At 44.9% G+C, this 144,179-nt stretch overlaps 2 protein-coding genes and 2 long non-coding RNA genes across 12 annotated transcripts in view; 2 read left to right on the plus strand and 2 right to left on the minus strand.

Moving 5' to 3' along the window:
• Positions 1-8,160: 8,160 nt before the first annotated feature.
• On the minus strand, positions 8,161-78,474 carry LCMT1 (leucine carboxyl methyltransferase 1). The gene is made up of 11 exons (XM_003930213.3): positions 78,173-78,474; positions 61,270-61,361; positions 57,892-58,013; positions 50,029-50,105; positions 38,786-38,847; positions 26,821-26,923; positions 21,563-21,683; positions 16,884-16,985; positions 15,271-15,362; positions 11,056-11,153; positions 8,161-8,392 (listed from the first exon to the last, which is right to left on the minus strand). Exons 1-11 carry the CDS (start codon positions 78,283-78,285, stop codon positions 8,370-8,372), a joined length of 1,005 nt encoding a protein of 334 aa, XP_003930262.1. The 5' UTR covers positions 78,286-78,474; the 3' UTR covers positions 8,161-8,369.
• A 140-nt stretch (positions 78,475-78,614) lies between these two features.
• LOC104651724 (uncharacterized) lies at positions 78,615-92,968 on the plus strand. Of its 3 annotated transcripts, none has more exons than XR_012512741.1 (3): positions 78,615-78,757; positions 84,863-91,446; positions 92,363-92,968. It is a non-coding gene; the product is annotated as an uncharacterized LOC104651724 (long non-coding RNA). The 3 variants fall into 3 exon arrangements; XR_012512743.1 differs by having other exon boundaries at positions 84,863-90,487; XR_012512742.1 differs by having other exon boundaries at positions 84,863-85,154; positions 90,395-92,968.
• A 6,739-nt stretch (positions 92,969-99,707) lies between these two features.
• On the minus strand, positions 99,708-111,596 carry LOC141580545 (uncharacterized). Its single transcript, XR_012512740.1, has 2 exons — positions 100,060-111,596; positions 99,708-99,888 (listed from the first exon to the last, which is right to left on the minus strand). It is a non-coding gene; the product is annotated as an uncharacterized LOC141580545 (long non-coding RNA).
• A 25,386-nt stretch (positions 111,597-136,982) lies between these two features.
• The window catches only part of ARHGAP17 (Rho GTPase activating protein 17), a 94,710-nt gene continuing 87,513 nt past the window's right edge, over positions 136,983-144,179 (plus strand). For 6 of the 7 annotated variants that reach the window (XR_745161.3, XR_012512744.1, XM_003930212.3 and 3 more), the window contains exon 1: positions 136,983-137,179. Coding sequence is in view for 5 of the 7 variants with exons in the window: in XM_003930212.3 (XP_003930261.1) it covers positions 137,127-137,179 (53 nt within the window). In the remaining 2 variants the exon portion in view is untranslated. The remainder of the gene's footprint in view (positions 137,180-144,179) is intronic. The other variant, XM_003930211.3, reaches the window with a different exon arrangement.

Below are 144,179 nucleotides of genomic sequence, written 5' to 3' on the forward strand. Positions count from 1 at the left end.
GTGCACATTCATGGCTAATATAACTCCTGGCATTTTTTTTTAAACCTCATGTTCCAACTCCCCTAAGGATTTAATTGGGTTTTTTCTTTGCTGTAGTTTTACTTGCCATCTCGATTCCTCTTGTAGAACAAGGAGGGATATAAAGAAATAAACCAAATACAAATATATCTCCTGCCCATAATGGATGCTTTATTCACGATCAGATATCCACTCCTCCCACCCAAAAATGGAAGGAGTAAAAGCCTCTAAGAGGGGATCCCTTGAGTCAGGACTTTGAGGACACAGAAAGCTGTGATTATGCCACTGCACTTCAGCTTTGGTGAACAAATGGGACCCTATCTCTTGAGAAAACAAAACAAAACAAAAAATAATAAGGTTAAAAAATATCATTTGTGCTTCAAACTTCATAAATTTTCTGATGTTATACATATCTATTCTCGGCTGGGCATAGTGGCTCACGCCTGTAATCCCAGCACTTTGGCAGGCCAAGGCAGGCAGATCACTTGAGGTCAGGAGTTCGAGACCAGCCTGGTCAACATGATGAAGCCCCATCTCTACTAATGATACATAAATTAGCCAGGCATGGTCATGGGCACCTGTAATCCCAGCTACTTGGGAGGCTGAGGCAGGAGAAGCGCTTGAAACTGGGAGGAGGAGGTTGCCGTGAGCTAAGATTGTGCCATTGCACTCCAGCCTGAGCGACAGAGTGAGACTCTGTCTCAAAGCAATACAGAGCACAAAACAAACTGATTCACAGCACACTACAGCAAACACAACCAAAATGACTCCACATTGGGTGGAGATGGGAGAAACCCCATCTCTACCAAAAATACAAAAAATTAGCTGAGCAGTGGCTCTCACCTGTAATCCTACCACTTTGGGAGGCCAAGGTGGGTAGATCATTTGAGGTCAAGAGTTCAAGACCAGCCTGGCCAACATGGTGAAACCCCATCTCTACTAAAAATACAAAAATTAGCATGGTGGTGCATGCCTGTAATCCCAGTCACTCAGGAGGCTGAGGCACAAGAATCGCTTGAACCTGGGAGGTGGAGGTTGCAGTAAGCAAGATTGTGTCACTGCACTCCAGTCTGGGCAACAGATTGAGGCTCTATCTTAAAAAAAAAAAAAAAAAAAAAAAAAAAAGATTGATACTAGGCTAGGTGCAGTAACTCACACCTGTAATCCTAATACTTTGGGAGGCTGAAGTGGGCAGATTACTTGAGTTCAGGAGTTTGAGACCAGCCTGGGCAACATGGTGAAACCTCATCTGTACAAAAAAAAGATACAAGAAAAAGCTAGGTGTTGTGGCCACATGCCTGTGATCCCAGCTACTCAAGAGGCTGAGGTAGAAAGATCACTTGAGCTAAGGAGTTGGAGGCTACAGGGAGCCATGATCAAGCCACTCAACTCCAGCCTGAGCAACACAGTGAGACCTCATCTCAACAACAACAACAAAGATAGATACAAAAGTCCTCAACAAACATTCTAGCAAACTGCAACATATTAAAAGGATTACATGCCATGACCAAGTGGAATTATTACTGGAATGGCCCAATGTGCAAAAATCAACCAGTGTAATATACCACATTGACCAAAGGGGGAAAAAAAACACAATCATCTTAACTGATAGAAACAAAGAATTTGAGAAAATTTATATCTTTCATGATTAAAAAAGTACCCAACACAATTAGGAGGAAATTAACTCAATATAATAAAGACCATTTATTATAGGGAGGGAGGATCTTGCTATATTGTCCAGGCTGGAGGGCAGTGTTATGATCATTGCTCACTGTATAACCTCAAACTCCTGGACTCAAGCTATCATCCTGCCTCAGCCTCCAAGTAGCTAGGCATGCACCACCATGCCCAGCTAACTTTTTTATTTTTTGTAAAGAAAAGGTCATCCTTTGGTGCCCAGACTTGTCTCAAACTCCTGACCACAAGCAATCTTCCTACCTCAGCCTCCCAAAGTGCTGGGATTACAGGCAGGAGCCATCATACACAACCTGACCATATAGAAAAACCCCCAGCTAATATGATACTCAACAATAAAAGACTAAAAGCTTTTTCTCCAATAGCAGGAATAAGACAAGGATGCCCACTTTTTACTTCTATTCAATACACTTTTGAACGTAGACAGAGAAACTGTGCAAGGAAAACAAAGAGAAGGCATCCAAAATGGCACAGAAGTAACATTATCTCTGTCTAGATCTTATCTATAAGAAATTCCGGCTGGAGGCCGGGCGCGGTGGCTCAAGCCTGTAATCCCAGCACTTTGGGAGGCCAAGGCGGTGGATCATGAGGTCAAGAGATCGAGACCATCTGGTCATCATGGTGAAACCCCGTCTCTACTAAAAATACAAAACATTAGCTGGGCATGGTGGCACGTGCCTGTAATCCCAGCTACTCAGGAGGCTGAGGCAGGAGAATTGCCTGAACCCAGGAGGCGGAGGTTGTGGTGAGCCGAGATCGCGCCATTGCACTCCAGCCTGGGTAACAAGAGCGAAACTCCATCTCAAAAAAAAAAAAAAAAAAAAAAAAAAGGAAATTCAGGCTGGGCATGGTGGCTCACACCTGTAATCCCAGCACTTTGGGAGGCCAAGGCAAGCAGATCATTGGAGGTCAGGAGTTCCAGACTTGTCTGGCCAACATGGTGAAACTGTCTTTACTGAAAATACAAAAATTAGCTGGGCGTGGTGGCGGGTGCCTGTAATCCCAGCTACTCGGGATGCTGAGGCAGGAGAATTGCTTTATCCCAGGAAGTGGAGGTTGTAGTGAGCCAAGACTGCATCACTGTATTCCAGCCTGAGCAACAAGAGCGAGACTCCATCTCAAAAAAAAAAAAGAACACATATTGTTCTTTGGAAAGATTTCACATACAGGAATATCCAAGAGATATATTGCAGGTTTACTTCCAGACCATTTCAATAAAGTGAGTATCACAATAAAGTGAGTCACACGAATTTTTTGGTTTCCCAGTGCATATGAAAGTTATGTTTACACTATATCGTATTCTACTAAGTGTGCAGTGGCATTATGTTTTTAAAATGTGTATGCTTTAATTAAAAAATATGTTACGGCTTTAAAAATGCTAATGATCATCTGAGCCTTCAGCAAGTCATCATCTATTGGCTGGGGGAGAGTCTTGCTTTGATGCTGCTGGTTGCTGCCTGAGCGCAGTGGTGGTTACTGAGACTGGCGGGTGCTGTACAGACAATGAAGTTTGCCTCACTAGTTGACTTCCTTTCCCAAAAGATTTCTCTGTAGCAAGAGGTGCTGTTTTACAGCATTTTATTCACAGAACTTCTTTCAAAATTGGAGTCAATCCTTTTCAACTTTATTGCTGTTTATCAACTACATTTGTGTAACGTTCTAAATCCCTTGTCATTTCAACAATGTTCACAGCATCTTCACCAGTAGATCCTATCTCAAGAAACCACTTTCTTTGCTCATTCATACGTAGCAACTCCTCATCCGTCAAAGTTTGATCATGAAATTGCAGCAATTCAGTCCCATCTTTATGCTCTATTTCTAATTCTAGTTACCTATTTCCATCACATCTGCAATTCCTTCCTCCACGGAAGTCTTAAATGCCTCAAAGTCATCCATGAGGGCTGGAATCAACTTCATCCAAACGCGTTAAGATTGGTATTTTGACCTCCTCCCATGCAGTGCTAATGCTGCTGCTGTTGTTTTTTGAGAGGGAGTCTAGCTCTATGGCCCAGGCGGGAGTGCAATGGCACGATCTCGGCTCACTGCAACCTCCGCCTCCCGGGTTCAAGCAATTCTCCTGCCTCGGCCTCCCGAGTAGCTGGGATTACAGGAGCCCACTACTACACCTGGCCAATTTTTGCATTTTTAGTAGAGACAGGGTTTTGCCCCGTTGGCCAGGCTGGTCTCGAACTCCTGACCTGAAGTAATCTGTCTCCCAAAGTGTTGGGATTACAGGTGTGAGGTACTGTGCCTGGCTACTAATGTTCTTAATGACATCTAGAATGGTGAATCCCTTCCAGAAGGTTTTCAATTTACCAAGATCCATGAGAGGAATCACTATGATGGCTATAGCCTTACAAAATGTATTTCTAAATAGTAAGACTTGAAAGACAAAATTGCTCCTTGATCCATGGGGCTGCAGAATGAATGTTGTGTCAGTATGCATGAAAACAGCATTCATTGCCTTGTATATCTCTATCAGTTATTTGTGACCAGATGCATTGCTAATAAGCGGTAATATTTTTAAAGTAATTTCTTTCTCAGTAGTAGGTGTCAACAATGAGCTTAAAATATTCAGTAAACCACAATGCAAACAGATGTGCTGTCACCCAGGCTTTGCTGTTCCATTTCTCTAGCACAGAGTAGATTTGGTGCTTTTTTTTTTTTTTTTTTTTTTTGCAGAGTCTCACTCTTTCACACAGGCTGGAGTGCAATGGCACAATCTTGCGTCACTGCAACCTTCATCGAGTTTCAAGCCATACTCATGCCTCAGCCTCCCAAGTAACTGGGACTACAGGCACACGCTACCACACCTGGCTAATTTTTGCATTTTTTTTTTGGTAAAGACAGGGTTTCTCCATGTTAGTCCTGCTGGTTTCGAACTCCTGGCCTCAATCTGCCTCCCTTGACATGATGCATCACACCTGGCAGAGTTGGCATAATTCTTAAGGGCCCCAGGATTTTCAGAATGGTAAATAATCACTGACCTTAACTTAATGTCATCAGCTGCATTCAATACCAGACACTAAGACATCAGGCTCTCCTGTGAAGTTTTGAAGCCAGGCATTGAATTCGTCTCTCTAGCTATGGAAGTCCTCGATGGCATCCTCTTGCAAGAGAAAGCTGTTCTGCCTACATTGAAAATCTGCTGTTCAGTGTAGCCAGCTTCCATCACCAATGATCTTAGCTAGATCTTCTGGACAACTTGATTCAGCTTCTACATCAGCACTTTATGTTTCACCTTGTACTTCTATATTATGGAGATGGCTTCCTTTTTTTTTTTTTTTTTTTTTTTGTGAGACTTGAGTTTCACTCTTGTTGCCCAGGCTGGAGTGTAGTGGTACAATCTCCACTCACTGCAACCTCCACCTTCCGGGTTTAAGCGTTTCTTCTGCTTCAGCCTCCCGAGTAGCTGGGACTACAGGCATGCGCCACCACACCCAACTAATTTTTGGCCAGGATGGTCTTGATCTCTTCACCTCGTGATCTGCCTGCCTTGGCCTCCCAAAGTGATGGGATTACAGGCGAGTCACCGCATCAGGCCCAGCTTCTTTCTTTCAACCTCAGGAACCAACCTCTGCTAGCTTCTAACTTTTCTTCTGGAGCTTCCTCACCTCTCTCGCCTTTCACAGAACTGAAGAGTTAAGGCTTTGCTCTGGATTAGGCTTTGGCTTAAGGGAAGGTTGTGACTGGTTTGATCTTTTACACAGACCGCTCAAACTTTATCAGTAATAATATAGTAGTTTCACTTTCTTTTCATTCATGTGTTCACTGGAGTCGTACTTTTTCATTTCCTCCAAAAACCTTTCCTTTGCATTTACAACTTGACTGTTTGGCCTAAGAGGTCTAGCTTTCTGCCTATCTTAGCTTTTTTTTTTTTTTTTTTTTTGTTGAGACGGAGTCTCACTCTGTTACCCAGGCTGGAGTACAGTGGTGTGATCTTGGCTCACTGCAACCTCTGCCTCCCAGATTCAAGCAATTCTCCTGTCTCAGCCTCCCGAGTAGCTGGGACTACAGGCATGAGCCACCACACCCAGCTAATTTTTGTATTTTTAGTAGAGACAAGGTTTTGCCATGTTGGCCAGGCTGGTCTCGAACTCCTGACCTCAGGGGATCCACCCACCTTGGCCTCCCAAAGTGCTGGAATTACAGGCATGAGCCACCGCACCCGGCCCTATCTCAGCTTTTGATGTGCCTTCCTTACTAAGCTTAATCATTTCCAGCTTTGATTTAATGTGAAAGGCATGTGACTCTTCTTTTCACATGAGCACGTAGAGGCTGTTGTAGGGTTATTAATTGGCCTAATTTCAATATCAAATTTGGAATAGGACAGATGGGAGGATCACTTGAGCCCAGAAGTCCAAGACCAGTCCTGGCAACACAGGGAGACCCCGTCTCTACAAAGAAATTAAATATAGCCAGGGGTGGTGGTGTGTGCCTGTGGTTCAGTTACTCGGGAGGCTGAAGAAGATCGCTTGAGCCCAAGGAGGTTGAGGCTGCAGAGAGCTATGACTGCACAACCGCGCTCCAGCCTGGGAGACAGGGCAAGACCTTTTCTTAAGACCCTTTCTGACAACAACAAAATGTAAACTTTGTTTCTGCTAATGCTGTACATATACCAAAGTTCCCCCTTTCCCATGGTTTTCTTTTCCAAGATTTCAGTTACCGGAGGTCAGCTGAGGTCCAAAAATAAGTGAGTACAGTTATTTTCTTTTTTTCCAAGACAGAGTCTTGCTGTCATCCAGGTTGGAGTACAATGGCGCAATCTTGGCTCACTGCAATTTATGCCTCCTGGGTTTAAGCAATTCTCCTGCCTCAGCTTCCTGCGTAGCTGGGATGACAGATGCTCACCACCAAGCCCAGCTTTTTTTGTATTTTTAGTAGAGATGGGGTTTCACCATGTTGGCCAGGCTGGTCTCGAATTCCTGACCTCATGATCCACCCACCTTGGCCTCCCAAAGAGCTGGGATTACAGGAGTGAGCCACCAAGCCCAGCCAGTTATTTTCAAAGACCACGTTTACATAACTTTAATATGGTATATGGTTATAATTGTTCTTTTATAAATTGTTGCTATATTCATTTTATCACAGGCATTTATGTATTCGACACATCTCATCAACCAAATGCCACTAGACGTCCATGGCCCACACTCTAGGAGACACTGATTTAAAGATTCTGAATGGTGGAAGAGGGGCTGTTACCTCTCCAGCAGAGTGCTGGGGGCTTCTGCAGTGCCGCCCTGCACATGCAGGTTCAGGCTCACAGCGCCAGTCACATAACTAAAAAGTCCCTGTAGACCTGATGGCCTACCCATCACTCGGGGAGTTCAGCACACAGGTGTGGGACAGGGCTTATGTTTTTGAAATATGAGGTCATCACTCAGGGGCTCTTGGAACATATAAGTGCACTGGCTTCTAGTTGTGGCTATGTTTAAGCTACAAACCTGGTGGTTCAAGAACACCACAGATCAGTCGGCACGGTGGCTCACACCTGTAATCCCAGCACTTTGGGAGGCCGAGGTGGCGGATCACTGGAGATCAGGAGTTCATGACCAGCCTGGCCAACAAGGTGAAACCCCATCTCTACTAAAAATACAAAAATCAGCCAGGTGTGGTGGCGCGCACCTGTAATCCCAGCTACTCGGGAGGCTGAGGCAGAAGCATTGCTTGAATCTGGGAGGTGGAGGTTGCAGTGAGGCAAGATCACGCCACTGCACTCTAGCCTGGACAACAGTTTCTCACACACACACGAACCACCGCAGATCTATTCTCTTACAGCTCTGGAGGTGAGAAATCTGAAATCAATTTCCCTGGGCTAACACTGGCAGCCCGATGTTGGCAGGTGGTTCCAGCTGGAGGCCGAGGGGGCATCTGCTGCTCTTGTGCTAGGCAGCATCTCCCGGTTGCCTCTACTTCTTGTCTTCTGGGCCCCTCCTCCTCTGGCTCTGACACCTCATCTGTCCCTCTAATGAGGACCCCTGTGATCATCTCAGGTCCACCTGGATAACCCAGGACCACCTCTTCATCTCAAACCCCTAATCCTATTTGTAAAGCCCCTTTGCCACAGATGGTAACACACACTCACAGGTTCTGGGGATCAGGACACGGGCACTTTAGGGACCATCCTTCAGCCTGCCACCATGACCCAAGAGGAAGGAGGCAACTAAGCAGGCCACTGTGGCCAGGGCAGAGACAAGAGCCAGAGAAGAGTGCTAGCATCTGGTGGAGGCCAGGGGTAAGGGTGTGAGGCACAACGTCATGTGCCGCAAGGAACAGCACGTGACGGAGTAGATCCTAAAATGGACTCAAGGTCATGGGCCGAGTCTGACTCACAGGGAGTAAGCCAAGGTCAAGGCAGACTTGGGGTCCTTAGCTTTAGCTAACAGAGGTGAACCCTGGCCTGCCCAACCCACGGGGTATAGAATAAGCAGCGGCAGCCGGCAGAGGTGACTGGCAAGTGAGATTTATTTAGACAACGATATGCCAATAGAACGGGAAGAGGAACAGGAACAGGTGCGACCACTGTAGTAACCTAGGCTTCTCAGAGTGTGGGATGAGACCGCGGAGAAGGCCCACTCACCACTCAGGGAGCTCGCAGGTCTCCTTCAGGATGGCGAGTGGCTTCGGCTTCTGGCTCGGCATAAGCCTTCGACGGATTAATAAGTTATTTCCTTCAGCCCTGAGGGGAGAGACACACAAATCCTGTTAGGAGACTCTGGTGGTCAGGAGCAGAGGCTCCTAGAGGACCCCCAGTGACCGGCTCACGGGCACCAGCCACCCCACTGACCACTGCAGCACTGCCTCCCTGTTACATAAAATGAGATTTCACAAGGAAAAAAAGGTTGGGCAAGGTTTGTGTTTATGGGTGGTTTTAAAGGGATTAAACATTGTAACAGTTTATAGACTGTCTAGAGTTAATGCCAAAAGTCTACCCTTTATGTGCTGAACTTTGAGCAAAGGCAGACACAGATCGTCCACCAGCACAGATGAGCACTGTTGTCCCGAAGCAGCCAGGGGTCCGTGGGGACAAAAGAAATCCCTGACATTAAAATGCTCAATATATTGTTCCTTTGTTAGAACTGGAGTTCACTTAGAAGTATTACAAATAACCTACATTTCCAAAAATATGGAAAAATCACATCAATTCAGCCACACATAGTGACATAATACAATTTTATAAAGCCATTACAATTATGCTCATTAAGCATTTTTAGTTGCCAGGGAAAACACTGTTACATTAAGTTGAAAACACCTGAAATCAAAGTTACAGAAATATAAAAATTCAACTCTATTATAAAAACAAACCACACAATATTTAGAAATAGAGGGGAAGGGAAAAATCACAAGAGGTCGTCTCTGAGTGACAGGCATACAGGTGGATTTTCTTTTCTTTGTCATACTTTTTAGAAGCTTTCAAGTTTCCTACTAAGAAGTATTTTTTTATAATTAAGAGGAGGATAATATGAAAATATACCAATAAGTGACTTTTTTTTTTTTTTTAAAGACAGAGTCTTGCTCTGTTGTCCAGGCTGGAGTACAGTTGTGCAGTCTCAGCTCACTGCAACTTCCACCTTCCAGGTTCAAGAGATTCTCCTGCCTCAGTCTCTGAAGTAGCTGGGACTATAGGAATGTGCCACCATGCTCGGCTAAATTTGGTATTTTTAGTGAAGATGAGGTTTCACCATGTTGAACAGGCTGATTTCAAACTCCTGACATCAGGTGATCCACCTGCCTCAGCCTCCCAAAGTGCTGGAATTACAGGCATGAGCCACTGCACCCAGTCTACCAATAAATGACCTTAAATCCAAAACAAATGTGAAGGCCAGGCATGATGGCTCATGCCTGTAATCCCAGCACTTTTAAGAGCCCAGTCAGGCAGATCACTTAAGGTTAGGAGTTCAAGACCAGCCTGGCCAACATGGTGAAACCCCGTCTCTACTAAAAATACAAAAATTAGCCAGGAGTGATGGTGCATGCCTGTAGTCCCAGCTACTTGGGAGGCTGAGGCAGAAGAATCGCTTGAGCCTGAGGTGCAGAGGTTGCAGTGAGCTGAGATCACACCACAGCACTCCAGCAACAGAGCAAGACTCCATCTCAAAACAAACAAACAAAACAAATGTGAAAGGACTGTGTGGGCTGAGCTGCATAGCTAAGGCAAATTTGTGTGGAATGACAAGTCCAAATAGGCCATTGTCGGTCCCGTGCAACCTGGAATTTTCACATAGGGGATAGTCCTTGCCTCTGTCAAGTTGTTTTGGATCAGCTGCCTGCCTGTGATCACATGTCACACGGATGACATCTGTGGGAAGCTTGAAGGGCAGCTATTCCATTAAAGGCCTGAACTAGGATCTAAAGTGGCCTCCGTCAGGCTGGAGAGACACCCAAGGCCTAACCACCTGGAGAAGCAAGCCCAGCAGCGGGCAGCTGAAAAGTAGCTGGACCAGTACCAAGGTAACAAGAAACAGACGGATCCATGCTTGCTCCCCGTGGCCCTACTAGGCCATGGCCAGGGAAGTGCATCTTAACGAGAAGAGGGAAAATTCAGCCTCCAGCTGCATGGGTTTGTAAGTGAGACTTAACGATCTGTGCATTTAACATCTAGTGAACCCGACTGTAAAATGATGAAAAACACAAAACAGTGGTTACTTTTCTGGAGATTTTTACTTTAAACTCTCAAGGTCTTTTACCCTCCAGCTGCAGGAACTCCACAGTAGATCTCTTAAGGGTTGTTTGTTTTGGGCTACATGGCTTATTTAAACAGTTCTCCTGCTTTTCGTGCTATAAAAACACACAAGATATAACAGCAAATTGTCTGGATATGCTCATGGATACAGGTACACAATCCTCTAGCTCTTTCTGGGCCCAAAGTTCCAAACATATCTTTCAGTTTGGGAAGAAGAAAAGTTCTGGTCAGGCACAGCGGCTCATGCCTGTAATCCCAGCACTTTGGAAAGCTGAGGCAAGAGGATTGCTTGAAGCCAGGAGTTCAAGACCAGCCTTAGAGAGACCTCTACAGAAAATCAGCCAGGCTCCTGTAGTGTCAGCTACCCGAGAAGCAAGAAGATGACTTGAGCCCAGGAATTGGAGACTGCAGTGAGCTATGACCGCATCACTGCACTCCAGCCTGGGTAACAGGGCAAGATCTTGTCTCAAGACAAGAAAGAAAGGAGAGAGAGAGGGAGACAGACAGACAGACAGAAAGAAAAGAAAGAAAGGAGAGAGAGAGATAGAGAGAGAGAAGAGAAAAAGAGAAGAAAGAGAGAAAGGAAAAGAAAAGGGAAAGAGAAAAGGAGAAAGAGTTCACTATTTCTAGCTCAAGGCAAGAAAAGCACAATCACGCACCGAGTTCATTTCCTCCTTTGGTTGCCCAGCAAAGGCAGTAATGCTGCATGAGCTGCTCCAGCAACTCCATTTCATCCAGGAATTCAAGTGATTCTATCCTGTGGAAAGAATTAACATGGAACAATGCAAGAAGATCATGGCCCATAGTTATGGATATGAAAAAACGTTCATGATAGATTAAGTGAAAAGAATCAGGCTCTAAAACAATAATTATGATGTGGCTCCATTATATTTTCACTGAAAAGAAGAAAAAATAACAAACAAAGTCAAAACACGAATGACAAATTAGAAACATATCTTTGCAATTCAAGTGAAAAGGGGCTGAGTTCCTTATTATATAAAGAGCTGTTAAAACTTCAGTAAGAAAAACTAGTGGAAACTGGAGAACACAGGCAGAGTAAACTGAAGCAGATTCATAGTGTCAAAAGAGGACACTATGCAAACATTTTTTAAATGGGGTAGGTCCGTATATATGAACATGGAATAACCTCCAAGACATAGCATGGAATTTAAAAAGCAAGTCATGTGCCTAGTACACCACTCTCTATGTAAAAAAAATGTAGAGACAAATTTGTATATGCACAGACTTTTGGAAAATACAGAAGAAACTAGAAATGGTAGTTGTCTTTTGAGAGAGAAGGTAGTCAACCAGTAGTGAGGAAGGTTGTTTTTACTCTATACTACTTTATGCTGGTTTTATAAAAAATTATATGCATGTATGACTTTTCCAAAAAGTCTTTTAAATGTAAACTTTTAAATATACATACACAGGTTGGGTACAGTGGCGCATGCCAGTAATCCCAGGATTTTGAGGAGGCCATGGCAGGTGGATTGCTTGAGGCCAGGAGTTTGAGACCAGCCTGGTCAACATGATGAAACCCCATCTCTACTAAAAATACAAAAATTAGCCTGACATGTCGATGCCCACCTGTAGTCACAGCTATTCAGGAGGTTGAGGCAGGAGAATTGCTTGAACTTGGGAGGCAGAGGTTGTAGTGAAGTGAGATTACACCACTGTATTCCAGCCTGGGTGACAGAGTGAGACTCAGTCTCAAAAAAATAAAAATAAACATATGCATACAGAGAGAAACATGCACAAATATATGGAAACAGCTTTTTTAAAAAGTTTCTGTTGGCCAGGAGCAGTGGCTCATGCCTGTAATGCCAGAGCTTTGGGAGGCCAAGGTGGGAGAATCGCTTGAGGCCCACAGTTTGAAACCAGCCTGGGCAACACAGCAAGACTCCATCTCTATCAAAAAAGAAAAAAAAAAAAAGTTTCTGTCAAAATATGTACACACTATGGAGGAAAAGTCAGGCATTTTCAAAACAGAATAAAACAAGAAACATGATCCATATTCCTACTATTCACAACAGCCATTGCTAACATGACTCTTGCCACATGTCCAGGCCTTGTGTTACATGTGCGCACGTATGCACAGGTGTGCGCACGTATGCACAGGTGTGCGCACATATGCACAGGTGTGAACACATGTGCATATGTTTATGCACGTTTCTGTATTTCTGAATTCATTCCCGTCTTGGTATGCAAGCCTCAGGACCACATCTGAAGAATTACTACACATAACGTAATGTGGTTGTTTCCCAAGTCTTTCTACCAGAAGACATCCAAGGCAGATCTGATACCATGTTCTAGAAAAATCCAGCACCATACTGAAGGTTCCAAGATGGTTATTAACAATTACAGTTATCAGGAGATACTACTAATCTAATTATGAAGCTTTGCACTGTAATGAGTGCTCCCAAGGGCAGGAATGTCTTTTGTCCTATTTTGATCATTGCTGTATCCCTTGTGCTTAGAAAGTACCCGGCACACAGCAGACACTCAGCATTTGTTCAATGAATAGGCTAGTCTTAGACTTCCTATTATACTCCACAGTTTCCCCCAAAAGCAGACACAAACTATGTGGCATTCACAAAGCTGGGAAGGCCGTTCAGCCTGGCATAGACAAAGGCCTTCCAATCTCCTTACCTGCCCCCACTGCTAGGGTTACACACTGCTGTCTACAGAAGGTCCTGGCAATATGAGACAAAGGATGGCCTGGAGACAAGAGACGTTCCTTGTGGTTGATCCTAGTCACGGGCCCCTAAGAGTTGCTAGAGCATCCCCATTTCAGGGGCCAGATCGGGGATGTTCAAATCAGTCATCCTGACATGTAGCAAATGAAAACCAGCCTGTGGAGAAGGATGCTTCCGGAAGAATCCAGGAAGCACTGATCTGATCACGTGGAAATACCACTTTCTCAAACCCTCCAGGCTTTCATTGCTAGTTATTATATACATATTTTGGAAAAACAGTGATACATCTAAATGTTAATAAAAAAAAAAAAGAGCTGAAGTGCGCAGTAGTGCTGTACACAGATGCACGTACCATGATGTTCTCTCTAGTGCTGTTTATAACAGGGAAATTAAAACAAGATGAATAAACAAGACACCACGACTGAATGCCCAGCTATAGACATTTTTAATTACTTAAAAATTATCAACATACTATATCCACATATCAATATAAATACTATGTACCTTTCTTTTTTTTTTTCTTTTTTTTTTTTTGAGACAGAGTTTTGCTCTTATTGCCCAGGCTGGCGTGCAATGGTGCAATTTCAGCTCACTGCAACCTCTGTCTCCCAGGTTTAAGTGACTCTTCTGCCTCAACCTCCCAAGTAGCTGGAATTACAGGTACCCCCCCACCACGCCCAGCTAATTTTTGTATTTTTAGTAGAAAAAGAGTTTCACCATGTTGGCCAGGGCTGGTCTTGAACTCCTAACCTCAGGTGACTCACCTGCCTTGGACTGCCAAAGTGCTGGGATTACAGGCATGAGCCACCACACCCAGCCCTATGTACCCTTAAATGGGATATAGCAACCCTTAATATTTTGATATGTAAAAGTACATACAATCTATTGCAGGCATCCCAAACTTTTTACACAGGGGGCCAGTTCACTGTCCCTCAGACCGTTGGAGGGCCGCCGCATACTGTGCTCCTCTCACTGACCACCAATGAAAGAGGTGCCCCTTCCTGAAGCGCGGCGGGGGACCGGATAAATGGCCTCAGGGGGCCGCATGCGGACCACGGGCCGTAGTTTGGGGACGCCTGATCTATTGTTTTCAAAAAGGATGGTGGTTTACAGACCAGTATGTGTAGTATGAATCCATAGATTCAAAAAATAGAAATCTATGTATCAATAAATATCTATCTATGAAAAGAATATTTCCCAATATGATAAGAATTGCTACCTCCCAAGTGTGACTACAGAGCGGGCAACTACTTTTATACTTCATGCACTTTACAATGCTTGAGGAACTTTGTAGAACAAGAAGCACAGATTTCCTTTATAATGGGGAGAAAAGTCCATTTAAAAATCTGCCAGCCCCTTATGCGTCCTTGAGCAATGTCATTTTCCTCCATCTCCAAAGCAGGGATTATGTCAAATTTCCACTGCCAAGCTTGCTCTGGGAGTTTTCCAGGTGTAATTGCTTGTTGTGACTAAAATAATCAGTTTGGGCATAAGCCCTATCTCAGCTAATAGTTAATGAGTGACTTTCAAGCTGCTATCAGTATTTAACTTGTTTCAAAATAGGTCTAGTTGGGTGTTTTTTTTTTTTTTTTTTTTTTTTTGAGTCTTGTTCTGTTGCCCATGCTGGAATGTAGTGGCGAAAACTCAGCTCACTGCAACCTCCACTTCCTGGATTCAAGCAATCCTCCTGCCTCAGCCTCCCTAGTAGCTGGGATTATAGGCATGCACCACCACACTCAGCTAGTTTTTATATTTTTATTTATTTGAGATGGAGTTTCGCCCTGTTGCCCTGGCTAGAGTGAAGAGGCGCGATCTCGGCTCACTGAACCTCCGTCCTCACAACCTGGGTTCAAGCGATTCCCCTTCTCATCTTCCCGAGTAGATGGGATTATAGGCATCCGCCACCATGCCCAGCTAAGTTTCGTATTTTTAGTAGAGATGGGGTTTCACCATGTTGGCCAGGCTGGTCTTGAACTCCTGACCTCAAGTGATCTGCCCACCTATGCCTCCCAAAGTGCTGGGATTACCGACATGAGCCACCATGCCTGGTCTTTTTTTTTTTTTTTTTTAAATAAAATCTTCACATATTGTTCTGTTTTTCTGCATTAAAGAATACAGGCAATCATGCCTTGAGTTCACAATGAATGACCATCAAGCTGATGCTCACCAACCCCATACCTGCTCACTTCAGCTCGAGGTAACCTGCTGTACAACTCCATCATGTCGACGGCCGATGCTGTTTCCCACCCATTCGACAGGAGCCGTTCTTTCTAAAATGTGCAATGAAGAGAAATGGAGAACTAGAAAACTACCAGGCACTGGCGTACAAATCCGAGACACTGTTTTAACGAGACAAGGTCTCACTCTGTTGCCCAAGCTGAAGTACGGTGGTGTGACCATAGCTCCCTGCAGCCTTGACGTCCTGGGCTCTAGCGACCCTCTCACTTCAGCCTCCCAAGGTGCTGGGATCAGAAGTGTGAGCCAGTGCGCCTGGCACCAAGATGCTCTTACACACACCAGACCTCCTCTGAGATGACTCCTTTCTCAAAAGTGCATCCTGGCCCCTAATATCTTCTTTTTACTTTCCAACTTTCCATGCTGAACAAGCATTGTCATAATGGAGGGAAGCTCACTAAAGTACTTCTAAAGAGAAATGAAGGGAGAACTTTTCTATGAAAGACAATTTTTTAAAGCATTCTAATGGTTATGTGACAAGGGACATGTAAAAATGAACCTATTTATTTATTCATTTATTGAGATGGAGGCTCACTCTGTTGCCCAGGCTGGAGCACAAAAGCGTGATTTTGGCTTACTGCAACCTCCATCTTTCAGGTTCAAGCAAATCTACTGCCTCAGTCTCCCGAGTAGCTGGGATTATAGAAGTGCACGCCTGGCTAATTTTTGTATTTTTAGTAGAGATGGGGTTTCACCACGTCAGCCAGGCTGGTCTCTTAACTCCTGAACTCAGGTGATCTGCCTGCCTCAGCATCCCAAAGTGCTGGGATTATAGGCATGAGTCACTGCCTGCACTCACCCCAAAAAAATGAACCTGTTTATATGGGGGGAGGGGTGGGAGGTGTTTCAAGCAAAAATAAATGACTCTTTTAAAGGGAGAGGGCACTACTATAGAGTCAAAGAGATTTAAGGGACATATCAATCCTCTACAAAGTGTGGACAATGTTTAAATCCTGATTCAAACACATTAGCTATAAAAAAAAAAAGGTTTTTGAAACAACTGGTGAAATTGAACACGGACTGGGCATTAAATGCTACAAAGGAGTTGTCAACTTGTGAGGTATGATCGGTGAAATGGTATTATCATCATTCTCGGAGAAGAAAGTCCTTATTGGTGGGTGATTCACATGAATATTTAGGGGTGAAATCATATGCTGTCTGGGATTTGCCTGAAAATATTCCACCATCAACAAAAAAAATTGTGGGGGGAATACAGGAAATAATACTGTTAAAATAAGACATATTGAAGTTAGGTGATGGGAGGTGTGTGTTTATTTTCCCATTCCCTCTACCTTTATGTTTGATTGAAAATTTGCATAATACAAAGTCAAAATAATAGGGTGTAGGAAATGTAAATGTGTATTTTCTACACCAAGATGGCAAAGCAGGACTTGGTCTTCCCAGCCTCATGAACTAGCGGCCCACATGGAGGCTCAGAAGCCTATGTTGGCAGGCACTGAACAGGGCTTCTCCATGATCACATCTGCAAAGAAAGACGTTTATATATCTTGGTGGACTAAGGGTCTAAATGGAGGTCCCAGTCCCTGCTCTCTGACCTGTGACTCTAACGACTTGCAGGTCTCCACGCCCGCCAGGTCACACTGTCGTCGCCGCAGGTTTTCAATCATGATCTGCCCAAACCGATCACCCATGTTCACCTAGGAGGGAAAGAGAAGGTAAGATATACTCTTAAGGGTTTCTTAAATAGGCAAAACAAAACATCATCATCCTATTTTTAAGCAGCTGAGGCTGACGTTTCATGAGGCACACCCAGCAAGGTAAAGGACTGAGGGTCAGGCAACAGCATGATGCTGATGGGAGCATAATATTGGGTAGCCCTTGAAGGGCAACTGGGCAAGATACACCTGTTTTAAATGCTCAATCTGTGATCCACCAATTCCACCAAACGCAATCTACGCTACACGTGCATGCTAACATGCAAGAATGTTTATCACAGCATTAGGTATAATAAGAAGAATCTAGAAATAAATTCTGGCATGTTTGTATAATGAAATATATATAGTTGCCGGGCACAGTGGCTCACACCTGTAATCCCAGTACTTTGGGAGGCCGAGTTGGGCATATCATGAGGTTAGGAGATCGAGACCATCCTGGCTAACATGGTGAAACCCCGCCTCTACTAAAAAGACAAAAAAATTAGCCAGGCATGGTGACACACACCTGTAGTCCCAGCTACTCGGGAAGCTGAGGCAGGAGAACTGCTTGAATCTGAAAGGTGGAGGGTGCAGTGAGCCAAGATCACGCCACTGCACTCTAGCCTGGGCGACAGAGCAAACCTCTGTCTCAAAATAAATACACACACACACACACACACACACACACACACACAGCCATGAAAACAGAAAAGGAAGACAGATATAGACATGAAATGACCTCTAGGGTAAACTCTTAAAAAGCGAAGTATAGAGGAATATGGATAGTATGAGCCTATCTGTCTTCAAGGAAAAAAAGAATCTCTCCCTATGTACACAGAAAAATCCTGGGCTGGGCGCAGTAGCTCGTGCCTGTAATCCCAGCACTTTGGGAGGCCGAGGCAGGGGATCACCTGAGGTTAGGAGTTTGAGACCAGCCTGACCAACATGGGAAAACCCATCTCTACTGAAACTATATAATTAGCCAGGCATGGTGGCACCTGTCTGTAATCCCAGCTACTCGGGAGGCTAAGGCAGGAGAATCACTTGAACCTGGGAAGCAGAGGTTGCAGTGAGCCAAGATGGCACCATTGCACCCCAGCCTGGGCAATAAGAGTGAAACTCCGTCTCAAAAAAAAGAAAAATTCTGGAATGTGGCAGCCTTGCTTCCAGTTTAGAGGACCAAGGTCTGGGGTAGGAGAGAGATTTACTTTTCCTTGTCTACCCTGTTGTATTTTTAATTTTTGTACCCTGCATATGGTATTACTTTTTGAATTACAAAAACTAATCTAAAAAACCCAAAATTAATCTACATATGAAAAAGGCCAGGAAAATTATTAGTGTATACCATTGTAGCATATACACTATTACTTTTTCATATACAGAGTATTAAAAATTCACCAATTTAGGCCAAGGTGGTGGCCATCACTATAATCCCAGCACTTTGGGAGGCCAAGGTAGGCGGATCACTTAAGGTCAGGAGTTCAAGACTAGCCTGGCCAACATGGTGAAACCCCATCTCTACTAAAAATACAAAAATCAGCTGGGTATAGTGATTATACCTGTAATCCCAGCTACTCGGAAGGCTGAGGCAGGAGAATTGCTTGAACCCAGGAGGTGGAGGTTGCAGTGAGCCGAGATCGTGACACTACACTCCAGCCTGGGTGACAGAGTGAGATTCTGTCTCAAAAAAAAAATTTTTTTATCACTTTAACAATATGGAAAATAATTTTTGGAGTGCATACGACAGTACTGCCAGACAAGAACCAATACTATTTCGGTGGAGAGACAGGTATGTGGCACTAATGACCACATGGCGCATATTCATTCCAGATAGAAAGTGTTTGTCAGCAATATTCCATTATTTTATTGCCTGGGTTTGAATTTTCGCTTGACTTTTAGGAGCTTTGATGCTGTGTATAAACTACGTAACTCTGTGCCTCAGTCTCCCCTTACCTACAAAATTAGAATAGTAGTAGTATCTACATTGTGGCTTGTTGTGATAATTAAATAATAGGCTGGGCGAGGTGACTCACACCTATAATCCCAACACTGTGGAAGGCTGAGGTGGGTGGATCACTTGAGGTCAGGAGTTCAAGACCGGCCTGGCCAACATGGTGAAACCCTGTCTCTACTGAAAATACACAATTAGCTGGGCATGGTGGCACACGCCTGTAATCCCAGTTACTCAGGAGGCTGAGGCAGGAGAATCACTTGAACCTGAGAGGTGGAGGTTGCAGTGAGCCAAGATCATGCCACTGCCCTCCAGCCTGGGTGACAGAGTGAGATTCCATCTCAAAAAGTAAATACATAAATATAGAAGTTAATGTATGTCAAGCTCATAGAATAGTCCCTGCTATATAGTAAGCAAAATCTAAGAATTTGCTACCATTGCTTTAGGATTATTATTGAAATTATCATCCATGTAGTTTGGTTATTTTTTTTTTTTTTTTTTTTAAAGAGATGGAGTCTTGCTTGGTCACCCAGGCTGGAGTATAGTGGCACAATCTTGGCTCACTGCAACCTCCGCTTTCTGGGTTCTAGCAATTCTCCTGCCTCAGCCTCCTGAGTAGCTGGAATTACAGGGACATGCTGCCACACTCAGCTAATTTTTTGTATTTTTAGTAGAGGCATGGTTTCACTGTGTTGCCCAGGCTGGTCTCAAACTCCTGAGCTCAGGCAATCCACCTGCCTCGGCCTCCCAAAGTGCTAGGATTATAAGCATGAGCCACATGCCTGGTCTGTCATCTTAAAGTACTAATTCAAAAACAAGTTAAGCATGGTGGCTGATACCTGTAGTCTCAGTGCTTTGGGAGACTGGGGTGGGAGAACTGCTTGAGGCCAGGAGTCTGAGACCAGCCTGGACACCATAGTGAGACCCCATCTCTACCAAAAAAAAAAATTATCTGAGAGTGATGGTATGCACCTATAGTCCCAGATATTAGGGAGAGTGAGGTGGGAGGATCACTTGAGCCTGGGAGCTCAAGACTGCAGTAAGCTATGATGGCACCACTGCACTCCAGTCTCAGCAAAAGAACAAAACGTTGTCTCTAAAAAAAAAAAGAAAACAATGTAAGGCATGTGAGGAATTAACACATGGTTGTAAGGGTACTGACCATTTTGTGTCTGTTAGGAAATCACTGAATTAAGTTAAATGTTCATTATTCACCAGATGAGGGTGGCGGGTGGGGACTGAACCAGTTTAGGGACAGCTATGGACAACATTTTGAAAACTGGCACATTCCCAGGCTTACTCCAAAGTGACAAGATCTCTGGTCAGAATTCACTGAATCCACTGTCTCTCACATGATGTTGAATAAAGACTTGTTCAACAAAAGAATACACAACTAAGCAAAGTGAATGAAGCAGCACAAATTCAAAACATGGAAGCATGGATGGTAGAATTTGTTTTTCCCCAGATGTGGTTATTCTGAAAGCAAAGATGGGTCCCCAGGACTTATTCACATCAAAAGACAAGACCAGTGAGGCCTTTTGCTTCCATTACAGCCACCCATCAAGATGGAAGACAGAGTCTAAGGAGCGCTCCCAATCAAAGAGAGGGAAGGATGTAAAATCAACCAATCGAGAACCATCTGCACGGGAACCTGGGCAGGAAGGGACCTGGAGAGGAGGTTGAGAGACCAAGGGCTAGCCCTAGATCTGTCCATAATTACGTGAGACTGGGTAAGTCCCCTTACTGCTCTTATGTGTGATAAAATAAAAAAGGAGATTTAAAATAATAAAATTGACCAGCCAGGCAATATGACGAAACCCTGTCTGTACAAAAAAAATTTTAAATTAGCTTGGCATGGTGGTGTGCACCTGTGATCCTGGTTACTTGGGAGGGTGACGTGGGAGGATCACCTGAGCCGCAGGAGGTCGAGGCTGTAGTAAGCTATGATACTCACCACTGTACTCCAGCCCAGGTGATACAGTAAGACCCTATCTCAAACAAACAAATAAATAAAAAGTCATAAACAATAAAAATAGCACATATCAGTGCTTATTATGTGATAAGCCACTGACCAGCAATCTGGAGAGTGGGCATATTTCTTTTTCTTTTTTAAAAAATCCTACATTTCCAACTTTTTTGAAAAAGTTCTGGCAGCTCTAGGCTCACATGCCTACATGATAACAACAGGCTATAAATGGGCAGTGGCCACTCTTAATGAGATGGGACGTGGGTGCTCCAGTTCAGTTGCCAAACCCCACACTATTACCCCTGGCTGACCTCCACTGGCACCACCTGCCTGTCCCTGATGGCATCTGGGTTGCTACCCCGAAATGCTGGTAGCCAAAATCCCCTTCCTCACGTTCAATGACTCCATAGTACATGTAATGATAAAAATAAGATCTTGAAAAACTTTTGTAAAGGCTAAGATAGAAGTTGCAATAACTCTGGCTGAAAGTCTGCAAGAGGTCAAGAGGTCAGGAGTACTGATTGCTAGTGATGAATAAAGGAGCTATGTGAGAGGCTGGAGGCAGAAGGAAAAGGCTAAGGAAGGTTATCCTAAGAGTGCTGGGATGGGGAAGCCACCACTGGGGTCTTGTACAGAATCCAATTCTCCCGTGCTTCCTTTTACCTGTTCGTAGTTTATGAACATGGCCACCTCAAAACTGTTGGCTGCCCACTTTAGGAGGTTTGCAGACTGCTCTGGAGTCATGTAAACCAGCACACATTCAGCTATCAGGAGTGTTGGCAATCTTAAGAGAAGAAAAAAAGGCACATAAATTTGTTATCATCAAGTCAGGCCCCTCTAATTGTACACATGTTGCAGTACTGGTGGGGCAGTCCATGCTCCAGGGAGATAAGAAGGCCTGAGCAAGCACAGCCCCAGTCAGGGCAGGAATACATGTGGACCACCATCACAACCCAAGCTTTCTACTGTGAAAAGGTGAGCAGTAAGCAGTGAGCAGTGATTTGTGTGGCTATGAAAACATGTTCAGTGTGTGTGGTAGACTGTAAAAGTGGCTACAAGTTCTCCCCTGCTATGCACTTACATCCATGCCAATCTAACACTGTAGCTTCTCCCATTTGAGAGGTGTTTATTCTTCTACCCCTGGAATCTGGGTAGTCATGAAACTTTTGTTTTGGTCAACAGGACAGCAACAAAATCATGATGCAAGCAGAAGCTTGAAAGTCACATGCACATCAGTGCTTGCTCCCTTGCTGCATTTGGAAACCTGAAACCACTATGTGAAGGAATCCAAGCTAGCTTGCTATAGGAGGAGACGACCAGTGGAAGAGACGAAGGCATCCCAACTGACAGCCAGCCAGACCATAGCTGGCCTGCTCACTGTCCACATGATTAAACTACTTCAGGATATAAGCTAAACCTCACGCCAAGCAGAACCATTCAGCTAAGCCCAGTCTAAACTGCAGAAGAACATCCAGCTAAGCCCAGCCCAAACTGCAGAAGAACATCCAGCTAAGCCAGCCCAAACTACAGAATAACATCCAGCTAAGCCCAGCCCAAACTGCACAAGAACATCCAGCTACGCCCAGTCCAAACTGCAGAAAACATCCAGCTAAGCCAGTCCAAACTACAGAACATCCAGCTAAGCCCAGTCCAAACTGCAGAAGAACATCCAGCTAAGCCAGCTCAAACTACAGAAGAACATCCCGCTAAGCTCAGCCCAAACTACAGAAGAACATCCAGCTACGCCCAGTCCAAACTGCAGAAGAACATCCAGCTAAACCCAGCCCAAACGGCAGAAGAACAGCCAGCTGAGCCCAGCCCAAACTGCAGAAAAGCAGCCAGCCAAGCCCAGCCCAAACTGCAGAAAAGCATCCAGCTAAGCCCAGTCCAAACTACAGAAGAACATCCAGCTATGCTCAGCCCAAAACGCCAACTCATAGCATCCTGAGCAACTAAATATTCTGTGAGTTGTTTTAAACCACTGAATTTGAGGTTATCTGTTATACAACAAAAGCTGACTGATATGATGTAGAAATACTGACATTCATTTAATAGTGCCCAATTCTTCTTCCTTTAGAGACAGGGTATTGCTCTGTCACCCAGCTGGAGTGCAGTGACGCAATCACAGCTTACTGTAACCCTGACCTCCTGGCCTCAAGTGATCTTCCTGCCCCAGCCTCCCAAGTAGCTAGGACTACAGGCATGTTCCACTATGCTCAGCTAATTTTTAAAAACTTTTTACAGAAATGGAGTCTTACTACTTTGCCTAGGCTAATTCTCCTCATATAAACTTTTGCCATCAAGAATTGAACATAGGGCAAAGCATGATGGCTCATGTTTGTAATCCCAGCACTTTGGGAGGCCAAGGTGGATAGATCACTTAAGGTCAGGAGTTTGAGACCAGCCTGGCCAACGTGGAGAAATCCCATCTGTTCTAAGAACACAGAAATTAAATTATTCAGACGTGGTGGCAGGCACCTGTATTCCCAGCTCCTCAGGAGACTGAGACAGGAGAATTGCTTGAACCTGGGAGGTGGACATTGCAGTGTGCCGAGATCGTGCCACTGCACTCCAGCCTGGGTGACAGAGTGAGACTCCATCTCAAAAAAAAAAAAAAACAAAAATAAAAACACAGAAATTAGGTGGGCATGGTGGCATGCACCTGTAGTCCCAACTACTCGAAGGTTTCAGCCTCCTGAGAATTGCTTGAACCTGGGAGGCAGAGGTTGCAGTAAGCCGTGATCATGCCACCACATTCCAGCCTAGGTAACAGAGTGAGATCCTGTCTCAAAAAAAAAAAAAAAAACTGAACACAACTTGAATAATCTTCAAGAAATTACATTATTGGTATATACACTCTGATTCACCAGACCCAAAGCAATCAACACACTATGAAATAGGAGAACCAACAAACTCCTTAAAAAGTATCTAAGGCCAGGCACAGTGGCTCATGCCTGTAATCCCAGCACTTTGGGAGGCTAAGGCGGGAGGAGCACGAGGTCAGGAGATCAAGACCATCTTGGCCAACAGGGTGAAACCCCAGCTCTACTAAAAAATACAAAAATTAGCTGGGCGTGGTGGCGCGTGCCTGTAGTTCCAGCTACTTGGGAGGCTGAGGCAGGAGAATTGCTTGAACCCAGGAGGCGGCGGTTGCAGTGAGCCGAGATCATGTCACTGCACTCCAGCCTGGTGCCTGGCAACAGAGCAAGACTGTCTCAAAAAAAAAAACAAGAAATATCTAAAAGCTTAATTTTTTTAAAAGGAACTTTGGCAGTTCACAAGTTATGTGCAAGTGAACTCTATGCAACTCATGTGCACTCTCCTTTTTTGGCCTGCTTGAACTCCTCTTTCCTTTATCCCAAAATTCAAGGTGGGGGAACCAATATTCTTGACTCTCCTTGACCCAACTAGTCTGGAACAGGGTCAATGCTGACAGGACTGGTGAAGCTTGAAGAAATGCTTCTCCTTTGTCTACAACTCGACTGGTTTTTCCCAATTCACTTACTCCTCATTCTCAGACTCCTTTACTGAGGCCTCTTCTCCCTTCCTGCCCCCTAAATATTGATGTTCCTCATGGCTGGCTGTGATTTTTCCCAAAAGGCCAATGGGTGGTTTTCATCTGTTTTTACTGGCAGGAGATCTTAGAAAAAATAAATTGTGTGACATCAAGTGCTCAACAAGAAACTGGTTGAAAACAACGTGGTATATCCTAAGAATCTCGATTATTTGCTAAACGAGTGAAGACTAATAAACACATGAATGATTATATGTGTACAATACACATATATCTTCGATTCTTTTTTTTTTTTTTTTTTTTTTTGAGACAGAGTCTCACTCTGTTGCCAGCCTGGAGTGCAGTGGTGCGATCTTGGCTCACTGCAACCTCCTCCTCCTGGGTGGTATAAGCCACCGCACCCAGCCAATTCTTTTAAAAGTTCCAAAACTGGCTGGGTGCGGTGGCTCACACCTGTAATTCCAGCACTTTGGGAGGCCAAGGCAGGCAGATTGCTTGAGCTCAGGAGCTCATAACCAGCCTGGGCAATAAGGTGAAATCTTGTCTCTATAAAAATTAGCTGGGTGTGGTGGTGCACACCTGTGGTCCCCGCTACTCAGAAGGCTGAGGTGGAAGGATCACTTGGGCCTGTGATTCATGCTTCAGTGAGCACAGATCACATCACTGCACTCCAGCCTGGGTGACAGAGTAAGAACCCTGTCTCCAAAAAAAAAAAAAAAAAAAAAAAAAAGGTTCCAAAATTATATGCATAGCATAATCACATTTTAAACAAAAACATATATTTACAAATTTGGGGATAAAATTTTAAGGTGGTTCTCTCTAAGTACTGTGATTAAGAATTATTTCTATCTTCTCTTTGAGGAACCATCAAAATCATCAACAATTAAAATTACAGAAATGAATACCATTTCTCAGAGATTTGATAGTTATCAATATCCTCAACTGCTAACACTTAAAACTGGGTTCTATTATTCTATTCGCATTCACATTTTTCTTTTTTTTGAGATGGAGTCTCACTGTTGTCCAGGCTGGAGTGCAATGTCATGATCTCAGCTCAGTGCAATCTAGTCCTCCTGGGTTCAAGTGATTCTCCTGCCTTGGCCTCCCAAGTTACTGGGATTACAGCTGCCCACCACCATGCCCAGCTGATTTTTTGCATTTTTAGTAAAGACGGGGCTTCACCATGCTGGCCAGGCTGGTCTTGATCTGCTGACCTCAGGTGATCTTCCCACGATGGCCTCCCAAAGTGCTGGGATTACAGGCATGAGCCACCATGCCCATCCTATTACTTACATTTTTCAGAAGAGGGAACAGATGCAGAGAGGTGAAGCGAGTTATCCAAGGTCATGGTCTAGCAGATGTTCCTGTCAGAAATCAAACCTGTGCAGCTGAACTAAGTTCCCAGACTCATGAACTACAGTGAACATTTTCCTGATGCACACATGCAAGATCTTCTCAAGCGGCCACCCACAAAAGTGCGACTGCTATATCATATGGTACACACACTTTTAATGTTACTAGATTATTTCAGATTGCTTCTCACAATCACCTACCAAGATCACTTCCACCAGTGGTGTATCATTCCCTATCCCCCACATCCTTGCCAATACTTGATATTGTCCCCTATTACATTTTTGCCAACTTGGTGAGAGTAAAATAGAATTTCATCTGATTATCACTGATGCCCAATACCTGTTTCATAGGATATTCAGTTTCTTCTTTGAGCTGCCTGGTCATCTATCCTTTGCCCATTTTTCTTTTTTTCAAATAGTAGTTGTTCTTCATATATCCTGGATGCTAATCTTTTCTTTATATATTACAAATATGTATCTATCCATACAATTATCATCTCTCAAACTTTCATATGAAATTAGGCACTAGTATTTCAAGTAACACAGATGATTCTGATGTGGAAACATATTTAAAGAACAGTGCTGCTTAAAAATTTTCAGAAAACGACACCAGGTGTGGTGGCTCACGCCTGTAATCCCAGCACTTTGAGAGGTCAAGATGGGCAGATTACCTGAGGTCAGGAGTTTGAGACCAGCCTGACCAACATGAAGAAACCCCATCTCTATTAAAAATACAATTATTAGCTGGGAATGGTGGTGCACGCCTGTAATCCCAGCTACTCTGGAGCCTGAGGCAAGAGAATCGCTTGAACCTAGGAGGCAGAGTTTGTGGTGAGCCAAGATCGCACCATAGCACTCCAGCCTGGGCAACGAAAGTGAAACTTCGTCTCAAAAAAGAAAAAAAGACATTTCAGAAAACTTAATAGCAATGAAATAAAACTTACTGAATAAAAAATGGAACATGGGTATCATGCTGTACTTCAGGCTGGCCCTATCTCATAATTAGCATGAAATCACAAAAGCAAAAGAAGTTTTTTGTAAAAAAAAAATCTCACTGTGTATTCATGTTACATTTCTTTAGTTTCTCTTCCAGTTGAGACAGGTCTCGGAGATCTGCTCCAATAACGGCATATCTCTTTGAATCCAGTATGTGTCCATCTGCAAATGCAATCAGAGGCTATAATTTCAATGAAAATGTCTTTTCCAAAGTTACGGTAGCTTTACGGTTTTTCCCTACTATAAAAATACATGCATCGTTAAAAAAAAAAAAAAAAGGTTAAAAGGAAGGTAAAAATTAACCATAATCATATCTTCCAAAGGTAACTATTCATCTTTTGGTGTGTAACATTCCAGCGTTTTGTCCTACATGCTTAAGTTAGTGTACACAACAAAATACATTCTCCCCCTCATGTACATGGCACATGTGCACAGGCGTACACACACACACACAAACACACACACTCTCTCTCTCTCTCTCTCTCTGAATAGAGAAAAGAAAATGGGACCACCCAATATCTGGTTTGAAAACTGCTTTTCCTAAATAGCAACATCCTTAGAAGGGACATTCTTCTCTACAATGATTTCATAGCATTCCATTGAGTGTATAAAACATAACTTGCTTAGCCAATCCCTCACTATGAGACATGTGGTATTTCTAAGTTTTCCCCATCTAGGTACTGCAAGCATCCTTGCATATACATCATGAAGCATCTGTCCAGTTATTTCTTTAAAGTAGATAGTATGAGTGGAATTAAGAGATCAGAGGGTAAGCCTATTTAAATATGGGGACCCATTAGCAGGCTGCTCTCTAAATGTCACATCAATTTGTACTGTTTTGAAAAAGACAGTTTATGTACTAATGTATTTACAAATGACAGAATTTCCTTTGAAAGACTCCAGCAGAGTTAGGATGGAATGGTATCTGTGGTGATTCTCAGGCTTCAGCGGTCATCAAAATCACCTGGGTGGCTTGCTAAACCATAGACGGACAGGCTCTACCCCAAGTTTCTGATTCACTACAACTTTCACTAGTAGAATTTTACATTTCTAGGACATTCCCAGAGGGTACTGATGCTTAGTCTGATGACTTACACTCTTGGAACCATCGCTATAAATGGAGACAGTTAAGTGATAGGTACAGGGAGGTTTACCAACCTAGTCACAATGCATATGTGTATGCTTCAAACTTTTTTCAATTAAAAATTAAGGCTGGTCGTGGTGGCTCATGCCTGTAATCCCAGCACCCTGGGAGAAGGAGGTAGGCTGATCACCTGAGGTCGGGAGTTTGAAACCAGCCTGGCCAATACAGCAAAATCCCATCTCTACTAAAAAGACATTAAAAATTAGCTGGGCATGGTGGTGCACATGCCTGTAATTCCAGCTACTTGGGAGGTTGAGGCAGGAGAATCATTTGAACCCAGGAGTTGGAGGTTGCAGTGAGCCGAGATCATGCCACTACACTCCAGTCTAGGTGACAGAGTGAGGGTCCGTCTCAGAAAAATAACAATAAAAAAGTTAACACATTGTTTTAAAGAAAGAAAAATTGCTTGAGTTTATTATTTACTCAACTTACAGACATTGTTCGCTCAACTTCCTCAAGGGTACAAACCATGGCAGGAGCTGAAATATCAACAGCCACCTGTACTACTGCTAATAATTCAGGTTCTCTTGACTCTGAGAACTTCAGCAAAAAATGCTGAAAAGGCTAAACTATTACATGTAAGTAGGTTCTCACTTACTATCTTGATAACCCCACTTGGCTGATTCAAACACATTTGGCTAGACACCATAAGCTAAAGAAACACTTCCTTTGCCTGATGTCAGGAAAGCAACAATGGGCAAGCAGGGAACTCAAAGTCTGCCCCAGGGTGTCAGGAGTCAGAAAAGTAATATAAAGAATATGGCATGTGGCTGGGTACAGTGGCTCATGCCTGTAATCCCAGCAATTTAGGAGGCCTAAGCAGGAGGATGGCTTAAATGAGTTCAAGACCACCCTGGGCAATGTAGCAAGATTGTACAAAAAAATTAAAAAAATTAGTCGAGTGTAGTGACATATGCCTGTAGTCCCAGCTACTCCAGAGGCTGAGGTGTGATGGCTTGAGCCCAGGAGTTCAAGGATGTAGTGAGCTATGATCGTGCCACTGCACTCCAGCCTGGGCAACAGAACAAAGACCTTGTCTCTCCAAAATAAAAGAATATGAAGGCAGTTGTCTACCCTATTATGAAAACAATTCCAAAATGCCTGTGTAACTTCTTGCAAATTACAAATATATTAATAATAAGCATATTTGGAATGAGATTTTCCATTTCTGACCAAAAAACAACAAATAACACACACAATATTAACACACGAAGTCTAATACCATGTAGTTCAGGGGAGACCTATCTTACTCATATTAGGATCTAACATTAGCATGTAAAGCAAAAATCACACATCATCATGATTATTCTTGTAAGTTGTGTACAAGGTACATCCAAGCTGAAGGGAGTCAGTGACTTGAGGCTCATCTGCCTCTCTGCAGTGGCCCAGCCGTATGTGGTGGCATACTGGCATACCACATGGGAAGCACTGGACAAGATGACCTTGAGATTCCTTTAATAAAATGAAGTAATTTAATGACTTGAGTAACACACACCAGCATCACATGATTCAGTTGCTTTTCTTAAGTCAGGGGCTACTCAAGCTGTGAGAAAATAACAGGCCCGTTATCTGTCCTTGAAAGATCCCTTACCATTATTTCACAGTGAACTAAACATATTTGTGGAGGACAGAGGCTCAGAGCAAGTTTCGAAGGAGTTTTAGAATTATGGGAAAATAAGGCCATTTGTATAAAATCTAGCACTGGCAAGAGGCCATGGGAACAGAAAAACCCTTAACTGTCTGGAATGCTTCTGAGAGCTTGCGGGAAAGATAACTTGCTTGCCAAAATGAGATCCACAATCTCTTCTTTTCCTATATTCTATTTCATTATAGAAAAATGCAAGGCAGGCCGGGTGCGGTGGCTCAAGCCTGTAATCCCAGCACCTTGGGAGGTCGAGGTGGGTGGATCACGAGGTCAAGAGATGGAGATCATCCTGGTCAACATGGTGAAACCCCGTCTCTACTAAAAAATAGGCTGAGGTGGGAGGATCACGAGGTCGAGAGATGGAGACCATCCTGGTCAACATGGTGAAACCCCGTCTCTACTAAAAATATAAAAAATTAGCTGGGCATGGTGGCGCTTGCCTGTAATCCCAGCTACTCAGGAGGCTGAGGCAGGAGAATTGCTTGAACCCAGGAGGCGGAGGTTGCGGTGAGCCGAGATCACGCCATTGCACTCCAGCCTGGGTAAAAAGAGCGAAACTCAGTCTCAAAAAAAAAAAAAAAAAAAAAATACAAAAAATTAGCTGGGCATGGTGGCACGTGCCTGTAATTCCAGCTACTCAGGAGGCTGAGGCAGGAGAATTGCCTGAACTCAGGAGGCGGAGGTTGCGGTGAGCCAAGATCGCGCCATTGCACTCCAGTCTGGGTAACAAGAGCAAAACTCTGTCTCAAAAAAAAAAAAAAAAAGAAAACTGTAAGGCAACTGAAAACATTTTGTATATTTATAGAAGAACTTTCTAAAGAAGCAGACCGGTCCTGTGTTGTGGATCACCCCTGTAATCCTAGCACTTTGGGAGGGCGAGGTGGGCAGATCACCTGAGCTCAGGCATTTAAGACCGGCCTGGCCAGCAGGCAAAACTCCATCTCTGTTGAAAATAAATTAGCTGGGTATGATGGTGGGTGACTGTTATCCCAGCTACTTGGGAGGCTAAGGCAGAAGAATCGCTTGAACCTGGGAGGCAGAGGTTGCAGTGAGCCAAAATCACACCACTTTACTCCATCGTCCTGGGCAACAGAGAGACACTCTTTAAAAAAAAAAAAAAAAAAAAAAAAAAGACCATACTTACCCTAGTCTGGAAAGCCAATTAACATTGATTTAAAACCTCTGTACTGCTACCAGTAGTTCTTTCTGCAATCAATACTACTTTAGAGGATTGATTTCCGAGAGGCTTAAAAAGGAGGAAAAGCCCTGAAAATATAACACTATAATACGGTTTAAAAACCTAAGAACTAATTTCTATGCGGTCAGAATGAAAAGAGAGTTGTGACAATCCTAACTCCTCCGGCTTGGTCTTTATTAAATTAAAGCAGTGTTCTCCAACAGGACAACTTTGCCACTAAGGAACATCTGGCAATGTCTGGAGACATTTTTTGGTTGTCACAACCAGAAGGTGCCACTGGCATCTAATGGGCAGAGGCCAGGGACACGGGTAAACATTCTACAATGTACAGAACAGTCCCACACTATAGAATTATCAGACCCAAGTGTCAAGAGTGCCGAGGTTGTGAAACCCTGCATTAAAGTTACAAAAACCCAAAGACCATTCGTTGACATTCAATTGTTGAAAATCCTTAAATAGTCCTAATCATTCTCTGATAGGGGAAACTTAACATGCTGTGGCTTTTATCCAGAACATAGTATCCAAAACAAAAACTTGCTTTGGAGTGAATCTGCAGCAACATGAGCTTTGGTCTCAAACAGCCCTGATGTCAAATTTCATGTGAGTAAGCCAGGCGCCATGGCTCATGCCTGTAATCACAGCACTTTGGGAGGCTGAGGCGGGAAGACTGCTTGAGTCCAGGAGTTCAAGATCAGCCTGGGCAACATCGCGATACCACATCTCTACAAAAAAATACAAAAATTAGACAGGTGTGATGGCACACAGCTGTGGTCCCAGCTACTTGGGAAGCTGAGGTGGGAGGACTGATTGAGTCTGGGCTGCAGTGAGCTGTGATCACACCACTGCACTCTAACCTGGGCGAGAGAGTGAGACCCTAAAAAAAAAAAATTTCATGTGACTCTGGGAAAGTCATATAATCACTTGAGACTACTTTTTAATCATAAAATGTGAACAATGCCAGTCTTAGAAGACTGTGGTTGGGACTCAAGGCAATGGTAAAGTGATGGTAGTGCCATACCATGGGGTGGGATGAAAAATTCACCGGGGCAGAGAGAAATATTTTAAATTTTTCAGGGAACACAGAGATATTCAACATCCGTCAGGCTAAGCTACTAGCTCAAGACTGTCATAATTTCAACATCAGACTGCTCTGTATCCTTGCAAAGCTAAGTGTTCAGATGTTGTGGTTAAGAAGCAAGTAGCAGGCTGGCACATGGTGGCACACACCTGTAATCCCAACATCTTGGGAGGCTGAGACAGGCGAATTGCTCGAGGCCAGGAGTTTGAGACCAGCCTGGCCAACATGGCGAAACCCTACTTCTACTAAAAATACAAAATCAGCCAGGCGTGGTGGACCACACCTGTAATCCCAGCTACCTGGGAGGCTGAGGCACGAGAACTGCTTGAACCAGGAGCTGGAAAAAAAGCAAATATTGTGCCAATGTGACTGGAATGGGGTGGTGTCCAATCTGATCCCAAGATGAAGGTGTAAAGTGCCCTAAAGAGCATGCATCTCAGCCAGGCGCGATGGCTCACACCTGGAATCCCAGCACTTTGGGAGGCTGAGGCGGGCAGAAGGTCAAGAGATCAAGACCATCCTGGCCAACATGGTGAAACCCTGCCTCTACTAAAAATACAAAAATTAGCCTGGTGTGGTGGCACACGCCTGTAGTCCCAGCTACTCGGGAGGCTAAGGCAGAAGAATGGCTTGAACCCGCGAGACAGAGGTTGCAGTGAGCAAAGATTGGACCACTGTGCTCCAGCCTGGAGAAAGAGCAAAACTCCATCTCAAAAAAAAAAAAAAAAAGACCATGCGTCTCAGTAAGCAATTCTGGATACTTAAGAATGAAATAAAAATGGAGTTTTCCTTTCATTTTATCTGTACTTTTTTTTCAAATGACTACTAAGTTGTTAGGACATAAATATGTCAGCTATTTAAACCCAACTAATTAAAAAGAACTGCTGAGTGTGTTTTTTGGCCCAGGGGTACTATGAAAACATTACTGAGACAAATTACTGGGAAGCAAGAAAGGTAGGCACTCCCTGGCCTAGTCCAGTGCATGCTACACAGTAGAGGTCTTTTGTGAAGATGATCACAAGTGATTAAATCCAGGCAGGTGCTGGAATGAGCCCAGCTGAGAAGTTCCACCTGAATGAATCCAACTCAAACTGCCAAGCCACAGAATTGTGAACTAAACAGACAGCTGTTGTTTTAAACCACACGCTTTGCAGCAGCTTGTTACAGTGCAGAAGCTAATGGATACAGGCTTTAATTATCTGCCTCATTAAGCTCATACACTTTGTCGTCTTAATCAGTTTTTTTCTTTAAACGGGGTTGCATTGTGTCACCCAGGCTGCAGTGCAGCGACATGATCATGGCTCATTGCAGCCTCCACCTCCCAGACTGCCTCAGCTTCCTGTGTAGCTGGGACCACAGGCGTGCACCACCATGCCTGGCTAAATTTTTTAATTATTTGTACAGACAGGATCTCCCCAGGTTTCCCAGGCTGGTCTCGAACTCCTGGGCTCAAGGGATCCTCCTGCCTCTGCCTCCCAGAGTGCTGGGATTACAGGTGTGAGCCACCAAGTCGGTCTTAATCACTTTTGTGTGTTTGTGCGTGTGCATGTGTGTGTTTTGAGACAGAGCTTCACTCTCGTTACCCAGGCTGGAGCGCAATGGCATGATCTCAGCTCACCACAACCTCTGCCTCCTAGGTTCAAGTGATTCTCCTGCCTCAGCCTCCCGAGCAACTGGGATTACAGGCATGCACCACCACGTCCGGCTAATTTTCTTTTAGTAGAGACAGGTTCTCTATGTTGGTCAGGCTGGTCTTGAACTCCCAAGCTCTGGTGATCCACCTGCCTCAGCCTCCCAAAGTGCTGGGATTACAGGCGTGAGCCACCAGGCCCAGCCTGGTCTTAATCACTTTTAAGAAGGGATCAGGTCATGAGGTGAAAAGGCATGAGAAAACTGAAGACTTACACAATGTAATATAATAGTTACACACACACACACATGCTGGTGTATCATATGACCAACTATCTCTTCCATCACCACCAGGTGCATTTCAAGAGAGGTGCTGGATCTGTAATGAACCCCATCAATCCCATTCACAGTTACCTTCTGTGACAGACAAATTATCGTTGTTATTAAGCATTGCAAAGTGATCTTTTAGATTTTTCTAGGATCCCTCAGTTAAAGGAAAAAAAAAAAAGAGGTAAATGGAGACAGCCTCAGGTGGATTTCTGGACTTTACAGAGGATTTGTTTGTCGGACTACCCATCTGACACTTAGAGGGCACTGAGCCCAGTCCTGGGAATTACTGAAGAACAAGAAGACATGGCCCCTGCCCTCATGGGGCTTATAATCCAGTGGGAAAGAGAGAACAAGGTCAAGTGTGGCGAGTTCTACAGAGAAGTTCAGGGTGTCACGGGGCATGTGTAACGGGCTTCCCACTCCCTTCAGAATGGAGCCCCAAATTCTCAGCCTGCTTTACGAAACCCTCAGTCTTGAAGCATGCACCTCCTGCCACCAGAGCCCCTGCCACCAGAGCCCCAGCCACACTGGCCTTCCCAGCTCTTCCTTCAGTGTGCCCTGGCTGAGAGCACCTGCTCCCTAGGTTTCCTTTTCAGGGCCCAGCTGAAATCCTGTTCCCACTCTGAAATGCTTTCACTTGCTGTTCTTTTGTCTTTCTGCCTACCTCATTCTCCACAGTTGAAGTGGATTACAAAAACACAAACACCTTCATCCGTTCAAGCAGTCTCATGAGTATTCATTCAACAATCTCTGAGCACTCGGCACTGCTTTAGGTGCAGGGGTTACAGTGGTGAAAAAGAAGCAGTCCCTGTTCTCAGGAAGTTTACACGGTAGAAGAGGGAGAGAGAAAGTGAATCATTAAATAAATGAGTAATGAAGATTATATCAGGGAGTGGTTAGTACTACAAGGAAACTCAAAGAGAAAGAAGAGTGTGACATAAGGCAGCATGGGGTCGGCGGGGGGCGGGCGGGGGGGTGGTCTTTGGCCTAGTAGTCAGGGAGGGCCGCTCTGAGGAAGTGGGAGCTGAGCAGATGAGAAGAAGCCCACTGAGCAAAGAAGGGAGACAAAGTGAAAAGGACTGAGGGAAAGAACATGCTTGGCACAGAGAACAGCAAAAAACCTGCGTGGCTAGACCATAGTTACTGAGGTCAAAAGGAAAATCAGGAGGTTTGGTGGCTCACGCCTGTAATCCCAACACTGAGAGGTCGAGGCGGGAGGATCATTTGACCCCAGGAGTTTGAGACCAACCTGAGCAACATAGTGACACGCTGTCTCTACAAAAAAAAATTTTAAATCAGCTGGGTGTGGCGGCCCACAGCTGTAGTCCCAGATAATCCGGAGACTTTGGCAGAAGGATCACTTGAGCCCAGGAGTTCAAGGGTGCAGTGAGCTGTGGTCACACCACTGTCCTCCAGCCTGAGCAACAGAGAAACCCTGTCTCAAAAAAAAAAAAAAAGAAAAAAATCAGGAGGCACACAGAGGCCTAATGAACAATATGGGTTCTACCCAGTAGGGAGTTTTAAGCAAGGGAATAACAGAACCCAATTTCCTTTTTTACTCTTGAGAGAAAGGGTCTCACTCTAACACCCACGATGAAGAATTGTGCAATCACAGCTCTCTGCAGCCTCCAACTCTTGAGCTAAAGGCTTCCTCCCGCCTCAGCCTCCCAAGCTGCTAGGACTATAGGCGTGCAGCACCATGCCCAGCTAATTTTGTTTTATGTTTTGGTGACAGGGTCTCACTAGGTAGTCTCAGCAATGCTCCCGCCTCAGCCTCCTGAAGCACTGGATTACAGGCGTGAGACACCACACTCAGTCTTCCTTTTCAAAACACCCTCTGACTCTTCATGTGCCCATTTGTACACTTCTGATTTTTTACCCTAGGCAGATTTTAGCTTAAAAAAATATATCATCAATTCTAAGGTGCATCCTTTCACATTTTAACATTTCTGAAATCAGGATGCATCTAACAGTTGGTGATGTGTCAGCTTAAGTGTCGGTACTTTTTCTTTCTTACTGATGAATAAATAATGGCGATTCTTACTGTCACAGCCTTGTAGGTTTTACAAAACAAGGTTATTACTTAACAAATATTTTTTGTCAGTTTTATGATCACCTATCGGTTTGCCTAAATTTTCATTCACATTTTTATTTCATTTTTATTCAAATTCTCCTTTCTCAGCACGATGGTAAAATAAAAAACTATAAAGAACGAGACTAAAAAATTTACCCACATGTGTCTCGAACTCCTGACCTCAGGTGATCAACCCGCCTCGGCCTCCCAAAGTTAAAAGAATGAGAAAAAAGTTCATTAAAAAAAAGTTGACAACAGACCTTTAACAAAGAACACATCTGTGTGTTTGTGTTACGAAGGGTTCCTATAAACTGAAAAAGAAACTACAAACTAATGGAAGAAGGAAATGAAAAAATTTACAAAATGTCCCAAAGGCCAATAAAACAAAGGAAAGATGCTCCATCTCACTAGCATTCGAAGTTATATAGTTTTTTTAAAATAATAGGGCATCATTTTGGCCTACCAAACTGGTAAAAAAAAAAAAAAAATTTTTTTTTTTTTGAGACACAGTCTCATTCTGTCACCCCGTCTGGAGTGCAGCAGCATCATCTCGGCTCACTGCAACCTCCGCCCCCAAGGTTCAAGCCATTCTCCTGCCTCAGCCTCCCGAGTAGCTGGGATTAGCTGCCACCATACCCAGCTAATTTTTGCATTTTCAGTAAAGACAGGGCTTCACCAAGTTGGCCAGGCTGGTCTGGAACTCCTGACCTCAGGTGATCAACCCACCTCGGCCTCCCAAAGTGCTGGGATTACAGACACCTGGCCAGACTGGTAGAAAATTTTTAAAATCACAATACCCAGTGTTAGGGTGCTATGGTTTGAATGTGTCTCATCTAAAGTTCGTGTGTTAGAAACGTAATCCCCATGCAACAGTGTTGAAAGGTAGGACCCTTAAGAGGTGATTAAGTCCCAAGGAATTATTGCCATTATCTTGGGATTGGGAGTGGGAATGGGTTCCAAGTCTGCACCCCTTCACCTCTCTCTTGCAGTCATACTCTCTTGCCTTTCTACCTTCTTCCACGGGATGACACAGCAAGAAGGCCCTTGCCAGATGCGGACCTCTCAACCTCAAACTTCCCAGCTTCCAGAACTGTAATAAGTCTCTGTTCTTTATAAAGTACCCAGTCCCAGGTAATCTGTTACAGAAGCACAAAACAAGGTAGTAAGCCAGAAAACTAGTACTGAGAAGCTGAGAAGTGGGACTGTGGCTGTTAAGTACCTGAAAATGTGGAAGCAGACTTGGAACTGGGTAATGGGTAGAGGTTGGAAGAATTTAAAGGAACGGGCTAGAAAAAGCCTAGACTCCTTGCCACCCCACCCCAGACAACACTTTCCCTCTCTGCATGTCCCTATTTGTTGTAATAAAAGGACCTGGCTCATCTAGTCAGCTGATGCCCACAGTGTTACCTGTGCTGATCACTGGTGAAGGCCGTCCTCGCTGGATGTTCCCTGACCTGAATTACAAATAAACCCCTTTAACTTCTCTCAGACAAAAACTGTAAACAACACAAGATTGTGGTCGAGATTTATCCATCATTTGAAAGGCTCAGAACTGAGAAAAGCATTGTTAGACACAGTAATAATTAAAAGTTGAGGGGAAAAAACTGGGGGGAAAAATTGACTGCCAGGGCCAAGCAGGTAACAGAAACGAGTGAAGCGGGTTATGCGTAAGATGCCAGAGAGTGGTGGGGACAGAACTGGAGGATGGGCAACTCCTCTGACTGAGGCGGCCACTATTTAAATGCTCCCTTGTAGAAATCATGACCTAATGTTACAACGTCTTCTGATTTTTCCAAGGAAAGCTAGAAATTGAGATTTTTTTTTTAAAGAGATGGGGTTTCACCATGTTGGCCAGGCTGGTCTCGAACTCATGACCTCAGGTAATCCGCCCACCTCGGCCTCCCAAAGTGCTGGGATTACAGGCATGAGTTACCATGCCCAGCCAGAAATCGAGTTTTTTTTTAATGAGAAATTTATTTTTGAAATGTTGGCAACTAATTCAAGGTCTTTACAGAAAGACTAAAGATTAGAGACCCAGGGACATCTGAGAAGAGTCATATAGAAAGTCATTGAAAATTCCTTCGTGGTAACCCTGACACAAGTGTAAATGTATCGGCAGAGGTCTATTGTAGATCAAAAATAAAATTCTAAGACCCCTAGCGTCCTGAACCAAGAGGACCCCAGAGTGACCTTGAAAACTGAGTTCTTGGCCATGTGGGCATGGGAGGTCGGATGACTCCTTAAACCCCTTGCTCACTAAGTGCCTGCAGGCATTCTTCCCTAAGGGCTAAAGAGCAACCAGCCCTTTCAAAAGACTCTGCTGCTGCTCTCATCCAACCAGCTGCCTGACTGCTGCCCCTCCCTTTGGCAACTTCAAAACAATCAACCAGCATTCCTTCCTGATAAGAAACCACAGACCAGGGAGTGGTTCTGGCCAGATGCAGGTTTTTGTGTCCTCTGCCTCACCTTTTGATGTCAGAGGGCCAAAACCTCCAGCCTTGGATGATGCTACACTGTCATTTTTTTGTACATGGGACCTAAGATAGGGTGTGAAGCTCAACTGCACATCCACACCATTCTCCCTTCATAAATATTCATGACTCCTCCTATAGCTTATTAAATATGTATGTTCACCCACTCAGCTGAGCTTAAATTCCTCCTCCCTTTGCCCCTCCTTCAGAGTGTCTGTTGTTGGCTTCTGGCAGGAGGCTGTGCTTTCCAGCCTGTTAGAATGGACACCCTACAGGCTGCAACACTCTCTGAGAAAGCAAGCTATCCTTTCCAAATTTTTGAACCTTGTCATTCTTCAGTTGACAATACGTTGTGTAACACTACACACACACCCCCAACACAAACCCCATCTTTAAAAAGGAGGTGGGAAGCAAAAATGCTAATACAGTCCATTTTGCACGAGGTTGATACTTGCCCATCTGAAGTGTGTCCTCTGAATGCAGTTCTAGAATGGGGCTGGATAGCGGAGGCTTGCATCTATGGGAAGATGGGAAAGAGGAGAAAGATGAGTCTATTTGCTCCTCAATTTACTCATGAGCTCATTTACTACACAAATGCAGACACTCACTACCAAAATGGCAAATATATATTTGCTACTGTTCAAGGGCCCCTCTAAAAAGGGCTTCAGTTTAATTACTTTGGACCCTTAAGCCAACACAGTAAACCTTCAGTGGGCACAGGTCTCAGGTAACATCATTATACTATTTCTAAATCTAAGTACTTCATTACACTATTTCTAAGCCTAAAAACTTCAGGATCAGGACACAAATCACAAACCGATCATGAATATTTAGACTTAGAAGTAGCTAAAGATAGCCTAACGAGAATGTTTCAAATGTTCCAATGTTTTTTTGGGCCATCTCTAGTTGGCTGCCTATTCTCAATCAAACTTTTTAAGATACCTGTTATTTGTTACAGGGAGCCGGAAGAATTGACTCTTACACAACTTAAAGTTCAGTAATATTTATGTGGTAACTCCCCCAATCCAGAATATGCAAAAAATGATAAATCAGATATGCATCAATATCCCAACCACCACTGCCAAACACCAACACACTTTCCATCCCAGCAAACCATCTCCCGGGGGCCAGTTACTCTTACTCCACTCAGAGTTCTAACTAACCAGTACTTTGCAGTTCCCAGAGCATCAGAATTGCCATTTATCACTTTAAAAGTATATTTAATACAAAATATATTAGGAAGGGTGAAAATTTATTTTCATGGATCTAGAAAAAAAAAACAAAGCTTAAAAATTATTTCCAATTTGTAAGGATCACACTTTTCTAAAGGACAAGCTGAAACAATGTTTATTCACATTTTTTTCAATATAAGAATTAGGTTTTTATTTAAACAACTAATTTAAAAGGACTAATTTTAAAATGACTAATTTAAAAGAATTAGGGTTTTATTTAAATGACTAATTTAAAAGGGGGGACTGTAGTTACAACTATTCAGATGCCTTGACCTTGAGCTTGAAGTCACAGTTGAATCTCAGCTCCACCCTTTCTTAGATAGGTGACTTTGGGCAAATTAACTTCAAGTCTCAGTTTCCCTGTCTGCAAAAAGAGGGTAATGGCAGCACTTAATTCATGAGTATGCTGTAAGGACTGAATGAAACAATCCAAGTGAAGCACTTACAACATTACTAGGCTGCAAAAGCTCTCAGCACACATTAGCAAACTTGTCATTTGCAACTGTAAATTCCTTAATACTGGACTCAGAATGGCCGCCATAGTATCTCACATATAATGACTAACTTCAGTCTTCCATTCATTCACATACACAAAATAACTATTTATTGCACATCTATTCTGAGCCAGGTACTTTTTTTTTTTGAGACAGGATCTCGCTCTGTCACCCAGCCTGGACTGCAGTGGTATGATCATAGCTCACATAGCCTCAACCTCCTGGGCTCAAGTGATTCTCCTACCTCAGCCTCCCAAGTAGTTGAAACTATAGATGTACCCACTACGCCCAGCTAATTTTTGCATTTTTAGTAGAGACAAGGTTTCACCATGTTGCCCAGGCTGCTCTTGAACTCCTAGATTCAAGCAATCTACCAGCCTTGGCCTCCCGAAGTGTTGGGATTACAGGCATGAGCCACTGTGCCTGGCCAACGCCAGGTAACTTTCCATAGGCCCTCGGAATAAAGTAGTAAATAAGACACATCAAAATTCAGATTATGAAAACATGAGGTCACTTTTTACATGTTCCAGGAAACACATTAACGGATGGAGAGTCATGAGAAAGAACAGGAATGGGATCCGGCTCCTTCTTCATGTTTAACCAGGCCTTCTACTTACAGAATCCCAGGAACTGGCCTTAGGAAATCTAAACATGAAATCAAGGTTGTGGAGTGTCCCCCCTCAGGAACACTCAATAACTGATTTATAGCAGGGGTGTCCAATCTGTTGGCTTCCCTGGCCCACACTGGGAGAAGATTGTCTTGGGCCACACATAAAATACACTAACACTAACAATAGCTGATGAGCTTAAAAAAAAGAAGTTGCAAAAAAATCTCATGTTTTAAGAAATGTTATGAATTTGCGTTGGCCTGCATTCAAAACCCTGCTGGGCTGCATGAGGCCTACAGGCCTCGGGCTAAACAAGCTTGATTACAGCCTCATTGCATCTGACCGGCCCACCAGGTGGTCCATTAACCAAGATAACCATCAGCCACCAGATACACTGACCCGCATCCCCTGCCTCTCACATGCTTTGCCCTGCCCAGCCTACGTGCCCCTCTCCTGATGTCCGTTTCCAGGCTTTGCTAATAAAATGTCTCTCCCAGCTTTTCCAGGGAGCCAGCCATAGAGCCCTCGTGCCCCCGCCGTCTCCCTTGCGTGCTCAAGCACAAGCCCCCAAATAAAAGCTCTGTCTGGGAAATCTGCTTGGCGCCATTAACAGAGTCTCTAGTGAGCCAGGCAGGAGCACAAGGAGCATTTTCTTTCCCCAAAGGGGAGGCTTGTGGGCCAGCAGCCGGAGGGAGGCAACCCCTGTGTGTGGGATGAACAGCCAGCCCCTTTGATTCGGCACTGCAGCAGCAACTGGTGAGTTTTCTTCTGGCCTCTGTGAGACTCCTTGCCACCCCCAATCCCCAGACAACGCTTTCCCTTCCCTCGTGTCCCCTACTTGTCATTTTCCTTCTTCCTTTCTGCTTTCCTTCCTTCACTTTTAACTTCGTTGGCTCGACCTGAATAGACACCCATGCAGGAAAGACTGACACGGCTAGTAAGAACTACTGGGCGCCCTGGCTTTGGCCTCTGCCATCTTCAAGTGTGTCAGTGCTTTCCCTCCCTTTGCCACACCCGGTGGGAAGGGAAGCCTGTGAGCTTTTCTGTGTCTGTTCAGTCTTCCAGCCTACGGACTCTGGGTGCTGCCTTTGTGTGGGGAGAATTGACAGCACATGGGGCTCATGCCCTGATGTGTTTATTCTTTCTGTGTGTTTAACATCTTATTGACTGTCATTTGGTTACTATCTAGTGCAGGACACTGGTCAGCAGAACCTGGACCTGGTGTAAGGTTCAAGAAAAAAAAAGGAACCATCCAAGCTGACATTCGGTTTTGGGGAGAAGTTCCCTTCGCTGGCCACACCGGCCCTTTTGTGTGACGTGTATTGTGCTGTGCGGGGCTAGGAGCACTTCAATTCTCTTTTCCTCACCTGACGCCTGTGCTTGCACCCTGCCCCGGCCCTTTAATAAGATCAGCGGACATAGGAGGTACAGTCATGGGCAATGCCCCAGGCATCTTCCAAAACTCACGTCTGGGAGGTATCATTTCTAAATGGAAGGAATTCAAATCAGACGGTTTAAAGAAAAAGAAACACCAGCCTGGGAAACACAGGAAGACCCCACCTCTACAAAAAACAGGAAAAATGAGCCGGAAGTGGGGGTGCCTGCCTGTGGTCCCAGCTACTCGGAAGGCTAAGGTGAGAGGACAGCTTAAGCCCAGGATGTTGAGGCTGCAGTGAGTTGTGGCTGCACCAGAGCACTCCAGCCTGGGAAACAGAGTGACACCCTGTCTCAAAAAAAATTTTTTTTAATTAAAAAAAAAAAAGAAACCAATTTTCCTCTATAATACAATCTGCCCTAGTACACATCAGAGCAAGAAAAACAGCCATGGGTGGAAGTAGATCTACTAGTTTCAACACTACCTTACAGCCGGACCTATTCTGTGAATGGACAGAGAAATGGGAAGAGATACTTAGGTACTAGCTTTTATGAAATTATACTAGGACCCAAAGCTGCTGGATTCTTGTCAGATGTGTGTGGGCTCCTATTTCCAGGTTCCTCCTGAAGGAACCTGAGGAAGTGGACTTCCAGGCTCAGACCCCTTGCACTCTTTCCCTACCCTAAGCAGGCCTTGCAGGGAGGCTGTTCCCAACAGTGCTCTGATCAGACTCCCCACTGGCACCCTCTTTTGCTTCCCCACTTGCCCAGAGCTGTTTTCCCCTCAGAAAAACGAATGGAAATGAGGGAGTGACAAAGGTGCATGTTACTTTTTTGGTGGTGGATCTAGGACTATGTAAAGAAAACTTTGGTAGATTTTCAGAGGATCCTGATAAGTTTAGAGACGAATTTGTTAAACTAAATTTTGCCTTTTCATTGACATGGCAGGATGTTATGTTCACTTTGCACTATTGATGAAAAGGAATGCATATTTGAAAAGGCTAAGGAATATGCCAATAGCCAGGTGGTCACTAAACCCCAATATGCAGTTCCAGGCATAGTCTCCATGCAAGTGAGACTATGAAGAAAACCTAAATAAAGCTAGAAGGAGCCACTCTTGTTACCTGCGTGACTGAAGGAAGAAGGAAATGTATAGTAAAACCTGTACACTGTGACAGGGTCAAGAAAATCACCCAGAGAAAGGAGGGGATTCCAGCAGGCTTCCTCAATCGAGTCCCTAAGGCCCTTGGGAAATGCACCCATGAAAACCCAGAGGCAGCAGAGGGGAGGCATCATGTGCCGTGTATTTGATCCTTCAGTCACCTCTGGACATCAGAAGGAAATTAAGGAAAATTTGGAGGCCAGACCCCAGACCCTGCTGTTGACCTTGGCAGAGGAGGCTTTTAAGGTTTTCAGCAACAGGGCTAGACAGAGAAGGCAGATGAAAAGAGGAGACTGGCCAAGACAGCACAGCTTCTGGCGGCCCTAATTCATCCACCACCTCAGGGTGACCCTAGGAGGCCCACGAGACCAACCCATCAAAGACAGCTGACTTTGGATGGAGCCAGTGTGCGTCTTGCAAGATGGAGGGTCACTGGAAGAGGGCTACCCTGACCATGCTAAAACAGGAAAGCCGGCAGGCAACCCTGGCCAGCCTCCCCTCCTCGCCAGGCTTTCAGATGAGATTGATACACACCGACTGACAGCACCCTGCCTCTGACTGCAGCATACTCCATCGTTATCACACCACAGAGCTTTGGGTCACCCTTGACGTGGCAGGTAGGAAAACTGAGTTCCCCGTGGACACCAGAGCCCCCTGCTCTGTCCCGACCCTGCCTATTCACCCCTCTCCAATTGCAACTGCAGGATAACCGGAATAGACACGTGTCCTAAGGTAAGAAAACTAACTTTCCCTCTTGCTCGTAAGGCTATGTCTAGGATTATTTCTCACTCATTTCAGTATGCCCTGGAATGTCCTACTCCATTGTTGAGTAGAGACTTAGTAAGCAAAATGGGAGCCACCATCTCCCTGGAAGAAGGCAGAGTGCAGGTAGAGGCAGAGCCAGAACAGGGAATCCACCTGCTAGCACTCTTAGATGGACAGGAACTGGAGACGGCAAACATTCCCAAAGAAAGCAAGGATCAAGGCACCCCCTCCCTATGGGACACTTCAGTACTAGGACAGGCTAATCAAGTTCCCCCAATGAAGACAGACCTGAAGCCTGGGATGGGCTACCCATGGAGGAAACCATACCTCCTAAAACCTGTGGCACTGAATGGGATTCAGCCATTACTCCATAAATTCCTATAGCAAGGGTTAATTAAACCCTGCCAGTCCCCAGGCAACACTCCAATCCTCCCTGTTAAAAAGCCTAATGGAGAATATGGTTTTGTGCAGGACTCGAAGATGGGTAACAAGGCAGTCATTCCCATCCAGCCAGCAATGCTCCCAAACTTGCTCAGATACACCATGCTCAGATATGTGGAGATGCTCAGTTTTCACTCTACTAGACTTCAAGGATGTTCTCTTTTGTGTAGCCGTCCCATCCCAAATCCCTGTATCTTTTTGCTTTGAATGGAGAAATCCCAGATACCCAGGGAAGCCACATATAACACATGAACTGTGCTTCCCCAGAGCTTCTGGGAAGGTCCCCACCTTTTTGGGAATGCAGGGAGCTAAGCCTACAGCACAAGACTTTATTAAAATACGTGGATGACCTGTTGTCAGCCAGACATGGCAGGATTCAGATTTTCATATCATTAAAACCTTGAGTTTCCTGGCTGAGCAGTGATACAAGGTCACTCCATCCAAGGCCCAGATTTCTTTACAAAAGGTTTGATATGTGGGGTTCATTCTGACCCCAGGAGCCTGAACACTAGCTGTGGGCTGGAAAAAGCAATCACTTCATTGCTAGTCCTACAAACAAAAAGGCAGCTCCAGGGTTTCTAGGGAATGGTGGGCTTCTATCATATTTGAATTCCAAATTATGGCCTTACAGCTAAACCCCTATGTGAGACCCTAAAAGAGGAAGAAAGAAAGCCTTTGTACTAGGAGAAGAAATATCAACAATCTTTTGAAGCCCTAAAAACTGAGCTGGATCAAGCCATCACCCTTGGATTCCCCAACTGAGAAAAGCCATTTACCCTGTATGCTTGTGAGAGACTGGAAATACCCTTGGGAGTCTTTAACTTTAGGACCTGTTCAGAAGCCAATGGCTCATTTTTCAAAACAGGTAAATCCAGTTACACAGAAGTGGCCTGGCTGCTGGAGGGCAGTGGCAGCGACTGCCCTGCTGTTTAGTGAAGCATCCAAGCTGACACAGGGACAATATACAGAAGCTACTAGGTTCAGACCAGGTTAGAAGCCAAGGGTCACCACTGGCTCACTGCACGGAGGCTGATCAACTGTCAAGCTCTCTTATTAGACACCCTGGGTATTACTTACAGGTTATGTCAGACTTTGAACATGGCAACCTCACTCCTAACCACAGATGATGAGGGCTCACAGCATCAAGGCACAGGGCCCAAAGAACACACTCCAGCAGGCCTGGCTTGTGAGATAAGCCTCGTGAGAATGCAAAGGCAGAATGTTATCCTGATGGCAGTAGCTTTGGGGAGGAAAACCCAAAAGGCAGGACATGCGGTAATAAGCCCAAAGGACATTACAGAAGCTAAAGCTCTTCCTTCCCCAAACAGCACAAAAAGTTGCACTCGTGGCCTTAACAGAGCTTCACAACTGGGAGAAGGGGAGGGAGTAAATACATACACCAACTCAAAGTATAGGTTCCTCCTGCGGCGTGCCCATGCAGCCATATGGAAGGAAAAGGGAATGTTAACAGCTAAAAATTCCCCAGGCAAACATAAGGATCCAATCCTACTTCTCCTGGAAGCAGCACAACTTCCCTGCCAGGTGGCAGGCATTCACTGCAAAGGTCACTGGGGGACTGGTCCCTCATTAGAAAAGAAAATAGGGCCTATAGGGCTGCAAAACAGGCAGCCTAGTTACAGGAGCCCAGCAATGTGTTGGCCTTAATGACAGACCCTTTTTTTTTTTTTTTTTTTTTTTTTTTGAGACGGAGTTTCGCTCTTGTTACCCAGTCTGGAGTGCAATGGCGCGATCTCGGCTCACCACAGCCTCCGCCTCCTGGGCTCAGGCAATTCTCCTGCCTCAGCCTCCTAAGTAGCTGGGATTACAGGCACACGCCACCATGCCCAGCTAATTTTTTTTGTATTTTTAGTAGAGACGGGGTTTCACCATGTTGACCAGGATGGTCTCGATCTCTCAACCTCGTGATCCACCCGCCTCGGCCTCCCAAAGTGCTGGGATTACAGGCTTGAGCCACCGCGCCCGGCTGACAGACCCTATTAACCTTCCTAAACACTTACAATACTCACAGCAAGAGCAAGAGGAAGCTAAGAGGCAGGGACACCAGAAAATCAGTGCTGGATGGTTCATAGATGGTGACAAGATTTTTATTCTGGGAACTGACCAGTAGAAACTTATTAAGCATCTCCATGATGCCACATTAAGGGAGAGATGTTTTATGGAATATTGTCCATAAAATATTCATCAGAAAGGAACTGAGAAAAACTGTAAAACAAGTAATCTTTGCCTGTGAATTGTATGCCGGGAATAATCCCCAAACCTATCCAATTCCCCCTCTTGACTTAAACCAGTTCAACACAGGGGAGCTTAACCGGGAGAAGACTGGCAGGCAGTTTTAACCCAAAGGCCTACAAATCTAGGGTACAACTATCTCCTGGTGTTTGTGGATGCTTTTACAAGATGGGTCAAGGCTTTCCCTACATGTACGGAAAAAGCAGTAGAAGTCTGTAAATCTTCACTAAAGGAAATAATTCCTCAATCTGGACTCCCCAAGTCCCCTCAGGGTGGTCACAGGCTCTCCTTCATGACTAACATGACTCAAGGCCTCTCTGCAGCCCCAGGAAGATTGAATGTATAAACCTCTTTGAACTGCCAGAGGCCTTTCCTCACTACTGGCCTCCTATTAAGTGAAGAATTCAATCAAAAATTACAGTATCAATTTAGGACAGATTCAAAAGGTGATTTCAGAGTATGGAAACAAAATCCTGCCAGTCCCCACTAAGGATGGGAAAACCCCTTTGCAAGTTAATCCAGGAGACCAAGTTCTCCTAAAGACTTGAAGGGTGGGCTCCCTGGAGGCTCACCCCTTGCCTAAATGGGCACTTACTGGGTGATCCTGGCCACTCCACCCACAGCCAAGTCACAAGGAATCACTACCTGGGTACACCTCTCCCGATCAGAAATCCTTTCTCCTAAATGTTTCCAGACTCACCCAGAAGGCCCATCTTACTCCTGAGAACCTGTGGAAGACCTCAAATTCAAAAGAGCCAATTCATCATCGGACAAGTAATGTGGTTAGAGATCTTGAGTCCAGTAATTTTCCTTATGCTGCTAATTGCTTTAATATTACTCTGTCGCTTTGCTCAGCCTCCTCCCTGGGGTAAAGACTTAATTTTTCCCTGCTGGGTATAAAGATGCCACTCTACTTTGTTCCTACTCCTCCCCATCGGGGTACAGGGTAGGCTTGGGCCCACTCGGATGAGAAACAAACTCTCTCTTGTCAACCTTTCCAGCATTACAGCTTCAGGTAATAATTTGTCCAACTGCTGGGTATGCTACCATCATCCCCAGGCTCAGAGGGACTGCCTCTTGCATTCCCTAAAAGCTCAACTACCAACTTCACAAAGGAGGTATAGAAACCTAAAATAACCTCTGCACCTCTTATGGTACACCTATGTATCTCCCTTTCCTTTGAATGTATAAACCTCTTTGAACTGCTAAATGCTTCAGTCACCGAAAAGAGAGGAAAAAAAGAGAAGTTGAACCGCCTACTTTGAAATCCTGCCAGGTTTTCTCTTAGCAGTAAAGAAAATCCCTGATCAAACTTGGGCTCAGGAAGGTTATCTTTTCTCCCATGCCAAAACAGTCATACCTCTCTCCAAATCTTAGTCACTCACCTGAACTCCTCTCGCCTTGTGTGAGTTTGTGTACCCGCTGGGTATTTTGTTCCTTCGTGGACACCCAGACTACCATCGGACCAACAGCTACCCCTCAGCCAATTTCACCTCTCTGTTACTTGCACTTGCGTGCCCTTGTGTGGATAATGTACGATGCAATGAGGAATGTATGTTAGGTACTTTAAGTCCCAGTGGAGTAACAGTTCATAAAATCACACATGTGAAATCTAAAAGGGCAATAGGGCTAACTTTGGCAGCAGTTGGATTGGCCCCTTGGGGTGGCTCTGCCCCTTAGCAGACCCTTGGGATGGCTTTGCATTCTGTGAGGGAGCTTTCAGAAACTTAATACAAACCCCTGAAACACTGGCAACTAGTTTAGGCAGAGGCATAAAAGGACGTCAAGTCTCTCTGCACTCCCTAGCCAAAAATGCTGTCTTAGACAACTGATTTGCCAAGGACTGTCTTCTCACTGAACAAGGGATAGTGGTGGGGGGTATGCGCAGTAATAAACCACATCTGTTGTTCTTATGTTAACAGTTCAGGACTGGTTAAACTGCAAGTTCAAAAGATTTACCAAGGCCAGGCACAATGGCTCATGCCTGTAATCCCAGCACTTTGGGAGGCCAAGGTGGGTGGATTGTTTGAGCCTAGGAATTTGAGACCAACCTGGGCAACATGGCAAAACCCCATCTCTACAAAAAATACCAAAAAAAGAAAAAAAATTAGGTAGCCTTGGTGGCATGTGCCTTTACTCCCAGCTACTCGGGAGGCTGAGGTGGGAGGATCACTTGAGCCCAGAAGGCGAGGCTCCAGTGGGCCATGATGGCACCACTGTTCTCCAACCTGGGTGACAGAGTGACACCCTGTCTCCAGAAGAAAATAAAAATAAAGATTTGCCTACAGGCTACCTGGCCACATAATTTTAATAACTCTACTGTTCAAGCCATCTGGGGCTCCATCAGAGGATACCTACAAAGTATGAGATGGTTTTTACCTTTCTTCAAACCCTAAGTGGTCATTTGATTGCTATTATTTTCAGGGTATTGTGTTTTTAACCTTTTGGTCAAGTTTGTGTCTTTCAGGTTTCAACAGCTCCAAGTCAAGCTAATGACAGCCCAAGGATTCCAACCCATACCATCCCAGGAACACCCCAGTCCCTACAGGTTTTTAGAACAGTCAGTGAGAGATTTCCCCACCCCCTGAAGTTAGGCAGGGACGACACCCCTGTTCAGCAGGAAGTAGCTTCAGAAGATGAGACCTTCACCCCCTTCTCCTTAAGAATACAGAGGGTGAAATCTCTCAGAGGGGAAATAAGATAGAACAGAAATAGAATGGGGTTGCTTCTTCATAATTAACCATGTCTTCTACTTAAAGAATTCCAGGAACTGGCCTTAGGAAATCTAAATATGAAACCAAGGTTATGGAGTGTCCCAGCTCAGGAACACTGAACAGTTGATTGACAGTCTTGTTGCCGCCAGCCAGACCACCAAATGGCCCATTAAACAAGATAACTGTGGCAAGCAGATATTCGGACCTGCATCCCCTACCCTTCATGTGCTCTGCCCAGCTCAGCCTGCCTACCGTACCCCTGATGTCAATTTCCATGCTTCACTAATAAAAACATCCCTGCCAACTACTTCAGGGAGCCAACCAGACTGTCTTTGCGCCTCTGCTGTCTCCCTAGTGCTTGAGTACAAGCCCCCAAAATAAAAACCCCATCTAGGAAATCTGTTTGGCCTCGTGTTAATTTTAATTACATGGGGAGCCAAAGAGCCTGTGATCTGTAAAAAGGGAAAGTATATTGCATTTTGCAGACTGTACAACATGCTGAAATGAGAGTCCCAGGGCAAAAGAAAAAAAAGCTGGTGGGGGGCAGTGAAAGAGGCAGCACCCTACAGTGAAGTCTCTGGCATTCAGATCTGCCACCTCCTGAGAGCTGGGTCTGAATTCTACCTGGTTCTTGTTCTTCTGACCACACCACACTTACTTGATGCTGTGCAGCTTTCTCGTGACGATCGTTGGAAAGTCAACCTCAAAATATTTACTTGGGAGAAGATCTTCGTCCTGAGGAAAAACACACAATACTCTTTATTTCTTCACTCTTATATTTGCTGATCATCTTCCACATACCAAGCACTAGGCACCTAACAGGCAATAGGGTGTTTAAGGATTTTCAGTCGGGGGCTGATATGGGCAGATGTGTTTTTCAAATTATTCATGAACAGGTTGGAGGGAAGAAAGCACAGAGGAAGATAAAAAGATAGGAGGCCAGAGGAGTCAGCTAGGTAAGAAGGTAAGGTTCAGAGAGGAGCCTGAGGTAGGAGGCAGCAGCTGGGATGGTGGAGAGGAGTTGAGATGCACTTTGGAAGTAGAATATGCTCAGTATTTTCAAAACACAGTTTGAGGCCAGGTGCAGTGGCTCACACCCATAATTTCAACACTTTAGGAGGCTGAGGCAGAAGGATCACTTGAGGCCAGGAGTTTGAGACCAGCCTGGGCAACACAGGGAGACCCCATCTCTAAAAAAATTTATGGTTGTTGTTGTTGTTTGGGTTTTTTAGAGACGAGGTCTCACCATGTTGCCCAGGCTAATAACAAACTCCTCAAGCAATCCTCCTATCTTGGCCTCCCAAAGTGCTGAGATTACAGGCATGAACCACTACACCTGACCTAAAACTTTTTTTCTAATTAGCCAGACATAATGACATGCACCTGTAGTACCAGCTACTTGGAAGGCTAAGGCAGAAGGATGACTTGAGGCCAGGAGTTTGAGACCTGCCTTGGCAATATAGCGAGACCCTGTATATATGAAAAAATTAAAAAGTGTAAAAGATTTAACAACAACAAAAAAAGCAGCTTGAGATCTATTAGGAGGGTCAAGAAATCAATGTAGTAGGTTTTGACCAGCATTATTTTTTGGATGAGATAAAATGGCTAGTATCAAAAGCATCACATATATTAAGGGTATTATTTTCTGATATGTTTTTCTTTTTGTTTTTTGAGATGGAGTCTCGCTCTGTCGTCCAGGCTGGAGTGCAGTGATGCAACCTCGGCTCACTGCAACCTCCTCCTCCCAGGTTCAAGCAATTCTCTTGCCTCAGCCTCCCAAGTAGCTGGGACTACAGGCACATGCTACCATGACCGGCTAATTTCTTGTGTTTTTTTCGTAGAAACGGGGTTTCACAAGTTGCCTAGGCTGGTTACAAACTCCTGAACTCAGGCAAACTACCTGCCTTGGCCTCCCAGAGTGCTGGGATTATAGGTGTGATCCACCACACCCAGTCTTTTTTTTTTTTTTTTTTTTTTTTTTGTGATGGAGTCTCGCTCTGTCACCAAGGCTGGAGTGCAATGGCATGATCTTGGCTCACTGCAACCTCCATCTCCCAGGTTCAAGGAATTCTCCTGCCTCAGCCTCCAGGGTGGCTGGGATTACAGGCACCCAACCCCCGATATATTTTTCTCTGTGACAGTGAAGTATGGTATATAAAAGAACTGGCACTCTTGGAGCTGGAAGGGCAGGGTTCAAACCCCAGCCCTGTCACTTATATGCTGTAAGGTCTTGGGAAAGTCAGTAAACTCACTGGGTCAGGATTTATTTGTTTGAAAAGCACCCGGGCGCGGTGTCTTACGCCTGTAATCCCAGCACTCTGGGAGGCCGCGGCAGGCAGATCACGAGGTCGAGAGATCAAGACCATCCTGGTCAACATGTTTGTGAAACCCCATCTCTACTTAAAAAACAAAAATTAGCTGGGTGTGGTGGCATGCACCTGTAGTCCCAGCTACTTGGGAGGCTGAGGCAGGAGAATGCCTACCCATAGGTTACAGGCAGAGGTTACAGTGAATCGAGATAGTGCCACTGTACTCCAGCCTGGCAACAGAGCAAGACTCCATCTCAAAAAAAAAAAAAGACAGGCCGGGCGCGGTGGCTCACGCCTGTAATCCCAGCACTTTGGGAGGCCGAGGCGGGTGGTGGATCACGAGGTCAAGAGATCGAGACCATCCTGGTCAATATGGTGAAACCCTGTCTCTACCAAAAATACATAAAAATTAGCTGGGCATGGTGGCGCGTGCCTGTAATCCCAGCTACTCAGGAGGCTGAGGCAGGAGAATTGCCTGAACCCAGGAGGCGGAGGTTGCGGTGAGCTGAGATCGTGCCATTGCACTCCAGTCTGGGTAACAAGAGCAAAACTCCGTCACAAAAAAAAAAGAAAGAAAGAAAAGTAGAAAAGTGAAGAAAATGCTAACTCTTCATGGGGTTGTGAGGATTAATGAGCCAATACATGTGGAGCTCATAGAAGAAGGCCTGACCCAAGTAAAATGATCACGTGGGAATCCAAAAAGCCTGTGAACTCTAACAATAAGGGAAGGTATATTGTGTTTTGAATACTGCACAATGTACTGGAAAGAAGGTCCCAGGACAAGAAGGAAAGTGGAGCAGAAATCAAAAGAAAGCAGCACCCTAAAATGAGGTCTCTAGCATTCAAATCAACACCGTGTGTGCCTCTATTATTGCAGACACAGGTACAGAGATGTGGGCCCTGGCTCGAGATGTAACATTTATTTTTTCCTGTGGCCTGTAGTCAAACAAATATGAAAGACACAGACACACACACACACAATGTGCATGCACAGCGCTGGGTCACCTGGCTTGCTTGGTAGCTACACCCTCCCTATCCAGTCATGTGCAGATCATCCTACCATCCTAGTATTCTTTCCGTGCCCTCCCCGCCATCCAGCCACCCAGTCCATCACTTACATGCCCTGCTGACGCCTCTGGAATGCCTCCACTCCTCCTGAGCTCTACCACCTCCAGCCCAGACTGTCCCAGCATTCCCCTCTTGTGTCTCGAAGCTGCCCACTGCTGTGCACTGCACTATCCACTGCAGGCAGCCTTCTGTAGCTCTGCACACCGCTAGGACTCAGCAAGTAACAAGGCACTCTACACCCCAGCCCACCGGCCCAGCCTCTCCCCTCTCCCCGTCACCACTTATCCCAGAAATATAGAACTATGATTTAAGGGCTGGGTATGGTGGCTCACACCTGTAATCCCAGCACTTTGGGAGGCCGAGGCAGGTGGATCACGAGGTCATGAGATCGAGACCATCCTGGTCAACATGGCGAAACCTCGTCTCTACTAAAAATACAAAAAATTAGCTGGGCATGGTGGCGCGTGCCTGTAATCCCAGCTACTCAGGAGGCTGAGGGGATCCAGCCTGGGCTTTATCTTTTTAAAACAAAAAAGGAGGGCTGAGTACAGTGGCTTACACCTGTAATCCCAGCACTTTGGGAGGCTGAGGCAGGAGAACTGCTTGAGCCCCTGAGTTAGAAACCAGCGTAGGCAACATAGCGTGACCCTGTCTCTACCAAAAATACAAATTATCCATGCATGGTGGCATATACCTGCAGTCCCCAGCTACTCGGAAGGCTGAGGTAGGAAGATGGCTTGAGCCTGAGGGGAGGAGGTTGCAGTGAGCCAAATTTGTATCACTGCACTCAACAGATCCAGATCCTGTCTCTCTGTCTCTCTGTCTCTGTTTCTGTCTCTGTCTCTCTCTCTCTCTCTCTCTCTCTCTCTCACACACACACACACACACACACACACACACACACAGACACAGAGAGAAGTCTCGGGACATCCCAGGAGACCTGGGCTCACCAATCTGAGCTGACCACACTTAGAGGTACAGCACATGCCTGTAAAGTAGGGCTGTGCAGAAGCTATTTCACGATACTTGAAGGATATGGGTAGAGGGGACATGGAAATAACTTTCACTAAGAATTTCAATTTCTACAACACCTTTTAAGAACTTTTACTCACAGCATATGGGAAGTTAAGAATTACCTAAAATTCCAAAAGACAATGAGAACAATTAAAGGTATATGAATGAAAGAGAGCATAGTGTCCTCCAGCTCTTACGGGACTTCTTCCTTTTTAAAGAGCTTTCCCATGCATTAGCCAGCTGGATCCTCATAAGAATTCTGAATAAGAGATCACTGTGGAGAAAGCTTACAAAAAGCACACCTGGAGCTCTTAAGAAAGATATCCTGCTGGGCATGGTGGCTCACACCTGTAATCCCAGCACTTCAGGAGGCCAAGGTGGTTGGATCACTTGAGGTCAGGAGTTCAAGCCCAGCCTGGCCAACATGGTGAAACCCTGTCACTACAAAAAATACGAAAATTAGCCAGGTGTGGCGACATGCACTTGTAATCCCAGCTAATAGGGAGGTTGAGGCACAAGAATCACTTGAACCTGGGAGGTGGAGGTTGCAGTGAGCCGAGATCACACCACTGCACTCCAGCCTGGGCAACAGAGTGAGACTCTGTCTCAAAAAAGAAAGAAATCTCATTTCTTGAGAAGGTGGCAAAATCGCTGTGACAAGTGTTGCTTCAACTTCTTATTCTGTGATTCTTGATGGCCCTTTTGACATTCCACCCCAAATGTGACTGCCTGGTATGGACGACACGGAGACAGGGATCAGCTGCCACAGGGCAGGAGGAACGGGGCATCACTGAGACCCAAAGGGGACTGAACACGGCTGAACACCTTACAGACTGCCAAAATTGATCCTGCTTCCCTCCACAAGGAGATGGAAGGAAGCAGTTGTACGGATCCATTGGTTCTATGGAACAATTCTGGAGACACCAAGAAATTAAGGCCCCTTAAACCCTTTAGGATTTTACTCTCCCTTTATTCCTTTTCTTTTCTTTTTTTTGAGACAGGGTCTCTCTTGGACACCCAGGTTGGAGTGCAGTGGCACAATCTCGGCTCACTAAAGTCTCAACCTCTGGGGCTCAGGTGATTCTCCCACCTCAGCTTCTTGAGTAGCTGGGACCACAGGTGTGCACCACCATGCCTGGCTAATTTTTGTATCTTTTGTAGAGATGGGGTTTTGCCATATTTCCCAGGCTGGTCTCAAACTACTGAGCTCAAGCAATACATCCACCTCAGCCTCCCAAAGTCCTGGGATTACAAGCGTGATGAACTGTATCTGGCCACTTTATTCCTTGTGACAAGACTGACTCTTCTTTGTCCTGTTCCTGCTCACTGCCAGCAGATGGGAGTCTTCAACCATACAGTCCTGGGCTCCTGAGATTTTATGGAACAAGCTCACACCCTTGATTCACAGCTAAACCTCTGCTGGTGCAACCTGGGAACCATCCCGGCTGGAAGGTGCATGAGACACTAAGACTCACAGACAAGGTCTTCCCTACACTTTTAGAGACAAGCACATCCCTCAAAAACAGAGACTGGCAAACTGCTTCTGTAAAGAGCCAGAAGGTAAATATTTTAGCCTTTGCAGGCCAGATGGTCTCTGTTGTAACTACTCAACTCTGCTGTTATAACTGTCATATGGCTGCTGGAGCACAATATGCAAACAAATGGGAATGGCTGTCTTCCAATAAAACTTTATTTACAAAAACAGGCTGTGGGCCAGATTTGGCCCTGGGCTACAGTTTGTAACACCTGTTCTAAAACAGCAAACAAATGTTTTATATATGTGTGTATATATATATATATATATATATATTTTTTTTTTTTTTAAAAGAAACTTCAAACAAAAAAGGCCTTCAGCTCAATATAATTATCAATGAAAATCAAAACATTTCCACAAAGAACTTTCAGACACTATACAGTCCACCTTCCTCACTACTGACAGCCTCAGTGTACTTTGCTCAGAAATAAGAAGCTCCGATTTATTAATTATTAACCCACCTACAAGACAGGAGGAAAAAAAAATTGCATGACAAGTCAAAGGGGCCTTAAGTCCAATGGAGGGATCTCTCCAGCAGCCTCTGTTAACACTGACATAGCACATTCTCTTACACTGTACTGTGCTCCAGTTCCTCACACCACAGCATGGGACGAGTCATTACAAAAACACAACAGGTCAGCCGGGCGTAGCGGCTCACTCCTATAATCTCAGCACTCCGGGAGGCCAAGGTGGTTGGATCACTTGAGGCCAGAAGTTTGAGACCAGCCTGGCCAACATGGAGAAACGCTACCTCTACTAAAAATATGAAAATTAGCTATGCGTGGTGGTGAACGCCTGTAGTCCCAGCTACTAGGGAGGCCGCGGCAGGAGAATCGCTTGGTCCTAGGAGGGAGAGGTTGCAGTGAGCCAAGATGGCACCACAGCACTCCAACCTGGGCGAGAGAGTGATACAATCTGAAAAACAACAACAAAAACAGAAAAACAAAGACAACAGATGTACAGAAAAAGGAAGGTCACCCTGCTGAATAACCACAGAGGCTACGTGTGCAGAGGAAAGAAGATGAAATCTGCAGTTTAATGGGCAGATGCCAATGCTTGCGCCCTGTCCCAGAGCCTCTGACTGTAGGATTCTGGAAGACAATCTTGCAGTCCCATTTCCTTCATCTGTGTAAAACATCTTTAGAGAGTTTTTATGTTAATTCATGAGGTCACATATCTAAAAACACTTCATAATGTTAGTGATTCTATCTTGAGAAGAGAATGCAGAGGCAAACAAATACCCACATCATGTTGAGGCCACTGATTTCTCACTTCAGTAAGAGAAAGGTTGAGAGCTCTGATGACCAAAGACCTTCGTATCAGGTGAACTGATTAGGGACAAAACAGATGAGCAGGTCTCGGTCAACATCCGCAAAAAATCTGAAGAAACGCACATACCCATTACTGTCACATGACGGACCTAATTGAAGAACCAAGCAAAATCTGTACAAACCTACAAAAGAGAAAATGCAATTCGTGAGGACTTTTTATTTTTTAAGAGATGGAGTCTTGCTCTGTCGCCCAGGCTGGAGTGCAGTGGCACGACCTCGAGTCACTGCAACCTTTGCCTCCTGAGTTCAAGCAATTCTCCTACCTCAGCCTCCCAAGTAGCTGGGATTACAGGTGCCCCCTCATCACACCCGGCTAATTTCTGTATTATTAGTAGAGACGGGGTTTCACCATGTTAGCCAGGCTGGTCTTGGAACTCCTGACCTCAAGTGATACGCCTGCCTCAGCCTCCCAAAGTGCTGGGATTATAGGCGTGAGCCACCATAGTGAGGACTTTCTAGGGAAACCATTTGGCTATAAAAACTAAGTCCAGGAGGCCAGGCGAAGTGGCTTAGGCCTGTAATCTCAGCACTTTGGGAGGCTGAGGTGGGCAGATCATGAGGTCAGGAAATCGTCCCAGTCTCTACTAAAAACACAAAAATTAGCCAGGCGTGGTGGCATGCGCCTATAGTCCCAGCTACCTCAGGAGGCTGAGGCAGGAGAATTGCTTAAACTTGGGAGGCAGAGGCTGCAGTGAGCCGACACTGCGCCACTGCACTCCAGCCTGGGTGACAGAGTGAGCCTCTATCTCGAGAAAAAAAAAAAAAAAAAAAAACTGGGCCCAGGAGTCAAAGATCACTACTTGGGAGGCTGAAGTGGGAGGACTGCTTAAGCCCAGGAGTTTGAGGCTGATATGAGCTGCGATTGTGCCATTGCACTCCAGCCTGAGTAACATGGCAAGACCCTGGCTCAAAAAAAAAAAAAAAAAAGTTACATATGTATGCACAGGTTCTACATTCCAGCAATTCTACTGGTGGAATTTCTCCTCCTGATATATTTCTACACATGCAGAGGGAAATATAAGGATTTTTATTATAGCCCCACTTGTAACAACAATTAGAGACAACCTAAAATATCTGTCACTAAGGCCCTGTTGAGATAAAACAGGACTGATAGTCATAGGGGCGTCTAGGCAGATGGGAGAGGGGCAGGAGGCAGGCTTTTGCTACATAACTTTAAATATTTTTTTAAAATTTCGAATTTGGTGAAAATCTTCCAGAAATCAAATCTAAACGCTTGGGGAGAGAGGAGGGGAATCTGAACATACCTTTAATCTCCAGAAGGTGGTATCCATCCCTGCCCCAAGGTTGATAATTTGACAATGACATTCTGTCTTCCGTAGAAACGCCTTTATAAGCTGACTGACACCATGGACTCGAGCAAAATATCCTGAGAGGGGTCACAGAAACAAGCTATCACCCAGTGGTGACAGAAATTATCCCTGCGAAGCCCAACCCGGCAGAAGAGCGAACCAGAAAGCATGTGCCCTTCTGCAGTGTCAGGTTATTCTGCAGACTCTATAGGAGAAACAGCAGCTTTTTTTTTTTTTTTTTTTTTTTGTTAAAGGCATCTGAACCATATTTCAAGAATTAACTACCTTTGAAAAAATGAGGTACAGTTTAATGTATGAAAAATAAGTGTTTTACATTGAAACGTCTGATCCAAAAGGCACATGGAAATGTGCTTTTCATGGTTATAGTAAAAGCTACTCTGGACTCTGGTAAACCTGAAAATTATGAGATCAAATGAAAAAGAATATTATGGGTCAGGAAACTGAGCATACGAATGTTAACGCAAAGGAAGCTGTATCTGTTATCCTGTTCCTTTCATCTCTACGCTGAATGGGTTAGGGTCTCTCTATAAAAGGGGGGTCACCAAGATCATCAAATGGCTGCCTAATAAAATGACTTGCTACTAAAAATACAAAAATGAGCCAGGTGTGGTGGTGCATGACTGTAATCCCAGCTTCTTGGGAGAAGGAAGCACAAGAATTGCTTGAACTCAGGAGGCAGAGGTTTCAGTGGCCCAAGGTCGCCCCACTGTTAAGTTTTCAGATGGAGCGTTGGGGAAAAGGTGATGGGAAATAAGGAAGAGAAGGCCACAGGTCTGTATGTGTTCTAAAGCTCTGCTGCTTGAAGTATATGCATGGCTGTTAACGGTATGTGACTATCTTAAGAACAAAATCTGATAGCATTTAGAAACTTTACTACAACTTCAGAGAGAAATTTCATGTCTGTTCAATCTAATAAATGATTTGGAATTGTACACTGTATAATTTTTCTAGGTCATTTTTGTTGTATTTTACAGAGATATCATGCACGATGGATTGGACACTGGAGAAAAAATGTCCTCACCATTCGGGAGGTACTCTCCAATTTGGCTGCATTCTAAAGGTTCAAATCCAGGGTAGATGAGAGGGGTGCTGCCAGGGCATGGGGTGGGGGTCTTTGCACGTGCCGCATTTATTAGGAAATCTGCCTCAAGAGCAGGGGAGGGAATGCAAAATAAAACAGCATGCCCTTGTTTTCAGAAACACCACTTTAAAATTTCTTGGCATTTCTTATAGAACTCACCTACATGATCCAACTTTAGGGGCCAAGATTCCCTGCACACACAAGAAATATGATCATTTGGTCAGTTTCTCAATGTGGTTGAGAATAAGGCAGGCTCCTGTCTCAAAGCCTTTGACTTCCTTGATGGAAATTATATGCAGAGCCTAATAGTGTCATTAACACTAAAATAAGGCAACAAAAGTTAAGTCTCCAATCTCCTCCTTTACACTGCTGAGCCAGAATGGAGCTGAATGACTACCTTTCCCACATACTCTGCCATCTGGGAAAGAGGAACTGGGGACTTAACACATTCAGGCTGCTTCCATTCAAATGCTGCACATTGCCATGTGCAGACAGAGACTTCTCTTTACTCTCTGGAGTTTCTAAGGGGCAGGCATCTGAAACTGCCTGAACACTCTGAAACCATATTCTAGCTATGTTCTGAAACAAGTTACTTGTTGGTGAGAACTTCAAAATAAATACTTAAAAGGCCAACCCTATTCAGACTGTGAGCCAGGGGAGGAAAAATACATCTATTGAAGACTCTTGTTTTGAGACAAGGTCTTGGTCTTGCTCTGTCACCCAGGATGGCATGCAGTGGTATGATCTTGGCTAACTGCAGCTTTGACTGACTGAGCTCTAGCCATCTTCCCACCTCAGCCTCCCAAGTAGCTGGAATTACAGGCACGTGCCACCACACCTGGCTAATTTTTTAAAATTTTTTATAAAGACAGGGTTTCACCATGTTGTCCAGGCTGGTCTTGAATTCCTGAGCTCAAGTGATCCATCTGCCTTAGCCTCCCAAAGTGCTAGGATTACAGATGTGAGCCACCATGCCCAGCCCTGTGTTGAAGAATCTTAAGAGTCAAATCTTCTAAGCCTAGGACTACTGCTGTCAGCACCTCTGAGCCCTCCCCCATCTGAGAATTACCAAGTCTCACAACACTTTCCCTCCCACCCACAGTGAGGAAAGTCAACAAAGCTGTAAAAGACCCATGTCCTCTAGACTTACAACCCTCAAGTTGTGAAAATGGGCAGAAATCTTCAATTTCCCTCCTTAGGGAAGATTCATAAACCCAGACAAGAGGCATAAAAACTCAGATATGCTCAGCCTAAAATATACAAAAGCCTCTGGAATATCTCCTCATAGAAGAACCCAATTAAATCCACATAATTACTCCACACGCCTAGATGAGCCATAGGCAAAATAGTGCCCTTTCTCCCTCAACCAACCAGAGGAACAGTCTTGAGGTAAACTCTAAGAGAGTCTCCCCCTCATACCTACACTATAAAGCAATTTCTCCATATTTATTCAATCAGCATAGGCATACGTGTGTGAAAAACAAAGCTTTATGTATTTTTTTCATTGGAGAAAAAAAGTGATTCCCGATATAGACAGTTGACCAGTGAAAGATATTTAAATAGGCTTCAAACATGAAAATGATGCTCAGTATCACCTGTAAATAGGAGAAGTATTTTTAAAATTACAATATCCTGTTTCATATGGCAGATTAATAAAGATTAACAAGTTTTTTTCCAATTCATTAAATTTAATAAAATTTCAAAAACGATTATGATTTTAATGTGGAAGTAGATATTGTGGTTTTTTGGGTTTTTTTTACTTTAAGTTCCAGAATAAATGTGCAGAACGAGCAGGTTTGTTATGTGCCACGGTGGTTTGCTGCACCTATTAACCTGTCATCTGGATTTTAAGCCCCACATGCATGAGGCATTTGTCCCAATGCTCTCCCTCCCCTTGACCCGGGTGTGTCATGTTTCCCTCCCTGTGTCCATCTGTTCTCACGGTTCAACTCCCACTTATAAGTGAGAACATGTGATGTCTGGTTTTCTGTTCCTCTGTTAGTCTGCTGAGAATGACGGCTTCCAGCTTCATCCATGTCCCTGCAAAGGACACCATCTCATTCTTTTTCATGGCTGTAAACAAGTTATAATACACTGTGTTGGTGAGGATGTGGGGAAATAAAAATGTTTGTGCATCGCTGGAAAGGGAGCACTCTGTGACTCCCTTCAAGAATGAATGCCTGAAACCTTAGGCAGCTGATGAGCTGTTGGGAAGGGAGATGGTCACTTGCCTCTGTTGATTTCAGGGGCCTTCCTTTCTTTAGACAGTCTCACAAAGTGCTGGATGTAGGGGTCGTGCCAGTAGCCAATGCTTACTGCAAACCTAAAAAAAAAGAAAAAGGAGGAAGGTGAGTAGAGATTGAGTAGGTTCGGGTCAAAGTCCACTGCCAAGTTCTCAGGAACCAGGTGAAGGACCTCGAGGAAAACCAACCATCCACCTCAAAAGGCCAACTGCACATTTATGCCCCATTACACATGTGAAGACTCAGCCATCCGTCCTTCTTTATGTTCACATTACACTGCCCATCACATTTCCCACAGCGGGCCCTCTCACTCCCTTCCCTCATATTGCTAATTCGTTTCCCAGGACCCTACATAGCAAACAACAAACAACCTCACTTCATGCTTCATACAGATGTGCAGCCATTTATTCACTCTGCAAACTCACTGCCCAGAGCTAGTCAGTTAATTCCACTGAATGAAAAGGCCTGTGCCCAGAGGAAAAGAGACGGAAGTATCTGGCAAATGTCACCGATTAAGCTAAGTATTTCTACTGACTCTGTATTGGGTGCCAATCATTACATTCTTCTTAGCAAGGTCATAGTGGAGAAACTAGGAAGAAATGAACGAAGCAAGCATGAACAAAACAATGTGGAAAATGCCACAGTAGCCTTAATTCTCTCTACCCAGTCTATACTACAGGGAGTTAAGGCTTTGTGTTTCAAGCCTGGGAGCTGAAACCCTGATAAGCACTGGATGCCTTCTTGCAACCATGAGTGAAACCAACTTTAGAATGACTGAGGAGTCATGAAAAGAACCTGGATCCCAAGGGCCATGCTCAGTTGCCCTGGGCCTGTGGATTGCTCTAGCTCTGAACATCTACTTTGTGAGACGGTAAGTGTCTTTACCTTTGTAGCCACTTTGAGTCAGGCTTCTGCTACTTGCAGCCCAAAGCATCCGAATAATGCCCTGAGTAATATCCCCATTTCTTCTTATCTGCCAAGTAAGGTGAAATTTAAAGTATGGTGTGTTATGTCCCTGAGCTTCAGAAGCAGATAGTATAGCTTTAAATCTACCACCAAGGCTTACCTCTGGTCTGACTACAATAAGAGTTGAATTCTGTACAATCTCTCTCATCCATAGACACCCACAAGGAAGCACATGTTCAGCTGTTCCATGCAGCAATTCACCACAGAAACATGCAAAATATTCACTAATGGACACGATCTGTTATACAAGCTCATACTGTCCAAGGAAAACAGCATACCCACACAGTTTTTGGAGTGTTTTTGTCTTTTTTTGAGATGGAGTCTCGCACTGTCATCCAGGCTACAGTGCAGTGGCACGATCTTGGCTCACTGCAATCTCCACCTCCTGGGTTCAAGCAATTCTCCTGCCCCAGCCTCCTGAGTAGCTGGGACTATAGGCATGTGCCACCATGCCCAGCTAATTTTTTTGTATTTTTAGTAGAGACCAGGTTTCACCATGTTGGCCAGGATGGTCTCGATCTCCTGACCTCGTGATCTGCCCACCTGGGTCTCCCAAAGTGCTGGGATCACAGGCGTGCACTACCACGCCCAGCCACCCACACAGTTTTATAACAGTATACTTAAAAAAATAAAATAAAATGATTTTCAAACAATCATGACCCATTAATAAAATAAAATCAATTCACTTGCAAACCTGCATTACTTTTCAAAATGTAGAACAAACTAAAATGAAACAATAGGATGCATTACATAAGGTAAGACATTCGTGATACTTACTCCTGGTTTCAAGTGATTCTCCAAACTCCTACTCCCAAGGTGCTGAGAATATAGGCATGAGTCATCATGCCCAGCCTACTTTTGTTTTGTGTGTGTTGAGGGTGTAAGTGCAATGAAAAATGTATTTTCTTATTGTGGTTGGCAGTTTGGGAAACACTGTTTTCAAGGAAATCATACAGTGTCACCTAGTGGTAAAAGGCACATCTGCAGTTGAAACAAAAACGGTAGACCAGCAACCCACAGATGAGAATACTCATCCCACAGTTTTAAGTATTAGAAGGAGCCTTGGAAATGATTTGGCCAACCCTAACATCCAATGCAAGAACCAATGCAACAACATCCAGTTATTGCTTGACTCCTCCCACAAGGAAGGCACTTGCCCAAAGCTGATCAATTTGCCTCCCTCTGGAAGCCATAACTTGTTGGACTTACAAAACTACTCTCTTGGATAGTAAAAAGCAGGTTCTATCCTCCCATATCTGGATTCTTCACACTGTTCAATACGACTAGTTTAGTCAAGGAACATGTGGGTGTCTTTTAAATGCTAGGAACTGGGGGTACAGTGGTAAACAAGGAGAGAAAGGAGAGAGGCAGATATGACAAGATGATGAGGAATGAAGGCTGTGACTTGTGGAGAGGACGGTGACAGGGGAAGGGCTCTCTCAGAAGGCGATGGCCGTGGTGAGCCCTGGAGAATGGGAGAGCCAGGTGTCCAAGAGGCATTCCAGACAGGAGGAACGGCAGGGAGAAAGGCTCAGAGAACACACTAGAACCTCCAGTACAGACAGGAGGCATGGAGGCCAGAGGACAGTAGGATACTGGAGAGGAGGCTGGAGGGAGAAGCAGGCTCAGGACACGGGGCCCAGCGGGCATCTGGGACTGACCTCAGGAGCACCTGTCCATGGTTAGCGGTGCACAGTGGCAGAGAGTGGTGAGATGCACGGGTCCACAATGCAAACACACCAGCCAGCAGCTCCCACCTCCTAGTGCCCCTCACACTTTTCTCCTCCCCCTCCTCAAACCCAGGTCACTGCAACAGGTTTCCATGCACACGAGGAAAAAAGGACCTCACTGTCCAGCCTATCGGAGTGGCCAAGATGAAAAGATTTGCCAGCCAGTGTTGGGCAGTGAGGAGAGTGCTGTCAGCACTGCTGATGGGAGTTCTGAAGGGAGACAGGCAGCAAGTTTCAGGATTTACAGGACATCAGCTGGAGAATAACTGGACCAATTGCTGAGCAAATTAGCCACAAAACTATTATTTAAACTAAGTTGGCTTTGGAGAGGGATAAGGAACAGGGCACTCAGCTGCCAGAACCTTAAACTGGCACAATCATATTGCAACGCACTGTGATGACAAGTATAAAAGGCCTGAAACACATGCATACCCAATGACCACACAATCCCATTTCTAAGACTTAATCCTAAGAAAACCATCAAGAATGGGCACAAAGATTTCTCTGTAGGAACACTGAATGCAGAGTTATAATTTCAGGTGAAAAAACTCGATTACAAAATTGATGTATAGGATGTTCCCAATTTCGTTAGATATATACACAGACAAGGCTGCCAGAGCAGACACCAAAGTGTTAACAGCCCCATTATCCCTGTACCCTGCATGACATTGGGCATCTAGTTCTGCCTGTCAATTTCCATTACACGTATCTGCTTACAAAACCCAGAGTATATAACTTCTACTTGCATATCCTGATTTCATATTTAAAGCCCAGATTCAAAGAACCAAACATCTCAGATTTGGAAAGACCTCGTTTTCCCCATCTTCTTTCAATACACAAATGCTTTCAGTCTTCAAGACATTCACATGCCACCTGTTCAATTTACTGTGTCTTTAAATCACTCACTTTTTAAAAACACTTAGGTCTTAGGTGCTGCCTAATATTTTCTGCTAGCACAACACTGTAATAAATAGCTAACTATGAAAATGGTAAAGATCTGTGTACCACCTAAAATCATCTCACTTTCCTCCCACAGAAAGACTGATCTGGTCCAATCACCTAATGCTTCATTCAAGAAGCATTTACTGACTGAGTCCTATCTCCATGAGGGTCAGCTGGAACAATAAGGCCTTCTTCTGAAAGGTATGAAATCCCCTCCAACAGGCATTTCCTCATCTGAGGCATCAAAGAATAAGAAGGGGCCTCCCTGCTCACCGAGCCTCTAAGGATCAAGCCTGGAGCCTCATTTCCTTCTTTCACTGACCGTCACCAAGTGCTTACTATGTGCCAGGCATTATTCCAAATGGTTGACAAAATATGAACACACACAAATAGGAACCCTCATAAGACCCTACAAGGCAGGCTCAGCTTTATAGATCGAGGTTAAGTCATTTACATCAGCTGTGAAACTGAATTCTATTAACATAGGGAACTTACTCAAACTTACCCCCTGGATTTAAATCTGCCCCCCATACACACTTGTTTTTTTCCCTCATAACATTTGAGTTGCCTAAATGGGTGTGTGTGTGTGTGTGTGTGTGTGTGTGTGTGTGTACATGTAAGGCATGTGTTGCTGAAAGATGAGGATACATTTTGAAAAATGTGCTGTTAGGTGATTGTTATGTAAACATCATAGAGTGCACTTACACAAAGCTAGATGGTACAGCCTGCTACACACTTAGGCTACAAGGTATAGCTCTTCCTCCTAGGCTACAAACCTCTGCAGCACACTGTACTGAATAATGTATACAACTATAACACAGTGATAAATATCTAAACACAGCTAACTTAGAAAAGGTACCACATCTATGGATCACTTGAGGTCAGGAGTTCAAGACCAGCCTGGCCAACATGATGAAACCCGGACTCTACTAAAAATACAAAAATTAGCCAGGCGTGGTGGCAGGTTCCTGAAATCCCACCTATTTGGGAGGCTGAGGCACAAGAATTGCTTGAAACCAGGAGGCAGATGTTGCAGTGAGCCGAGATCACATTATTGCACTCCAGGCTGGGTGAAAAGACCAAAACTCTGTCTCAAAAAAAAAAAAAAAAAAAAAGTACCATATCTAAACATAGTTAAACACAGAAAATGTACAATAAAAATACGGGACAAAAGATTAAAAAATGGTCCCTTTCTACAGGGCACTTGCCATGAATGCAGCCTGCAAGGCTGGAAGTTGCTGTGGATGAGTGAGTGACTAGTGAGTAAATGCGAAGGCCTAGAACGTGGTATACACTATTTTTATTTATTTATATATATATATATATTTTGGAGCTGGAATCTCGCTCTATCGCACAGGCTGGAGTGCAGTGGCACGATTTTGGCTCATTGCAACCTCCGCCTCCTGGGCTCATGTGATACTCCTGCATCGGCCCCCAAGGAGCTGAGATTACAGGCGTGCACCACCATGCCCAGCTAATTTTTGTACTTTTAGTAGAGACAGGCTTTCTCCATGTTGGTCAGGCTGGTCTCGAACTCCTGACCTCATGATCCACCCGCCTCAGTCTCCAAAAGTGCTGGGATTACAGGCGTGAGCCATTGCCCCCAGTGGTATACACTAAAAGCTTTCAAAACAATGTGCACTCAGGCTATGCTAAATTTTTACAATTTTTCTGTATCTAATACGTTAATCTTAGCTTACTGTAATTTTTTAATTTATATTTAAATTTTTTCAATATTTAAACTCTTTTGTAATAACTTATCTACTGTGTAGTTTCCTGAAAAGATACTGCTTTTCTGATTAAAGGAAACAGACTCTTGAGAGACAGATATACTTTCCGATTATTCTTTCTTTTTCTTCTTCCCTCCTGGAGCAAAGTTGCTCAAATGAACTAAGAACACTCTGCAGTTCCCTAGTGAAAACCCATCCTTACCCCTGCGAAACAAGCTGTGGGAGTGCTGACTCAATTTACAGCTAAGTAACTTTGGAAGTCAACATTTTGAGCCATCAGACTGAAAGAAAGCAATTTAGGCCAGGTGCAGTGGCTCACGCTTGTAATCCTAGCACTTTGAGAGGCTGAGGCAGGTGGACCACCTGTGATCAGGAGTTTGAGACCAGCCTGGCCAACATGTCAAAACCACATCTCTACTAAAAATACAAAAAATTAGCCAGGCGTGGTGGCTCATGCCTGTAATCCCAGCTACTCGGGAGGCTGAGGCAGGAGAATCACTTGAACCTGAGAGGCAGAGGTTACAGTGATCCAAGATTGCACCACTGTACTCCAGCCTGGGTGACAGAGCAAGACTCCATCTCAAAAAAAAAAAAAAAAAAAAAAGAACGCAATTTAACAGGAAGTCAAGGAACACACATTGCAATGTTAAAGTGTAAATAAAAATTCAGTGTATAAGGCTTGGTATGGTGGCTCATGCCTAAAATCCCAACACTTTGGGAGAACACCTTGAGAGGCTGAGGCGGATGGATCACCCAAGTTGAGGAGTTGAAGACCAGCCTGGCCGACATGGCAAAACCGTCTCTCTACTAAAAATACAAAAATTAGCTGGGCATGGTGGTGCATGTCTGTGATCCCAGCTACTCAAGAGGCTGAGGCAGGAGAATCACTTGAACCAGCAGGCGGAGGTTGTAGTGAGCTAAAATTGAGCCACTGCACTCCAGCCTGAGCAAGAGATCAAGACTGTCTCAAAAAACAAACAAAAAAAGAGTTTAGTATATAATACAAGTGTTGCCTCAAATCAATGGGGAAATACAGACCATTCAGTAGCTGGTATGGGGACAAATGGCTAATGATGTAGGATAAAATTAACACTGCAACCTTACAACACACTAATAAAACAATCCAACCACAAAACCAAAGCCAGAAAAATGATAAAAAGAAAAGTTACGATAATTGGCAACAGTCTAAGCATTGTCCAAAACTCACAGCTTATAAAGGTAAACACTGTCAGATTTTGCATAATAAATGTGAAGCTGGGCACAGCGTCAAGTGCCTATAGCCCAGCTACATAGGAGGCTGAGGCAGGAGTATCACTTGAGCCCAGGAATTCAAGACCAGTCTAAGCAATATAGTGAGATCCTGTCTCAAAATAAAGAAAAGAAAAAGATTTACAATTTCTGAATTATGAAATGCACTGTGCAAGTTGAAACAAGAGACAAGCATCAGCTTGACGGAAAATACTACAACCAAACAGAAGCAAAGGATAACTATGCCTGAAGTAAAAAGTTCTCACAAATCAGTTACAAGAACACAACCAAACAAGACACGACAAACAATCCAACAGGAAATAACATGGGCTGGAAGCAGTGGCTCGCACCTGTATCCCAACACTTTGGGAGGTCAAGGAAGGCAAATCATTTGAGCCCAGGAGTTCAAGACCAGCCTGTGCAACAAAGTGAGACCCTGTCTCTAAAAAAAAAAAAAAAAAAAAAAAAAAAAAAAAAAATTGTGTGTGTATATATATATATATATATATATATATATACACACACACACACACAGCCAGGTGTGGTAGTGCATGTCTGTGTGCCTGTGGTTCCAGCTACTCGGGAGGCTGAAGCGGGAGGATTGCTTGAGCCAACAGAGAGGTCAAGGCTGCAGTAATCCAAGACCGTGCCACTGTTTTCCAGACTGGGCAACAGAGTGAGACACTGTACTAAACAATAATAATAATCAGGAGAGAGGGTTCACATAAGAAATATCAGTGACAGTGAGGAGATTTTTAAATGCTCAGACTCGTTATAGGACAGAAATTAAGAAGACAGCCTATTTTCTACCCAGCAGCTGGTAAACAACAAAAGAAATTGAGACTATTCAATAATTAGCATTGTTTTCACCATGGGTAGGTACAACTGACATAACCTCCTTTCAAGAAGCATTTTGCAGAAACTTCTCCCTGGAAATCTATTTCACAGAAAAATTCACACAAAAGTGCAAAAATGCTAATCACGACACTATTTTCAGAGCAAAACCACCTAAATGATGAACAAGAGAAGAGTGGCCAGAGTATGATACTGCAGAACACTGTGTGGTCTTTAAAAATAATGAGGCAAAAAATAAAAATAAAAATAATGAGGCAGATCTCTGTGAAATGACATGGACAATATGCTCCTACTAGACCACTGATACGCTTTGGCTGTGTCCTCACCCAAAATCTCATCTTGAATTGTAATCCCCGTAATCTCCACATGTCAAGGGCAGGACCAGGTGAAGGTAATTGGATCACGGGGCTGTTTCCCCCATCCCCGTGATAGTGAGTCTCATGAGATCTGATGGTTTTACAAGCTACTGGCATTTCTCCTGCTCGCGCTCAGTCTGTCCTGCACCCTCTGGAGAAGGTACCTACTTCTCCTTTCCTTCTGCCATGACTGTAAGTTTCCTGAGGCCTCCCAAGCAATGGGAACTGTGAGTCAATTAAACCTCTTTCCTTTATAAATTACCCAGTCAGGAATTTCTTCATAGCAATATAAGAACAAACTAATACAGCCGTTAAGGAGAGAAAAAAGAATTCACTTCTGTCATTAAAAAATTAACCTTTCAAGAGAAAAAAATAATCAAAAAAAATTTTTTTTTTTTTTTAGATGGAGTCTTGCTCTGTCACCAGGCTGGAGTGCAGTGGCACAATCTCAACTCACTGCAACCTCCAACTCCTGTGTTCAAGTGATTCTCCTGTCTGAGCCTCCCAATAAGCTGGGATTACAGGCGCCCACCACCATACCCGGCTAAGCTTTGTATTTTTAGTAGAGATGGTGTTTCACTATGTTGGCCAGAATGGTTTTGATCTCCTGACCTCATGATCTCCCCACCTTGGCCTCTCAAAGTGCTGGGATTACAGGCATGAGGCACTGCACCCAGCCTTGTTTTCTTTTTGAGATGAGGTCTTACTTTGTGGCCCAGGCTGGAGTGCAGTGGTATAATTAGAGACACTGTGGTTCATGCCTGTAATCCCAGCCCTTTGGGAGGCTGAGGTAGACGGATCACCTGAGGTTGGGAGTTAGAGACCAGCCTCACCAATATGGAGAAATCCCGTCTCTACTAAAAATACAAAATTAGCTAGGCACGGTGGTACATGCCTGTAATCCCAGCCACTCAGGAAGCTGAGGCTGGAGAATTGCTTGAACCTGGGAGGCAGAGGTTGCTGTGAGCCGAGATCATGTCATTGCACTCCAGCCTGGGCAACAAGAGCGAGACGCTGTTTAAAAAAAAAAAAGAAAGAAAGAAAAGAAAAGAAAGCAAAAACCGTAAAATTTCACTTTGTTGATAGGCATGTTTTACAGCTAATTTGTGTTTAACAGAATGTTCCAGGTCTGAAGTGGCATGCCTTCTCTGGGGATGGAAAGCAGCACCTGCCTTGAAAATATTTCAGATCACAATCTCAACCTTACTTCCTGGGGCATAGCTAAGATGATGCGATCTGGGTCCCGGAAAGGCCCTGGGCTAAGTCCCATGAAAAAAATTAGCTTTGTGGAGAGACTCATGACCTGCTAAACAGGGGAACATTTTTCTATGCAGTTGAAAATGAGATTAAGTTCTATGATTTTTCACAATGAAATGTCATTTTGCAATGATATTTCAGCCTTATAAGCACTGGTAAGCTTTCTAGAACATAGATCACTAAAAGTCAGTAAAACAGAAAACCAGAATTTTAAGAATTCATCAGGAAATACAATCTTGAACGTGTGTGCTCAGTTCCTGTCACCGTGGCCAGCTGACAAATACTTACTTGTACACGTGGCATAAAGTAGGCATGGTGTGTACTCAGTATTGTGTCTATTCCAGTGGCAGAGATGAACACTGGGCACTTTCTAAATTACAACTGGGCTGATGACCACCAAGAAGACACACAGGGTGTTATGGGAACATGCAAGAGAAGCTAGATCTTGTCTGTGGATGTCAGAGAGGCCTCTTGAGTGAGCCACATCTGAGCTAAGCTGAAAACCTTGGAGTCATCTTGGGCCCCTCAGTCTCGCCCCATATCCCCTCTGCCAGAACATTCTATCAGCTCTACCTTCAAAATACACCCAGAATCTGATGCATTCTCAGCACCTCCATCACCACTATCCTGATCCAAGCACCAGCCTGTCTTGCAGGGAATACCCCCACAGCCAACTAACTGATCCTGCCTCCATCTTTACCCCTGTAGTCTGCTCCTAACAGAAGCTGAAGTGATGCTGTTAAAAACCAAGCCCCGCCACCTTGCTCTTCAGTTCCAAATGCTCCAACAGCTCCTATCCCACTAAGAGGAAAAGTCAGGTCCTTACAAGAGCCTCCCCTGCATGGCCTGCAACATCTGCCCCCGCCTCTTGCGCCCATGGTCTCCCAAATCCATCTTGCACTCTTCCCCATCACTCACCCTGGTCTTGTTGCTCCTGGAACAGGTCAGACCAGCTCCTACCTCAGGGACTTTCCACTCTCCTATTCTCTCTGCTGGGCACTGCTTCCCCAGATACCCACAGGGCTCAGTCCCTGCCCCTGCAAGTCTTTCCTCTGCACTGATCTCACTGAGGCCTTTCCTGGCCACCCCATCTCAGATGACAGCTCCTTCCAACACACCCACTGCATCTCCCACTGTCTCACATGCTACAGATGGTGCTGATTTGTTTCCTGACTGTTCCCCACCCAGCCTCGCTCCAGGAACCAAGGCTGGAGCTGCATTCTGTGTTTGGCTCACTTCTGCGTTGGCAGGGTCTAGAACAGGACCTCCATAAACGAAGCAGGCGCTCAACAAAGAATGCGGAGTGAATGCACTAACCTAGGAGATGATATGGAATTAATCAGGCAAGGGAGGGAGGGAAACGTTCCAGGCAGAGGGAACGGCATGCTCCAGGGCCCCGAGGATGGAAGAAACAGGGCACATTAGATGAACTGAGAGGAGGGCGGAGGGCAGGGGGTGGAGGGCGGGGGTGAAATGTGGTATGAAATCAGGCTGGGGAAGTAGACAGAGCAGGCTGGGCCCTGTAGACCACGTAAGAAATGTTGGTCTTTTTCTAATGGCAGCAGGAGGCCATTAAGCTAGGGAGTGACACAATCAAATAAGTCTTTTACAAACCTCTGGCTTCAGTGTGAGATGCAGATTTGAGGGAGGTAAGAGAGACTGGAGGACCCATTTGGGAGACTACTACCATAGCTGAGATCACAGAAGTCAGAAACAGAGGTTGAGGAAGGTTGATTCCTTTTCTTACTTAGCCAAATAATCCCCTTATCCCCTAAACACTTAGCAGATAAAGTTAACAAGTCTGGGTGACTGACTGCACAAGAGGGAAAGTAAAAGGGCAGTTCCAAGATGATGCCAATATTTTTCTTTTTTTGAGATGGAATCTCGCTCCCCTGCCCAGGCTGGGGTGCAGTGGTGCGATCCTAACTCACTGCAACCTCCACCTCCCCTCCCCCAGTTCAAGTGATTCTCCTGCTTTTGCCTCCCAAGTAGCTGGGATTGCAGGTACATACTACCACACCCAGATAATTTTTGTATTTTTAGTAGAGATGGGTTTCACCATATTGGCCAGGCTGGTCTCGAACTCCTGACCTCAGGTGATCTGCTCACCTCGGCCTCCCAAAGTGCTTTGATTACAGGCATGAGTCACTGCACCTGGCCTTAACTTGTAAACTGAATGAACCACGGCACCATTCACTGAGCTGCAGATTGAGGATAGCAGGCAGAACACAAGGCACTGATATTAAGCAGTTTTGGAAATAGTGAACTGGAGATAATACTGAGACATCCAAGTGGAGATGTCTGCCTGGCAGCCAGTATCAGGCTAGAGAGAGCAGATCATGAAAAGGTACAGTATGTATGTCACGGAACAAAGTGCAGATGCTGACCCTGTAGCTGACAGGGAATCGGAAGGTTTTTAGGTGAGTGATAGAATAAGATCTGCGATTCTAACAATCACCCTGGCCAGCAGGTAAGAACGTACTGCAACAGATCAGGTGAGTGAGGGGAGCCCAAGCAAGGGCTATGGTTGTGGAAAAGCGAGCAACACGTCCCTTTTGTCACTGACCCTTCTCCCACATAGCTGCTTGGAATTTTTCTAAAACACAAAGATCGTATCAGTTCCCCACTTAAAATCCCTTAGGAGAAAACCCATACTCCTTGGGACCCTTCATGATTCATGCCCGTGCAGCTTTCTAAATTCTCACCTGCTACCCACTCCCTACTCTCTGTCAAGTTCGCCTAATACACCACTCTACCCCAGTCTCCACGTCTCTGCTCCTGCTACTGTTTTCTGCCTGGCAAACTCCAGTTTCTGGTTTATCCCTTTTTTATTTTTTGAGACAGGGTCTCATTTTGACACACATGCTGCAGTGCAGTAGCGCAACATCAGCTCACTGCAGCCTCGACCTCCCAGGCTCAAGTGACCTCCCACATCAGCCCCAAACCAGCTGGGACTACAGGCACATGCCATGACGTCCAGTTAATTACTTTTTTTGTAAAGAGGAGGATTTTTTCCCACCTTACCCAGGCTGGTTTTGAACTCCTGAGCTCAAGTGATCTACCCGCCTTGGCTTCTCAAAGTGCTAGGACTGCCAGTTTATCTCTTTAACACCTCCTCCACTGAGGAAAAGAGAAGAGCAGCAGTGACCTTGAAGAGCTGGCCTGGTGCTATAGGCCAGGCTTTTGGAAGCTGTTTGGCACCCACGGGAAGGCCATGTTGTTCTCCTGTTGGACATAAACCACCATGCAGACCACACACACGAGGGCACTCTGCAGCACTGATGACAGGAGACTAAACGAGACCACCTCGTCATTTGTCTAAGCCAAGAAAAAAGCAAGGTCACCGTGTCACTCGTGGAATAGCAGACATCTCTTTCTCCCAGCTGATACAAGTGACTGTGGCTTCTTTACATGTTACAGCTTTAGCCTTACTCCAGCCAAATCTAGAAAAGATTCAGCTACTGGTTGATAGAATTTTCCCACCTCCTTTCTGTACTCAATAAAGAGACCTTCCCCTAAATCACCCAGCCAAATCACAGACCCTAAAGGTCTAATATCCTCTTAGTGATGTGCCCCACAGTTTCTCATGGTGTGACTTTTCCCTTCTTGCGTAAGTAATAACTGCAGACCAGGTGTTCAAGAAAGTAAGTGCCCTGGTCATAGGTTCCATGTGGATGCCGAGGTCACCTAAGGTGAAATCGTAAACTGAGGTAGAGGACACTCTGGGCCATGCACTCCAATTTTCCATGAATGAGGTGAATGATCAGGAGAAGGTGAACAACAGCAACTTGCTTAACTGCAGAGTGTTTCTGGTGGTCTTTACTGGAGGACATCCACAACTGTAACAGTAAAAAAGGATGGTTAAGTTTCTTGGGGAAAGACAGGGAGCGGTGGCTCATGCCAGTAATCCCAGGACTTTGGGAGGCCAAGGCAGGTGGATCACCTGGGGTCAGGAGTTCAAGACCAGCCTGATCAACATGGAGAAACCCTGTCTCTACTAAAAATACAAAAATTAGCTGGGTGTGGTGGCAGGTGCCTATAGTCCCAGCTACTCAGTAGGCTGAGGCAGGAGAACTGCTTGAACCCAGGAGATGGAGGTTATAGTGAGCAGAGATCGCCCGGCCTGGGTGATAAGAGCAAAACTCCCTCTCAAAACAAAACAAAAAGAGTTTCTTGGGGGAAGTTAAGAGAGTCTCATTCTGAGGGCTCCCACTTTCTATGCTGAGCAACAGCTGACATTATCTTGAGACTAAAGAAGGGGTGGAGTAAATCAGAAGTCTGAAGAAAGTAAAAAATGTTTTAATTAAGTATCCGGAGAAAGCAAGAGTGAGTTGATCTAAGAAACAAACTAGGATAGTCAGGTTCTGTTAAGGGCACAGGTGAGACTGGCCGACATACATTCATAGTGGCACCAAGCCACCCTACTGTGTAATTTCTAGCACCTGTATTCAAGACAAAAATGGATAGTTTGGTTAAACCAGCATTTTGGGTCTACTAAGACCAAAGGGTAAGAAAGATAAACACACTGTCAACAGAATTACTAAGGGATGAAGGATGAACTCTAAGTAATCCATTGAGGGATAGCAGCAGCGGGATTACCTAAAAGATAGAGAAAACCACTGAGGTGCTAAGAAGAAATGGGCACAGCAGGGGAAATAGAAATAACTGGCCAAGCAACTTGGAAAGAGGGGTCAGGGCTAACAAGTGTTGTACTCTCATCTGTGAGGCAGTGCAGCATCAGGATAAAAACACAGAGTGTCACAGCGGGAATGGGTGACAGAATCCGATGGGAAGAGGTGATCACTGCAGACCAGGTGTTCAAGAGAGTTCCCTGGTCATAGGCTCCATGTGGATGCTGAGGTCACCTAAGGCAAAATCATGAACTGAGACAGAGGACACTCTGAGCCAGGCACCCCAGTCTTCCATGAATGAGGTGAATGATCAAGAGAAAGTAAACAACAGCAATCAGGAGGGCTCCAGCTGGGTGGGAAGATCTCCACGAAATGAGATGGGGGGACACACACAGGGAGGACGCAAAGCTCAAATCCCTGATCCTGAGATACACAGGGGACGAGAAGGAGGAGCCACGGGAGAGGGCTTCAAGAACGGTATATCCCTGGGGAAGGGTCAGGGTGAAGGCAAAGGGAGGGAGAGAGGGAATGGCTAAGGAGAGGCTAACAGAATAGAAGCAAATGTTGGCTATCAGGTGGTAACTGTAGCAGACGCAGTGAGGGGCCGGTGGAATGGATGGATCACAGGTGAACAAAAGAGGGGAGAAAAAAAACTCTGGGGCATAGCGTAATGGACATCATAAGGAGAGCAGAGAAGGGAAGGAGAGTGAGTACCATGGGAAGTGCTCAACGGATACCTGCTGAGGCAAATGGATTTAGTGTAAACCTAACATATCCAACTGGAAAACTTCTAATTGATACCACAAGTCCAGGATCACAATGACAACAACGATTTGATGACAATGAGGGGTGGTGATGAACACCTCTGGTATGCCAAGCACTGCTGGAAGCACTCCACATTTCACCTGCACAGCAACTGAGACAGATCACATCCTCCTTATCTCCAGAAGGACTCTGTACGAAAGGAGGAAGCAAACTAAACAGAAGTAAAAGAACTACAGGTGCCTCAGAACGCTGACTGGCTTTTTATTTTATTTTATAGCTATAACTCACTCAGGGCAGCAGGAACCACCCTGATTCATAGCTACTGCACATTCAGCAACTTTAACCAAATGGTATTCAGCCTGGAGAGGAATCAAAACTAGCAATAAAAATTTTCGGAGGGTTTCACTTTGTTCCAGATCCTCTGCATCAATAATCTCATTTAATCCTGACACCTAAAAAGAAGGTTACCTTTATAATCACTGTTTAAAAATGAAAAGATTAGGTTGGGCATGGTGGTTCATGCCTGTAATCCCAGCACTTTGGGAGGCTGAGGCAGGTGGATCGACTGAGATCAGGCGTTTGAGACCAGCCTGACCAACATGGTGTATTTTTAGTTCTCTACTAAAAATACAAAAATTATCTGGGCATAGTGGCACATGCCTGCAATCCCAGCTACTCAGGAGGCTGAGGCAGGAGAATCACTTGAACCTGGGAAGTGGAAGTTAAAGTAAGCCACGATAGCTGTGGCCAATAGCAACTGAAAGCTGGACACGTAAAAAAGCTGAGTATAATCCACTCAAATTCACAAGTTTCACCAGGGACTGCCTCTAAGACTTTAATACTTGTGTATTTATTTAATCAATCACCACTTACACAGACTACATGCCAAACACTGCTCCAAGTGCTCTACTAATATTAAATATCATTTTTGTTCACACCCACCTACGATGCATTATTATGCCCCCATTTTACAGATCAGGAAACTGAGTCACAGAAAGATTAAGTAATTTCCCCAACTTTATACCACCAGTAAGTGGCAAAGCTCAGTTTGACAGAGTCTAGCTCCAGAATCCATGCTCTGAATGGCTGTGGTTAGTCCCCAAGAACCTATTAAAAGTGCAAGGTTTAATCCAACACACTGGTTTTCCCCACTCCACAATCACTACATGGCCTCAGACTCCTTCTCCCAAATTAAAAGCATTCTTTCCCTTCTTCAACAGTTCACATTCCTCTGAACAGCCTTTTAATCTCACTTTTTTTTTTTTTTTTTTTTTTTTTTTTTTTTGAGACATAGTGTTGCACTGTCGCCCAGGCTGGAATAGAATGGCGAGATCTCAGCTCACTGAAACCTCTGCCTCCCGAGTTCAAAAGATTCTCCTGCCTCAGCCTCCTGAGTAGGTAGGATAACAGACGTCTGCCACCACATCCAGCTAATTTTTGTGTTTTTTACTACAGACAGGGTTTCACCATGTTGGCCAAGCTGGTCTCGAACTGCTGACCTCGTGATCTACCCATCTCGGCCTCCCAAAGTGCTGGGATTACACGCGTGAGCCACCGCGCCCAGCCTCTTCTCACCTTAAACATCACTGACCAAATTACAAACTCTAATGGCACTGCTGTATTTGTTAGCACTCAACACAAAAAACCATAATTATGTATTTCGCTTCCTGTCTCTCTTTTCCAATTAAGCTGTGACTTCCAGTATGTCCGACACCATGTCTGTCTTGTTCTTGGTGTATTCCCACCACTGAATACCTACTAACCAGCCCAAAGTAAGGGCCTGGCACAAAGTAAGGTCTCGATAATTTTTGTTGAATGAAAAAATAATGGGGGACACTCAAGCCTCATGTTTTCTCTTCCTCTGACACATACCTCTGCTGGCTGCGCCCCCATCCCCACCACCACACCCTTAACAGTGGAGACTGTGTGGTACTGGCTCTGCAAACAGGTATTACCTGGCTCTGGGCGGATTATTTCCTCTCTTTGTCCTGAGTTTCAGGTGCACAACAGGGGTTATACCAACTCCCTATAGAATGCAACCTACAAAAGAGAGAACCTACACCTCTCATCCTCGTAACTCATCGAGACTGGAGCTATTATTTGCTTCACGTTTGCCTTTCCAGCAGGTTTAGCTCCAAGAAGTCCAAGACCCCGTCTGCCTGGTTCAGGGGCCTGTTCCCATCCACGGTACCCAGGCTTGCCCCCTGCCTGGCTCCCAGCAAAAGCTCAGAAAGGATTCGCTAACTAAACGAAGCCCTGCTCTGTGAACTTCACAGGTGGGAAGAGAGGCTCGCGCAAGGCAGGGGCTGCATCCCTGCCGGCCTCTGAGCGTGCTCCTCAGAGGCAGGCCCGCCTCCCACCTACGCCCGAGCCCCCGATGCAGGCCCCGAACCCCGCCCCCCGGCAGGTACCTCTTGCACAGGGAAGCATCTTCGCAGGTGCCACGCACACCCTCGTCGTCCGCGTCGCAGCTGGAGGTGGAAGAGCAGGAGGTGAAGGACGACTCCCTCTGCCTAGTGGCCATGGGCGTGGAGGTTCCGGGATGCTGTGTCCGCCAGGGACATGGAAGCGGGATCGACGGGCGGCGGGAGACGGCGCGAGCCACGAGCAGAAAGCAGCAGGCGAGGAGTCGAATCCACCTGGCCCAGCTGGCGCGGCTCAGTGACGCCGCCCACGTCGGCTGCTCCAGCAACCTCTCCGCTTATTGGCTTCTCTGCGGAGTTGCTCGCTGGGCACTTATCCCGCCCTCTCAGCCTACGAAGTTGCTCATTGGATAATTATTTTGGCACCGCCTACATAAACCGGAAATGACGATAGGAAAAAGAAACTAAACAGCAGAAGCCGAGTACCGCAATGCTTTCTGGGAAGTGTAGTCTTAGGTGCCTAGGTTTCTTGCCGGCCACGAAATCTTACAGCTATAGTTAACTAAGGGCAGAAAAGCTAACAATCCTCAGCGTTCGGGCAAAGGGCAGAGAATCCAGCCAGAAGCAACAAGTGTAAGTTGTTACGTTCAGTCCGGGCTCAGTGTCATTCAGTTTTACAAAATTTTGTTGTGTGCTGACTCTGCCAGCGACTGTGCTGAGGGTTTTGCACACAAAATTACTTTTGAAATGTAGTGAAGGGGCTGGACGCGGAGGCTCAGGCCTGTAATCCCAGCATGGCAGGAGGGCGAGGTGGGCGGATCACCTGGGGTCAGGAGTTCGAGTCCAGCCTGGCCAACACGGTGAACCCCGCCCCCCCGACTAAAAATACAAAAATTAGCTGGTCGTAGTGGCGGGTGCCTGTAGTCCTGGCTACTCAGGAGGCTGAGGCAGGAGAACCGCTTGAACCCGGGAAGCGAAGGTTGCAGCGAACTGAAATCGCGCCACTGCACTCCAATCTGGGTGACAGAGCAAGACTCCATCTCAAAAACAAAAAGAAAAAGAAAAAAGTGGTGAGAGAAGTAGTATGCGGAAAAGTAATTCAACTGGAAGCCATGTAGCAGTGATAATAGATGAACTAGCGCTATCAGGTAGCAGCATCAATGGCTGAATCTCAGAAACACGACGTTCAGTGAAAGGATGTCTAACAATACTTTTGTAAAGGTCAAACCAAGTAAAACTAATGTTGTTTAGAGAAACAAACATATACGGTAAAATTCTGTACAGAAAAGCCAAGGCACGAGGAAAAAAAAAAGAATCAGGATATTGGTGACTTCTAGGGAGCTGGGAGTGTAGCACAGTGAGAGAGGAGGGAGAGGCAGGGAAGAAGCACCTAGACACATCCTCCGTTTCTCAAGTGGGAGTGGCTTCGCATGTGTCTGTTTCATTATGATGCATATTCAAGATGTTCTGGATTTATTTTGTAATAAATTCAGTACAAAATATATGTTATATATTCAAGGTGTACTAGGGAAGTCGCCTGGTTTCTTGCTGGTTGTGAAATTTTATAGCTGTAATTAACTCAGGGTAGAACAGCTAGCAGAATCCTCAGCACTCCGGCGATGGGCAGAGAATCCAGTCAGAAGCAAGAAGTGTAAGTTGTGTATGTATAATATATGTTTAATATGCATTATAAATAATATGTTTGTATATTCCATTTTGTTATCTGTCAGTTGTTGGAAGCAGGGAACATATGTACTTTAAGAACTTTGAATTGCACGCATTTTTTTAAAAGGAAAATCAACAACAGAAACCCAGAATACACACCTTGGGGTGACATCAAATATCAAATGCTAGCTCAGTATTCAGTGGAGGCACAAGATCTCACTGGTAGCCACAGCAGAAATAACAGGGGAATGGCTAGGGGTAGAGAGCTTTGCTAGGGGGACTGCTGATGGGATGAAATACACCATTTTCTTGGAGTGGTCATTTGCCAAAAAGACAAACTATTGCACAAGCGTCATCTCCCAGCTTGGCAGTGTCCACATTCGATGGGTGTTAGTGGACAGTAAGTGTTAACAGCAAGTACGATGTGGTGTTAATCCCATAGGTCGGCACAGTGAGACTGAGGGCAATTGGAAGAAGGTGGTGGCAGGTGGGTCCACACACTTTTGTTTTTGGATAAGCCTTTGATTAAAAATAGCTGGTCAGTTTTTCACTTGAGGTCATCCCAAAGTCTCCTTCCAGCTGACCTCCAGGGCCAGCTTATTCCATGTAAGTTCCTGGTTGAGGGTCTGAAAGTTTATGACAGAGTGGGCTAACTCAGCCATCTCAGGCTAAATGACACCTTAATGCATGAGACATTGCTGGGATAGTCTTTGAGCCATATCCCAGCCAGAGAAGGTTCACTGCCCACTAGACGGCATCATTTGACAAAGTCAAGAGAAGAGTCGTGGAAGTTTAAAAGCTCTTTGAACATTAATATTGTGGGCCCAAAGCTGGACATTCACCATGGAACTTCTCCCCAGAAGGCTACAATGGACAACTGTTGCTTTGGCTTTCCAGTATCTCTTTCTTCTGTAAGAAATATCTAGAGCATCCAGGTGTGGTGGCTGACTTCTGTAATCCCAGCACTTTGGGAGACCAAGGCAGGCAGATTACCTGAGGTCAGGAGTTTGAGACCAGCCTGGCCAACATGGTGAAACCCCTATCTCTACTAAAAATACAAAACTTAGCCAGGCATCCTGGCGGACCCTGTAATCCCAGCTACTTGGGAGGCTGAAGTGGGAGAATCATTTGAACCCGTGAGGCGGAGTTTGCAGTGAGTTGAGATTGCACCATTGCCTTCCAGCCTGCGGGACAAGAGCAAAACTCCTTCTCAAAACAAAACAAAACAAAACAAAAAAATAGCTAAAGCTTCTTATGGAGAACTAAGCCTCTCTCCCTTCAGTCCACATGAATCAAGAGAGGCTTCTTGCCTGACACCAGGGGTGGAAACTTAACAAGATCTGGCCAGTTGGCACACAAAATTGCCTTGCCACGTTTCGGAGGATGGTGGGGTTGGGGAAAGTGCTAACCAGGTTGTTCCAAACAGAATGAATCCCAGGAGTTGAATGGAAGTTGCTCAGTTTATTAGAAGAACTCTGTTCTTTGCCACACTTGAACTTGGGAGGGGCCATCAGGTGTGGCCTGTGTCCCTACCAGGTGGACTCTGAGGCTCCCACCTGGGTACAGTACCAACACAACATCCTAACCGATGGGTGCTTGATTTCCATTCACCGATATTCTGGTTAGAACTTTTCGGTCACTGTGTCTAGCCTCGTGACCATCACTAGCTCCTTGGGACAGCATAGAGACAGTGTTAGGAAAGTATGCCCCCAGCATCGTCCCAGGAACAATACTTTGTGTTGTTTGTGGCAAGGAAGGAGACCATTACGCATCACCCCAGGAAGATTGAGGACCGGTTCCTTGGCTGTGTCCTAACAGTAATCGTTCAAACAAGGGTGGTGATGTTCCCTCCTGCACTGTTCCCCTGCTGCTGCTCTCTCTTCTCCTGACCCCTAAGAAGTGCATATCCCTGGCAGTCAGTGGCCTAGTCACTGATGATGAAAAAAATAAAATCAACAGAGAAGGGCATGTGTTGTTCAGCTTCTCAATGCAAAATCCCAAACCGACAACCCTGGGCTTTGCTTCGTAGTGTTGCTTGCATTCAGTCAAGGGGCTCGATGGCCCCACCTGGACGCCAGACGAAAAATGAACTTACTGGGAGTAGACCCCAGCACTGGGCAGATTGCCTGGCATTCCTTTGGGGAGGAGGATGGTCACCCACGGGACAGGCTGCTGGTCTCCCTTTCCCTATAACTTCCGGGAAGATCCACACCACGAGTGATGTGATGGAGACAAAAAACACGTGACTTGGAATGTGGAAGAGTGGAGGGGACCCTTAAAAATACCTGGGAATCACACTAAATTTCAATGTGGTAAGTATTTGACCATTATATTTTGGGCTAATATGGCCTGCCTGTTTCAAGGGCCTCTCAGCCACCATCTGCCAGAGGGCGGGTGGATGGCGTCGCTGAACCTGAGGTGCGAAGAGCTGGGGCAAAAGTCCCGCGGAGGCCACCTTGCTCTGCGCCCTGGACCTCGCGATCTTCTCCGGATCGGGCTTGTCCAAGCTCGGCTCCGATCGGTCCGGCTCGGCTCGCCTCGGCCTCGAACGGTCGGCCCAGAGCGGGTAGACGGCGCGCCGGAAGTGACGCTCAAAAGAGGGGTCCATGGCCCGCGTAGCCTCAGCTGCCGTCGCACACGCCCGTCGCCTCCGTTGTGAAGCCGTGTAGGAGCCATCTGGGTATAGGCCTGACTGTCGGGCGGAGCCCGCGGGTTGCGGCGCCGCTTCCGTGAAGAAGCAGTTCAACCTCATGAAGACGGTGGCTTATAGAGGGATGGCTAAGGCACGGAACATAGGCTAGCTGTCATTAGATGGAGGGAGGTAACAGAAGCTTCACAGTGGAGAAAAATCTGAGCAGAGACCTTTGTCTTCCGTCTTTAAACACTGCTTTCAATTATTGCTTGTATTGGTTAGGTCTCTTGGTTATAAAACCTAAAACTGCCCCAAGCAAAGATCGGAATTGTCTCGAGGTAATTACAAGAGTTCAAAAGTAGAGTGGCTGCAGATTTGGCTACATCCAGGGGTTTCAGTCTTTGAGCAGGTCGAGTCCACTGGAAGACTCCCCAGTCTTCCAAGCCCCAGAGGGAAAGAATACTCTTCTCCCGGTCACTGTGACCAGAGTCCCAGAATTGGCTCTGAATTATTCTGGGTCGCACACCTTTCCCCAGAAGTGGACTGGAGTCAGCGCCACTCAAGCCACAGTGGAGGAGTGCTAGTTCTTGAAGCTAAACCGGGGCACTGTCACCAGCAGGTGGCGACAATGGATGACGATAAGGCAAGCAAGAAAGATCATGATGTGCTTTTCGTAGTGCTGATAAAAAAGATAAGATACTGTTTCTTTTTTTGAGACGGAGGCTTGCTCTGTCACCCAGGCTGAGGTGCAGTGGCGCGATCTCGGCTCACTGCAGCCTCCGCCTCCCGGGTTCAAGCAGTTCTCCTGCCTCAGCCTCCTGAGTAACTGGGTCTACTGGCACACACCGCCACACCCAGCTAATTTCTGTATTTTTAGTAGAGACGAGGTTTCACCATGTTGGCCAGGATGGTCTTGATCTCCTGACCTCGTGATCTGCCCTCGACCTCCCAGAATGCTGAGATTACAGGCGTGAACCACTACGCCTGGCCTGAAAGATAAGTTACTATTTCTTAAAAACCCTTAGATACCGATAATTCAATGGACAAAGATGATATTTTGGGAAAAGTGGTAATCCAAGAGGAGAAAGGAATACACTGGGATGAGGAACTTAAAGGTACAAAGAAAAAGTGTCAAAAGGAAGGAATTTGAGGAACGTAACTAAGACAGCATAGTGCCTGGGCTGTGGTGGGGAGTGTGTCATGCGATATTGATTTCTTTAGTGATCAGAGTTTCCTCTGGAGGTCTGAATGCTTTTCCAAATAGTTGTTTTTAGAAAGCCAAGGTTACAAACCCAAATACCTAGAGGGCCAGGCCAGTAAAATCAGTGACTTGGGCCAGGGAAGGGTCTCACAGGACCTGGAAGACCAGGACCTACCAAAGGGGCTCTAAGCACACTGTGGTCCACCTTTGTAGTTTTCAAGAAGGGCCTGAAATCTGCATTAAACAACCACTCTTACACACATGAAACTAAACAAAATGCTTCTGTGGGTCACTAGTTGGCAACTGCTTGTCCGGAAGGACTCAGAATTTAACAGTTCCTGTTATTTTTCCCTGTACCTTACCCTGATATTACTCAGTTCTTTGCATTTGTTGAAGAGCAGCTCATCTTTCCCTTTACTGAAATTTTCCTTCCTTTTTTTTTTTTTTTTTTTTTTTTTTGAGAGACAGTCTTGCTCTGTCGCATACGCTGGAGGGCAGTGGTGCCATCTTGGCTCACTGCAACCTCTGCCTCTCAGGTCCAAGCGATCCTCATGCCTCAGCCTCCCAAGTAGCTGGCCCTACAGGCACCTGCCACCACGCCTGGCTAATTTTAATACTTTTAGTAGATGCAAGGTTTCACCATGTTGGCCTGGAACTCCTGTCCTCAAGTGATCTGCCCACCTCAGCCTCCCAAAGTGCTGGGATTACAGGCATGAGCCACCATGCCCAGTCCCTTTACTGAACTCTTAATTTAAAAGGTCTAATTGTAATACTTATCAACAATTTTATGGTAGTTTACAAAGTGCTGTGCTAAACATCCTGGCTTGCTTGTCACCTACTGACAATGATCATTTCTTTCTTATAAAGAAGGAAACGTGACTTTCCAAATTGCACAGCTACCGAGTGGCTGAGGCAAGACTTGAATCAGGGCTTCTAAATGGTGGATCTCATGTCATTTTGAGTACAGGAACTGGGCTGCCTCTTCACCAGGAAAGGATGAATGTTTATTAATGTTCTTTAAACATCTGTGTTTATGAAGCTGTAAGGTTAAGTGCTTTGCATACATTTATCTCATGCCTTTCTCACAACAAGCCTCAGACGTGATGTTATTTATTCCTGATTTAACGGTGAGGATGATGCCAGAGATTAAAGGAAATGGATTATTGAGCTAGTAAATGACAGCGCTGTGGACCCAAACCCAGGTTTCTGATTCTGAAACAGCTATAAATTCTCATTACAGAGATCTAATGACCTTCTCCAGGAGTGGAGGACTCACTACCTCACTGAAGTCTCACAGAGTCAAAAATGTGTCTCTACCTACTGATGCCAGAACAGTCCCCTGCTGCCACATGGAATGACTCTCATCTCTCTTCCTCAAGTCAGCCTTTCCTGTATTTCATGATCGCAAACCTTATCCTTATGTTGCCAGCAGTAACATTTTGTATCCTGCACCCACTCCACCATGTCCTTTTCCTCCCACTGATCTTCACTCTGCCTTCTCTAGGGGAACTCAACAGTATTTCTGAGAAGAGGTAGGTAATGTGTGCTTTGCTTCAGTCTGAGTGAATTCTATCCAACCTCTGTATAGAGCAGGGGTGGAAAGAAATCCTGTGTCATCGCAGCTTCTTTTCAATCTAAGCTTTCATGGCCTTATTAGGTAGTTTACAAGTTTTTGTCACACAACAGGATGTTTTGCCCATATCATTCTATTTCCCTTTCTCCAGTGTTGGAGATGCCATAAGAATTAATGAAGTACAAACCCATTTTAAAATACCGTACTCCTAGCTGGGCGAGGTGGCTTACTCCTAATCCCAGCCCTTTGGGAGGCCAAGGTGAGTGGATCACTTGAGGTTAGGAGTTCGAGACCAGCCTGGCCAACATGGTGAAACTCCATCTCTATTAAAAACACAAAACTGAGCCGTATGTGGCAGCAGGCACCTCCCAGCTCCTCTGGAGGCTGAAGTGGAAGAATGACTTGAACCCAGGAGGCAGAGGATGTGGTGGGCCGAGTTCTCACCACTGGACTCCAGCCTAGGTGACAGAGCAAGACTCTGTCTCAAAAAAACAAAAAAAAATCCTACTCCTATTTTCTTGGTGTGTATGTATGTCCTTAAAGTTAAATAGTAAAAGAGCAATAGACTCACAGTCCCTCATCTGGAAGTTTTGGGGCAGGGTAAGTTTCAGAATTCAGACTGTTTCAGATTTTCCTAAAAGTAATAATGTACATATGTTGTGGTTATATACTACTTACTGTGAGCTCTGGGACAACACGAGATAATCAAACCTATTATTGTTACTATAGCAAAATGTAGGAATATTTTCTCTTTTTTTTTCATTTATTAGATTCCCAAACTAAAATGTAGGAGTATTTTCACACTTTATGGATGCATAAAGATTATACATAGCTACATGTCAACTCAGGTCAACTTTTGTTGCCACATAAGTTACAAAAAAAATACTATTTGTTTTTTTTAGAGCTTTTTGGATTTCAAAATGGTGGATAGCAACTGTGGACCTGTCTTACTAAAGTACTTATTGAGAGTCTGAAATTTTTTAACTGTAATATTTTCCGCCAGATGTGGTGGCTCACGCCTGTAATCCAAGCACTTTGGAGGCCAAGGTGGGCAGATCACCTGAGGTCGGGAGTTCAAGACCAGCCTGACCAACATGGTGAAACCCCGTCTTAATTAAAAAAAAAAAAAATTTCTGTATTCCAAAAGGTTAGAAACCACAGTTACAGTGCATAAGCAGGGTTCACTAGCTCAAGTGCAAGGGCCAGTAAAATAAGTGAAGTGGGAGGGGTTGCAGGAAAGGAGGGCATGGGGGGACTGCAGTGAACTGGTGAGTACATGCTCATTCAGAGGGCAGAGCTGCTCTTCCGTTCTAGCTGCTTGTTGCCATGGTAAATGTGGGTGTAGTGTAGCTGCATCTTCCATTTTTAATGATACTCCAGAATGCTGATTTCTGTGTGACGTTCCTTGGTATTTAAATATTGGCAACCAAAAAAAAAACCCCCACTGTATTAGCCAAATAAAATATACCTGCAGGTTTTATCTGGCTATGGGCTGCTGGCTTTACTTCTGGTTTGGAAATTAATACTGCTGGTATGAAAAGTTGTCAGTGGCCGGGCGCAGTGGCTCAAGCCTGTAATCCCAGCACTTTGGGAGGCCGAGGCGGGTGGATCACGAGGTCAAGAGATCGAGACCATCCCGGTCAACATAGTGAAACCCCGTCTCTACTAAAAATACAAAAAATTAGCTGGGCATGGTGGCACGTGCCTGTAATCCCAGCTACTCAGGAGGCTGAGGCAGGAGAATTGCCTGAACCCAGGAGGCGGAGGTTGCGGTGAGCCGAGATCACGCCATTGCACTCCAGCCTGGGTAACAAGAGCGAAACTCCGTCTCAAAAAAAGAAAAGAAAAGAAAAGTTGTCAGTGTTGTTGGTAATGAATTAATTCTTGAGATGTGGCTGGGTACATATGTTTTATACTTATTCGTTATACCTCATATATATGCTGTATGGTTTTTGTGTGTAAAAGATTTCATGACAAAAACAAAACCTAGACCACTTGATAGACACTTTCTTTTGGACCTACCTTCTTTCCGGCCAGTGGGAAATACCCTTCTTCATCAACAAATTTGAAACTTTAAATTGTTTTTATCTTGGAAAAGGGAATGAAAGCCCCACTATAAAAATAGGAGCTGTCATTAAAAGTAGTTTAGTGACCAGGTGCTGTGGCTGATACCTATAATCCTACCACTTTGGGAAGGCCAAGATGGGAGGATCGCTTGAGGCCGGGAGTTTGAGACTAGCCTGATCAATGAGTGACACCTCCCCCTCTTTCCCTCTCTCTCTCTCTCTCCATATGTATATATTTTATATATCTTTATGTATATATACACACATACATATATACACACAGACACACACACACAAAAGTAGGAGTTTAAACACACAGACACACACACACACACACACACACACACACACACACACACACACAGACATATTAAAAGTAGGAGTTTAAAAGATTAGATTGTAATGTTATTACCTTTCCAGGGCCATAGTGACCTGAAGTAACTTTGGGTATTCATCCTTATGTTAAGACAGGGAGATGTCCTTGGTCTCCTCTCTCTTCTCATCTTTTCCCTGGGTGATCTCAGCTCCATAACTGTCACCTTGTGGTTGATGAGTCTGTTTTATGCCTCCAGTGCTGGCATCTCTTCATCCCTAGAGTGATGCTGTCATCTCCATCTTGAATGTCTCAGCTGACATGGCCCGCTAAACTTAAACTCATAGGTGGGACAATCGCTTGAACCCAGGAGACTGAGGCAGGTGATTCACTTGAGGCCAGGAGTTCAAGGCCAGCCTGGGCAACATGGTGAAACCTCATCTGTACTAAAAATACAAAAATTAGTCAGGCATAGTGGCATGTGCCTGTAAGTCCCAGCTACTTGGAAGGCTAAGACATGAGAATCACTTAAACCTGAGAGGCAGAGGTTTCAGTGAGCCAATCATGCCACTGCACTCCAGTTTGGGTGATAGAGAAAATCTGTCTCAAAAAAATGAGGAAAAAAAAAAAGAACCTGTCAGATGTGGCTGAGGGGAGACCAGTCTGTAGGTCACTAGTAAATAGTAAGGATAAAAAGGCAAGACCTTGAATATCCTGTTAAAGGTGGACTCCAGGCAGTGGGAACTTAGTATAATTTTAAGCAGGGAAGGAAAATTACCAGATATTTATCCTAGGAAGTGGACCCTCACAGCAGCGTGGAGAACGTACCCAAGGGAGGCCAATGGTAGAAACAGCAAGATCAGCAGGGAGTCAGCTGTACCAGTTCGTACAGGGGACAGGAAGAAATGGACCACCGCCATGGGAACAGGAGAACAAAGGAGAGAATTAGAAAATATCTGTTGGTTCACTGGATATGCAGTGGGTGAGAAAGAGAGAGATCAATCATGCTTCTGAGGGCTCATCTTGAATACTAAGGATATAATGGAATATACTGAGTTTCTTTTCAGATATGTTGATTTTGAGAAGCCATGGCCAGACAGTTAGATAAACTAGTGTGGAACCAGGAGAAAGATGAGGTTAGACATAGACATTGAGAAGTCATTTGCATACTAGTGAAAGTTGAATTATAGGACTGGATAAGTTTGTCCTGAGACTGCAGGCAGAGTGAGATATCCTGTTAGCCAGGCACGGTGGCTCACACCTATAATCCCAGCACTTTGAGAGACTGAGACAGGTGGATCACAGGTCAGAAGTTCAACATCAGCCTGGCCAACATGGGGAAACACCGTCTCTACTAAAAATACAAAAATTATCTGGGCGTGGTGGTACACGCCTATAATCCAGCTACTCGGGAGGCTGAGGCAGGAGAATTGCTTGAACCAGAACCTGGGAAGTGGAGGTTGCAGTGAGCTGAGATCGTGCCACTGCCCTCCAGCCTGGGCTACAGAGCAATACTTCGTCTTAAAAAAAAAAGGAAAGAAAAAAAAAAAGAGCTAAAATAAATAAATAAAGAGATCCCGTTAGCTGGTGATAGCATCCTGGAGAATATTCACATTTAAGAAGTGTCAGAACAGGAAGCCACAAAGGGACTGAGAAAGAAGGCTTTAACATTAGGAGTGGAATCTAGGAAGAGTGGTATTAAAAATGAAGATTGCAGAGAAAATGTCAAGAATGAAGATGTGGTGTTTCATGTTTATCAGACACTACAGAGAGGTTAAGTGAACCAAAAGTGTGCATTGGATTTAACAGTTAGAAAGTTGCTGGGACATGAGTGAGACAAGATTTTGTAGAGCTTTCAAAAACAAGCCAGTGAACAATGAGATGGTGATAGGAGTAATAAATTCTTTCAGAGGCTTGGCTGTGAAAGGTAGACAAGTAAGGTGGTTGGTTACTGGAGGAGCAGAAAGGAGGATATGACATGCCAGGAGAAATGGGCATACTCGTGTGCTCAGGCACAGAGACACATGAAGGACAAAGCAGAATGGGAGATCCACAGAATGAGTCTTTGAAGAAGGCTGAATGGATACTGTCCAGGTGATGTTAGCCTTCAACTGCAGAACCAGATCCCTTTTCCTCTGAAACAAGAAGGAAGGAGTAGAGATGAATGAAGAGAAGACGCTGGGATACAGGCAGGGGATTTGGGGTCTTGACTGCTTGTCTCTAATGTCTTCAAGTGGGTGGAAGGCATGCTCATGCCTGAGGAAATGATGAAGATTTGGAGGGGCCCTTAAGAAAATTGATCTCAAGGGAGTTGACCGTGGACATTTGATAGCATTTGGGGCACAACTGCTTAAACGCCGAAGAATAGGAGCTGTTGAAATGAATTGGAGGATATCTATAGGACAAACTTCTACTTTTAAAAGGAATAAAATGGAATCATTCACATTTTGAGAGATCTCCAAAGTCTAGTGATTTTTTTTTTTTTTTAGAAAACATATCAGAGAATAATATACTATCATTAATACAGATAGGCACGTATATTTAAAAGATCTGGAAAAAAACCACATTAATAAGAGAGTAGTTTTCTGGTTAATGGAAAGAAGTAGAATATAGCCAAAAATCAGAACTTTTACTTTTTTTTCTTTGTTTCTTGAGATTACTGTCACTATGTTCCCCAGGCTGGAGTGTGGTGTTATGATCATGACTCATGGCAACCCAGACCTCCCAGGCTCATTTGACCCTCCCACCTCAGCCTACTGAGTAGCTGGGACTGCAGGTGCCCACTAGCACACCCTGCTAATTTTCCTATTTTTTTTTTAGAGATGAGATTTTGCCGTGTTGCGCAGGCTGGTCCCGAAATCCTGAGCTCAAGCTATCCACGCTCCTCAGCCTGCCAAACTGCTGGAATTATAGGTGTGAGTCACTGCATGCTAAATTTTAAATGATTTAATTTTTATACAACTTACACTTTTCTACTATTCTCTTTTTTCTTATATACTGAGTGTACACTCATTTATTTTATAATATTTGATCCTTAACACACATATTTTAATTACCCAAGGCATACATAAATACCTGCTCCTTATAAAAAACTGAAAGCCTTACATAACAACTTCAACTATCCCTGAAGCACAACCTCAGCCTGGCCAGCACCCAGCCTCACAAGAAGCAACCATAGTGTGAACTTGTGTGAATACCTTTACAGGCCTTTCAGAGAGACTCTTATTTTTTTTCTTTTTTTTTTGAGGTGGAATCTCGCTCTGTCACTCAGGCTGGATTGCAGTGGCGCTATCTTGGCTCACTGCAACCTCCATCTCCACCTCCCAGATTCAAGCAGTTCTTCTGCCTTGGCCTCCCAAGTAGCTGGGATTACAGGCACATGCCACCACACCCGACTAATTTTTGTATTTTTAGTCGAGACGGGGTTTCGCCGTGTTAGCCAGGCTGATCTCAAACTCCTGACCTCAGGTGATCCACCCGCCTCAGTCTCCCAAAGTGCTGAGATTATATGTGTGAACTACTGTGCCCGGCCAGTCCCTCAGAGACTCTTAAAAATTTTTCTTCCAATAGTTTTATTAAATTTAAAGAAAGTAAAACTGAAAATGAAATGACTCTTTCCAAAAGGTCATTAGTGATAAAGTAGATACACATTGTGGCTTCATCTTTAGTAGTCTCTGAGGATCATCCATTGCCTTCACAGCCTTTCAGCCCAGCCGCTGCACTCTGGCCAGGTGACGTCAGCGGAGGTGCAGATGCGGGCAAAGCCTCTGCAGCAGCATTTGACAGACGATGCCCCCACCCACCAGGTCCAAGTCCAGCCAGGCTCCTAAGAGACACAGCAGAGGAGCAGGGACTGGCATCTGCCCCTCTGGGTATGGATGCTGGGGTGTTTCCTAAACTTGGTTGTATATTTTTTGCTAGTTTGATCTGTCCTGGAGAATTATGAGGAGCAAGCCTTGTTGGAGGAGTAGATAAAAGAGATTCTGTTTGAAGAAATTTAACAAAAAGTTCTGAAAAAGAACCGTTAAGAGTTCTTTTAAATAAAGAGAAGATCAGTTTTTTTTTTAAAAAAAAACCTGAATCAGGTTGCTGATTCAGGCCCAGTGGTGTTCTGGGGATACTTCTGGATCCTTGTCCAAGGCACCCAGCCATCCACCTGGTAACAGTGCCACGCTCTTCCTGACACCACTGCTCTATTTTCTCCCTTGTGACACCCAGGATGCTTCCCATGGCTTGTAGCACTACATGTTCTGCGTGTTTTGGTGTTTGAAGATATCTAATGAAGAGGTTTCTCATGAGGAGTTTGTCCACTTTTCCTTCTGTGCTGCTGGCTAAATCCATGCATTTCTTTTGGAAATAATCCAGCCTTTCCTGTAGGATCACGTTTTGTTTTTCAAGTTCTTTGATTTTTTCCTGATACTCTATTTCCTTTTCCCTGGATGTTTCAGCAATTTTTTCATTGTCCTGTTTTAGTTTCTCCATATCCGTTTCTAAAACTGATACTCTCTTCTTGAGATTTCTCACTGTCTGCCTCAGAAGTTCATTTTTATTCATTTTTCTCGTGAGATTTTCTCTCAACGAATGTATTAGACTGTTTTTGGCTCTGATGAAAAGATTTTTTCCCCTAAGTAACCTGTCTAAGACATTTTGTTTCTCCTTCAGCTGCTGAATTTCTGAATGCATTTGTTCATGTTCTTTTCTTTCTCGTTCTGAGGCGGCAGCAGTGGAATCAGACAGTCTCTGATTCTCTTCTTGGAGGGATCTAATGGTTGCATCTTTCTCCTGCAGCACTTTTCTCAGCTTCTCGATCTCTTGCTGGAGCAATTTAGAAGACTCAGTCGATAGAACAGACTCACTTGCGTGGAGAGATTCTGCAGAGCGTGAAGAAACTCTCAGCAGCTGGGGTAAAATATCCAGCTGTGGAAAGAGACTCTCCTTGCCACTGCAGAGCTGTGCGACGCTGCGCTGCGTGTGTGCTACCTCCTGCCCCAGGTTTTTGAGTTGAGTTTTACACCCTTCATAATTTTGCGTCAGGTCTCTACAGTTCATCTGACACTGAGAGTCGTCATCATTGCCAATTAAAAGTTTTGCCTGAAGTTGAGGAAGTTCTTCCTGGGGTTGGGCTATGCCCTGCTGCATATTTTGCACTGTGGTCACCAGCTGCTCTTTCCTCGCTTCCACTTTCTTAACGGGCTGTTTTAAGATATCGGATTCTTGTGGAAGCTCCTCATACTGAGAGACAGCAATACTTTCAAGGTCATAACTGGTGCTGGATGTTTGCAGAATGGTCACTAAAGGCTGACATTTCTGACCTAATGCATCTCTTTCTATATGTTTTTCTTGATTGAGATATGTTGACTTCAGAAGATTGTCTATAAACCTCTCCTGACCACTGCTAGTGGATAAGTTTTTATTTTCCTCTTGCAGCTTACACAGGCCTCCTTCATTGTCAGCAGTTACATCCATTCGATGGTGATACGCTCCTTCTAAATAGCTGTTTTCCCTAGCCGCCTCTTTCCAAACACCTGATATTTCTTGGGTTTCCAAAGCAGGCGATTGCAGTTGCTGCTGAAGGTGAGTAACACCCTGGGTGTGAGAAGCTGAAGCTGTTGTAGCCTGCAGGCCCAGCACCTCCACATCTTCCTGCTGGATGACGTGAGTAAGTTTGCCCACCTCACTGATGGACGGCTCATCCATCCGTTCCATTGAAGTCATATTCTGGTCATGTAGAACTTTCATCTCCAGTTCTTGTTTGTTCATTCCTTTCACTAACCTTTCAGTTTCCAGTTTAGATGAATAAGGCTTTTCCGTTCCATTTTCTGTACGAAGACACTCAACTTCTCTTGTTTGAAAAACATCACGGTCTGTTTGAATGTCTTCGTGTTTTCCACACAGGTGGGTTTGGATTTGTAGTTTTGTATTTTGCAAATTAATTTCTTCATCTTTGGCTGAAAAGCGCTGGGTGTGTGTGATATTTATTTGCTCTTGCTGGCATTTAAAATCATCCATTTCCTGTTTCTGGTGCTGTAAAGACTGAAGTAGTTGCATCTTACTGCCCAACTGCTCTTGAGTTATCTTTTGAGATTCCATTTCTGCCTCAAGACTGTTGTTGTGTCCTTTCAGTTGAGATACCTCCGTTTCTAGCTCCATAATAGGATCTGCAGTTCTCGGCTCTGCCATAGGTGCAGTTTGACTGTGTTGAAGTGTCTCATTCAGTGGTTCTGTGAAGTCCATGCATGCCTCAATGTCCTTGATGTCACAGTTAGGGAACTCTTCTTCTCCATTAGCTGTGCCCCGTATCAGCACATTTGAGATGTGTCTGATGAAGGAAGTCACATTGTTGCCCACTCGAGCCATGTGTGTCATGGAATGGCCTAATCCAGGGCCAAGGCCCCCAGACCAGAAAGACATTGCTGTGGGTTTTAGAACTGACCTGCTCTCCTTCGCAAAAAGCATCCAGTGCACTGGAATTCACATCCAGTCTGGGCAAGTTAGGGAGGCCCTGTCTTTAAAACAGACAGTCACAATGAGGCGTTGCTAGGCAGCGCCTGCTGAGCCTCACAAAGGGCAGAATTCTGTCTGGAAATGTACAGGCCCGGCCTGGGGCATCACTAGGGCCAGACTCTGGTGCTCATGGGCCGCTGCTCATCTTCACACCTTCACACCCTCAAGGTTGGCACCCTTTCCCTCTGCATTAGTGACTTTCCCGTGTGCCACATGCAGCATCTACCACCCAACCACTCTGTTGCCAGCTGCTCAGAGATGCCAGATGCTTTTCCCTGAGTGTGAGTGTGAGTGTTGGTGGACATGTAAAGAAAAACCCTCCCTTTCATTTTTTCTAAGTGGTATCACATAGTACATATGTGTTGTGATTTTCACGTCACGATTACTTTGTTAAATGGAGGTAAAATTTACACTGTGAAGCACATCCATCTTAAGAGTACAAATCAGTGGGTTTTTGCAAATGTCTACACTTGCACAGATGTACTACCCTAAAGAAGATGGTGAACGTTTTTGTCATGCAAAAAGATCCCGATCCCCTTTGAGATTCACCTTAACCCTTCTGCCCCAGCAAGCCTTGTTCCTGTCTCTGTTCCCATGGTTGAGTTTTGCACGTTATTGAAGGTCACACACATAGTTTCCTATGTGTACACTCTGTGTGTCAGCCTTTTTTCCACATGTATTTCAGACTCAGCAGGGTAGTGACTTTTAACTCCCAAGGAATCACTCCACTGGTGGATGTATCCATCAGCCACAGCATATAAAAGTCCTAGTAGGCTGCACAGCACCAAGCTGGGGCCCAACACAAGGCCAATTTTCATACATTGCACTCAACTACAGGGTAGGCAGGTGGTGTGGGAGTGACTGGAGACCTGATACGATTTGAGTATTGAAAAACCATCAGAGCTGGGCACGGTGGCTCAAGCCTGTAATCCCAGCACTTTGGGAGGCCGAGGCGGGCGGATCACGAGGTCAAGAGATCGAGACCATCCTGGTCAACATGGTGAAACCCCGTCTCTACTAAAAATACAAAAATTAGCCGGGCGTGGTGGCGCCTGCCTGTAATCCCAGCTACTCAGGAGGCTGAGGCAGGAGAATTGCTTGAACCCAGGAGGCGGAGGTTGCGGTGAGCCGAGATCGTGCCATTGCACTCCAGACTGGGTAACAAGAGCGAAACTCCGTCTCAAAAAAAAAAAGAAAAAGAAAAACCATCAGGCCAGGCACAGTGGCTCACGCCTGTAATCACAGTACTTTGGGAGTCCAAGATGGGTGGATCACCTGAGGTCAGGAGCTCCAGACCAACCTGGCCAACAAGGTGAAACCTCACCTCTACTAAAAATACAAAAAAATTAGCCAAGTGTGATGGTAGGCACCTGTAATCCCAGCCACTCGGGAGACTGAGGCAGGAGAATCACAGGAGAATCACTTGAACCTGGGAGGCAGAGGTTGCAGTGAGCCGAGATCACACCACTGCCCTCCAGCCTTGGCGACAGAGTGACTCCGTCTCAAAGCAAAACCATCAGTGGCTCTCTGTTGTCCCCTAGTTCCATGGCAGACAATACCTTTGCTTGCCGCCACATCCCCACCTCCTGTTCCATGCCCTACTAGTACACGCTCCTACCTCGACCCCTTCTCCCCATGCTCTTTGGTTGTTCTGACTTATCTGAGGTCCTCGTGGATGGTTTCCCTGCTTTCCTGGCCACACAGTTCATCACTCCAATCTGTGCCCCAAAGTGCTCTCCTCAAGGATGATTGTGGACATCTCTGTCTTTCCCATGCGATCCTCAAAGTGGATTTGTCCCTTCTTTTTATTCCTTCCCAGTTCTTGACATTTAGTGGGAGGCTCCATAAATAATGGCCACATTAACCAAGACCTGAGGTCCTCAGTACCTTGTACAAAGTCCATCCTAGGATATGCGGTTTTGAAGACTTGCTTTCCTTTCTCTGTGGATGAATGCTCAGCTGAGATCCGCTGGTGCGGGTGTTTCTGTAGCCTCATTAGCCGTGGTGGGAAGCCCAGCAGCTCACACAGGGTTCCCTAACTCTCCACATACTCTGTCCCTGAGTTTCTGTTTACTGTGTGCCTGTGATGCTCTTTGGTGCCGTCCCACACGGTGTTATCCCAACCAACCCTTTGTTTTCATTGAACGTCCTGCCCTGCTCCTGCTCTAAGTCTGACTAGCTTTTTGTCTTTGTGTGGTCTGGGCTCTACAGCTGCTTTTTCCAGAGAGAAGCTAGAACAACTTGAAAAGTTTGGAAAAGTCATTCTTAGATAAGACTTGGGATTTATCTGAAGGTTGTTATGATTTGTTGTAATTCTCAGAACAGCTAACACTCCATGAACCCTCACTAGGTGTTACCAAGCTCATTAAATGAAGTACATAAGTGGTTCCTAAACAATCACTGTGGTGATGGCATCATTATTATTATTTTATGATTATTCCCATTTTACAGTCGAGGAAATGTTGCCTAGTAAGGTGCACCTGTGAAGATCTAGGCCTGGAATTCAGAGTCTGATTTGACTCTAGAGCCATTTCTTTTTTGGTTTTTGTGTTTTGTTTTTATTTTTGAGATGGAGTTTTGTTTTGTCATGCAGGCTGGAGTGCAGTGGGACGATCTCAGCTGACTGCAACCTCCGCCTCCCAGGGTCCAGCGATTCTCCTGCCTCAGCCTCCTGAGTAGCTGGGATCACAGGTGTGTGCCACCACCCCTGGCTAATTTTTGTATTTTTAGTGAGACGGGGTTTCACTGTGTTGCCCAGGCTGGTCTCAAACTCCTGAACTCAGGCAATCCTCCCTCAGCTTCCCAAAGTGGTAGGATTACAGGTGCGAGCCATGGTGCCCAGACTCCAGAGTCATTTCTTATCATTCTGTTTCTTATCACCGAGTTTATTCTGCCTGTGAGGGCAAGAATATAAAACCAATTGTAAATTGTGCACATCAGAGCTCCTTCTGGGCAGCCCTAGCATCAGGGTATTTATGGCCTAGTGCACAGAGACCCTGGAGACTATGGTGCTGCACTGCATTATGGGTACTACCCTTCTAGTCTGCTAGTCTACCCTAGAGTCCTACTGCTCACTCTGCCCCCTGACAGCTGTTGGTACTCGTGCCGTCTTTTTGTAGTGGGTCTCAATGCTGGCTGCACTTGGGAATCTCCTGAGGAGCTTTAAAGAAAAAATTTGAGACCCCGCCCCCAGAGGTTCTGATTCATTTGTTCTGCGTTGAGGTCTAGGCATCAGTATTATTGTCTGTTTTTGACCACTTTATGAGGTATATTTTATAGGTTATAAAATTTGCACATTTTTCCTTTTTATTTTGACTTGACAGGGAATACTTGTAAATATTTATGGCATACAGAGTGATATTTTGATACATGTTCACAATGTATAATAATCAAATCAGGGTAATTATGTCCATCAACTGAACGTTGATCGTTTCTTTGTGTTGTGGACATTGAAAATCCTCTTGTTTTTTTGAAAATATACACTAAATATTTGCTAACCCTATTAATCCTACAGTGCTACAGAACATTAGAACTTATTCCTCCCATCTGGCTGTGACTTTCCCCATTCTCTCCTCCATCCTACCCAGCCTCCAATAACCGTGATTCATCTGCACTTCTAGGAGCTTTGTTTTTAGCTCCCACATTTGAGAACATGTGGTATATATCTTCCTGTTCCTGACATATTTCAAAAATCTTCCAATTTTAAGTGTACAAAATGATTTTGTGTGATGAGAGCAAGACTCCAATAAAAAACATAAGATAACAAATTTTTTTAAAATATCACAGAATATGTAGTGGATCCCTTGGGAAATCCAAGATAAGAATCCTTAGAGCTCTGTGTTCCCTGTATGGTCCCTTTCAGGTCTTTGGCTGGGCTTTGAACACTAAATCAAGACTGTAGGAAGGTTCACATGACCATAACTATTTCCTCTGGAGGGATCCCAGAGGGACTAGTTTTACCCCATTATGGTGAAATCCATGGTTAACACTGGCAAACCTGGTAGATAAGTGGGTGGTCAGAAGCACTGCAAAGGAGAAATAGTCTCCTGTGCAGTATTTCGAAGGGGCTAAGAGCCAACCCACTTTTGGCTTATTCATATCCTCAGCAGAGCAAGAGGCATCACTTTTCCGCAGGTGAGATTTGTCTCCTGGCAACTGGGGTCCCCTTGGCCACAACTGGGTCTGTTCAGTCAATGAGAGGCTTAGGACTTTTTAGATTGGCCCCTTTTGGTGAAGATATGCCAGAGGTAGCATCAATGGCCAAGCCTTTATTTTTTCCCATATCATTGCTGGGGTGGTGTGGCTGCCTGTTCTAGGTCCATCCTATCCCTCATTGGGACCCCTATGGCCAAGGGACTCAGAATGAATCAAAAGACTGATTTTCAATTAAGCATTCTAGGCCAGACAGAAATGGAGGTAGGTAGGCACTCATTAACCCTGAAAACCCTTTAAGCAACATGAGAGTCAAAAAGCAAAATGTAAGATTAAAATTTCTGTCATCCTAAAGCCAGGGCCCCATGGCTAACATACAAGGCATATCAGCTGCTTCATCTGAGGTCCAGGTGGCATTGATAAGTGGAGCTGGGCAGTTCCACTTATCTGGGGTAAACAGATCTTACAGTGACTTTTATCCAGTCCACACTCAGGAATACCCTCCTGTGTGTCTGAATTATATATCCGTCTACAGCTGTTCAGTTGTGAGCTGTGGGTCCTACATCAGTGAAACATGCTCTTCCATCTGCAGCATTTAAAACCAAAGACACTGCTTCCAAATTAGTTATTCTCACAATCCATTTTAGAAAAGATGCCTCAAGGAAGCTGATACCAGTTTACACAAGGGAACACTTCCTTCACATCATACCATTTGGCTTCAAAAGTTACTTAGTTTTGCCTTTCCCTACATTGACTACCTTCTGGGAAATGACTGGTCTGAGAGGCAACAGAAACTACCTCTTTTGTGGGTGGCTTTGAGGCTAGTGATCTAATCTCAGACCCACATCTGAGCTTGGTCCAGCCTCAAGGCCCAACTCAGCACTCTACTTTAATTTTAGCTATTATAGATAACAATAAATAAGGGAATGAATATTTCACTTTTTCCTTATTAGTTTGCATTTCCTTATGCATCCAGTGATCCGACTTCTAGGGAGCTGGATCTTTAAATTCCACTGGTTCTTGGAGTGGCTTTCTATTACTTCCATCACGAGTAATTCCATACCTGTACAAATTGGGTGATTCCTCTCCTCTTAAGGTCTCAAAATAACTTGAGGTTCCTGGGCCTGTCAGGAAGTAACATTCTTTACTTAGCACAGGTCAGGAATCCTGCAAAGGAACTGCACAGACAGGTATGAGGCCAGTCTTTCCAAGGGACATTTACCAGCTCTATAAAGTCCATCTCAGTTCCTCAAAGCAGTCTGCTCATATCTAAAAATGTCATTCCAGTTAAAGCCTTAGTCAAAAAACCAGTGCCTTCTATTATGTACTGTTATTAAGAAAACAGATTCTTACTGAACTTACGCAAATAACTACTGACATGAGTTAAGAATATTCACAAATAGTTTATGAATTCTGGAGAAATCAGGCAGACAACAAGAAATATGCTTCAAATTTTTTTTTACAAGAGTATACTCAATTGTTATGGGTTACATATAGCTCAAGAGGAAAAAAGTTTGACACTGAATGACAAAAAGAATCAACAATGTTTCAAACCAAAAAATCCACGAAAGAATTAGTTCAGTCCTCTATTAGCTGAGTCCATGCAATTAACTCGTTTTGCTTCATACTGAGTTATCAGTCTTGATGACCACATCAGCCTTTTTTTTTTTTTTTTTTTGTCTTTTTGTTTTTTTCCTTTTTGTGGAGAACGGGGTCTCGCTATATTGCCCAGGCAGGTCTCGAACTCCTGGGCTCAAGCTATCCTCCCGCCTCTGCCTCCCTAAGAGCTGGGATTACAGGCGTGAGCCACAGCGCCCGGCCACATCAGCCTTTTAAATAGAGTCCTGGAAGTTTTCTGTCTAATCCAACTGTAGTTTCTCCAACGTCATCAGAAACCTGCATTCTGGAGTCTTTTCCAAGAAGCAAATTTTGGACTATTCTTTTTGAGAAGAAACCAATAAAACAATAATTGTGGATGATAAAAGTTTTAAGACATCCCAGTCAAATAACCATTAAAGGTACAATTGTCAAGGAAATTTGGATATTTCTGTGGTATACAATAATTTAACATAATAATCATGTTTATTACTGATGACATATCAGAATTTTAGGAATGTCATGTAATTCTGGCACACATTCATAACACATTTATATAAATATAACTCAAAGAAAGTGAAACACTGTTTCATATTTGACAATGTTTCTTGTACAATTTTGACATACCAAATAAGCTTAATATGTCTCTTTTGGACTTTAGGGGACCTAATATCTTTTAAAAATATATATTATTTTTTTCTTTGTTGGTTTTATTGGGAGACAGGGTCTCCAAAACTCTGTAGCCCAGGCTGGAGTGTGATGGTGCAATCATAGCACAGCTCACTGCAGCCTTGATCTCCTGGGCTCAAGCAATCTTCCCACCTCAGTCTTCGGAGTAGCTGGGAATACAGGTACACACCACCATGCCCAACTTTTTGGGTTTTTGTTGTTGTTGTTGGGTTTCATGTTTGTTTTGTAGAGACAAGGTCTCACTATGTTACCCAGACTGGTCTCAAACTCCTGAGCTGACGTGATCTGCCCACCTTAGCCTCTCAAAGTGCTGAAATTACAGGTGCGAGCCACTGTGTCCAGTGCTAATTGTGTGTGTGTGTGTGTGTGTGTGTGTGTGTGTGTGTGTGTGTGTCTGTGACAGAGTCTCACTCTGTTGCCCAGGTTGGAGTGCAGTGGCACAATCTCAGCTCATTGCAACCTCCGCCTCCTGGGTTCAAGTGATTTCCAGCTAATTTTTTATTTTTAGTAGAGACAGGGTTTCACCTTGTTGGCCAGGCTGGTCTCGAATTCCTGACCTCAAGTCATCCACCCACCTTGACCTCCCTAAGTGCTAGGATTGTAGGCATGAGCCACCATGCCTGGCCTTTTTAAAAGTTAGCTTAAGGTCAAAGAGACTGAATTTACAACTTGAATCTCTCTTTTTTTTGAGACAGATTTTTGCTCGTCACCCAGGTTGGAGGGCAGTGGTGCAATCTGGCTCACTACAACCTCTGCTTCTCAGGTTCAAGTGATTATTTTGCCTCGGCCTCCCTCATAGGTGGGATTACAGGCATGCACCACCATGCCAAGCTAATTTTTGTAGTTTTAGTAGAGGCAGAGTTTTACCATGTTGGCCAGGCTGGTCTCGGATTCCCGACCTCAAATGATCTGGCCACTTTGCCTTGCCCTCCCAAAGTGCTGGGATTGCAGGCATGAACCACTGTGCCCGGCCACAAGCTAAAATTTTGATGTTAGAAAGTTCATCAGTCAAATATCAAAAGTTTAAAACATTTGTTGTCACAAAATAGGATCACAGTTCATTATAAAACAGACATTCATTTAGCCAAAATGATAATTCAAAGATTAAAAAAACACACACAACCTTTACTCTTTGATATCAAGGAGACTCAATTTCCCCAACTGTAAGACCCAATAAAGACAGCAGGAAGTCAACTAAATGTCTGTCTCTCTCCTCTCCTTTTTTTCCCTGTGGTTTACTCAAAAGATATACAAAAATCTTTTATCTCTTATTAATAATGTTTTAGGGGGTATTATTAATGTTAATACTAATTTTAATAAAACTTTATAAACAAATCTAATTTTAATCAGTTTGACCATGAAGTCAGATTTCCATACAACTTGTATAACTTTTTATAATTTTCTATTAAAAAGTAGATCAGTTGTCCAGGAAAACTGTTATTCTGATACATGGGCCCAGACGCTTGCCTGGCATCAGTGTGCCTTTGATATTCATGTTCATAGAAAAACTCTAATTTTTCCCTCAAAGTCGGCCCTTACAATCTCACACGCCCACCTCTTCCGCGATAGTCCCTGGGCCTAGAGGGACTGAACATGTGTAATTGCTGGCCCTGTGTCTCATGAAAGCATTTCATTTCAATTGTCGTCTTTTCACAGGTCTGAAGATGAGGTTTTGACTGTCATCAGTGTTCAGGATTTAACAGGAATCTGTGCCTTTTTCAGACTCGGCAGTCAAAGCCCTGTAACTTATCAACACAAGGACGTTAGAAGCAATATAGAAAGTTACATGGATGTAAAATCCTTAATTCTTTTAGTTATTTTAAGCAATATAAAAACTAATAATGATGACAGAAATTATCAGTAAAACATAAAATCTGTTCATTAGGCCAGTTATCAAAAGGCAAAGAAAGCCCTTCTGCAGTGTAATTGCTTCTCCTTATGGGAAGCCCATTTAGATAACTTCAAAGTCAAACCTCATCAACAATTTAGAGAAATCAAGAAAAGGCAAGATTACAGAATCAACTTATACTGGAGGAAAACACTGCTTTTCTAGACCTTCAAGACAAAACATTTCAGCATCAGGGCACAACAGCAATTAGAACCACAGGGGAATAAGTTACAGGAGTTGACAAAAGCGTTGAAAAGAAGAGAGTTATTTATCATCTCAGGACTTTTCAAGGTGGTACAATCTCGGCTCACCGCAACCTCCGCCTCCAGGTTCAAGAGATTCTCCTGCCTCAGCCTCCTAAGTAGCTGGGATTACAGGTTCTCACCACCACACCCAGCTAATTTTTGTATTTTTAGTAGAGATAGGGTTTCATCATGTTGGCCAGGCTGGTCTTGAACTCCTGACCTCAGGTGATCCCCCACCTCAGTCTCCTAAACTGCCGGGATTACAGGCATGAGCCACTGTCCCCGGCCCCAGCTCCGTAATTTGAATCAACTTTTAGGTAACTTCTCAATTAGATATTATTCTTTTTCTCAGTAAAGATGCATATTCTTTGACATATTTTATATACGCAATTATATATTAACTAGAATTCTTAGTGACCTTGCATTTTAATAAAAAACCTAGGAAGCCAGAAATCTTGAACTGTTTAGCAGATATTAGCATTTTATAGATGACAACCTTCTATAGTTTAAAAAAAATCTTTCCCCATATCATGACACTTTCTCAGTGAAAATGACTCAGTCATCTAAAGAGAAGCCCAAATCTCAAGATCTCAAGAAAAACTTCACCTACAACATTTACCCCATTTCTGTTTCATCCATTTTTAGCCATTTCTCTACATTAACTATGAGAACTGAGATACTTGACAAAGCCAGTCATTGCTTCCTTGATAATCATTTTTATAACCTGTGAATATCAGATGTTCACCTAATTAAGAACTTTGCAATTAAAGCACATGGGTATATTTGCCAATAATTCAGAAAATTCAGCTGGCTTTATTAAATGGCAACATTAGTCTTATTAAAAAAAAAAACCCCACACAAAGATCATTTTCTTCTTGGCTGGGTTAATAGTCTTATAACCTTTTTTGTCAAACCATGACACGTTAACACATCTGGCAAATATAAAACCCAGACAAAAAGGTATGCTGACAATTCCGAAGATATTTCTATTTTACCAATAATGTTAACGCCAGCTTATTAAAAATTTACTGAAGTCATATGAACTTGGAAAATGACTGGACTTATTTACCTAATTTATGCACACTCTTTTTTATTTGTAAGCCAATTTGGTACCCTATGAAAATGATACGGAACATCCAGACACATATACACACATACAGAGATCCAACAGCTTTTACCCTCGAATTCTGGCCATTAGATAGCAATGCAAACTCACTGGTTTATGAACATGTTCACATGGCTAAACTTTGTTTGCCCCAGTAGGTAATCCCATGAAGGCTGTAAACCAAATTTTTGGGTAAATCACTTTCCATGGCAGTGATTTCCTTTGATTTTCAAAGGCCAAACTTCCCCAGACTTTAAAGAATACTGGAGCCAAACAGTTCCACTGAAGAACATCACAGCCAGCCAGGCCCGACCTTGTGTAGGACAGCAGCAGAAAAGCATGGATACATGGAACTCCATCTGGTCTTCCCATTCAACAGAAAACATGAATCCAATTATAAGAGAGCAGTACAATTCAAAGACGCATGGAGAGTCCCAACCTCCCTAGACTTCAAAGAACACTGGAGCCCAACAGTGTTACAAAAGAATATCATTTTCCTTTGTTCCACTGGCTCATAACTATATTCAGACTAATTCAAAAGAATGCACCCACATGGGCTACATTCTAAGATCAAATTCTGATTTCTTTCTTTCTTTCTTTCTTTTTTTTTTTTTTTTTTTTTTTTGAGATGGAGTTTCGCTCTTGTTACCCAGGCTGGAGTGCAATGGCGAGATCTCGGCTCACCGCAACCTCCACCTCCTGGGTTCAGGCAATTCTCCTGCCTCAGCCTCCTGAGTAGCTGGGATTACAAGCACGTGCCACCATGCCCAGCTAATTTTTTGTATTTTTAGTAGAGACGGGGTTTCACCATGTTGACCAGGATGATCTCGATCTTTTGACCTCGTGATCCACCTGCCTTGGCCTCCCAAAGTGCTGGGATTACAGGCTTGAGCCACCGCGCCTGGCCAAATTCTGATTTCTTGTGACTGTATCAACACACACATATAATGATGAAAATACAATCTAACGGCAGTAGCAACTAACAAGCGCCCAAAACTGTCCAAGCCAAAGCAGTTGAGGTGCTTCCCTCTCACAGTCAGCTGGGCTTGTTTGACCTGCAAATGGAAGTTCCTTCACAATTCCCCAAATTGAGAGAAGCAGATCATGCCATCTGGTACCCACAAAAGACCTCTGTCAGATGCACATGTCACATTTCAAAGACTACTCTTTCTAGACAATCAGGAACATGGTTATGGCCAGCAGCAGTGGGGACAAAGAGAGACAGACAGAAATTCACCTCTGGCCAAAAAAGGGTCAGGCAACTGCTTGGGAGGGCCTCTGGGACTCTCCCCACCTGTGGCCACCAGCCAGAGGCAACCCATTCCTGACTAGTGGACCAAAATCTGTTACCGAAATGCTAGGGGTTTGGTATAGGTCCTGCACAGAAAGCCAATCCCTAAGATAAGTAATGCTGGGGAAGAAGGCTTTATTATATTATGGGGGACATCAAACCCAAGAGAACAGATCAGTCTCAAATCCCTCTCTCCAGCTGACTAAGGCTGGAGGCATTATATAGCAGGGGAAGAAATTTAATTATGAGCAGGAGTAACGAACTCAGATGAGGTTCAACAGGGCTTGCTGGGGCTGGAGGGTAAGGGTGAATGTCAAAGGGCACAGGCAACTTTTTGGATAACGGAAATACTGTGTCCTTCTCAGGGTACTGCTTATGCACAGATGCAGACATTTGTCATACCCACTGATCTGTACTCAAGATGAATGTGTTTCACTGTGTAATTTTTACCTGCATTTAAAAAAGCAATTGTGTGAAAATCACAAGCTGCAGAACACATAGGTACTGTACCGTACCACTTGGTAAAAAAACTGAAGGGCAATGAGTGTTCTCCCTGACACAAACGCTCATACACACTCAGGGAAAGGCATTTGGGGGTGGCGGTTTTGAAGCGGGTGTCCTGGTGGCCAGCATCAGGCTGGCAGGAGCCACACATGGCATTGGGGAAAATCACTAATGCAGAGGGAGACAGGGCCAACCCAGAGAGGGGGAAGGTGCAGGGAAGAACAGAGCCCTGTGGTCACCGAAGACCAGCCCTGGTGAGGCACTAGGCCAGGCCTCTGAGTTTCCCAGCAGTGCCCTACTCTGAGCAGGCCTCTGACAGAGCGCTGCCTAGAAACACCTCATTGTGAGTTTCTCTCCTTTCTTTTTGAGACAGGACCTCTGAGGGTTGGCCAGACTGAAGTGGGATCCAACTGCACTGATGTTTTTTCTCAGGGCAGACAGATTACTTCTGTGAACTATAGTGATATCTTTCCCGGTTTGGTGGCCTTGGCTCTGGCTTAAGCTGTTCCTTGGAGCAAGCAGGCAGCAATGTGGCCACATCTCAAGTGTGCTCATAAAAGGCACAGAAAAGGGGAAGAATTCCCTAACTGTGGGATAAAGGAGACTGAAGCCAGTATGGAATTCTGAATATCAGAGAATGAGGGACTTCAAAATCTTTGTAGTGACCTAGAAAAGACCTAGGAAGCATCAGAGCTTTGAATATGGCAGCAAACTGTAAGTTACTGGCTTCAATTACAACAGAAAGAGGTAGAACTGAGCCTTCCGAAAGCAAGAAAACAAGCAATGCAGGATGCGTTGCAGGACCGGCAGCCAGCCCTGGAGTCAGCACATTCAGGGGAGGAGGTTCCCATCCACACCGCAGCCCCTCCATTCGGGTGGTACTCACTGTGCTCCACTTTCCATGAGTACATGAGTTTTTGGGACATAATTTCATCACAGCAATAAAAAGATTGTCCAATCAAGTTTTAAAACATGAGTCTCCAGTTGGCCACTGACGGCATATTGCTCAGACTTCTAAAGTAGAAGGAACAACTAGCTTTGATGAAAATGAAATCTACAAACTACAAACACCAGATACCCTCCAGGAGATCAAGCAAAAGAGAAGTCAGGATACTGGTGACCATCTCCTGTTCTGACAGAGCTGGAGAATGATGGAGGAAAATAAGCCATTAGACCCCAGTACAATGGCGATTTCAATAGGGAAGTGCAAGGTCCCTGTGGGTTGTCACCATCACCACAGCTCATGTTTATATTGAGCTCCTATCATGTGCTTGGCACTATTCCAGGTGCTTTGCAAGAAATAATTATCTAAAAGTTCACAGTAACTCTATATTATTCTTCTCATGTTACAGATAAGGAAACTGAGGCACAGAGAAGTGGCTCAAGGTTTCCTGGCCATGCTCTGAATATGGGCAGTACTACTTCAGAGACCCTGTTCTTAACCTACCTGATACATGCTTCACACATATTAACCCACCTAACCCTCAAGACAACTATGAGACTGATATTACTATTATACCTAGGCACAGAGAAGCTCATTAAATTGTTGAGGGTTACAGAGATGACAGACCCGGGATACCAGAACGATATCCTGAAACTGGTGATGGCTTCTGAGACCTACTGGATGGGTTGGAAACCCCGACGCTGGATAGTACAAGAGCATCTAGGGCAGGGAAAAGAGAGGGAAGAGAGAGCAGGGAGGAGCAGATGCAGATGACATGGCTGGGGGAGAACCCCACCCCATTTAAGCTCGGGTACACAGGGCCTACTGAAGTGAAGTCTGTGAGCAAATGAACTTGCTGATTACATAAGTGACTAACTTTAGTATCTGGGCCTTGTGCAGAGTAGGAGGCAGCAGCAATCCACTACCAGAGTGGGCAGGAGAGCCGAGGGCCAGCCCCCACTCTAGGCCATCAGGTGTGCAGAGCCTGCTGAAGGACTCTGGAAACCACAGAGAGGAGCTCTGCCAGACTCTGGGCCTTCAAATGAGTACCAGGCAACAAATTTAAGGAAAGTCGTCAGAAAGGCTGTTACATCCTTCTAAAGAAACGAAAACTAGGCTTAGCAAACTGTGACCATCCCACGCTGAGAGCATGCTGAGACCCAATGGATGGAAACTCCTGGAAGGCCAATTTAGACTTGATTGGACAGCATCCTCCGGGGGATAAGCAGTGCCAAAGTGGATGCCATTGAACTAGAGTGTGTGAATGGCAAGGAGGTGTTCATCCCTGAAGGTAGGGAGACAGAATGTTTTCCCCATCGGAGAAGGCAGCGACCATATCTCCACTATGGAGGAATCCAAGAGCAGTCTGTCTTGGAGAGCATCATCCGCTCAGTTCTGCATGACCTGCCACAGCTTCACATCCACGGGGACCAGCCAGGGCCTGGGCGGCTACGGGGCTCTCTTCTGATCCAGTGTCTTGCTCTGTCATAACTCACTGCAGCCTCAAACTCCCCCAAGGATCCTCCCCACTCTGCCTCCCAGAGCATTAGGAATAGCATTAGGATGTGAGCCATTACTCCCAGCCATTGCAAACTTCATCTCCTTTAACACTTCCAATAATTGCAGGACAGACCAGATAGTCGTTCTTCCTATCTACTGCTTCAAGGTTCATTCTCATTTTAAATGATTTAAGGTTGGCTTCTGTGAGTCTTTCTTAAAGTAATGTTAAAGGTGTGACTTCAATTTCATTTAGAGTTCATAAGAACACTGGCCAAGATGACACGTTCATCTGGAACCCCAGGGATGGCAGAAGTAAAACCATCATTTTTCTCCTAAATGTCCCAAAAGAATGTGTGCCCTAGGTCCAAGGGACTTGGAATCCTCCTAAAGAAATTTCCATTGTTCCTCCCAGCTGGTGTGAACTGTAATCCGGTACCTATATCCCAAGAACTTTGTAACAAACACTAAAGAAAAACCTCAAAGCTAACATGCTGTTACCAACTGTGAAGTCATTAGCTAGAGGAATCTTGGATTGTCCAAAAGACGGTGAAAAAGCCAGGCAGATTTTTTTTTTTTTTTTTTTTTTTTTGGTGACATGGTCTGGCTCTCTAAAGCTGGAGTGCAGTGGCACCATCATGGCTCACTGCACCCTCAAATGCCCATGCTCAGTAGATGGTCCCACCTCAACCTCCTGAGTAGTTGGGACAACAGGAATGCGCCACCACGCCTAGCTAACTTTTTCTTTTCTTTTCTTTTCTTCTTTTTATTATACTTTAAGTTCTGGGGTACATGTGCAGATCTTGCAGGATTGTTACATAGGTATACACATGCCACTGGTGGTTTGCTGCATCCATCCCCCCCATCATCTACATTAGGTCTTTCTCCTGCTATCCCTCCCCAATTCCCCCACCCCCTGCTATCCCTCCCATAGTCCCCCTATCCCCTAGCAGGCCTCGGTGTGTGATGTTCCCCTCCCTGTGTCCATGTTTCTCATTGTTCAACACCCACTTAATGAGTGAGAACATTCGGTGTTTGGTTTTCTGTTCTTATGTCAGTTTGCTGAGAATGATGGTTTCCAGATTCATCATGTCCCAGCAAAGGACATGAATTCATCCTTTTTTATGGCTGCCTAGTATTCCATAGTGTATATGTGCCACATTTTCTTTATCCAGTCTATCATTGATGGGCATTTGGGTGGGTTCCAAGTCTTCACTATTGTAAACAAAGGGAAGTTCACACAGAAACAGACCCTGCAGAAAAGACCAAATTTCCTGGTCATCAGTATTTCATCTGAGGCTGAGGATGGAGGCCCTGGGACACAATGGAAGGACAGCCAGGGCAGGGGACAGGAATGGAGCCCCCAGGGAAGGCAGGAAAGGAGCCAGGAGCCAGGTGCAGGTGAAGCACCGATGAGGGACCGGCTGAGGATACAAACTGGGCCCCTGGCACAGGGAAGGCAGGGACAGGAGAGTGGGAGGAGAGGACCACAGGAAGCTAAGACGCAGAGCGTGGATGACAGAGGAAGGGGCAAAGCCCCAGAAGGAAGGGGAAGCTGAGAAAAGCCTGACCATGATGAGAAGCCAAGAAGAAACAGGTAGCATAGGGAGGGAGGGAGGCAGAAGGTGCACGGCGCAGAGGGAGGCCAGCAAGGCAGCGCCCAGGACAGCAGCACAGGTGGCAGGGCCTTGGACAGAGGGTGGGTCCAGACAGGCGGGCAGTGACAGCGACCGTGACCAAAGGTCAGCCTGGGCCTCAGACACTGGGGAATAGTGGCCACGTCCAGTTTTTTCTAGAAATTCAGAGGCAGGTCATCCGAGGAGAGAGGGTGTGTCTGGGACAGGGTGGAGTGGGTTTCAGAAAAGTGAAAGTCTGGCAAAAGCACTCAGGAAAACAGGACAGAAAACGGAGCCAAGCGCTGGACGGCAGCGTTCATTCAGGCCAGCTGAGCTTGGAGGCCATGAAATGCTGGCAGCCGCACACTGCATGACTGCATGATCTTTCTTGGCCACGCCCCGCATCCCAGGTACTGAAGTGAAGAACACAGAAAGAACAAATCGGGCTGTTATTCCACAGAACAGGTGAAAGAAAAAGGTCAGGTAGACAGAGGCTTGGGAGTCAAAGAGTAACCCACATGCCTGACCCAGACAGAGAAGGAAGGGGACCAAGCCAGGGCGGGAAGGACTGTGTGGGAAAGAGAAGGCTGAAAGGAGGGGAGACCGCAGGCAGAGGGTGGACAAGGGACCGAGGTGAAGACCTTTGAGGTGCTTCTTAAACCACAGTGGCAAATGTCTTTCTGGAAAGAATGCCAGCACACATTCCCACCGGCAGCGCAGGACACAGCCCCCATCAGCTCTCCTGGGACAGCAATGTCTCATTATCCTAAACTCTGCCAATTTCATGAGTGAAAAGTGGAGCCTGGAAGCTTTGCATTTTCTTTGATGATTTCAAATTTTTAAGGTCATCTCACAGATTTCCCGGTTATCAGTATTTCATCTGAGACGTTCCTGTCTGTGATATCTGCTCATTAGAGAGGAGTTCTTAAAATTAGAGAACATTCATGAATTTAATAAAACAGAAGTGTAGTTATTATGCGCTTAAATCTACAGGTGATTTTTTAAATTCTTTTTAGAGACAGGGTTTTGCTCTGTCACCCAGGCTGGAGTGTAGTGGCGCGATTTTGGCTCACTGAAGCCTCCGCCTCCTGGGTTCAAGCCATCCTCCTGCCTCAGCCTCCCAAGCAGCTGGGACTACAGGCGAAAATATCACAATTCTATGTTTAAAAAAGAGAGAGAGAAACATTGTAAAACAATGGAAAGGTGAAGAATTTCTGGAACCTGTGTAACATCCTCACCGGAAGCTCCTCACCTCCTCCCTTGCTCTTTTCTTCAGTCCTAACACGGTGCTCAGTGTTCATCCCAGCCACAATGCCCGAGGCCGCTGTCAGCCCCGCCATCATCCCCTCTCTGAGCCTACTGCCGTCGCTTCCTACCCGGGTTCCCTTTCCGTTCCTCCCTGGTCCTCACTCCATCAGCAGCCAGCTGACTCCCCACAGCACCAACTTCTCAGCCTTCTGCCTATGAGAGCTCCCCAAATTGTACCACAGGAGCCCTCAAACCCCGATCCTCCCCCAAACCTGACCAGCAGCTTTTCGAACCATGGACTGCCACACATGACAGCTGACACCCGTCACCACCGCCTGTCCCTGGAGGCGGACGCTCCGGGTCACGGGTGGCCATGGATCTCGGTCTTGCTCTCCTGGGTGGTGGGAGGAATCTCGGCAGGTCCAAACGTGCCAGAGCAGTGAGCGTTGACAACCGCTCGGCGCGCGGCAGAGGACGAAGGCCGAGTCCGAGCTCGGAAGGGACGAGGGGCCGCGGACCCCAGGGCTGGCGCGGAGGCGGCCTCGGTCGGCTCAGCAGGTCTCGGGCCGCTGGCCCCGGAGGAGCTTTCCCGCCCTCGCCCGGTACTCGCCTGCCACGGCCTGGTCGGCCAGCTGCTTTAAGCGACTGAAACGCTTCTTCGCGGCGGCCTCGCGGCCAGGAGGCTGGGGTCCCCAACGGCGGAGCAGCGCGCGGCTCCCACCGCGCCCGCGCCCGAGCTGTGGCGGCTCCGCCCCCGCTGTCCGCAGGCCCCGCCCCGCCGTCCGCAGGCCACGCCCCCGCCGTCCGCAGGACGCGCCCCGCCGCCCGTAGGCCCCGCCCAGCACAGCAGCCCCGCGTGGCTCCGATCCCGAGGTCCAGGGCTCAGAGACCTGGAGGCCCGGCTGGGCGGCGACCCCGGCTCTTGCCCCGTCACTTTCCGCGGCGCCGCCCGCCCGCTGGCAAACCGGCTAGGCGGCCCTTGAATACCAAAATATGTGCCATGTTTCAATTGAATGGGATGGCCAGGTGTTTCAAGGATCCGCCGCAACGGTCCCGCAAGTCCCAGTCCCGGAGTTTTTGTCTCCATCAGTCATGCGTGGTGTTGATCTCCCAGGAGATTATGGGGAAAGAGACCAGCAACCCGCTGGGTGGGAAGCTATCCTCCTCCCCCAGGAAGGCCAGGCAATCTCAGTGCTGGGATCCACACCCAGCACGTTCACTTTGTCCAGGGTCCGGGTGGGGCCATCGAGCTCCTTGCCCACAGGATTAGTCCTCTGACATGCAGATAAGCAACACTGCCAAGCAAAGCCCAGGAGTGTTTAGGCTGTTAGGAGACCACCAGGGAGCCATTCCTAAATCTTCCGGGGTGATGGCCTCCTTTTCCGCAAACACCAGCGTTCCAAAAACTGAGATACACGGTCCAAAAAACCCTGCTGTTTGTGGAAAGGAAAAAGCGTTGTCCCCAGGGATGTGCTGGGGGCACACTTTCCCAAACAGTGGCTGCGTGCTGTCCCAAGCAGCCAGTGATGGAGCGAGCGATGGTCATGGGGCTAGACCAAAGACGACAGAGCTCCAGCCTCACCCGAATGGAACTCAAGCACCCGCCCGTCAGGATGTCGTGTTGCTGCTGCCCCCAGGTGGGAGCCTGGGAAACCACCTGGCCGACACAGGCCACACCTGATGGCACCTCACGAGGAGCTACAGTCCATTGACGTTCGTCAGGGTGGGAAGAAGTGGCAACTCCTACTGAGATAACAAAACTCCTTAGCTGAAAGGCAAGCTTGCCAGCAACTGGCAGTGATGTTCTCCACAGTCCTTGCTGCCTTATGAAACCAGCTACTTAGTAAAGGAGCAGCTAGTTAAAGCTAACCAGGGTCCTCAATCAAGAACGGGCCGTACTGTTTGTGATGCCAATTGTTTTATTCACAGACTCTTTACTCCATTGATGAAGGTGAGATTCCTTCCCCCTACCCTCCCACCCCGGTCCCTGCCCCCAAGATATGAGGATGTCGGAACACAGAACACCTGATACAGGACAGCTGCAATCAACAACAGCTGACTAGTCACAGATACTCCAGTCCAGGAGTATCAGGGTAACAAGGAGCAGCTGCTGGAGGCAGGCTCTGGAGCAGTAAAAGTGCAGAGTGAGCGCTGGTTTCCACGGGAGGGTGTGACTGGCTTGTCTGAATAATTTGTCCTTGAGGTGGCAGGGAACTGAAGCCTACTGTCTGGGGATAAGCAGGCACTGTGTCTGATCCCTAAAATAAGGAGCTTGTTTAGCCAGAGAATCTTCTCTGCAGAAGCAGACAGGGACGCTGACTTGGAGTGCAGCCATTTGAGGCCCTCTTGATTTCAATGAATGGAAAGACAGAATTTGATATGAATCCTGATTTCAGGCTTTATACCATAATACAGTATGAAAAAGTAATTTTTCAGCCGGGTATGGTGGCTCACACCTGTAATACCAGTACTTTGAGAGGCCGAAGCAGAGGGAATCACCTGAGGTTGGGAGTTCAAGACCAGTCTGACCAACATTGGAGAAACCCCATCTCTACTGAAAATACAATATTAGCCAGGCATGGTGGTGCATACCTGTAATTCCAGCTACTCAGGAGGCTGAGGCAGGAGAATCGCTTGAACCCCGGAGGTGGAGGTTGCCATAAGCCGAAATCGCCCATTGCACTCCGGCCTGGGCAACAAGAGTGAAACTCCATCTCAAAAAAAAAAAAAGAAAAAAAGCAAGTTTTCCTAGAACTCATCGTCGAGTTCAATGTCACAAGACTTAAAATAAACGTTCTAAACTGAACTCTGGTGTAGTGGTTCATGCCTCTAGTCCCAGAACTTTGGAGGGTCTCAGTTACATGGGAGTCTGAGGTGGTAGGACCACTTGAGGCTAAGAGGTCAAGACTGCATTGAGCCATATTCACGCCACTGCACTCCAGCCTGGGTGTCAGAGTGGGACCCCGTCTCAAATGTAAATAAAAAGAAAATTTTACCTACTGCTTAACATAGAAAATGGGAGCCTTCAGAATGAGACTCCCTTAACTTCCCCCAAGAAACTTAAGCATCCTTTTTGACTGCTGGAGTTGTGAATGTCCTCCAGTAAAGACCGCCAGAAACACTCTGTAGTTAAGCAAGTTGAGTTTATTACTTGCTGCAAGGAGGGAAAACTCACATCATGAGGAGCATATCAGTAGGAGGGTGTTAGACCTTTAGGATCTGGGCTTTGGCTGGGTTAATTGGGGGGAGCAGGGGAGCAGGTGCGGTCCAGGGATTTCCTCTGGACTGAGTGCTCACAGGACATGGGAAAATTCTATCATCCAGTAGCTTTATCTTTTCTAGAAGGTGGTTTGGCTGGAGTAAGGCTAAAGCTTTAATGTGTAAAGAAGCCAAAGTCACTTCTGTAAGCTGGGAGAAAGGGATGTCTGGTATTCTGTGGGTGTCATGGTGACCTTGCTTTTGTTTGTGCTTACACAGAGTGATGCCACGGTCTCGTTTCATCGCCTGTCTTCACCATTGCAGAGTGCCCTTGGGTAAGCGGTCTGTGTGACTGCTTATGTTCAACAGGAGAAAGGCTTTGCTGTGGGTGCCAGCCAGCTTCCAACAACACAGGGCCTGGCTCACAGCACCAGGCCAGCTCCTAGAGACCAGTTTTGCTTTCCTCTTTTTCACAGTGGAGGAGCTGAGTCTTAAAGAGATCAACAAGGATTTGCCTGGCAGAAGACAACAGCATGAGCAGAGGCGTGGAGCCTGAAGCAGAACTGTGTATTAGGCGAACCTGATACAGGGCCAGGAGGGGTACCAGGAGAGAGTTCTGGGCAGGTTGTCACATACTGACTCGTGGATGGTCCCAAGGAGTACAAGTTTTATCCTCAGGGATTTTAAGTGGTGAAACTATATAATCTAGGTTTGGATTTTTTTAAAAATCCCCAGCAGTTGGCAGGGCGCAGTGATTCACGCCTGTAGTCCCAGCGTTTTGGGAGGCTGAGGCAGGCGCATCACGAGGTCAGGAGATCAAGACCATCCTGGCTAACATGGTGAAACCCCATCTCTACTAAAAATAAAAAATAAATAAAAACATTGCCAGGTCTGGTGGTGCATGCTTGTAGTCCCAGCTACTCAAGAGGCTGAGGCAGGAGAATCACTTGAACCCGGGAGGCGAAGGTTGCAGTGAGCCGAGATCATGCCACTGTACTCCAGTCTCGTGTCTCCTTTTCGAGACTCATCTCAAAAAAAAAAAAAAAAAAAAAAGAAAGAAAAGAAAAGACAAGAAAAAGAAAAATCCCCAGCAGCTGTGTGGGAGAAGGGTCAGTGACAGAAGTCTCCTTTGCTTCTCCCATATCCCCTGCACGTGCCGTCCTTATTCTTCCAATCTATTGCAACACATCCTTATCCTACCTGCAGCCATGGTGATTTTTCAGAATCACAATTTTTTTCCTGTCACTTCCTTAAAATCTTTTGATTCCTTATCAATTACCAGTTAAAAATCTGCACTTCATTTCCTGACATACATGCTATACCTTTCATAATCTGGTCCCTGTAGACCGGTATCTGGCTTTGTATTAGTCAATTCTTACACTGCTATAAAGAAATACTTGAGATTGGGTAATTCGTAAAGAAGAAATGTGTGTGTGTTTGTGTGTTTTGAGACAGAGTTTTGCTCTTGCTTTTATTGCCCAGACTTGAGTGCAATGGTGCAATCTTGGCTCACTGCAATCTCCACCTCCCAGGTTCAAGCGATTCTCCTGCCTCAGCCTCCCGAGTAGCTGGGATTACAGGCACCTGCCACCACATTCGACTAATTTTTTGTATTTTTAGTAGAGACAGGGTTTCACCATGTTGGCCAGGCTGATCTCAAACTCCTGACCTTAGTAATTCACTCCACCTCGGCCTCCCAAAGTGCTGGGATTACAGGCATGAGCCACTGCACCTGGCCAAGAAGAAATGTTTAATTGGCTCACCGTTCTGCAGGCTATACAGGAATGATAGCCGCTTCTGCTTCTTGTGAGGCCTCAGGAAGCTTCCAATCATGGTGGAAGGCAAAGAGTGAACAAGGCATCTCACATGGTGGGAGGAGGAGCCAGAGAGAGCAAGGGGGACGGTGCTGTACACTTTTAAACAATCAGATCTCCTGAGAACTCACTATCAGAACAGCACCAAGAGGTTGGTCCTAAACCATTCATGAGAAATCCACACCCATGATCCAACCACTTTCTACCAGGCCCTACCTCCAACAGTGGGGATTACAATTCAACAGGAGATGTGGTGAGGATGAAAATCAAAACCATGTCAGGCTGCCAGCTGGGTGTCTCTAGTCGGGTGTCTCAGTACTCTCTAATTCACTATTTCCAAAGCTGTGCTCACCTCCCCAATATCCTCCCTGCTGTATCCACCCCCCAACTTGGCAAATAGTGCCATGGTTCATTCAGTTCAAAAGTAAAAAAGGTAGGCCTCACCTTGGAACTACGCTTTTTCTTTTCCCTTTTGCAATCGGTCCCCCAAACATGTTGATTTTATCTACTAAGTATTTCTGGAATCTACTTCTCTTCCACATCTCCTTTTGCTATCTGTGAAGTGAGCTACAGCACTCATCTGCCAAGTGAGCTCCGCCAGTCACTCTGACTTCCCCCAAATCAACATCTCACAAGAAAGCCAGAGGTTTGTAAAGGGCCTGTTTGCTCATGTCACTCCCTAGCTCAATTGCTTTCTATTGCTGTTGGAAAAAGACCAGAGTGTCACCAGGTTTGGTGACTCACACCTATAATCCCAGCACTTTAGGAGGCTGAGGCAGGAGGATAACTTGAGGCCAGCCTGGGCAACATAGTGAAACCTTGTCTCTATTTAAAAAAAAAAAAAAATCAAAAAATGAGGCAGAAGGATTGTTTGAGCCCAGGAGGTCGAGGCTGCAGTGAGCTGTGATCGCACCACTGCACTCCAGCCTAGTGACACAGTGAGACCCTGCCTCAAAAAAAAAAAAAAAAAAAAAAAAAAAGACCAGAGTTCCTTACATAGTCTACAGACCCCACCTGCTCTGTCTGCTTCTCCAGCTTCACTTCATAACATGCTATTGCAGAATGTTAACAGCCAACTCTTCTGAGCCTGGGTCTACTGCTGTCGGCACCTCTGAGACCTCCCTCATCTAAGAATCACCACTTTCCCTCCTGCCCACAGTGAGAGATATTAACAAAACTTTAGAAAACCCCATCCTCTAAACTTACAACCCTCAGGCCGTGCAGCTGGGCAGAAATCCTTACTCTTCATCCTTAAGGGAGATTCAGAAACGCAGACAGGTGTGGAACTCAGATATGCTCAGCCCAAGATATACAAAAGCCTCTGGAAAGTCTCCTCATAGAAGAATCTGATTAAACCCACATGGTTAGAGGCTGAGACAGAAGAATCGCTTGAACCTGGGAGGCGGAGGTCGCCGTGAGCCAAGATCATGCCGCGGCACTCCAGCCTGGACGACAAGAGCAAAACTCTGTCTCAAAAATAATCACAATCCACATTACGCTATACACCTAGATGAACCATAGGCAAAAAGAGCCCTTTCTCCCTTTACCGAAACAAAGGAAGAGTCTGATGTAAATTCTAAGAGACTCTCCTCCAAATACCAGTATCATGATGCAGTTTCTCCATATTGATTCCAATCAGTATAGGAGTACGTGTGTGAAAAAATAATGCTTTATTTGTATTATTAACTGAAAAAAAGTAATTCCTGATATGGACAGAGTCCAGAGTAAAAAAGATATGAGTTTCAAACATATGAAAATGATGCTCAACTCACCTATATATAGGAAAAGTAAAAAATAAAATTACAATTAAATACCACTTTTCATATATGAGAGTAACAAGTTTTATAACACATCATGTTGGTGACGATGTAAGGAAATGAGCACTTTTGAGCACAGCTGGAAAGGGAGCACCCTTCAACTCGCTTCAAGAATGAATGCCTGGGCTGGGTACAATGGCTCACGCCTGTAATCCCAGCAGTTTGGGAGGCCAAGGCAGGCAGATCACTTGAGGCCAGGAGTTCAGAACCAGCCTGGCCAACATGCTGAAACCCTATGTCTACTAAAATACAGAAAAAGAAAAATTAGCTGAGCATGGTAGTGTATGTCTGTAATCCCAGCTACTTGGGAGGCTGAGGCCGGAGAATCCCTTGAACCCGGGAGGTAGAGGTTGCAGGAAGCAGAGATCGCACCACTGAACTCCAGACTGGGCAACAGAGCGAGAAAAAAAAATATATATGAATGAACTCTGAAACCTCAGTTCTCTTGGCTGATGAGCTGTTGGGAAGGGAGATGGTCACTTGCCTCTGTTGATTTCAGGGGCCTTCCTTTCTTAGACAGTCTCACAAAGTGCTGGATGTAGGGGTCGTGCCAGTAGCCAATGCTTACTGCAAACCTAAAAAAAATGAAAAAGGAGGAAGGTGAGTAGAGATTGAGTAGGTTCAGGCCAAAGTCCACTGCCAAGTTCCCGGGAACCAGGTCAAGGACCTGGAGGAAAACCAACCATCCACCTCAAAAGGCCAACTGCACATTTATGCCCCATTACACGTGTGAAGACTCAGCCATCCGTCCATCTTTATGTTCACATTACACTGCCCATCACATTTCCCACAGCGGGCCCTCTCACTCCCTTCCCTCATATTGCTAATTCATTTCCCAGGACCCTACACACAAACAACCTCACTTCATGCTTCATACAGATGTGCAGCCATTTTATTTACTCTGCAAACTCACTGCCCAGAGCTAGTCAGTTACTTCCACTAAATGAAAAGGCCTGTGCCCAGAGGAAAGGAGACCCAGAAACACTTGACAAACAGCATGAATTAACCCAAGTGTCTCTCCTGACTGTATGAGGTGCGGTCCTCTTACTCCCCTTACAGAGGTCAGAATGGGGAGACCCAGAACAAATGAACCATACAGGTACAACTTGGGAAAGGCCATGGGAGCCTTAATTCTCTCTATTCTGGTCTGTACTACAAGGAGTTAAGGTTTCGTGTTTCTAGCCTGGAAGCTGAAACCTGATAAGCACTGGAAGCCTTCTTGCAACCACGAGTAGAACCAGCTTTAGGATGACTGAGGAGTCATGAAAAGAACCTGGATCCCGAAGGCCATGCTCAGCTGCTCTGGGCTTGTGGATTGCTCTAGCTCTGAACATCTACTCTGTGAGATTATAAGTGTCTTTACCCTTTCACCCAATTTGAGTAAGGCTTCTGTTACAGCCTAAAGCATCCTAATGATGCCCTGCGTAATACCCCCATTTCCTCGTTGCCTACTAACGTGAAATTTAGGAAATGTGTGTGTTACGTCTCTGAGCTCCTAGAAGCAGATAATATATATAAATATATAATTTTTTTTTTTGAGACGCAGTTTTGCTTTTGTCATCTCCCAGGCTGGAGTGCAGTGGTGCAATCTCCGCCCACCACAACCTCCGCCTCCCGGTTCAAGCCATTCTCCTGCCTCAGCCTCCCAAGTAGCTGGGATTACAGGTGCCTGCTACCATGCCCGACTAATTTTTGTAGTTTTAGTAGAGACGGGGTTTTACCATGTTGGCCAGGCTGGTCTTAAAACTCCTGACCTCCAGTGATCTGCCCATCTCCACCTCCCAAATTGCTGAGACTACAGGTGTGAGCCACTGTGTCCAGTCACCTTTTCTTTATATCTACTGCTAAGGCTTATTCTGCCTTGACTATAGTAGGTGCAGAATTCTGTACAAACACATCTTTGAATCTCTGTCATCCATAGACACCCAAAAGGAAGCACACGTTCAGGTGCTCCGTGTAGCAGGTCACCACAGAAACATGCAAAATATTCACTAATGTGCACAGTTTGCTATACAAGCCCAGACTGTCCAAGGAAAACAGCATACTCACACTGTTTTATAACAATACACTTACTCAGTTCTCTAAAATCATGTTTTTCAAACAGTGAGTTGTGACCAATTAATATCATAAGATCAATTAGTTTGCAAATCAGCATTAAAAAAAAAAAAAAAAAAAAAAAAAAAAAGCCCGGGGTTGGGCACGGGCTCATGCCTGTAGTCCCAGCACTTTGGGAGGTCAAGGCAGGTAGATCATGAGGTCAGGAGTTAGAGACCACGGTATTCAGCCAACTTTTGTTTCAAGTGTGTGTTGAGGGTGTAAGTGCAATGATAAAGGTTATTTTTTCACTGTGGGGGGAAGTTTCATAAACAGACTTTTCTTGCTTGCTTGCTTTCTCTTTCTTGCTTTCTTTTTTGAGACAGAGTTTTGCTCTCGTTGCCCAGGCTGGAGTGCAATGGCGTAATCTGGGCTCACTGCAACCTTCACTTCCCAGTTTCAAGTGATTCTCCTGCCCCAGCCTCCCAAGTAGCTGAGATTACAGGCATGCGCCACCAGGACCAGCTAATTTTGCACTTTTAAGAGAAATGGGGGGGGGGGGGGGTTCATCATGTTGGCCAGGTTGGTCTTGAACTATCAACCTCAGGTGATCCACCTTCCACGGCCTCCCAAAGTGCTGGGACTACAGGCGTGAGTCCTGGCGTCACAGCGCCTGGCCTTAAACAGCTTTCAAATGAATCCTCTATTGCCATCTAGTGGTAAAAGCCTTATCTGCAGTTAAAACCCACAGATGAGAACACACCCCACAGCTCTAAGTGTTGGAAGAAGCCTAATCTAGCCAACCCAAGCATCCAGTGCAAGAACAATTGCAAAAATATTACTATGTGACTTCTCCCCTGAGAAAGGCACTCGCCCTACTGTTAAGCAGCTCTGTTGAAAGCAGAGCAATTTGCCTCCCTCTGGAAGCCATAACTTGTTGCACTTACAAAACTACTCTCTTGGATAGTAAAGAGCAGGTTCTATCCTCTCATATCTGGATTCTTCACACTGTTCAATACGACTAGTTTAGTCAAGGAACATGTGGGTGTCTTTCAAATGCTAGGCACTGGGGGTACAGTGGTAAACAAGGAGAGAAAGGAGAGAGGCAGATATGACAAGATGATGAGGAATGAAGGCTGTGACTTGTGGAGAGGACGGTGACAGGGGAAGGGCTCTCTCAGAAGGCGATGGCCGTGGTGAGCCCTGGAGAATGGGAGAGCCAGGTGTCCAAGAGGCATTCCAGACAGGAGGAACGGCAGGGAGAAAGGCTCAGAGAACACACTAGAACCTCCAGTACAGACAGGAGGCATGGAGGCCGGAGGACAGTAGGATACTGGAGAGGAGGCTGGAGGGAGAAGCAGGCTCAGGACACGGGGCCTGGCGGGCGTCTGGGACTGACCTTAGCGGTGCACAGTGGCAGAGAGTGGTGAGATGCACGGGTCCAAAATGCAGACACACCAGCCAGCAACGCCCAGCAGCTCCCACCTCCTAGTGCCCCTCACACTTTTCTCCTCCCCCTCCTCAAACCCAGGTCACTGCAACAGGTTTCCATGCACACAAGGAAAAAGGACCTCACTGTCCAGCCTATCGGAGTGGCCAAGATGAAAAGATTTGCCAGCCAGTGTTGGGCAGTGAGGAGGAGAGTGCTGTCGGCACTGCTGATGGGAGTTCTGAAGGGAGACAGGCAGCAAGTTTCAGGATTTACAGGACATCAGCTGGAGAGTAACTGGACCAATTACAGTGTATCCATTCACTGAAATACTAACCCATCATTTAAAATGTAAACTAGAAAATCAGACATGGCAAAACATTCCAGATATACTGTTAAGAGAAACAGGTAAGGCCAAAAATACATATACTGTATGTGCCCATAAATATATACATATGTATCCATATTACACAGAGAATTACTAGTGGATTGATATCCAAATACTGAAAATAATTATCCCTCAGATTTCTAGATTGAATTTATATTTTCTAAATTTTCTACACTAACTATTTGATGTATTTCATCAAATAAGATGGCAAGATGTACTGCTGAGAAAGAGAAAACACTGCCAAATAATTGTAACTATAAGTATACTAGAAAAGTTCTTCTGGACTTTATTTAAACAGACTGGTATCATCTGTCTCTCTTGCACACATAAAACGGAAAAGATCAGGCCAGGCGCGGTGGCTCAAGCCTGTAATCCCAGCACTTTGGGAGGCCGAGGCGGGTGGATCACGAGGTCAAGAGATCAAGACCATCCTGGTCAACATGGTGAAACCCCGTCTCTACTAAAAATACAAAAAACTAGCTGGGCGTGGTGGCGCGTGCCTGTAATCCCAGCTACTTAGGAGGCTGAGGCAGGAGAATTGCCTGAGCCCAGGAGGTGGAGGTTGCAGTGAGCCGAGATTGCGCCATTGCACTCCAGCCTGGGTAACAAGAGCGAAACTCCGTCTCAAAAAAAAAAAAAAAAAAAAAAAAACGGAAAAGATCAATGGGAAAGGCTGGTTGTCTTCAGTTGCAGGATGTCTGAGTTTTCACACAATATGGACTATTATGTCTTCAACGGCTTTGGTGATGTGGCATTTCTTAAGAGATCTTTACCATCTGCTCTGAGATTGTCTTCTGAGCCCTGGCCCTTGCTCTGTAAGTTTTCATGTTGGCTCTTTCTTCATCTCATCAGAATTTATGAATAGATGGGTTTTTTTGTTTTTGTTTTTGTTTTTGAGACGGAATCTTGCTCTGTCTCTCAGGCTGTAGTGCAGTGGCGCGATCTCAGATCACTGCTACCTCTGTGTCCCAGATCAAGTGATCCTCCTGCCTTAGCCTCTCAAGCTGGGATTATAGACACCCCTCACCACGACCGGCTAATTTTTTTTTCTTTGGCATTTTTTTAATAGAGGCAAGTTTTCACCATCTTGGCCAGGCTGGTCTTGAACTCCTGACCTTGTGATCCACCTGCCTCTGCCTCCCAAAGTGCTGGGATTACAGGTGTGAGCCACTGTGCCCAGCTGAATAGACAGTTTTTGAATAGCAATCAGGATTTGTGCTCCTTCTTCAAATGGTCCTTAAGTGGTGTAAGGATTAAAGCATCCAGGGGCTGTGGACACAGCTGCCCAACCATGCCACCAGGTATAACCACCATGTACGCATGCACAGAAAATGACAACTGACAGCAACTGTGGGGCACATAGAGAATCAATTACATCTGATTTCAAAGAAGTTAAATGAGCCAGGCATGGTGGCATGTGCCTGTAATCTCAGCTACTCTATAGGCTGAGGCAGGAAGACTGCTTGAGCCCAGGAATGTAAGTCCAGCCTGGGCAACAGAGTGAAACCTCCATTTCAAAAAATAAAAAAATTACAAATAAAAGTAAAGTTTAGGCCAGGTGCAGTGGCTCATGCCTGTAATCCTAGCACTTTGGGAAGCTGAGGCGGGCAAATCACAACGTCAGGAGTTCAAGATCAGCCTGGCCAACATGGTGAAACCCTGTTTCTACTAAAACTACAAAAATTGACAAGAGCAAGGGCTTTGGTGATATGGCATTTTTTTTTTTTTTTTTTTTTTGAGACGGAGTTTCGCTCTTGTTACCCAGGCTGGAGTGCAATGGCACAGTCTCGGCTCACCGCAACCTCCGCCTCCTGGGTTCAGGCAATTCTCCTGCCTCAGCCTCCTGAGTAGCTGGGATTATAGGCACGCACCACCATGCCCAGCTAATTTTTTTGTATTTTTAGTAGAGATGGGGTTTCACCATGTTGACCAGGATGGTCTCGATCTCTCGACCTTGTGATCCACCCGCCTCGGCCTCCCAAAGTGCTGGGATTACAGGCTTGAGCGCCCGGCCTGATATGGCATTTCTTAAGAGATCTCAAAATAAATTAATTAAATAAATAAATACAAATAAAGTTTAAAAGAAGTTAAATGGTTGGTTAGCCTTAAAAAAATTAAGTGGAAGAACATATGTGTCACAGAATGGATCAAATGTAGTACTGCCTTTACAAGAAATACAGTAAGTGTGAATATCACAAGCAAACATGAAAAGCAAGTATTAAACTAGGAAAAATAAGCTAGGCATGGTGGCTCATACCTGTAATCCCAGCACTTTGAGAGGCTGAGGTAGGAGCACTGCTTGAGCCCAGGAGTTTGAGACCAACTAGGGCAACAAAGTGAGACACTATCTCTACAAATAATAATCATAATAATAATAATAACAAAGAAATAAATTAAAAGTAGCCAGTCATGGTAGTACATGCCTATAGTTGTACCTACTTGGCAGGCTGAGGCAGGAGGATTGTTTGAGCTCAGGAGCTCAACATTATAATGAGCTAGGATTGCATCACTGAACCTTAGTCTGGGTAGCAGAGTGAGACTGTCTCTAAAATAAACTAGAAGAAATAACTAACATGTCACAAAATACTAATATCTTTACAATATGAAGACCTCTTATAAACAAATAACTAAAAAAACTTAAAATCCCAGAGGAAAAAAAATGGACATAAGGCAAATTTGGGGGCAGTTCACAAAAGAAACACAGCTGATCAACGAACACACCAAAAACTCAGCCTTATCAATAATGTAAAAAACGCAAAATGAAAAAACAGAAAGCAGTATTTCTCCTATCAAATCAGCAACAAAAGCATTGTTTAATCTAACTTGGCATTGGCCAAGATGAGGAAGAGTGTGGTTGAGCTGCCCGAACCTTACACTGGCACAGTCATACTGCAAGGCACCTTGGTGACAGGCATAAAAAGCCTGAAACACATGCATACACAGTGACCAAACGAGCCCATCTAAGACTTTATCACAAGAAAATCAGCAATAAGCCCAAAGATTTATCTGCAGGAACACTGAACACAGAGTTACAGTGTCAGGTAAACAAAACTGATTACAAAATCGTATATATAGGATGTTCCCAGTTTACAGATGATATATACACACACAAGGCTGCCCAGGGCAGACATCAAAGTGTTAATGGCATCGTTATCCTTGCACCCTCCATGATGCGGTGCAGCCAGTTCTGTCTGTCAATTTCCATTACACATCTCTGCTCTTAAAACCCAGAGTATATCAATTCTATTTGTATATCCCGATTTCATAGTTAATGCCCAGATTCAAAGACTCAAATATCTCAAATTTGGAAAGACCTCAGAGATCTTCCCCATCTTCTTTCAATCCACAAATGCTTTCAATTTCCATGACATTCACATGTCACCTGTTCAAGTTAGTGTGTCTCACTTTTTAAAAAAAAAAACATTCAGTCAAATGTGCTGCCCAATATTTTCTGCTAGCACAAGGCTGTAATAAATACCTGTTAACATGTAAAACATCTGCGTACCACCCAAAATCATCTCACATTCCTCCCACAGGAAACACTGATCTGGTCCAACCACCTAGTCATTCAAGAAGCATTTACTGACTGAGTCCTATTTCCATGAGCCTAACTGGAATAATGGGTCCTTCTGAAAGGTATGAAATCTCCTCCAAAAGCCATTTCCTCATCGGAGGCTTAGGGGAATGAGACAGGGGGCCGCCCTGCTTACCCAGCTTATAAGGATCAAGCTGGAGCCTCATTTACTTCTTTAATTGACACTCACCCTGTGCTTACTATGTGCCAGGCATTATTCCAAATGCTTGACAAATATGAACACACACAACCCTCATAGGACCCTACAAGGCAGGCTCAGCTTTACAGATCGAGGTTGAGGTAGTTTCCTTAGCTGTGGAATTTTATTAACTAGGTAACTAAAGGCTTAATGTGTATGTTTTCCCTTTTTCCTTTTCTTTTTTTTTCTTTTTGAGACAGGATCTCACTCTGTTGCCCAGGCTGGCATGGAGTGGTATGATCATAGCTCACTGTACCCTCAACCTCCCTGGGCTCAGGTGTCTCTCCCACCTCAGCCTCCCAAGTAGCTGGCACTAGAGGCATACACCACCACACCCAGCTAATTTTTGTATTTTTTATAGACATGGGGTATCATCATGCTGCCCAGGCTGGCATTGAATCCACCCACTGCGGCTCCCCAAAGTGCTGGGATTAGAAGCATGAGCCATCATACAGCTTTTTTTTTTTTTTTTTTTTTTTTTTTTTGAGACAGAGTTTTACTCTTTTTACCCAGGCTGGAGTGCAATCGCGCGATCTCAGCTCACCACAACCTCCGCCTCCTGGGTTCAGGCAATTCTCCTGCCTCAGCCTCCCGAGTAGCTGGGATTACAGGCACGAGCCACCATGCCCAGCTAATTTTTTGTATTTTTAGTAGAGACGGGGGTTTCACCATTTGACCGGGATGGTCTTGATCTCTTGACCTCGTGATCCACCCACCTCGGCCTCCCAAAGTGCTGGGATTACAGGCTTGAGCCGCCGCGCCCGGCCCATCATACAGCTCTTTAAACACAGCCACCTGGATTTAGAATGTCCCTATCCCCAACGCTTGTTTTATCCCTCATAACACTTTTTTTTTTTTTTTTTTTTTTTAAGCTTCCTAACCTCCCACGTTGCCTGATGCTCAGCAAATACCTTATGGAGAAAACACATATGATTTTGGGGTTCCGCTATCTATAAAGTCAGCTTACCAATAACTGACTCATTTCTTTCTGGAAATTGAGTGTGTCTAATCACCTTTGTCTCCGCAGCCCTACTATTTTTTTTTAAATATGATGTTTATATTTTGCCTTTTAAAAAAGTTGTTGCTGGCCTACTTAGAAGTCCTCTGGACTACAGCTATAAAAGTGAACATTCTTCTTTACCAATTAAATTATAAAGAGACTGAGTACTCTCCCATTCACTTTTTCTCCATAATTCTTTTTATCATATAAAAATACGATATTTTACATCAACTAAACTTAAGCTATGGAAATAGCTTATATATTAGTAAAAGTTTACTGTAGAAATACTTAATATATTAGCAATAATTAATTCAGTGGCCCTCTTGGCTTTTACCAATTAAATATTGTTGAGAAGAAAGCTAGTTTTCTTTTTTTTTTTTTTAAAGAATAAAGAAGAGGGAGAAAGAGGAAGAGGGAGAGAGAATGGGGGTATTGCTTTGCTGCCCGAGCTAGAATGCAGTCTAAATATGGGTATGCCTATAATTGTCCTTAATAATGGAGACATGAAAGAAAATGAGGGAAGAGAGTAACAAACAAGGAGCCAACCAACATTTCGTTTAAACTTCTAAGTTGATATGATGTGGTACTGATAAGAGTGTATATTTTGTGTAAAGTGGAGAGTTCTATAAATGTTAATTATGTTTACTTGTTCCAAATCTGAGTTCAAGTCCTGGATATCGTTGTTAATTTTCTGTCTCATCAATCTCTCTAATATTAATGTTGAAGTCTCCCACTATTATTGTGTGGGAGTCTAAGTCTCTTTATAAGTCTTGTATGTCTGGGTATTCCTGTATTGGGTGCGTGTACATTTAGGACCTTTAACTCTTCTTGTTGTTGCATTAATTCTTTTATCATTATATAATGTCCTTCTTTGCTTCTTTTGATCTTTGTTGCTTTAAATGCTATTTTATCAGAGGCAAAAATTGTAACTTCTGCTTTTTATTTATTTATTTTTGCTCTCTGGTTGGTTGGTAAGTCTCTCTCCATCCTTTGTTTTGAGTCTTTGTGTATCCTTGAATGTGAGATGGGTCTGGATGCAGCATACAGTTTTGGTTTTTTGTCCAAATTGCCTGTCTTTGAATTGAGGAATTTAGTCAATTTAAATTTAGAATTGATGATGATATATGTGAGTTTAATACTGTCATTTAATATTAGCTGGCTATTTTGCCCATTAGTTGATGTAAATTCTTCATTATATTGATTTTTTTACTTTTTGGTATTTTTTAGAAAGGCTGATACTGTTTGTTCCTTTCTATGTGTAGTGGTTCTTTCAGAAGCTCTTGTAAAGCAGGCCTGGTGGTGATGAATTCTCTGAGTGCTTGCTTGTCCACAAAAAACTTTATTTTTCCTTCACTTATGAAGCTTAGTTTGGCTGGATGTAAAATTCTTGGTTGAAAGTTCTTTTCTTTAAGGATGTTGAATATTGGTCCCCACTCTCTTCTGGCTTGTAGGGTTTCTGCTGAGAGATCTGCTGTGAGTCTGATAGGCTTCCCTTTGTGGGTAACCTGACCTTTCTCTCTGGCTGCCCTTAGTATTTTCTCCTTCATTTCAACCCTGGTGAATCTGACGATTATGTGCCTTGGAGTTGCTCTTCTTGAGGAATATCTTTGTGGTGTTCTCTGTATTACCTGGAGCTGAATATTATCCTGCCTTACTAAGTTAGGAAAATTTTCCTGAATAATATCCTGAAGCATATTTTCCAGCTTGGATTCATTCTCTTCGTCACATTCAGGTACACCTATCAAGCGTAGATTAGGTCTTTTCACATAGTCCCATATTTCTTGGAGACTTTGCTCATTCCTTTTTATCCTTTTTTCTCTAATCTTGTCTTCTTGTTTTATTTCATTGAGTTGATCTTCGACCTCTGATATCCTTTCTTCTGCTTGATCAATTCGGCTGTTAAAACTTGTGCATACTTCACATAGTTCTCGTATTGTGTTTTTCAGTTCCATCAATTCACTTATTTTCCTCTCTAAATTTTGTATTCTTGTTGACATTTCGTCAAACCTTTTTTCAAAGTTCTTAGTTTCTTTAGATTGTGTTAGCATAAGTTCTTTTAATTCACAGGAGCTTCTTATTATCCACGTTTTGAAGCTTGCTTCTGTAATTGGAACACACTCATTCTCCATCAAGCCTTGTTTTGTTGCTGATGAGGAACTGGGATCCCCTGCTGAGGGAGAGGCATTCTGATCTTGGGTATTCTCAGCCTTTTTTGGCTGTTTTCTTCCCTTCGTTGTAGATTTATCCATCTGTGGTCTTTATAATTACTGTCTTTGTAATTGGGTTTCTGAGTGGACGTCCAACTTATTGATTCTCAGCGCCGAAATCTGAGCAACCCACTGCGCCGACCAAATCAGCGGCATTAATATGGATGGTGCCTTTCTGACTCTGCACCAAGAACCGACGCTCCGAGGCGCCGGCAAAACCGCCTCGCTGGTCACAAGAGTCGCGCTGGCGACCCGTGGGGCTCCTCCGCTGGGAATCTCCTGGTGCATGAGCAACAAGAATTCATGTGAAGGTGTGGCGTCCTCTCATTCTTTGCGTTTTCAGTGGGAGCTACAATCCCGAGCTGCTAGTGATCAGCCATCTTGGATCTCTCTCCCCTCATAACACTTGAGTTGTTTAAATGATAAGCATATGTGTACGTGTGTGTATCTGTTTGCGTACATGAAGTCACATGTTGCTTAACGATGGGGAAGCATTCTGAGAAATGCATTATTAGGCAATTTCATTGTGCAAACATCATAGAGTGCACTTACAGAAACCTGGATGGTATAGCCTACTGCACACCCAGGCTACATGGGATAGCCCATCGCTCCTGGGCTACAAATCTCTACAGCACATTACTGTACTGAATAATGCAGGCAACTGTAACACAATGTTAAATATTTGTGTATCTAAACATAGCTAACATAGAAAAAGGACACTACAAATACAGTATAAAAGACTAAAAATGATCCACCTCTATAGGACGCCTGCAGTGAATGGAGTTTACAGGGCTGGAAGTTGCTCTGGGTGAGTGAGTAATAGGACATTATGCTGCATAAACTTTAAAAACAGTGTATACTTAGGTGACACTAATTTTTTTCTTTTTTTAATGTTTTCTTTTAACCACTATGTTTCTTATAAAGAATGAAACCCAGGGGTCAGCACAAATGGCTACACTTCAGACAGTGAGCACTGAATGGCTATCTTAGTCCATCTCAGCTGCTATAACAAAATATCATAAACTGAATGACTTATAAACAAAAGAATTGCTGGGCATAGTGGCTAATACCTATAATCCCAGTACTTTGGGAGACTAAGGTGGGAAGATGACTTGAGTTCAGAAATTCAAGACTAGCCTGGGCACTGTGGTCAAATCCCATCTCTACAAAAAAAAATGTTAAAACTAGCTGGGTATGGTGTGCCTATAGGCCCAGGCTTGGGACTAAGCTGAGATGGGAACAATCACTTGAGTCCAGGAGTTCAAGACTACAGTGAGCTACGATTGTGCCACTGCACTCTAGCCTGGGTGACAAAGAGAGACCCTGTGTCAAAAAATAAATACATACATACATAAAAATATATTTTTTATGTAATAAATATTTATGTAACATAAAAATATATTACAGAGCCAGGCACAGTAGCTCACACCTGTAATCCCAGCAATTTTTATTTATTTACATTTTTATTTATTTATTTGTTTGTTTATTTATTTATTTATTTTTGAGATGAAGTCTCGCTTTGTTGCCCAGGCTGGAGTGCAGTAGTGCGATCTCTGCTCACTGCAACCTCTACCTCCCGGGTTCAACTGATTCTCGCACCTCAGCCTCTGGAGTAGCTGGGATTACAGATGCCTGCCACCATACCAGCCTAATTTCTTTTTCTATTTATTTATTTTTTTTAGAGACGAGGTTTCAGCTTGTTGGCCAGGCTGGTCTGGAACTCCTGACCTCAAGTGATACGCACACCTCAGCCTCCCAAAGTGCTAGAATTACAGGTGTGAGCCACCACGCCTGGCCCATATTCAGTTTTTTATTTAATGACTTCACCTGCAAACTCGCTTCCTGGTTTGCATTTTCCATTTGATTTGCAGAAGAAACTAGATTTACCTCCAATACTGTAACTCTTTTTTTTTTTTTTTTGAAACAGAGTCTTGCTCTGTCATCCAGGCTGGAGTATACTGTCACCACGATAGCTCCTGCAGCTTTGAACTCCTGGGGTTAAGCTATTCTCCCTCCTCAGCCTCCAAAGTAGCTGGGGCTATAGAGGCATGCTGTCATGCATGGCTAATTTTTTAATTTTCTACAGAGAGGCAAGGTCTTCCCATGTTGCCTAGGCTGGTCTTGAACATTTGGGCTCAAGTGATTCTCCTGCCTCGGCCTCCCAAATTGCTGGTATTATAGGTGTGAGCCACCACACCTGGCATATTAATCTCTTGTAATGCCTGGTATTTTGTTCTTTTCCCCCATTGGATGTTTCTACTATTTTTTTATTTTCCTGTTTTAGTTTACCCATATCCATTTCTAAAACTGATATTCTCCCCTTTAGGTTTCTCACTGCCTGCCTCAAAATCTCATTTTTATTAATTTTTTCCATGAGATTTTTCTCTCAATGAATGTATTAGACTGTTTTTGGCTCTGATGAAAAGATTTTTTTCCCCTAAGTAACCTGTCTAAGACATTTTGTTTCTCCTTCAGCTGCTGAATTTCTGAATGCATTTGTTCATGTTCTTTTCTTTCTCGTTCTGAGGTGGCAGCAGTGGAATCGGACAGTCTCTGATTGTCTTCTTGGAAGGATCTAATGGTTGCATCTTTCTCCTGCAGCGCTTTTCTCAGCTTCTCAATCTCTTGCTGGAGCAATTTAGAAGACTCAGTCGATAGAACAGACTCACTTGCGTGGAGAGATTCTGCAGAGTGTGAAGAAAGTGCTTCTTTGGGCAGCTGGAGTAAAATATCCAGCTGTGGGAAGAGACTGTCTTTGCCATTGCAGAACTGTGCAATGCTGTGCTGCGTGTGTGCTAACTCCTGCCCCAGGTTTTTGAGTTGAGTTTCGCTCCCTTCGTATTTTTGGATAGGTCACTGTGGTTCATCTGAAGTTTAGAATAATCACTGGGGCTGGGTGCAGTGACTCACACCTGTAATCCCAGCACTTTGGGAGGTCGAGGTGGGCAGATCACCTGATGTCAGGAGATTGAAACCATCCTGGCTAACACGGTGAAACCCCGTCTCTACTAAAAATACCAAAATTAGCCAGGCATGGTGGTATATGCCTGTAGTCACAGCTACTTGGGAGGCTGAGGCAGGAGAATCACTTGAATCCGGGAGGAAGAGGTTGCAGGGAGCCAAGATTGCACCATTGCACTCCAGCCTGGGCAACAAGAGTGAAACTCCATCTCAAAATAAATAAATAAATAAATAAATAAATAAATAAATAAATAAATAAATAAAAAATTATCACTGTCAGTTAAAATGCTTGAAGTTGAAGTTCTTCTTGGAGTTGGGCTGCCCATGCTACACCCTCTGTGGTCACCAGCTGCTCTTTCCACGCTTCCATTTTCTTAACTCACTGTTTTTTTGTTTGTTTTTGTTTTTGAGACAGAGTCTCACTCTGTTGCCCAGGCTGCAGTGCAGTGGCTCGATTTTGGCTCACTGCAACCTCCGCCTCTCAGGCTCAAGTGATTCCCTGCTTCAGCCTCCTGAGTAGCTGAGATTACAGGCACTTGCCACCATGCCCAGCTAATTTTTTTTTTTTTTGTATTTTTTAGTAGAAACAGGGTTTCACCATGCTGGCCAGGCTGGTCACAAACTCCTGACTTCAGATGATCTGCCTGCCTTGGCCTCTCAAAGTGCTGGGATTACAGATAGGAGTCACTGTGCCAGACCCAACTGGCTGTTTTAATTTATTAGGTCCTTGTAGAAGCTCTTCAAATGGATTACTGTTAACACCTCCAATCTCATGACCAGTGCTAGATGCTTGCAAAATTGTCACTGAAGTCTGACATTTCTGACTTAATGCATCTGTTTCAATGTTTTTTTCTAGAATGAGACATGATGACTTCTGGACAATGTCTTTAAATCTCTCCTGACCATTACTACTGGACAGTTTTTTATTTTTCTCTTGCAGCTTAGGGAGGCTTGCTTCATCATCAGCAATGATATCCATTGTTTGGTGATCCTCTTTTTGAGATAGCTGTTTTCCCAAGATGCCTCATTCCAAAGAGCTGATATTTGTTCTCTGTCCACAGCAGGTGCTTGCAGATGCTGCTGAAGGTGAGCAACGCCCTGGGTGTCAGAAGCTGAAGCCGTTCTACCCTGAAGACCCTGTACCTCCATATCTTCCTGCTGGATGATGTGAGCAAGTTTACCCACCTCACTGATGGACAGTTGATCAATCTGTTTAAAGACATATTATTTTTGACATATAAATTTATTCTCCAATCCTTTCTTTCTCCCTCTGGTCCTTGATTCAGGATAAATCTCCAATTCTTGCTCTTTCACTGCTTTCACTAATCTTTCCGTTTCAGATTTAAATAAATTATGTGTTTCACTTCTGTTTTCTATATTGGGACACTCAACTTCTGTTGTTTGAAAAACAGCTCAGAGTCTTTGAATGTCTTGTCCTGTTTCATGCAGCTGGGTTTTGATTCTTTTCCTATCATGTTTTGCAAATTCCTAGTTTCTTCATCTTTTACTGAAAAGAGCTGGGTGTGTGATATTCATTTGCTTGTGCTGGTTTAAAAAATAATCCATTTGCTGTTTTTTTCTCCTCTTTTAAAGACTGAAGCCGTTGCATCTTACTCTGTTTGCTCTTCAATTAGGGTTACGTATTTTTGAAACGAAATCTTGCTCTGTTGCCCAGGCTGAAGTGCAGTGGCACAAAGTTGGATCACTGTAAACTCTGCCTCCTGGGTTCAAATCATTCTCCTGCCTCAGTCTCCTGAGTAGCTGGGATTACACGCACCCACCATCACACCCGGCTAATTTTTATATTTTAATGGAGAGAGGGTTTTGCCATGTTGGCCGGGCTGGTCTAGAACTCCTGACTTCAGGTGATTCACCCACCTCGGCCTCCCAAACTTGGGAGGATTACAGGTGTGAGCCACTGTGCCCCCACTTCTTCAACTCTTGAATTATGTTTGTTTATTTATTTATTTAGATGAAGTCTTGCTCTGTTGCCCAGGCTGGAGTGCAGTGGCACGATCTTGGCTCACTGCAACCTCTACTTTCTGGGTTCAAGTGATTCTCCTGCCTCAGCCTCCCGAGTAGTTGGAACTATGGGACTACAGCCGGATGCCACTGTACCCAGCTAATTTTTGTACTTTTATTAGAGACAGGGTTTCACCATGTTGGCCAGGCCGGTCTGGAACTCCTGGCATCAAGTGATCCACCTGCCTCAGCCTCCAAAGTGCTGGGATTACAGGAGTGAGCCACCGTGCCCTGCCTTCAATTATGTTTTGATGATACTGTATTTCCTCCTCAAGATTACCTTTGAATACTTTCGTTTGAAACACCTCCAATTCTAGTGCCATAATAACATCTACCATTCTAAACTCAGCCACAGGGGCAGTTCAACTTTGTTGTCCTCTGAGTCATTTAAATTCTTCTATCAGATTTTTTTTCTTTCATGGATGCAAGACATCTTTTTCCTCTATGGTTTGCTGGTGAAATATCTTTTTTTTCTTAAGATTTTTAGTATAATAATTCCTCTGGAAGCTCTGAACTTCCTTTAAGTTTTTCAACAAAATTGCTTTCTGTCTTGTAAGTTGTGTCAATTGCTTCTGTTCTTAACTATAGGACAAAATCAAATCAGATGGTCTCTGATTGTCTTCCTGAAGGGATCTAATGGTTGCATCTTTTTCCTGCAGTGATTTTCTTAGCTGTTCAATCTCTTCGAGCATTTTTTTCTTTAGTTTCTTTATGGTCAGTGTCAGCTGTTTAATATTCTTTTTTTTTTGAGACGGAGTCTTACTCTGTCACCTTGGTTGGACCACCCTGCAGAGGCTGGATCTTGGCTCATTGCAACCTCCGCCCCCTGGGTTTGAGCAATTCTCTTGCCTGAGTCTCCTGAGTAGCTGGGATTACAGACACGCACCACCACACCCGGCTAGTATTTTTACTAGAGACAGGGTTTCATCCTATTGGCCAGGCTGCTCTTGAACTCCAGACCTCAGGTGATCCACCCACCTCGACCTCCCAAAGTGCTGGGATTACAGGTGTGAGCCATCTAGTTGAGAAGAGCAGTGGATTACAGGTGCGCCCGGCCTCAATGTTCTTTTTGAGTGCTGCTATTTAAGAACCTTTCCCCTGGCTGAGTTTAATTACACCTTCTTGCTCTAGTTGTAAGGCAGAGCTCTCCAGGTTAGCTTCATTGGACAATCCTTTCGTGGTTTTCTCAGACTTGTTTGTTGCTTCCAACAGCCTCTTTTCAGCCAAGGTCTCACTTTGTCACCCAAGCAAGAGTGCAGTGGTGTGATCATAGCTCACTGCAGCCTCAAACTCCTGGGCTCCAATGATCCTCCTGCCTCAGCCTTTCAACTAGTTGGAACTACAGGTGCACACCACTGCCTCTGGCCTTTTAAAAAAATTTGTTATTTTTATTTTTCATAGAGATGAGATTTCAGTATGTTGTCCACACTGGTCTCAAACTTCTGAGCTCAAGCAATCCTCCCATCTTGGCCTCCCAAAGTGCTGGGATTAAGGTGTGAGCCACCACACCTGGCCCCAGAAGATAATTTTTTATTTGTCTTTTATTCTGTGTTCAAATTCTTCAATTGTTTTGGTAGACTTTACTTTTTCAATTTGTGGAGCTTGCATGAATAGTGTTTTCCTTCTCTTAAAGTTTAGAGAGAGCCAATTCCTGAGCCAGCCACCTTGCTGTAACAAATTTTCCAATTCTTCAATCCTTTCTTCCTAGTTGCTCAGGTTTTCTTGATGCTTACAACTCATTTCCCTCAATTTCTGTTCATGAACATTCTGTACTACTACTGATATTTTAAGTTGATGGTCGTCAGTATCCCGATTTCTTTTTTGTTTGAGCTCCTTAATGGTATTAATATTTGGTGTTTGTAATTTGTAGATTTCATTTTCATCAAAACTAGTTGTTTCTTTTACTTTATAAGTCTGAGCAATACACTTCCAATGGCCTAGTGGAAGTTTTAGAACTTCATTGGACAATCTGTTTATTTCTTGTTATGATGCAATTAAGTCATAAAAACCCATGTAATCATCGTGGAACACTGAAGCATGATGGGTACCACATGGAATGGAGGGGATGCAGTGTGGATGGGAACCCCCGGCCTCCCCTGAATGTGCTGACTCCAGAGCTGGATACTGGTTCTCAATCGATCCTGCAGTGCTTGTTTTCTTGCTTTAGGAAGGCTCATTTCTACCTCTTTCTGTTGTAATTGATGTCAGTAACTTTTAGTTTGCTACCATATCTGAAGCTCTGAGGCTTCCTAAGTCTCTCCTAGGTCACTACAAAGATTTTGAAGTTCCTCATTCTTTGTTATTAAGAATTCCAAACTGGCATCAGTCTTTTATCCCATAGTTAGGGAACTCTTCCCCTTTTCTGTGACATTTATGAACACATTTGAAATGTGGCTCACAAAGGAAGCCACATTGCTGCCCATATACCCCAAGGAACGGTCTGAGCTGGAGTCAAGGCCACCAAACCAGGAAGACATTGCTGCAGTTAATAGAACTGAGCCGGTCCACTCAGAAGTCTCCAGTGCAGTCAGATCCAAACTCAGTCTGGCCAGCCTAGCAAGATTCCATCTCTAAAACAAAGTGAAAAACTCACAACCAGAGGACAACAAAGTTGAACTGCCCCTGTGGCTGAGTTTAGAATGGTAGATGTTATTATGGTACTAGTTGCTAGTCAGTGCCTGCTCAGAGGCCCACCAAGGGCAGGGCGCTGCCTGGAAATGCAGAGGCCTGGCCTGGGGCCTCACTAGGGCCAGTCTCTGGTGACCATGGGCCTCTGCTTGATCAGAAGAGCCCACTGGGTTGGCCCCTTTTCTGTCTGCATTGGTGCCTTTCCCTAGTGCCACATGCAGCTCCAGCCAACCACAAGGGCTCCAAAAGTGCAACCCCCAAATGCCTTAACCTGACTGTGAGCACGTGTTAAGGAAAACACACGTTGCTCTTCATTTTCTTTTCTTTTTTCTTTTTTTTTTTTTTTTTTTTTTTTGAGACAGGATCTCACTCTGTTGCCCAGGCTGGAGTGCAGTAACAGTGATTCACCTGCTTTAACCTCCCGAGTAGTTGAGGTTATAGGCGCTCACCCCCACGCCCGGCTAAATTTGTATTTTTAGTAGAGACAGGGTTCACCACGTTGGCCAGGCTGCTCTCGAACTCGTGACCTCAAGTGATCCGCTCGCCTTAGCTTCCCAAAGTGCTGAGACTACAGCGCTGAACCTCCGCACCCTGCCATAAACAGATTTTCATATGTTGAAATATACTAGAGGGTGGCCGAGCGGCACTGGTGTCGGGAAGCGGGACGTTGAAGGACCCAGAACCTTCTCGCTCTTTGCCCGGGTCAGGTCGGGCACTGCTAGCCTAGGCTCGGCTCGACTCGGCTCAGTTCGGCTCGGCTCAGCTCGGCTCAGCTCGGCTCAGTTCGGCTCGGCTCGACTCAGCTCGGCTCGGCCAGAAGTAGAGGGCGGGCGGGCGGCGCCACTGGAAGTGACGCGACGAGGGCAGGGCCGCCGGCCGGGGAGCCTCAGCCTCCGCCGCCGCCGCCGCCGCTGCTTGGGCCGGGAAGCGATGTAGTAGCCGCCAGGCCGTCTCCCACCCTGCCCGGCCCGAGCCCCGCGGGCCGCCGCCGTGACCGCCGCCATGAAGAAGCAGTTCAACCGCATGAAGCAGCTGGCTAACCAGACCGTGGGCAGGCGAGTGCGCCGGGCCGCACGGGGGTCGCGCCGGGGCTGGGGGCGGAGGGCGGGGGAGGGGGAAAACGGCTTCTCCTCGGTCCGGTGGCTTCGGACCTGGCAGCAGCCCAGCCCGAGACTAGCGGGGCACCGGCCCGGGGGCTGCGCCGCGCTGAGGCCGGAGCTCCGCGCTCTTGGCGGCCCGCTAGTCTCCCCGCGCCGCCGGGCCCCTGAGACCTGCTGGGGCGGGCCGCCGCCACCTCGCAGGGTCCCGAGCCCATTGTCCCTGCCCCGGGAGCGTCGCCCTCGGGGAGTAGACCCGGTCCTTCTCCTCCCTTCCCGGGGCCGAGCCAGCCCAGATCGCTGCCCTGGGCTCGACTCCGGTGACTTCTGTCCCTAACGCTGTGCGGAGCGCCGTGCGGTGGGGGGCGGCAGTCCCAGGCGTTCCGGGTGCTCCCGCGGTTGCGATTCCTTCTCCTGTAAGTGCATGGCGGCAAGAAATGGCTCGAGGGTCAGGAAAGCCAGTCGGATTTGCTCAGTGAGTTCAGAACGCCCTTTGAGGGAATTCAGAGGTGGTGCCTTCTCAAAACCAGGGCTCCTAGGAACTGGACTGCTGCTGCCAGTTCTTGACATTTAGAAATTTGGAATTGGCAGAAAAGTGTTAATGGAGACGCCTTGCGCCAATTTAAAAAGTCTCACTGTACGTTTGGAAACAAATGCTTCTCTATCTTTCTCCCGTACGGCTGAAGTGCTTGACAGGAAACGTTATTGATTATTACATGACAGGATAGACCAGAGTTGGTAGATCAGGTTGTCAGAACAAGAAATGATTTGTGGTTTTTGAGAGTTTCTGGAAGTGACTGTCATGTGCTATATTATCTGGGCTAATATTTCAAGGTCTTCCAGGGCAGCTGGCTGTACTGTACCAATTTAGTGTTTATTCAGCAAAGAGATATGGAAGTATGAATTTTTTTACAGCTCTTTTGTTTTTCTTTTCCTTTTTTTCCCCACCCCCAGCGGTTATCTCCTCAAGTTAAAGTTTTTCTTTTTTTAACAGTTAAGGGGAGTCTGGTTTGTCTGAAGCACGTGGGATACTTCTTTTTTTCTGAGTATATGAAAATACTTTTACTTCCTCTTGAGTTTTCTAAATTTGCCTTTTACTGTTTCATTTCCTCCATCTTTTTGCTTAGTTTCCTTGTTCAATTTTTTTCGATTCCCTACCGTGTTGTGAGAATTAATTTTCTTATTTTCAGGGTCAATCTCTGCCCCTAAAACCCAAACACACCTACTTTTCTGTTATTTGCAGGAAAATTAAAGAAATGATGCTGAGAGGAAGGTAGACGTGTAGTAAAGGGGGCTGATGTTTCAAGGAACAATCTAAAGCACATGATAATTCCTTGTGAGTTTGGTACCCTTGTTAGTGTTCTGAGCAACGTGCATTGTGGAACTAGTGTTCAGTAAGTGCCAAGATACATTTGTCAGATAGTCAGTTTAGCCTATTTTCACATTGTTCGTGACAGGTAAGGGACATTAACTCTTTTTATACAAAGCTCTGAGACTTAAATCTACCAAGCTATTTAGGGTCTCTTTACCTCCTGGGTCATCTCAGAAGTTTCTCCCTTCACACTTTTTTTGAGACAGGGTCTCTCTTTGTCACCTAGGTTGGGATGCAGTGGTGCGATCTTTACTCATTGGAGCCTTGACTTCCTTGGGCTCAAGTGATCCTCCCACCTCAGCCATCCAAGTAGTTGGGTCTACAGGTGAACACCAACACACCCGCCTAATTTTTGTATTTTTTGTAGAGGTGGGGTTTTGCCATGTTGCCTAGGGTTGAACTCCTGGCCTCAAGTCATCTGCCTGCCTTGGCCTCCCAAAGTGCTGGGACTACAAGTGTGAGCCATCTTGCATGGCCCCTTCACATTTAAAATTCTGGCCATGCTTGCCTACTTTCAGTTTCCACAGGTGGTCTTGCTTTCTTACCTGTTATCATCTACTTGGAATTCCTGGAAGCCTCTCTCACCACACCTTTTCTCTAGGCACCTCCTGTTCATTTTTTAGTCTTCTAGGAAAGGTCTCTTTGCCTCTGGAAGGCCTTCTCTGATGCTTCAGCACAGATTGGATGTCTCTCCTGAGCGTTATCATAGTCCCATATAGCACCTATTTTTCTGTACTGTGACTGCCTTTTGTGTGTGTTCTCTATTAGATTAAACATGTTGAGAGGCCTTGATGTGTCTCCTTTGATTCCCAAGGTCTGCTGTGGTTCCTATCCCATAGTTAATGTGCAGTAGACATTGTTAATTCCGGTATTTGAGTTCTTACTAGATCGCCCTGATGGTGTGGGCCCAAGTGGGGGAAAATGTGAAGTGGATAGAGTAGATGGTGATTCATGCTAGGGCTGTCATTCTGGGCCTGACCTTTGACTCTCTTTTAAAGTCTTTATTGCTAGATGCCAGTGGAAGCTGAAGAACTATTAAGGGTGTGGCAATTATGCACCCAAAGTCAGAACATCTGTTTTTACTGGGAAACCTGTTGTTTCCTTGCTGTTGATTTCCTAGATATTTGTGTGTGTGTGTGTGTTTCTGCTTAAGTAATCAGAAAGGACTAAGGAAGATAAATGGAGGCAGGAGAGTGCCTAGAATTGTTACTGCATAGAAGCAGGTGGTTGGCCCCAGAATCAGGATTCTGGGTGTTTTTAGGTCAAGATGAAGGCTAGAAAGCAAAGGGATTTTTTTGTTTTTGCCCCTGTGATTTAGGTGGAGAAGGAATATCATGCCCATTGTGTGTTGGTTTATCAGTTCGTGGAATTCTAGGTAGTGTCTTGCAGTGAGATATTCTCAGAAGGAAGACCTTTGAGTAATTTCACTGTAAGCTTCCAGGGGACGGACATGTGGAAAATTAGTAATGCCTGGAAGGAATGAGTTCTCATGATGCAATTTGCTTAAGATGGGTGGATAAGTCTATCTGAGAAGATGGTCTGAAACTCACAGGGGCAAGGCTTATGAGGTGGTTTCATGGTGGGATTGTCCCAAAGAAGAGGAGTAGGAGTCCACCTGTCTTTTGTGGATTCATACATTCAACAGACACTTGTTGAGCCTACATTGTGTGTTGTTATCCAAGGTATTAAAGAATCAAAAGTGATTACATCGTGGTTTCTGCCCTGAAGGAGCTCAGGAGATATGTGGAGGAGATAGGCAAGCAAAAAAATAATTATATACATGAGATAAGTGCTTAAGAGGGATGGCTAATGCAGAGAGTAAAACCTAGCTGTCATTGGATTGAAGGAGGTAACAAAAGCTTCCTAGAGGAGAAAATTTGAGTGCCTTTGCTGGTCTTCCTTTTCAAGCCCTTATTTCAAATATCTCTTGTATTGATTAGGTCTCTTTTGGTCGGAAGAAAACCCGATTCATGGCAAAGACAGGAATTGATTGGCTCATAAGTGACCAAAAGAGTCTCCAATAAGTAGTGTGGCTGCAGATTTGGCTTCTCCAGGGGTTACACTCTTTTTTTTTTTTTTCTTTTAAGACGGAGTCTGGCTCTGTCACCCAGGCTAGAGTGCAGTGGCATGGCTCACTGCAACCTCTGCCTCCTGAGTTCAAGCAGTTCTCCCACCTCAGCCTCCCAAGTAGCTGGGACTGGGACTACAGACATGTGCCACCACTCCCAGCTAATTTTTGTATTTTCAATAGAGACATGGTTTCGCCATGTTAGCTAGGCTGATCTTGAGCTCCTGCTCTCAGCTGATCCACCTGCCATGGCTTCCCAAAATGCTGGGGTGACAGGCGTGAGCCACCGCACCTAGTCTTGGTTCCACTATTTAGGTAGGCACTGTGTCTGCTGGGAGACTCCCATGTCTTCTAAGTCCCAAAGGGAAAGAATACTCATCTCCCAGTCACTGTGACCCAAGTGCCAGGATTGGCTCTGAGGGCTTCTGGGTCGCATGCCTTTCCCCAGAAATGGACAGGAGTCAGCCACACTCAAACCATATGGACTGAGAGTGGATGCTAATGGCTGGTAATAGGCAGGAAATAAAGCTCATGGTGTGTTTTTTATAGTCCTGCTAAAAAGAGAGACATTTTGTTTCTTGAAAACCCTTTGATGCAGATAATCACAGATAGTGTTTTTGGGGACATGATGTCTTTTGTAGAGGAAGGAGTACACTGGGATGAAGACCTTGAAGTTACAGAGGTGTCAAGGAGAAGAAGAATTTGAGAGACGATAGGAGAGCATAGTACCTGGGCTCTGATAGGGAGTGTCTCCTTGGTTATTGATTCTTCAGTGACTGAAGTTTCCCCTGGAGGTCTGAATGCTTTCACAAATAGTTGTGTGTGTGTGTTTTTTATAACCCAAGGTTATAAACCCAAATGCCTAGAGGGTGAGGCCAGTAAAATGAATTGGTGACTTGGGCCATGTGAAGGCCTCATGGGACCATGTCCCACCAAAGGGGCTGCATGGGAATGTAGGCCCAGTGTGGGCCACCTTTGGAGTTTTCCTGAAATCTGCATTTTAACTAGCTGGCATTTAATCCAAATTAAACTACTAGGACACTATATGCAGCTAAACAAAATAATTCTGTGCATCACCCAATTGCTTGTCTAGAAGGACTCAGAAATCGACCGTCCCTCTTTTTCTTTTTTTCCCCTGTACTTGATCCTGATACTACATTTTCAGTTCTTTGGATTTGTTGGAGAACAGCTCATCCTTTCTTTACTGAAATCTTGAACAGGTGTGATAGTAACAGTCATCAACATTTCTGTGGTGGTTTAGTTTACAAAGTGCTGTACTAAACCACCTGGCTTGGATTTTGCCTCCTGACAATGATCATTTCTCTTGTTACAAAGATGGAAACCTGGCCGGATGGGGTGGGCTAGCTCACGCCTTTAATCCTGACAGTTTCAGAGCCTGAGGTGCAAGGATCACTTGAGCCCAGGAATTTCAGACTAGCCTGAGCAATATGGTGAAACCCCTTTTCTACAAAAAAATACAAAAAACTAGCCAGGAGTGGTGAAGCATGCCTGTAGTCTCAGCTACTTGGGAGGCAGAGGTGGGAGGATCAACTGAGCCTGGAAAGTCGAGGCTGCAGTGAGCTGAGATCACGCCACTGCACTCCAGCCTGGGTGACAGAGCAAGACTGTCTCAAAAAAAAAAAAAAAAAAAAAAAGAATTAAAAAGAGGAGGAAACCTGACTTTCTAAGTTTGTATAGCTCCTAAGTAGTGGGTGAGGCATGGCTTGGGTCCAGGGCCTCTGACTCTGGATCCCAAGTGCTTTTGAGTACAGGAACTGGGCTGTCTCTTCACCTGGGAAAGACCAGTGTTTATTAATGTTTGTTAAATATCTTCTGTACTTATGAAGCTGCTGGGCTAGGCACTTTGCATACATTTATTTAATTGCATTCTCATAGCAACCCTCTGAGGTGATGTTATTTATTTCTGATTTAATAATGAGGAAGCCAGAGATCAAAGAGGTCATCAAGCTTGTAAGTGACAGAGCCATGGACCCAAACCCAGGTTTCTGATTCTACAGCAGCTGTAAATTCTGATCACAGAGATCTAGTGACCTCTAGGAGTCCTCTGCTCCTAGGAGGTCGGTAGAATGGATCACTTACTAGGTAGTTGGATCCACTACCAGCAATGTGAATTCTCAAACTGAGTCAAAATACATCTCTATCTACTGATCCCAGAACAGTACCCTGCTACCACATTGAATGAATCTCATCCTCTTCCGAGTCAGCCCTTCCTGTATTTCATGATCACAAACCTTATCTTTATGTTGCCAGCAGTAACATTCTGCATCCCATACCCCCTCCAGTGTGTCCTTTTTCTCCCACTGGTCTTCACTCTGCTTTTTGTTCTTTTCTTTCTTTTCTTTTTTAGATGGAGTCTCACTCTGTTGGCCAGGCTGGAGTTCAGTGGCGTGATCTTGGCTCACTGCAACCTCTGCCTTCTGGGTTCAAGTGATTCTCTTGCCTCAGCCTCCTGAATAGCTAGGATTATAGGCATGAGCCAGTATGCCAGCTAATTTTTCTGTGTTTAGTAGAAAAGGAGTTTTGCCATGTTGGCCAGGGTGATTTTGAACCCCTGACCTCAGGTGATCCGCCCACCTTGGACTTCCAAAGTGGTAGGATTACAGGCGTGAGCCACTGTGCCTGGCCCACTCAGCCTTTTCTAGGGGGACTCAGAGCAGTGTTTGCTTCAATCTGAGTGGAGCGGGATGGAAAGAGGTCCTGTGTCATTGCAGTGGCTTCTCAATCTCATCTTTCACTGCCTTATTATGTAGTTTCCATGTTAAGAAATCCAGAAGTATTTATAGGTGAGTGAAAATCAGCCATTCTTCACTGGGGGAAGTACGAACCATAAAACCATAAAAATGGATCAGTAGGAAATGTTCATGTATAAATTTGAACCGTAAAAGGATATGTTCGGCCGGGTGCTGTGGCTCACGCCTATGATCCCAGCACTTTAGGAAGCTGAGGCTTGTGGATCACAAGGTCAAGAGTTTGACACCATCCTGGGCAACATGGTGAAACCCTGTCTCTACTAAAAATACAAAAATTAGCTGGGCATGGTGGTGCGCACCTGTAGTCCAAGCTACTCGGGAGGCTGAGGCAGGAGAATCAGTTGAACCTGGGAGGTGGCGGTTTCACTGAGATGAGATTGCGCCACTGCACTCCAGCCTGGCAACAGAATGAGACTCCATCTCAAAAAAAACAAAAAAACAAAAAACAAAAGGATACGTGCATTTAGCATCATCTTTATATGTGTAAGTGGCATGTTACTCTATTATGGAATTGCCTTTGCAGCAGAGTGTATGAGGCAAAACCTCCAAAGTTTGACATTATGGTCTAGGGTCCTGCAGTCATTATGTGCCCCATGCATTTTTGTCAGTCCACAGGATGTTTCACCTTTATCGTTCTCTTTCAGTTTCTCAAGTGTAGGTAGCTGCTGTAGTGATTCGGGAAGCACAAATCCATCTAAAAATGTTATACTCTCATCTGTTTGGTATGTTTTCTTGAAGGTAGGGATT

Source organism: Saimiri boliviensis, chromosome 12 (genome assembly GCF_048565385.1).
Source record: "Saimiri boliviensis isolate mSaiBol1 chromosome 12, mSaiBol1.pri, whole genome shotgun sequence".
Classification (NCBI taxonomy): domain Eukaryota; kingdom Metazoa; phylum Chordata; class Mammalia; order Primates; family Cebidae; genus Saimiri; species Saimiri boliviensis.

Bases quoted from the DNA above. Each gene is read 5' to 3' on its own strand.
- LCMT1 (XM_003930213.3), bottom strand. From the start codon at position 78,285: ATGGCCACTAGGCAGAGGGAGTCGTCCTTCACCTCCTGCTCTTCCACC. The intron at 21,684-26,820 runs GTGAGATTTTTT...TCTTCTCTTAAG, and splicing joins AAATGTAACATGAATACACA to ATTGCCAACACTCCTGATAG. The intron at 11,154-15,270 runs GTATGGGGTTGG...TTCTTTCCACAG, and splicing joins CCTCGAGCTGAAGTGAGCAG to GATAGAATCACTTGAATTCC.